The 144179-nt window shown below is 42.0% G+C and overlaps 3 protein-coding genes across 3 annotated transcripts in view; 1 reads left to right on the top strand and 2 right to left on the bottom strand.

The window, feature by feature from the left end:
* LRR1 (leucine rich repeat protein 1) overlaps positions 1-12235 on the bottom strand; it is a gene marked incomplete at its 3' end in the record, with an annotated part of 19054 nt that extends 6819 nt beyond the window's left edge. Inside the window, exons 1-2 of the mRNA XM_089657418.1 lie at positions 11951-12235; positions 5493-5591 (exon numbers count right to left, since the gene is read on the bottom strand). Of these exons, the coding sequence (XP_089513544.1) occupies positions 5493-5591; positions 11951-12136 (285 nt within the window). The remainder of the gene's footprint in view (positions 1-5492; positions 5592-11950) is intronic.
* A 7594-nt stretch (positions 12236-19829) lies between these two features.
* Positions 19830-26154, top strand: RPS29 (ribosomal protein S29). Its single transcript, XM_089657426.1, has 3 exons — positions 19830-19990; positions 24269-24368; positions 25976-26154. Exons 1-3 carry the CDS (start codon positions 19929-19931, stop codon positions 25982-25984), a joined length of 171 nt encoding a protein of 56 aa, XP_089513552.1. The 5' UTR covers positions 19830-19928; the 3' UTR covers positions 25985-26154.
* An 11498-nt stretch (positions 26155-37652) lies between these two features.
* On the bottom strand, positions 37653-94168 carry PAPOLA (poly(A) polymerase alpha). Its single transcript, XM_089657425.1, has 22 exons — positions 93980-94168; positions 75552-75719; positions 75241-75307; positions 73884-73965; positions 71645-71754; positions 70426-70479; positions 69398-69509; positions 67178-67267; positions 66953-67091; positions 65568-65640; positions 63062-63182; positions 62785-62869; positions 52160-52213; positions 50980-51099; positions 48401-48510; positions 46729-46850; positions 46287-46429; positions 45908-46008; positions 45602-45825; positions 44378-44449; positions 42480-42536; positions 37653-39540 (listed from the first exon to the last, which is right to left on the bottom strand). The coding sequence occupies exons 1-22, from the start codon at positions 93985-93987 to the stop codon at positions 39445-39447; spliced, it is 2208 nt and encodes a 735-aa protein (XP_089513551.1). The 5' UTR covers positions 93988-94168; the 3' UTR covers positions 37653-39444.
* Positions 94169-144179: the final 50011 nt, after the last annotated feature.

Here is a 144179-nt window from a genome sequence, read left to right as displayed (position 1 = left end):
TGCCAATCGCAGCAGTCAAATGATCGGAATGCCTGCCTCCACCACCCTGCATTAAGATCCTCTTAAAGGGCCAGGGGGAGGCAGTGGAAAAGGGGTAAAAAAAAAAAAGCCTTCCATGAGAACAGATGGTTAGCTTTTTTCCAGCCCGACAGGCACACATGGCACCTCCCTTCAGACTCAGGAGCATGGGCTGGAGTGCATTCTTGCAGGATTTAAATTCTTTTAGCCATTTCCCGGAAGGCATGGTGACATCTTCCTTCTGGAAGCATCAAAGGCTTAGGTAAGTAGCCCCCCCCCCCCAGGCAAATGGATTGTGAAGTGTTAATTCTCAGTCATTTTATTTTTGCTGCCTGGGTTCCAGTGGGGAAACTTCATTTTCTGTCTAAGAGAGCAAAAAGTAGTAAGAAGGAATCCCTACAAAGTAAGAAAGTTGTCACAGGAACAGGTTTCTCCAGAGTTCTCCTTACCTATTGTTCCGGTAATATCTGTAAATGTATAGATTTTCTTTCAGGGATAAGGGTCACCAGGACAAATAGTGAAGGTGTACCTACCCAACAGGGACATAGACCGCAATAAAAACCAGAGAGGATATATTCTTTCCCAACTTTATAAAACAAAAATAAGAATTGGCTACACATACACTTATTAGCACCCAATTGGTTACAAATTGTTACTTCCACACCTAATAAAGGCGGCTTCCAGTTTTAACAATTATCTCAATGCAGTTTTTTTTGACTCATCAAGGATGACAGGTGGATGTGTTCAGCCACACAACAAAAGAAAACAAACAGTGACCTCTGCTGGTGATACAGTAAGTGACACAGAGGGCCGCGGTAAACCAGTGATGACATGAGCTGCAAGGCCCAGAAAGAAAACCTATGACAAGACAAATATGTAGGCTGTCACTGCTGACCATTTGAAAATGCTAGTTCTTTGGCTGATGCTCTGCTCTAATATTTTCTGTAATAAAAAGGTTTGAAGGATACGCTCACCTTAAAAACGAATAAATAAATGCACTTTTTTGCAGGTAAGAAATGAAAAAAAAGTAAATGCACTTTTCTTTTAGGAGCCTGCAAAGTATTGCACCTGCGATCAGATCGCTGGTGCAGTGCAAGACTCCTGCAGGCTGTCTGTGTAATCTATCTGCCTGGGCACGCAGTTTCACACTGACAGGAAGAACCAATGAACTACCACAGCGCTCCACAGCACTGTGGCAAGTTCACTGAGAACTACAAGCCAACATCAGCAAAGGATGTCAGTAGTTGTAGTGGATTCATTCACAGAACTCTGAATGAATGGGGCGGCTGTGTGGGCAGAGCTCTGCACGGTTGCGTTCTTTTCAAAAAGTAACAGCTGGTATGGGGAACTGCTGTCACACAGAGGGTTCAGATCGCCAAACCGCTGCAGGAGTGGGAACATGTTACATGTTCCACCCTAAAAACATGTGGAACATGTAACATAATCCCAAAAATGAACTTCTTCTTGAAAGGATTAGTTCACCTTTTAAACAAAAAGTTATAAATTCATATTTATTGTGTGCATTTATTATTTTTTGTTTGTGGTGCCTTTAAAGCACTGCACCAGTCATCAGCAGATCCCTGGTGCTATGCAGGTCTCCCCCTGACCGGTCAGTGTATCTGCTTGCTCATACATCCCATGTGGGCAAGTACAGTGAAGAGTTTGGAATCTGATTGTTTGATTGCTCCTGTGGACAGGTGTCTTTTATACAGGTAACAAAATGAGATTAGCAGCACTCCCTTTAAGAGACTGCTTCTAATCTCAGCTTGTTACCTGTATGAAAGACACCTGGTAGCCAGAAATCCTGCAGAATGATAGGGGATCAAATACTTATTTCCCTCATGAACATACAAATGAGTGCATCATTTGTTAGACATGCATTTCTTTTGATTTTTGTGTTGCCATTCTGTCTCTCAGTGTTACAATACACCTATCATTCGATTTTTAAACTGATCATTTCTTTGTGAGTGGGCAAACATTCCAAATCAGCCGGGGATCAAATACTTATTTCCTTCACTGTAGATACTTACTAACAGCAAGGCTCAATGAACTACCACAGTGTTGTGGAGCGCCATGGTGGTTCATTGAAAACTACAAGCCGACAGCCGCAATGAATGTGAATGAGTGACATGGCCGAGTGAGAGGAGCCCCTCACAGCCACAGCCACGTTTTTAAAAAGAAAATGTGACCGCTAGCAGGGAGGAGAAGATCCCCCGCTAGCTGTCAGAAAAAGAGGGGGGGGGGGTTATGGAGTCCGAGCGTAGCATGTTACATCCTGAACAGGGGTGGACTGACAACTCATGGGGCCCTCGGGCAATAGGGGATCATGAGGCCCCTGAGTCCTTGCCCAAACTCAAAAAAGCCTATGAAAAAGGTACCAGGGGCATCTCACTGGGCCCCCTACTGACCCCGGGCCCTCAGGCAGTGCCAGAGTTTCCAAATGGTCAGTCCGCCCCTGATCCTGAATATGGGTGTAACATGTAAAGTGTTACGAAAAGGTGAACTAATCCTTTAAAAACACACAGGGGGAGATTTACTACAGCTGGTGCACTGAAAATCTGGTGTAGCTGTACGTGGTAGCCAATCAGCTTGTTCAATTAAGCTTTGGCAATAAAACCTGAAAGCTGAATGGTTTTTATACTGAGGTGAACCTGACTTTGCACTATCCAGCTTTAGTAAATATATCCCACAGACACTACTCAGTTCAACCCTTCTGCGAAGGATCACATACACTGACATTTACTAATCTTATGGTAACTGGTTACAGCAGAAAATGATGGCACTGATTACAATAGATAGCAGCTCAGCATCAGCCCAGTCCAATCAGGAATGTAGATGCAGATGTGTCAAACACATCCAATCTCTAAATCAATGGGCAGACAACATCTTCCATGGATCTTCCAGGGAAGCTAAGTGCACAACAACGGGTTTCTAAAATACATCTAAAAGCATTGAGCAATCTGATTGGTTGAAGCAGTAGTAATTTCACCAAAGGTGATGAAAAGAGAAGCATAGGTTTGTAAAAAAAAAAAAAATTTATACTCACCTACAATGGATGCAGCTTCGTTCCATACTGCATCTGTTCCCTGTCAGCTCTAAGACTGAGAACTGAACAATCAAAGACCGCTGATAACTGAGCGATCAAACACTAAGAATTGACTGCCGATAACTGAGCAAAAACTGAGAACTGTTACAACAGAGCAGGGGGCAGGGCTGTGCTGCCCTCTCTGTGTCAAGCCCACAGGGGTGACCCCATGAAACGTGGATTTCCATGGGGCCAATCGCTGAAGAGGAGGAGCCTGGAGAGCTGGCAGAGGACCCTAAAATAAAAGCATCATGGCTGCTCTGTGCAAAACCACTGCACAAAGCAGGTCAATCTACCATGTTTGTTATTTTAATTAAGAAAAAAAAATAAAGGAAGGTTTAATATCATTTATAATCTAAAAGCGGTTAAGTTGTATATCCACTTCCAGTCCGGACACTTTTACCCCCTTCCTGTCCAGGTCAAATTTTCAGCTTTCAGCGCTATCACACTTTGAATGACAATTGCGCAGTTGTGCAACACTCTACCCATATGAATTTAGTATTTTTTTGAGACAGATACAACTTTATTTTGGTGGTATTTATTCACCACTGGGTCTTTTTTTTTTGCTATGTAAATGAAAAAGTCCAAAAATGTTGAAAAAAAGTTTTCTTATAAAATTTTGCAAATAAATAGTATTTCATCATAAATATCTTAGCCAAAATGTATTCCGTTATCTTTTTAGTAAAAAAAAAAAATATAACCCAAATTAGTTTATAACCAAAATTATAATTTTTAAACATTTTATTTCACATTTGTATATATATATATATATATATATATATATATATATATATATATATATATATATATATATATATATATATATATATATATATATTTTACATACTGTCACCCTAGCAGTACAGTGTCACCATGGTGACACTACTACTTGTGGAGGGTGATGAAGATTTTTTTTTTTTTTCCACACTGATTGCTTTTACACCCATAAAGGCTGTAAAAGCAATCATTCCTCCTCCTCTCTAGCTGCATTCTTGCAGCCATTGAGAACTACTGTGTGAGCTGTGATTGGTCACAGCTTGTCACATGGTAGAAGGCTGTTGTGAATAGCCTTGTACCTCGTGACCTCTGTGATCATTCACAGATTTATTATTTATTTTATTTATTTATTTATTTATCGAGTTTATATAGCGCCAAAGGGTTTGCTCAGCGCTGTACAATAGAGGGGGGACAATACATGAAACAGTACAGTAACATCAAACAGCACACAAGGGGTAAGAGGGCCCTACTCTTTCGAGCTTACAATCTAGGAGGGAGGGGGTGGAGGTGCAGGAGGAAATGGCTGTGGGGGATGGAGTGGTAGGAGGAGGGAAGGGCAGCGGCTGTTAGGTGAGGGTGGGGTAGGCTTCCCTGAAGAGGTGGGTTTTCAGGGAGCGCCTGAAGGTGAGGAGGGAAGGTGACAGTCTGATGGATTGGGGTAGTGAGTTCCAGAGGATGGGGGAGGACCTGGAGAAGTCTTGCAGTCGTGCGTGGGAGGAGGAGACCAGGGAGCAAGATAGAAGGAGGTCCTGTGAAGAGCGAAGGGTACGGGTAGGGTGGTACCTGGGAATCAGGTCGGTGAGGTAGTTAGGGGCCGTGTTGTGAATGGCTTTATAGGTCAGAGTGAGCAGTTTGAATTTAATGCGTTGGGCAATGGGGAGCCAGTGGAGGGAGAGGCAGAGGGGGGTGGCAGAGGTGGAGCGGCTGGTGAGGTGGATGAGTCTGGCAGCTGAGTTCAGGATGGTCTGAAGCGGGGAGAGTTTGCACTGGGGTAGGCCGGTGAGGAGGGAGTTGCAGTAGTCCAGGCGTGAGATAATCAGGGAGTGAACGAGTAGTTTAGTGGTGTCTGGGGTAAGGAAGGAGCGTATCTTGGCGATTTCACATGTAGTAAGCAATGATGTCAGAAGTGACATCTTGCTTACTACTCTGCATATGATCACTGATTGGCCAATCAGTGATCACATGATTGGGACCTCGCACAGAGGTCCAGTCCGACGATCGGTGTTCCACTGTGTCCGGAGGACACAGCGGGCACCGGATCACAGTGCTGCGCGCTCCCAGGAAGCGCGCACAAGCAGGGTGCGGGGAGGATGTTTATAAATGGCCACCCCCCCTGCACTGCCACCATCCGGCCGTTTATATACAATGGCTGGACAGGAGGTGGATATACTTTAACCGTCTGCAAGATTAAAACTAAATAGTTCTATTACTCTCATCCCTGTCTGGTGGTGGTCAGCAGGACAGGATGTGATGGTAATTCTCTCTAAGTCCCAGATAGAAGTATAAACATAAAAGAAAAAAAAAAAAAAAGGAAGAATCTATCCAAAACTAAAATGTTCTTGGCCTGACATACACTTTAAATATTCCTGTAGGAGAAAATACTATGACCTACCTTACTGAGACATATGTCCACAGCTGGCTCTTTAAGCCTTACTGTTGCTTTTCCTTCATTTAAAAACTTGGAGAACAAGTTCTCAATGTTTTCTTGTAGCTGTAATAAAACAAAAAGCCTCATAAAGTAAACAAAAAGAAAAAACAGAAGTTCAGTCACCCTGGCATACAGGCACTGTGCACTACACATGTGTAACTCAGTGTACATTCTGACTACTTAAGCTCCGGAAGGTTTTATCCCCTTCATGACATTTTTTTGCTATTCGACACTGTGCTAGTTTAACTGGTAATTACACGGTCATGCAAAGCTGTACCCAAATGAAATTTAGAACATTCTTTTCACACAGAGTTTTTGATCACCACTGGGTTTTTAATTTTATATTATATATAAAAAAAAAAAAAAAAAGACTAAAATTAAAAAAAATAACATAAAAAATTTTTTTTTGCTTTTGGCTATAAAAAAACAAAAACAAACTTCTTCATAGAATTTTGGCCAAAATGTATTCTACTACGTTTTGGTAAAAAAAAAAAAAAGTATATATATCCCAATAAGTGTAGATTAATTGGTGAAAGTTATAGCATCTACAAACTGTGGGATATACTAGAATGTATGCAGCTTTAAAGCAGCGCTTACTGTTTAGCACATTTCTTGAGGCCCTAAAATAGCAAGATAGTACAAACAACCCCCCCCCCCCCAAAAACCAAAACCAAAAAAAAAAACCCTTTTTGGAAAGTAGATACCCCAAGGAATTTGATAAGAGGCATGGTGAGTATTTTGCAGATCTCGTTTTTTGTCACAAGGTTTTGAAGAAGGAAAATACATTTGTTTACTTTATGTTCCCAAGACTTGTGGCAACAAATGAGATCTGCAAAATACTCACCATACTTCTTATCAAATTCCTTGGGGTGTCTGCGTTCCAAAAAAGGGGTCATTTGAGGGGTGTTTGTACTATGCTGGCATTTCAGGGCCTCTGAAACTGTGACAGATAGTCAGGAAACCAAATGCACAAGTTATGACCTTTAAAAGCCTGAAGGTGCTCATTGGATTTTGGGCCCCCATAGCAGGTAGGCACCCAAAGAAAAAAAAAAAAAGTCTCACACATGTGATATTTCAATATGCAGAAGTAGCAGAATGTGTTTTAAGGTGTAATGCCACATATAACACATGACATGTGTGAGAAACATCTCATGAAAAGTGACAACTTTGTGTTAAACAGAAAAAAAAACAATTTGCCATTTTCCAAAAACGTGGCAAAAAAAAAAAAAAATCTTCCATGGACTCAACATGCCTCTCAGCAAATACCTTGGGGTGTCTATGTTTTAAAAAAGGGGTCATTTAGGGAGTGTTTAAACTGTACAGGCACTTTAGGGCCTCTAAATATATTACATGCATGGCCAGCATTAGGAGTTTCTGCCACACTCCTAATGTTGGGTATACACGCGACATTCTAACAGATCCCTTGATTCACATCAGTCGATGTGGTTAAAGAAATCTCTGCCAGGAAAAGGGCATGTCCAACATTAGAAGCTTCCCCCCCACGCTTCTAATGTTTGGCATGCATGTAATGTTCTTTTTTCATCCAGCTCACAGGCTGTGGATGGAGAAATCTCCTCCTGCAGGCACTGATGTATGTATTCTGAGAGCAGCACCCTGCTGCTGTCAGAATACACAGATCAGTGCTGCAGCTGATTGGTGTTCCTGTAAAGTAAACAACAGATAATAACACACAGTAATAATATAACATTAACTCAATTAGTGTCCATGAACACTGGGCTTAAAAAAAAAGACAAAACAAAAAAAAAACAAAACAAAACAAAAACTAGTTTCCCTGGCAGCAAAAATATTGATACAGGAGCATTTTTGTAGAGGAGTTTAGGAGCATTCAGTGTTTATTTTTTTTTTCTGCCACAAAACTGCTCTTGAAAATGCAAAAAACAAAAAGGTTTTTTCTTGCCTCTAAACATCCTATTTAACATTGAGCTGCTTCTACAGGCAAAACTATGGAAGCAGCATTTTTTTTAAACCACTGGACATTTTTTTTTTTTAATTTAACTTTTCAGAACAATACCCTTTCCAGCCTTTAATTTTAGGGTCTCACAAAATGTGTTTCCTGACAACCTAACATCTTCAAAGACTCTTCTTGTGCAGAATTGTGTGTACCCCTAGAATGTGCCATGCTGTACTCTAGAATAAATAGTTCACTATGGTGTGGTAGCAACGGAAGCAGTCCTTGATGCAGAGGCCAGGTTGCTCAGGACAGAAGGGGAAAAAAAAAAGAAAAGAAAAGAAAAAAAAGGACAAAACAGGTGTCACGCATTATTCCGTACATCTTTTTTTGGTGTAACCGTTGTGTTGGGGTAGGTTGGAGAACATTTGGAAATAGTCTCTCATGGAAGTTGGCTAACTGCATCTGAATTTGGACGTTGGGCTACACCTTGTGGAAACAAAAGGGCTGAGACTATTCCTGAAATTTAAATTTTCTGAAGAATCCAGTTCATCCAGTAGCTTTGTAAATAAATTGTACAGAGCCAATCGAAACACAAGTAAAAAAAAAAAAAGAAAAAAAAGTGACCAATATAGCCAGCCTTCTTTTCAAGAACAGTCGTAAGCCTTCCACTCATGGAGTCTGTCAGTTTCTTGATCTGTTGACTATCAACTTTTTGCGCAGCAGCAACCACAGCCTCCCAGACACTGTTCAGAGAGGTGTACCGTTTACTTTCACCATAAATCTCCCATTTACGAAGCACCCACAAGTTCTCAATAGGGTTTAGGTCAGGTGAGGAAGGAGGCCATGTCATAATTCTTTCATCTTTAAGGCTTTTACTGGCTAGCTGCGCAGTGGAATACTTCGATTCATGTGATGGAGCATTGTCCTGCATAAATATCATGGTCTTTTTAAAATACTTTTTCCTGTACCACTGCTTGAAGAAAGTGTCTTCTAAAAGCTGGCAGTAAATTTGAAGTTGATTTGGAGTCCATCTTCAACCCAAAAAAGGTCCAATTAGCTCATCTTTAATAATAACAGCTCATACCAGTACCCCACCTCCACCTTGCTGGTGTGAGTCGAAGTGGAACTCTGTGCCTGTTAATGATCCAGCCACGGGCCCATCCATATGGTCCTTCAAGAGTCACTCATCTCATCGGTTCATAAAACCTTTGAAAAGTCTGTCTTCAGATATTTCTTGGCCCTGTCTTGACGTTTCAACTTGTGTGTCTTGTTCAGTGGTGGTTGATGTGACGGGAGTCACTTTGGGTGGGGGGCCCATGGAACACAACCCCTTTAGAGAGTTGGGGAGACCCGTCTCAGCTCCCCATATCCCTCTTATGTGTAAGTCACCCTGTGCCTGTTAGGGGTACAGGGTGGAATGTCCTACTATTGTGTAGACATGTATAGGTGGGGGTTGTTCATTGTTCACTGCTATGTGGCTGCATCCCATTGTTCTATTGTGTGTCTTGCTTGGGAGCAAACTTTAATGGGATGTGTTTGTGTATTGGCTTGGTGGGAGGGGTGTTTCCTGCAGCCCTTCCCCCTGATGGGACTGCCTGCTGATGTGTTTCCTGTTACTGAGTGTGCATTTCCCCGCCCTGTGTATATATCTTGTATCTACGTTAAAATAAAGCAGGCTATCTCCTAGAATCCTTCAAGTCTGGTGCTGTCTCCTCTTGTATGGTCAGCGGTGGTGTCCGTGTTCGGACAGGGAAGCGGGAGTCTAACGGAAATACCCTAGTGCAGTCGGGGTCCGGTTCTGTTACAGTTGAGTTTCAGCCTTACCTTGGCCACGTCTCTGAGCACTGAACACTTTGTGCTTCTGGGCACTCCAGGTAGGTAGCAATTCTGGAATATGACAGAACTGGAGGATAATGGGTTCCAGGTAGCTTCATGTTTGATTCTTCTCAAATCTTTGGCAGTTAATTTGCATCTGTTTTTCTCAACACGTTTCTTGCGACCCTGTTGACTATTTGCAACAAAACGTTTGATGGTTCTGAGATCATGCCCAAATATCTTAGCAATTGCAAAAGTGCTGCATCCCGCTGAAAGACTTTTAAAAATATTTACTTTTCAGAGTCAGTGAAATCTTTTTGGCCAATTTTGTCTAAAGAAAAGAAGATGCCTAGTAATTATGCACGCATTGATATAGGGTTTTGATCCTCTTAGGCCACACCATCCTTCATTACACATCACCTGATATGCTTAAATCCAATAAGCATTCAATTTTATACAGCTTGGAGTTGGACAATATGCATAAAAATGATGATTTGGTCAAAATGTCCACTTGCCTAATAATTGTGCACACAGTGTAGTATAGTTCTGACAATGACCAGGACACTGATCCAAACACACTATTTTGGTAAAGGCGGTGATCAGCGATTTATAGTGTGACTGTGATAGTGTGGCAGGCAATCAAGGACTGGCGCTGACACTGGCTGGGAGGGACACGGACATTGCTAGTGATGCTAACACAGTGATCAGCGATAATACTGTACTAATGACAGTGGCTGGGTGACAGGGGTGATCAGGAGGGCAATCAAGGCATTAATTGTGTGCCGATTCTACTCACAGACTAGCTGGCTTTTCTCCGTGACCTCGGCTCTGAATGGCAAGTGAGATCAGGGAGAAGAAACAGCCAGATCTGCATTCTTCCTGTTGCAACTCTGGGCAGCAAAAAAAAAAAAAACTCTATCCAAAGCCAAATATAAGCCATACAGACACTTTAAAATTTGGCAGAAATTTCCCCTCAACAGGGCCACAAACAGCCCTATCCTGAAGTTCTAAAGGGGAATTTCACCCCACGTGCATTTTTTTTCTTTTAGATCCCAACTATTTTTTTGATTCTGGAATTCTGCACAATTTACTATGTTCTCACGCCAAAAATATATCCAAGCTTTGTCCTGCTGTGATCCACCCTAACACATCCTGATTTCTACAAGGCCAACATCTCTCCTACATCATCGGAAACAGCTTGTCTCTTCTGGTTTCTTGCAGTTGCAAAGCCTAAACCTAAAGGATTCGAGACCTACCAGATCCCAAACCTAAAAGATCCGAGACCTACCAGATCCCAAACCTAAAAGATCCAAGACCTACCATATCCCAAACCTAAAAAATCCGAGACCTACTAGACTAACATATTCCTGCCCTACCAAACACAAACAGATCTCAATCTGAGGAGATCCCAGCCCTACGTATCCTAACCCACCAGACCCCAGCCTAACTGGATCCCAGGTTTACCAGACATAAATCCAACCAGATCACAATCCAACTGGATATCAGCTCTACCAAATCCCAACCCAACCTGATCCAAATTCTACCAGATTCCAATATAAACAGATACCAAATCAATCAGACCTCAAACTGAACAGATTCCAATTCTACCTGATCCAGATCTTACCAGAACCCAATCCAACCTCAGACCTACCGGATCCAAGACCCCAATCCAACCAGACCCCAGGGCAACTAGATGTAGCCAATCAGTAGCCAGACCTAAACCTAGGAGCTCTCCCCCCTTTGTGTCTGTTTGCCCCAGGTTGGCATTGTGCCCACAGCAGCATTTGCAGAGCAGAGGAGGACTGGCCAAAGGGGATTACTTTGACGCCAGCTTAAACATGTATTGCAATACATGCAATCCCTATGTTGTTACTGCAAAGTTAGCGGGAAAAGGTATATAGCAGTGAGCAGAGGGTTTTCCAGAATTTCTAGGGTTAACATGTGGTTACACCTCTTTAGCACCTGATCGATAAATGCATGTACAAGCTTTTGGGATTTGAGCACAGGAATATCTAGGCCTACTAGATTCCAACCGTACCAACTTCCAGACCTAGATCTCAATACCACCAAATCCCAGCCTTACCTGATCTGAGACAAACCAGACAACAGCCCTACCAGATCCTAATCCTAACAGATCGCATTCCCTACCAGATTGCAATCCAACTGCATCCAAGAACAAACAAATCACGGCCCCAAAAGATTCCAATCCTAAAAAACCCTGGCCCTACCAGATCCCAACCCTACCAAGCCACAGTCCAACCCATCAAATTCCACTCCAGCCTGACCTGCTCCAAATCTTACTGGATCCCAGACCTACCAGATGCCAATTTGTATCTCAGACCTACCAGATCCATATCCAACCACATTATAGACCCTTCCAGTTCCCAATCCTGAACAACTCCCAGGGCTAGTAAGTCCAAATCTCAGTCTGACCAGATCCCAATCCAACAGATATTAGACCTACCAGATCCCAATCCAACTGGATCCCATACTTAGCAGATTTGAACCCCAGTTCCACCAAATCCCAATCTGAACAGACTCCAGCCCTACCAGAGGACACCCGGCTAGATCCAAGACTACCAGATCCAGATCCTAACCCCCTACCCTCAGTGTACAGTACCAGGCACACTGTCATCCCTACATGCAGGTTGTCATAGTAACAGGTGGCCCCCATGGTGACAGAGTCAGGACCCACCTTATACCTAGAGCCGGCCTTGTCCTTCAGGGTGCAGATCATCAGGTAGATTGCCCCCCGCAGGCCTGAGCCCTTCTCCTCCTGTCTGCCCACAGACAGCACAGCCCGGGTGCCCTTCCCTCTGTTCCTCATCCCAAAGGTGGGCAACATGCGGTTAATGACCTCCACCTCACACTGCAGCCTCATGGCTCCCCGGTCCCGATCCTCCGGGGGTGACTGAGACCGGACAACACAAACACCGATCTAGCCAAATTTGTGTTCCCGCTCTGTGCTCCTGACGTCACATTCCCTTCAGTCCTCCAGTGTGATAGAGCGAGGAGGGACGGGAGAAGGCGCCGCTCTACATCCCTTCCGGTCTCTCCCCACGGCGGAAGTCTCTGCTGCCAATGAGTCTGTCTTTGCTTTACAGTAGAAACACAACACGGATGAAGTGTCACTCCTATAGATAAACACAATCGAGTCCTTGGCTCAGGACACTGACCAAGAGAACCTGTCATTAGGGCACTGTACGGGAAATACGATTTCATTAAAGTGTTTCTAAATCCTGGACCCCGCATTCACTATATCTGGTCTCCCCAGACCCCGCATTCACTGTATCCGCCCTCCCCGGACCCCGCATTCACTGTATCCGCTCTCCCAGGACCCCGCATTCACTGTATCCGGTCTCCCCGGACCCCGCATTCACTGTATCTGGTCTCCCCTGACCCCGCATTCACTGTATCCGGTCTCCCAGGACCCCGCATTCACTGTATCTGCTCTCCCGGGACTCCGCCATTCACTGTATCTGCTCTCCCCGGACCCTGCATTCACTGTATCCGGTCTCCCAGGACCCCGCATTCACTGTATCCGGTCTCCCAGGACCCCGCATTCACTGTATCCGCTCTCCCAGGATCCTGCATTCACTGTATCTGCTCTCCCGGGACTCCGCCATTCACTGTATCCGCTCTCCCCGGACCCTGCATTCACTTTATCCGCTCTCCCCGGACCCCGCATTTACTATATCCGCTCTCCCAGGACTCCGCCATTCACTATATCCGGTCTCCCCGGACCCCGCATTCACTATATCCGGTCTCCCCGGACCCCGCATTCACTATATCCGGTCTCCCCGGACCCCGCATTCACTATATCCGCTCTCCCAGGACTCCGCCATTCACTATATCTGGTCTCCCAGGACCCTGCATCCACTATATCTGGTCTCCCCAGGCCCTGCATTCACTATATCTGGTCTCCCTGGACCCTACATTCACTATATCTGGTCTCCCAGTACCCTGCATTCACTATATCCGCTCTCCCAGGACTCCGCCATTCACTATATCCGGTCTCCTCGGACCCTGCATTCACTATATCTGGTCTCCCCGGACCCCGCATTCACTATATCTGCTCTCCCAGGACTCCGCCATTCACTATATCCGGTCTCCCCGGACCCTGCATTCACTATATCTGGTTTCCCACAGTATACAGAACATGGAAATGCAATTGTTTTAATAAATATAAACTGCTGAATACCTTTGCTCATCAGCAGTTAGAGCATTCTTGTGGCTTCTATCAGTATCCAGCTGAGCACTAGTTAAAGCTTGTAGGAGGAGTTTTCTTTCTGCTCCAGGAGGATGCAGAACCCCTGACCTCTGTCTGGACAGTGCTAATTAGTCCTGTGCTGATCACATGCACTATCCCAAGAAAAAACAAACCTATCAATACACATCAAACTGAGCATGTGCAGACTGACTCCACATGATATGACTTATCAGGGGATAAGAGTGGGGCACTGGAAGAAGGGGAGGATCAGGGAAGTCAGGATCAAACAGACTTTTTACACAATGCAGAGGATTAACCCCTTAGGTTCCACAGTGAGCAGAACAAGCATGCTTTACTGCAGGGGTCTTGAATTAAAATTTATGGAGGTCCGGTCAGCAAAATTTCCTTCCAGCAGAGGTCCGAATCTAGTTAGCGATATAACACATCACAGTCCCCTTGTACATTATGATCTTTAGCGTACCTGTCACACTCTAGTCCCCTGTACATCACAATCCCCTCTTTAAAGAAGTCCCACAGTGTCCTCTTTTCCCTTCACATCACTTGTCCCCTTTACATCACAGCACCCCTTAACAAAACACAGCGTCTCCTAACTCAACACAGCACCTCTAACACAACAGAGCACCCCTAACAACACAGCAAATATATAGCAAAGCTGGGATGTCTCTTTGCTGGACAGGGATGTCTCTTTGCTGGATGGGAATGTCCCTTCTTGGACTTGGCTGTCTGTTTGCTGGATTGGGATGTCTCTTTGCTGGACCCAACTGGGCAAAGAGACATCATCGTCCAGCAAAGAGACAGCTCATCCAGAAAGGAGACAGCTCATCCAGCAAGGAGACAGCCCATCCAGCAGAGAGACAACCCATCTAGCAAAGAGACAGCCTATCCATCAGACAGCCCGACCAGCATATAGACAGCCTGTCCAACAGAGACAGCCCATCCAGCAAAGAGACATCCTGTCCATCAAAGAGACAGCTCGTCCAGCAAAGAGACAGCCGCATCCAGCAAAGAGTCAGCTCGTCCAGCAAAGAAACATCCCTTTCAGCAAAGAGACAGCCCGTCCAGCAGAGACAGCCCCATCCACCACCGCTACAGAGCTGTCACAATGTGCCGGCGTGTGAAGAAGAGAGGCCGCCGTTGCCCCTTCAGTGCAGCGGCTGGCCGAGAAGGTGTGCCTGTGTCAGCAGCGTTTCCTGCTTGTCATCTGAAGCTGTCACTGCTGTTCTTCCTGTCGGCCCTGCTTTAGGTATAGCCGCACAGTGGGAGGTGAGCAGCGACTGCGGTCTGTATTAGCCTTGTCCAGACCACGATCGCCTCTTACCTCCTGTTGTGCGGCCTGGTCATTTTAAGCCCGGCAGCTCCGGCCCACTGGGCAAATGCCTGGTGTGCCCTATGACCAGGCCGGGCCTGAGCACGAGGGAGGGCACCCAGTGGTTCTGGACCGCGGTCCGCCATTTAGTGACCACTGCTTTACTGCATATACAGACTGATTTTACTGTTGTGGGTTTAGTAACTCTTCAACCACTTGCCCTCCTGAGGATTTCCCCCCCTTCCTGACCAGGCCATTTTTTGCGTTTTGTCGCTGCATTATTTTAATTGACAATTGCGCAGTCATGCAATGCCACACCCAGATGAAATTTACATCCTTTTCCCCCACTAATTGAGCTTTCTTTCTGTGATATTTGAGCGCCTGTACAGTTTTTGTTTTTTGCGCTACAAAAAAAAAGTGACAATTTTGAGAAACAAAACAATATTTTTGACTTTTTGCTATTTAACATATCAAGTAAAAATATTTAAAAAATCTAATTTCGTCATAAATTTAGGCCAAAATGTATTCTGCTCCATGTCTTTGCTAAAAAAAATCCCAATACGTGTAAATTAATTGGTTAACGTGAAAGTTATAGCATTTACAAATGGCAGTATAGATACTGGATTTTTTTTTTTGTTTTTACTAGTAATAGCGGCGATCAGCGACTTATAGTGAGTTTAGTGATGGGGGTAACAGATCCAGTGCTGTCAGTCTGATCTGGGCTTCACTACCTAGCGAGTCACTGACCTAGAAGAAGATTGTAGTCATTGACAGCTGCAAAGGCCCATCCTGCACAATTGATCCTGACCACATGGAAGGCTGTGTGACAGGGTGACAACGCAGAAGCCCAAATGACAGAAAGAGACACACTGTAAAATGAAGTGCCTAATAAGGCCTTTCATGTCAGAAACACCAGGTATTTTATTGAATACTGCAGATTTTAAAAAAGTTTAAAAATAAGTAACATGAAGTCACTATGACAGCACGGCTGCCTCTGTAAAACTAAACTGCTTGGCTGAGATGGACACTTCTGATTGGCTGTTCAGCAGTGGGTTCTCATGGCGTGATTTCACACAGACATGACAAGTCTACATGGGCAAAGACTGCAGCTCTGCATCCACGGCTTGCCACTCTTAGAGGCAAACTCTGACAGGGACAAGGACTGCAGAATTAGATGAGGGCAAGGCTCCAATACACAGGAGCGCAGGGGCGGACTGACCATTTGGAAACTCGGGCTCTGCCCGAGGGCCTGGGGTCAGCAGGGGGCCCCATGAGATGCCCCTGGTACCTTTTTCATAGGCTTTTTTGAATTTGGGCAAGGACACAGGGGCCCCATGATCCCCTATTGCCCGAGGGCCCCATGAGTTGTCAGTCCGCCCCTGCAGGAGCGTGTTGTAGCTCAAAACTCTGGAGAAGAGAAATTCAATGCATCTGTATGAAGTTGGTTCGTGTTTCCACTTCGAGTCGCCTGAAGCTCAAAAAAGTTTTAGAGCTACTTTTGTAGCTTAATTTGGACAGATTGGTGTGTTTTTTAAGCATTTTTATGCACAGAAATGCACTGAAATGCTCAATTCACACGGTTTCTGAGTGTTTTCTCATGTGTTTAGGTGCATTTTCTGCTCAAGTACAATAAATAGATAAAAATAAATAAGAAAAAAACATAAATAAACATAATAATAAATAAATGAATACAAATAATAATAATAAATAAAACTGTGCAAAAAAAAAGGGGGGGAAGGGGGTGTCATGTACTTGGTAAGTGACTGAATTGACAAGGTTGGCCTCTCTTGTATCTCCAGCCCTCTTAGAGCTGATTCACACATATGCGGAGCGGACTGAAGCTCAGGTTTGACAGCTAATTGATATAGTAGTTGTTCAGCGGTTCATGTCAGGTTTACATCAGGTTCAGGACAGGATTAGCTCAGGATTTTATTCTGTTCACACATATCAGATTTACATCAGGTTCAGGACAAGATTAGCCCAGGATTTTATTCTGTTACACATGTCAGGTTTACATCAGGTTCAGGACAGGATTAGCTCAGGATTTTATTCTGTTCACACATATCAGATTTACATCAGGTTCAGGACAGGATTAGCTCAGGATTTTATTCTGTTACACATGTCAGGTTTACATCAGGTTCAGAACAGGATTAGCTCAGGATTTTATTCTGTTCACACATGTCAGGTTTACATCAGGTTCAGGACAGGATTAGCTCAGGATTTTATTCTGTTACACATGTCAGGTTTACATCCGGCTCAGGACAGGATTAGCTCAGGATTTTATTCTGTTCACACATGTCAGGTTTACATCAGGTTCAGGACAGGATTAGCTCAGGATTTTATTCTGTTCACACATATGCAGTTTAGGAACAGTTCCCATAGAAGTCAATAGCCTGTAATCCGCACCGGAACCTGAAGCCACTGCTCAGGAATTGTACATGACTCATTTTGAAATAGCACTGAATCTGCACTGAATACACACACCCAGTGCACCTTATATATGTGAACAGGCACCATAGGAAGCAATGTTTTTTCACGTCATGCGGATTGGATGTGGTTCAAACTGCATCCAATCCGCATATATGTGAACTGACACTAATGCAGGCCATAGACGGGGAGAAAACCGGCCGAAAATTAATCTGAAAGAATAATCGGCCGATTTTCGGATCGTTAGTGGGTTCGTTTTTTGTGATTCTGACACATTTTTTTAATCGGTGAAGTTGGAAAAAAATCGTCTGAATTTGCCGATCGCCCGATTTTCACGGCAATGATGGGCAAATCGGCCGATCTATTTACCGATTAAAAAAATGTGCATGTGTATCTCCAGCCCTCTTAGAGCTGATTCACACATATGCGGTGCGGACTGAAGCTCAGGTTTGACAGCTAATTGATATAGTAGTTGTTCAGCGGTTCATGTCAGGTTTACATCAGGTTCAGGACAGGATTAGCTCAGGATTTTATTCTGTTCACACATATCAGATTTACATCAGGTTCAGGACAAGATTAGCCCAGGATTTTATTCTGTTACACATGTCAGGTTTACATCAGGTTCAGGACAGGATTAGCTCAGGATTTTATTCTGTTCACACATATCAGATTTACATCAGGTTCAGGACAGGATTAGCTCAGGATTTTATTCTGTTACACATGTCAGGTTTACATCAGGTTCAGAACAGGATTAGCTCAGGATTTTATTCTGTTCACACATGTCAGGTTTACATCAGGTTCAGGACAGGATTAGCTCAGGATTTTATTCTGTTACACATGTCAGGTTTACATCCGGCTCAGGACAGGATTAGCTCAGGATTTTATTCTGTTCACACATGTCAGGTTTACATCAGGTTCAGGACAGGATTAGCTCAGGATTTTATTCTGTTCACACATATGCAGTTTAGGAACAGTTCCCATAGAAGTCAATAGCCTGTAATCCGCACCGGAACCTGAAGCCACTGCTCAGGAATTGTACATGACTCATTTTGAAATAGCACTGAATCTGCACTGAATACACACACCCAGTGCACCTTATATATGTGAACAGGCACCATAGGAAGCAATGTTTTTTCACGTCATGCGGATTGGATGTGGTTCAAACTGCATCCAATCCGCATATATGTGAACTGACACTAATGCAGGCCATAGACGGGGAGAAAACCGGCCGAAAATTAATCTGAAAGAATAATCGGCCGATTTTCGGATCGTTAGTGGGTTCGTTTTTTGTGATTCTGACACATTTTTTTAATCGGTGAAGTTGGAAAAAAATCGTCTGAATTTGCCGATCGCCCGATTTTCACGGCAATGATGGGCAAATCGGCCGATCTATTTACCGATTAAAAAAATGTGCATGAGCCGTGACCTGCAAGAAGAAGAGGAAAAAGAAGAAACAGAAGAAGATGAAGACAAAAGAAAAATAACATCTGTACTTTTAAATGTCAAATAGAATAGTGGAGTGTCCCTGCAGAGAGCTCTGTCTGCTATTATATTTGACATTTAAAAGTATAGCAAAGTTGGAACATTGTATCATTTGTATCCGAAAAGAAACATCTGTATCTGAAATGGATACAAATAGATACAATGTTGCAACCTTGCTATACTTTTAAATGTCAAATATAATAGCGGACGGAGCTGTCTGCAGGAACACTCCACTATTCTATTTGCCGGCCATAGACGGGACGAAAATCAGCCGACTTTTTTTTACCAATGGTGGTAACGTCGGCTCATTGAATGACCGATTTTTCGTTTATCTAAAAAAAAGTCCGGTTTTCTCCCCGTCTATGGCCTGCATTAGTCATGGCATGACAATAAGGCTGCATTCACACCTGAGCCCAGCGAATTGGAGCATTCTTCATGCATATTTTAGTGTCATTTTTTGTCTGTTTTGCGCATTTTCATACAGCATTTTTACGCTTTGGTGCTTTTTTTTTTTATTAGCCAATAGACAAAAAATATTATCTGTTGCATCATTTGTTGCTAGGTTTTTCTGCTTTTTTAGCTTTTCCATTTGCTTTTAGTTCTTTTTTTTTATTAATATTACTCATTATTTCTTTTTGTTAGGGTAAGGGGTTAGAGTTAAGGTAAGGATTGGGGTTTACACCCGAACACATTAATGACACAGGTTCTGCAGCTGATTCATTTGGTAAACTCAGCGCCTTATCTCAGAATCGGTGTAATGAACGTGTTCGGGTGTAAAGGGATGAGGTGACAACCCTAGGTCTAATACTTTTGATAATATTGTGTGTTTTCAGCAGGGCGGACTGACCATTTGGAAACTCGGGCACTGCTCGAGGGCCCAGGTCAGTAGGGGGCCCCATGAGATGCCCCTGGTACCTTTTTCATAGGCTTTTTTTAGTTTGGGCAAGGACACAGGGGCCCCATGATCCCCTATTGCCCGGGGGCCCCATGAGTTGTCTGTCCTCCCCTGGTTCAGTATTAGGACTGAAAATGCTATAGACACATTCCGCCATCCCAGGTTGAACACCACCACAGGCCCGCCTCCATAGCAACCAGGGGCTCCGCGGTGCATTATGGGCCGGGTTTAGTGAGCTCAGGCCGCGCTGCATGCTGGGATCGGCCCGGCCGGGTTGATTAGCGCACGCGTGGCTCCTCCCCTTCCTTTTCCCGAGCAGAGAGGCGAGCACGATGGGCCACCAGCAGCTGTACTGGAGTCACCCGAGGAAGTTCGGTCAGGGATCCCGCTCCTGGTCTGTGTCCGTCGGGTGTGGGGACCTTCAGGGAAGGTGGTGGGGGGAGGATGGGGGCGGCGGGGCTGTGCTGGGTAGAGGGAGGGGGTGGAGGAGGTGAAGGCCTCATGGGGAGCAGCATGGCGGGCAGGGATGGCGGCGCTGACATCACGGGGCCTATTGTTAGAGGTGTGGAGGCGGAATGGGGTGTACACTGCACTGCTAGAGCCGGGCCTTCCTAGGATGGGGAGCCGGGCTGTCAGATGATGATGGCGGCTCGATCTGTCCGTCCTAGGGCCTGGAGATGGGAGGAATCGCCCCCGGGGTCAGGCCGAGCTTTGGTCCATTTTTTGAAGATCCGCACAAAGATGACTTCCCATCACGTGACCCTTGTGCTGGGGGGTACAGAATTAGTTGATTCCCCCCACCAATGATTGTAATCTTCCAGGGTGGTGGGATTAGGGCCGTTCATACAGCAGTGCTGGGAACCTGCCGTCCACACACACTTACTATAATGCACCGCCCTTGTGATCCTTTTTTGTAGGGAGAAGAGACAAAGATTGTTCCCTCTGTACAGAGCACTGTGTTGTTTGTCAACACAGTGCTCTGGGCTGTGATGGTGTCATTGCAATGGGAGGTACACCCCCCGAATGTAGTGGTTTGGCCGCTCCGGATTGCATGGTACCAGGCAGTCCAGTTGCAATATGTTTCCAAAAGCCGTACATGCACCACCTTCGGTTTCCGCCCCTTTAAATGAATGACCTGAAATCCCAACGCACCCGGATCACCACGCACTGCGTGTTCCTGTGCGATTCATAGTGTGAGCGGGGTCTAAAGTAGAACAGGAAGCAAAACGTTTTAATTTTGGATAGAGTAAGGCTGAATTCACACCTGGGTGATGATTGCTTTACTAGAATGTGGTAAAATGCATCAAAACTGCGCTAGAACGCACATGTCTCCATTTAAAGTGAAGAGGGGGAAAAAACGCACCGAGTGCGCCAAAACTGAACATGCAGAAACTCATCTGGACTGCGTTTTTATGGTGTGACTGATCCTTAAGGGAGGGTTATAACCACTCTGTTTTTTTGCCTTCTGTGTCCCATTGGGGAGATTTGCCTTCACTTCCTGTCCCATAACCAAACAGGAAGTGAGAGGAAATCCCTGTAAATAAAAAGCATGTGTTCACCTTTGGAAACGTAGCTTGTTCTCAATCCTGCAGCCGCTGCCCCAGCCCCCCCCCACCTCTGACAGACGTATGGGGAGAAGTTCCCCGTAAAATCTCTCAGCTTTGAAAACAGAGTGACTGTGCGGGGCTCCACCCACATCATTCAGAGTTCTGTGAATGCACTAAAAGTCCCAGCAGCCTTAGTGGCTGTCAGCTTGTATTTCCGCTTGCTTGTACATCCTGTACGGCAAACAGATATTCTGACAGGTCTGCAGGAGACCTGCATGGCATCAGCCATCTACTGATCACTGGTGCAATACTTTACAGGCTCCTGCAAACAAAAAACAAAAATACTTTTTTTTTTTTTTTTTTTTAACATGCAAAAAATTTATTTTTGTGCAAAAGGTGAACTTTTTAGGGGGTTCTTGTGGACCCCCAGGGCACCAGAACTATTGTCCCCATTGGAAGATTTCCCCTCTTTCTTTTCTAGGGACAGCCCAAATTTTGGCATTTCCTTTCACTTCCCATGATGGTAAACGGGACAAATGGAGAGAATCTCCTTAAAGTGGAGTTCCACCCGACTTTTAAAGTTTGGCCCCCATGTATTGCTTCCTACTGTCTCATCAATCTTTAGCACATTTTTTTTTTCCTCCCAAAGTTTTCATACCTTTAGGCTACTTGAAGCACTGCACTTCCAATGTAGCTTGCCATGGCGAGGTACGTCACATCCTCCCTGTTGGTTCCTGGAATGCATGTATCATCAATCCCAGAAGTCAATGGGCATCCCCCCACTCTGCAGTGAGTGTGCTGCGCTTTCTTCACACTGCACAGGTGCAAGATGGGGAGCTGCATGCTGGGTAGTCAGCTGCACCGTATCCCGGAAGAAAGTGCTGCCGGGCTTCAGATGCCCACAGTGAATATGGAAGAACACAAGATCATTGTGGGGGGCGCAGTGAGAATCTTTAAAAGAACAAGGAAGACAAACAATTACATATGCAGCTTATGCCAGTTTGCATGGCATGAGCTGCAACTGTCAGAGGTGCTTTTAAAAGAAAAAAAGACTGGAACTCCACTTTATTAGGAACACAGCAATAAAACCTGATGGGTGTTCTAATCCTTCTCCATGCTATCCTAAATATAAATGTTTTGCCTTTACACCTTAAGGATTAATGGTAGAGCCTGTCTTGTGCATTTCTGCTTGTTTCCCGAACCCCAAGGTGTGACTGAGGCCTAAAGTTGGGTACATATGGCGTTTTTGCTCAGCCGACGAGTGGAATGGAAACACAAATCTGCGCGCCCCCCCCCCCCCCCCCCGCCCCAGTCAGACTACACTGATCAGCAGAGAAGGCTACACACGCTGCTAAACCAACTAAATTTAATGTTTATACATAGATCAAGGCTAGGTTCACATCTCTGCATTCCTGCGGGCTGTGTTTTGCTTGGGCACAAGAGCCCATTCATTTGAATGGACTCCTGTGCCCTGGGACACGCAGGGAAGAAGTCCCTGCACTTCTTCGGAAAATGCAGCCCGCCTATGTTCACAGTACGGTTGTGACTTCCAGTGTGGGCGGTGTGCCATTAAAATTAATGGCACCCGCCCGTGGGTCCGCATTCCTCTGTTTGGGTGGTGCGGCTGCAAGGATTTTTGTGTGGCACCACCTGCACAGATGTGAACCAGGGGTAAGGGAGGATTATAACTCCCATCAGGTTTTATCTGTCTAATGGGGGAGATTTCCCCTATATGCGCTCAAGAGTGTCTACCCTTTCTGGCCACTTGTACTACAGCTCCCATCAGTGAAATGTGATCTGTGAATGGCAGATATGGCCCTTTCATTTATACACCCATCCTCCATTCATAGATGGCATTTCAGTGCTGGAAGCTGTATGAATGGAAGAGTTGGGCGCAAAGGAACTCTAGTTCTGGTAGTAATCCTGGATTTCCTCACTTCCTGTTGTGGAAGTGGGACAAGTGAAAAGATCTCCCCAATGGGACACAGAGGTTATAAATGCTATCTTCAATACTTTGAGGTACTGACCTGGGAGAAACATGCAGGTTAGGGAAGTAATAGCGGTGATCAGTGACTTGTGGCAGACATTCTGAGATTGGAGGGTACTAACTTGGTGTCACTGACATCCCCAGTAACACCAATACAGTGATCAGTGATAAAAAAGCACTGGCACTGGGCAGGAAGGGGTTAACATGGGGGGGGGGGGGGGGGAGGATCAAAGGGTTAACTGTGTACAGGGAGTGTTTTAATAGAGGGCTGTGTCAGTGTGCTTCGCTGTAAGCACACTGCTTTGGATGGCCATCCAAAGCATTGTGCCTGAGCTGACAGGGAGGATTGTTGGTAAACAGTCCTCCCCGTTGGAGATGCTCAGTGATCACTGGGCGCTGGCAGGTACTCACCGGCTGGGACCCGGTGATTGGCGGCCCAGCTCATGCGTGCCCCCTACCTGGAAATGCAGGATTATATATATATATATATATATATTATGTATGTGATTTTGTGCACCCTGTCGCCCTGTAGCAATATATCTGCTATAGGGAGGCAGGAAAGCGGTTAACAATACGTTTTTGCCTTTGGCTGTCTCACTGACAAAGATCCCTGTTGTGATATGTTGTTTTTTGGCGCAGTGTTGAGGATACCTGCACTTAAAGTGCAGAACCTTTTATTTAAGTTCGCTACAAACTCTGAATAGACAGTGTGGTAGTAATACCATTTTATGAAATGACTAAGGCCTGCATCCAGCTCTCCACTTTTGTCTACTTTTCCTGTGGGGGAAAAAAACTGCTCCTGGCCAGTCTTAGAAGACCTGCTTCTCGCACCCCAGTGAAGAATCCTTTAACCTTCTCCCAGCAGCAGCATAGAAAAGGAAGTTAAAAGCCAACTGAGGATGTAACTTCCGAATTTAGAAGTTCAGATGGCATAGGTGCTGTTTTTGTGCCCAGCGGTGACTTAGAATACTGAATCATTAGCATGACAGCCAGACTGGCACTTTCAGTAGGTCTAAGCCCTCCTAGAACAGGTTTCCGTTCAACAAGGGTGGTGTTAGGCAGTAAAAGATTTTTAAATGGTGTATGGGACTTGTAAAAGCTTAGACTGTTTTTAATTCATTACTACTTTCTTTTACAGCCGCGTGTGTTCTAACAGACATGGACTGATCCGCAAATATGGACTGAACATGTGCCGCCAGTGCTTCAGGCAGTATGCAAAGGACATTGGCTTTATCAAGGTATTTCCAGTTTTAACTTGCTGGTTATATTGCTGCAAAAAGTTTACAGTATTTTAAATCTTGGTGCATACGGGCAGATTAGGATGCTTTATCTTCACTTGAAATTGCAGTGTGAGCTAGATGGACATCAGAAGCATGGCTTTCACTTGGCTATCTTTATAAATTACTCCAAATCTGGAAGGAGCACTCGCCAAATCTAAGATCCCCACTCCATGTAGTGGAGTTTGTTTTTAAATAGACCTGCTAAGCTGTTGGCCTCATCTCCAAATTAATCTACAGTTAAAGGAGAAGTAGGATAAAAGCTATATGGCTATATTTCTCCTGTGGATCAAAGAGGTTTGTAGTGCACTCCTGTGACCAGTTTTTCAGCCAACAGTGGGCTAAAACCCCCTGACATATCTCGGCTGGTCCAGGCTCTGGAAAGAACCTGACTTTAAAGTCTGGATCCACCCAGATGCCTGGACTGGCAGCCGGCTCAGCCTTGGTGAGCTTCTGACAGCCTGAAAGTGGCTGCTCCCACCCCTACACAGCCTGGTGCTGGAGGGGCAGAACACAGTCATTGACTGTCACCACTCTGCCCCTCCATTGCTCAGGCTGGGGAGGGAGCGGCTGGCTCAGGCTCTCAGTGGAGTAGTAAGTGGCTGAGCCAGCTTCCAGTCAGGGATCTGGGTTGTAAGGATGCTTTCAGAGCCCGGACTGACTGTCAGTCAACAGCGGGCTAATTCTGGGTCACATGAGTGCAAAAGTGCACTTCTGTGACCCACATGAGAAGTATGACAAACAAGCTTTGGCCTTAAGGTTTTAGAGGAAACCGGCATACTTGAATTTGGGGGCTATGTTGTTTCTGGCTTCAATATGCTGAGACACTAGCTTGGAACAAGCATGCAGATCAGGAGAGTAAGAAAATCTAAGCAGCACAGTTGTGCTAAGTCAATAATTTGAAAAAGAAATGAATCCAAGGAATGGACAAGAAAGCTGGCATAGTCAGAAGATGGCATTGGTGTACATACTCATTATGGGATTTCTTTGAGAACTACAGCTTCCTCAATAAACCTGTAATGTGGTTTGCTGCTTTGAGATGCATTTTTTATCATTCATATCATTGAATGTTTGCCATTCATGTTTACAAGGAATACAAGCAAGTATTTGGATATTAATACACGTGCTGTATTTGTTCAGTGGTTCTAAAGACTGAAGGCTTAACCCTCTGTATGCAGCTCCCTGGCCTCCCTAATCCCTACCTGAGCCTGATCTCAATCCAGCGATGTACATGAGAGCTGGTGCTCTCCCAGTTCTTTAATTACAGAAAAGTTGACCTACCAGATATCCAGCAAGCTGCTAACTTCTGTTATGAGCCAACACACCAGTGTCCTCGGCTGCTCTGAAATCTTGTACAGGGTTGTCTGAGTTCTCCTTTGCTGGATTACAGATAGGACCTGACCTAGTGCACCCTGCTGCTTCTGTTCCCATGCTTTACAAGCCTGGGAATGTCATAGATAAGCGGTTTCTTCATACACTAGCAAAGCAAAAACTGCTTGGGATGCTTCTAGGGGGCAAATGTGGGTCATGCTGATTTTTTTAAAATCCTTCTTTCTGTTTTCTTTCAGCTGGACTAAATGGATACTTGTTTGGACGAGATCTATGGCCATAAATTCAGATGAGATGTGCAGTTTGTACTTAAGACTTTGAAGAACAGAAACATGTGAATTATGTTGGTTTACATCTTGCATTTGTTGCCCAAGACTTTGACGAACACATGTGAATAAAATTAGTTTATACTCTACAATTTGTTTTTTCTTTTAAAGGTATTGAAAAAAATTGATACTGGTGTTTATGCTTAGCAGTGTTTTTACCACCTTGATTGATTTTAGCAGATTGTTACCTCATGGTGGGTGACACTTCTGAAATCTCTACTATGGGCTGAGAATTGGGTTTAGATGTGATTGATCTGCCAGTTTTAACTGGTTCCATGCCACCCTATAGCAGAAATACTGCTACAGGGGGTGTGAAATCGTGTGTGTGTGTGTGTGTGTGTGTGTGTGTGTGTGTGTGTGTGTGTGTGTGTGTGTGTGTGATTTTGGCGTTCCGTGTAGGGGGCGCATGCGCAACCTTGGCTGTCAATCACCCGGTGATTACTTGCTGGCACCCAGTGATTGCCGAGTATCTGACAGCGAAGAGACCTGTATGTAAACAATACAGATCTGTTCCCTGTCAGCTCCTGCGCACTGCTTTGTATGGCTCTGCATAGCAGAGCCATACAAAGCCGTGTGCTTACAGTGGAAAGCACACAGTTAACCCTTTGCCCCATATGTTAACACCTTCCTGCCCAGTGTCACTGTACTGGTGTCACTGGGGATGTCAGTTCCCACCGGTGTCAGAATGCTCGCCGCAGTCCTGCTATAAGTAGCGGATCGCCGCCTTTACTAGTAAAAAGAAAAAATAAATCCAGTGTGTTATGAGATATAGATATAGATATAGATATAGATATATATATATATATATATATATATATATATATATATATATATATATATATATATATATATATATATATATATATATATATATATATATATATATATAACTGTCATGTATACCAGCTAATTTACACGTATTGGGGTGTTTTTTTTTTAGCAAACACATGTAGCAGAATAAAATTTGGCCTAAATTTGACTAAATTAGATTTTTAAAACCTTTCTACTGGACATGTTAGCAAACTCAAATTTATTTTTGGTCTTTGTTTATAGCTCAAAAATAAAAAACCAGACAGGCAATAAAATACCACCGAATTAAAGCTTTGTGGGGGGAAAAAAGGACATAAATTTTAATTTGGGTGCAGCGTTTAATGACCTCGCAACTGTCAGTTAAAGTAACGCAGTGCCGTATCGCAAAAAATGGCCTGGTCAGGAAGGGGGGTAAATCCTCTGGAGGGCAAGGGGTTAAAGTGTTGGGGATGAGCCATGGTCCCCAAAGCTATACACTCAGTCATTGGGGATTGTTTGGGGAAGTGGTGGCAGCAAAACATTACTTTGTGAGTGCCAATGTCAGTTATTTTACGCATATTTTTTCTGAATAAGCTTTTAGTGACAAACCATATCCTCATTCTCCCAAAATCTGTACATATTCACTTCTTACTGGCCCTGTATTTATCAATATGGTTGTATTATTCTGCCTCCTTAACATTATTTGAGACCCCAAACCTCTAGTTTTTTTCCCCCTCCGTTCCATTTGTTTGGATCTGGCAGTGCACATTGTGGTGATGGGCACCCAATTCTATGCACACTTCAAATCTCGTCTCTAGTCCATCTTGGGAGCGAGCAAGAGAAGTAACAGGAAGTTAGATCACGGCAAAAGGAAATTGGAAAAGGCTGAAAAAAAACCCTACTTTTTTTTTTTTTTTTTTTTTTTTTAGGTAAAATGATGTGCTTGAACCAGGAAATCGCCGTCTGGTATAGCCCTACCAAGCTAAGCTTAGCTCAGGTTTTTTTTTTTATGCTAGTCGTGTCTTAAGGTGATGGCCATGTCAGTGTAGAATGCATAAAAAAAATTGTTAGATTTTCCCAAGATTCCATCTGGTGTTACAAAACTGATTTATCCAGATCTTCTGCCTACCGGACATGCAGGGGGACTGCCTTTATCAATGTCTCTTGGCAGTGGATACTGCAACGATATATTGCCTTGTGGACTAGCAGTGAGCTAGAGTGATGTCCCTGAACGCTCTTGTGGGTGACAGCACACTGATGTGTGAAGTTTGGATCCCTCCAAGAGGGGACCTGCAGAGCGGGCTGGTAAGTGCCCCCTTGGAAACCCTACTACTGTTGGTACCCATGGACCCCCCCCCCACATTTGATCCCTTACATTTAAATGTGGGGTTTCATTTGTATTTTGCATATACTGTCTCCTGGCTGACAAAGTGCCATGTAATGGTGGAGCTTAGGGGAGCTTAGGGGAGGTTGTGACACCAAATGCGTGGGGTACTCCTCCTTTTCTCTGTCCATCTTAGATCTCAGGAAGCATGCAGTAAGCACTAGTGGTGTAATGCAGGGAGCAGAGTCAGCTAGCAGCCGCCATATTTCCACTTTTTTTCAGGAGAATCTGCAAAGACTTAAAACAGTGTTTTCCTGGGCCAATCTTGCATCATATATTGGTCCAAGTACTACAATTTAGTGAGGTAGGCACTGGTTGAAGAAAGGCAGGTTTTGGTTGGAATAGTCCCTACATTGTTCGGGGATACCAGAACCCATTCTTCTCAACTGACTAGGGATGCTAATTAGTATTGGACCCATTGTCAACAGGCCACATCTCATTGACAGCAGCGAGAGGAGGATCGGGGAAGAAAAAGCACAGCCTTTTTTTTATTTTTTCCCAAATTCAAATAACATTTGAAAATAGTGGGAAGGTTCTGAAATTCAAGCTTGTAACCTCAAGCCCCCTATGTTTATAGATCCATATTCTTCATAAGATGGGAACCTGGATGAAGCTGTCCTGTGGGGGTCAGTCCAGTGTGGCTTTCATACCATTCACTTGTCCAACTAATTCTGGGCTACCTTTACCCAGTTCCTTTGTAGCAAGGGAGGAATTTTCATCTGGGTTACACCAGCTTTCTGAATTGGACTGTCAGACCTTTTCCTTACCCTCCTTAATAATGGAGATGGCTGCTGAGAAACCACCAAAGGAAGAGGCAGAAGGGAAGCAACTTTTACTGTACAATGCTGATGCAGAGAATTTCTTATACGAAATCTGCGGGATCTAAATTTTCTCTCAGACCCAAATGCCTTTTGAAGTTGGTCTGAACCACTTGTGCAAGAAAACCCAAAAATTACCAATGCTTAAATCCTCTATCTGAAGATTATAGGACTGGGATCATGGCACCCTTTGCAGCATCCCTAATTTGTTCCGGTTAACATACTCTAACAGCTCTTTCCTCTGGGCATCCTGCCAGTGACCATGCACAGGATTTGATGGCTGAAGTGTAAGACGCAAGTAGAACACTTACTTTTTCCAGAGGGAACATTTGTTCAGTCTTGCGCTTGGTGACCAAGTCCAAAAGGTAAGAGGTGATGTTGCTGTGGACTCCAAAGCCTCTAAGGCGGGAGACAAATCCTCACAATGAAGAGGTGCCTGTGGTGTTGGGGGTTTATAGGGGAATGTTTGTCAGAAGGGAGATTGTGGAGGAGTGGGTCTATAAACATAGGGGCATGAGGTTACAAGCTGGAATTTCAGAACCTTCCCACTGTTTTCAAATGTTATATGAATTTGGGGAAAAAAAGCTGTGCTTTTTCTTTTGAGCTCATGATCACCTGATATCACAAGAAGTGATTGTCTCAATCCTGGATTTCCTGGCATTAGTAGATATCCTAGAAACTTATCTGCACCTACCAATCTTCCTACCTAACCAAAGGTTTTTTTTGCAGTGGAAGACAACCACTCTGTGTGTGGCCCTGCCGTTTTGCCTGTACACTGCTCCTAGAGTATTCACCAAGGTGCTAGCCCCAGTCTTGGGGCTCCTACGTACTCTTGTATTCCTGTCAAAGGTTACCTGGACAATTAGCTTTTGAGGGAGCAGTCCACACTACTTCAAGAGCTCAGTGTGACTCTAGACAGTGCAAATTCCAGAGAAGGTTGAATAGGTCCTGAATTTGCAGAGGACAGACTTAGTTCCAACTCAAACCTTGGGATATTTTGGCTTGATACTGGACACAGTCCAATCAAGAGTGATCCCCCCCCCCCCCCCCCAGACAATGCCTTACTCTCAGAACTCAAATGGAGTTACTTTAATCTCCCATAAACTTGATTCAGCTTGCATGAGGGTTCTGGGAAAGATTGTATCCTCCTTCAAGCCAGTTTTCTTCCCCAGTTTTCTTCCAGGCCCTTTCAACTGAATGTTCTATTGACATGGGACACCTGAGAACAAGACTTTCTGGACTTGTGGGTCTCTTCACAACTACTGGATATGGGAAAGTCATTCCTCCCTCTATCCTGGTGGGCTGGGGTGGAGTTCTGGACAATCTGTTGGTCCATGGGAGAGGTTATTGTCTATCAACATCTTGGAACAGGGTGATTCATCTTGGCCTACTGCATTGATTGTTGCAATTGGAGGGCCTCAGTGTAAGGGTTTAATCAATCAATGCTATAGCAGTGGTGTACATAAAACATCAGGAAGGTACCAGGAGTTGGGCTACTCAGGAGGAACTGTATCTCATTGTGTCTTGTGTGGAACTTCATGTCCCCAACCTGTCTAGCCTGTCTAGTCTAGGTTCAATCCAAAGCTGGACAGATTCATATCCTGGACCAGGGATCTCCAAACATTTGCGGTGGATGCTCTAGTGATGCTGTAGGATCAGTTCTCCCTACTTTACATTTTCCCACAGTTGGCTTCATCCTCATCTACTTTGCAGGATTCAGGTGAAAGGTATTCCAGTGCTTCTAATCACCCCAGCCTAGCCCGGGGGAACATGGTACACAAAGATCATTGGTGGACAAGCAATCATCTTCCATCCTTCTATACAATTGCTGCATGGCTGTTACGGTTTTGAGAGACTGGATTCTCCAATTTGGTCATTTCTACCCTGCTGAAGACTAGGAAGGTGACTTCAAGAAAGATCTACCACAGGACTTGAAAGTCTTATTTTGCTGGTGTGAAGACTAGGGACTTCATCCTTGTAAGTATGTCATGGGCTGCATCCTGACATTTCACCAAGCTGAAGTTGATAAAGGACTGGCCACGGGAGTTTAATCAAAGATCACATTTGACTGTTCTTGCTGACTGCTCACTCTACTAGGAGTGTTAAAGTATTACTAAACCCACAACAGTAAAATCAGTCTGTATATGCATTAAAGCACGGTTGTTATACTCACTGTAGAACCTAAGGGGTTAATCTACTGCATTGCAATAAAAGGCTGTTTGATCCTGACTTCTCTGATCCTCCCCTTCTTCCAGTGTCCCCCTCTTATCTCTTGATAAGACATATATTGTGTGGAGTCACTCTGCACATACTCAGTTTGGTGTATGGCTAGAGGGTTTTTTTTTTCCTTTGGGAGAGTGCATGTGATCAGCACAGGGCCAATCAACACTGTCCAGACAGAGGTCAGGGGTTCTGCATCCTCCCAGCGCGAATTTGAAACCTACAAGCTTTAATGTGCTCTGCTGGACACTGATACACAGTCACAAGACTGCTCTAACTGCTGATGAGAAAAGGTATTTAGCAGTTTATATTTACTAAAATAACTACACTTCCACATACTGTAGGAGACCAGATATAGTGACTGCAGGGTCCTGGGTTTAGTAACACTTTAATGCTTCCTGGGCTATTCAACATCAGGCTTCAGTAGCTCAAGTTTGTAAGGCTGGTTTTCAGTTCACACTTTACCTCAGAGCTCTGAACATCCACCTGTTAAAACTTTGTAAGTGACCTTTGGTTGGTGAGTCTTTCAGGCCACTGTGTGAGGTTCCAACCTGTTCTGGTTTAGCTGTTTGGGGCCTGTTGCCCTACCCTTTGGGATATCTCTATCATAACGGATAGGAAGATACTGAGTCCTGGTATGTGTGGTAAAGAAAATAGGATTTTTGGTGTACCTGACAATCCCTGTGTCCTTTAACCACTAGCCTACAGGGCACTTATACCCCCTTCCTGCCCAGGCCAATTTCCAGCTATGTTGCACTTTGAATGACAATTGCAGTCATGCAACACTGTACCCATATGAAATTTTTATCATTTTTTTGTGACAGAGCTTTATATTGGTGGTATTTAATCACCTCTGGGTTTTTTTTATTTTTTTCTTAAACCAAAAACCACTGAAAATTATGAAAAAAAAAGTTTTTTCTTAGTTTTTTTTATAAAATTTTGGAAATAAGTGATTTTTCTCCTTCACTGATGTGCGCTAATGAGGCTGCAGTGATGGACACTGGTATGTGGCACTGAAAGGCAGTACTCATATGGCACTGATGCACACTGATAGGCAGCACTAACTGGTAATGATGGGTGACACTGAAAGGCAGCTCCGATGGACACTGGCAGGTGGCATGGATGAGCACTGAGAGCTGGCACTGATGGACACTGACAGGTGGCACTGCTGGGGCTACACAGATCAGCAGGGCACACTGATCATCAGTGCTCTGATGATCTGTGTACATGTCCCCTCCAACGAATGCCGATTACCGGCTCTCCTCTCCTCACGAGCTGTCAGCGTGATAGTTTGTGGGGAGAGAAATGCCGATAACCGGCATTTCCCTGTTTACATGTGATTGGACACAGCTGATCAGATGAGTCGACATCTTCGGCTTTCCGTGGATCGGTGGTCCGCTGTGTCCGAGGGACACAGCGCACTGCCGTTCGCCACACTGTGAGCTCCCTGAGCCGCACATGTGCGGTTAGAATGGGAGAACGTCATATGACGTCCTCCCAGAACGAGAGGGAGGACGTCATATTACTATACGGCGGGCAGGAGGGGGTTAAGGTACCCCAAGAAAAAGGATTTTACAGGTGAACCAAAAATCCCAATATTTTGCAATGACTTATTCCATATGATGTGATGTACATTCTTTAGTCCACAATCTTACTCTGAATAGCATGCTGTACATTCCCTATTCTACACAGCCTCATTCTACATACCATGGTGTATATTCCTTCTTTCACGAAGCGTTATCCTATACAGTGCTGTGATTTTATTTTATTTTTTTTGCATATTTGTCACAGTTAAATGATTGAGATTAAACAAATTTTAATATTACACAAAGATAACCTGAGTAAATACAAAATTCAGTTTTAAAAAAAGCTGTCCAAATCTGTCTGGCCCTAATTGAATTGTAATTAATAAAGTAATTGCCCCCTAAACCTAATAACTGGTTGTGCCACCTTTGCAATAACTGCAATTAAGCATTTGTGATAACTGGCAATGAGTCTTCTACATCACTGGACCCACTCTTTGCAGAATTGTTTTAATTCACCCACAATGGAGGGTTTTCGGGCTTGAACAGCCTGTTTAAGGTCGTGCCAGAGCATCTCAAACAGCTTTCACTCTGGACTTTGACTAGGCCACTCCAAAACATTTTTTTTTCCTTTAAGCCATTTAGAGGTAGACTTGCTGTGTGCAATTGAGCTTGAGGTCACAAACAGATGCTCAGACATTGCTCCTCAGGATTTTCTAGGAGAGCACAGAATTTATGGTTCCATCAATTATGGCAAGTCATCCAGGTCCTGAAGCTGCACAGTAGCCCTGGACCATCACACTACCACCACGTTTGACTGTTGGTATGATGTTCTTTTTATGAAAATGCTGTGTATGTTTTACACCAGATGTCACAGGCTGCAGACTTTCCAAAAAGTTCAATATTTGTCTCATCAGTCCACAGAATATTTGCCCAATTGTCTTGGGGATAATCAAGATGGTTTTCGGCAAATGTGAGACTAGCCTGTGTTCATTTTGGTCAGCAGTGGCTTTCGCCTTGGGGACTCTTTCATGAATGCCATTTTGCCTGAACTCTTTCTTATTGTTGAAGCATGAACACTGACCTTAACACAGGCAAGTGAGGCCTGCTGTTCTGGGTTCGTTTACGACCTCCTGGATGATTTGTCATTTGTGCTCTTGGGAGTAATTTTGGTGAGCCGACTACTCCTGGGAAGGTTCACCACTATTCCAATTTTTCTCCATGTGTGGATAATGGCTCTCACTGTGGTTTGCTAGATTTCCAAAGCCTTAGAAATGGCGTTGTAACCCTTTCCAGACTGATACATGTCAATGACTGATTCTCATCTGTTCTTGCATTTCTTTAGATTACGGAATGTGTGTTTTTTGAGATTTTAGCATGCTTCACTTTGTCAGACAGCTTCTATTTAAATAATTTCTTGATTCAACAGGTCTGGCAGTTATCAGGCCTGGGTGTGACAAGTGAAATGTAATTAAGTTTTCCATCATCCTCAAATCAAAAATCATTTAAAAACTGCATTTTGTGTTTTCTAGGGTTATCTTTGTGTAATATGAAAATTTGTTTGATGATCGGAATCATTTAGGTGTGACAATTAAAAAAAAGAAAATCAGGAAGGGGCAAATACTTTTTCAGAGCACTGTATTAAATGCTGAATGTTCCCTATTCCCATCACCTCATTCTGTATGTTCCCTATTTCACAATGCCTCGTTTTATATATGGTACTGTACATTCTCTATTTTACACAGCCCCATTTTATATGGAGCATTCCATTTTTGGCTCACTATTTAAGCCTAGTTGAACATTTATATTGCACACTGCCTCACCCTTTATGTTGTGCTACAAATTCCCTTCTCTGCATGGTTTAAAATCAGTGCAGTATACTATACATTCCCTATTTTACACTTCCTCATTCTGTGCACTGTACTGTTCATTTTATATTCCATGTTGACCCATTCTGTATGTTGTGCTGTACACAGATCTGTTCCTATTTTATTAACACTGCCATGTCCTCTTTAGTCCTGTCATGCCCATTGGGGACCATTACAATGATTGCTGTGGGGCCCTGTGAATTCTAGTTACCCTTCTGGAAGCCACAGATAAATCAGACAACTAGTGTCTCAGGCATTTAGCAAAGGCAGCCTTTATATTTCTCTCAAGGCACATTTTCTTTAGGATAGGAATCTATCAGAAAGAGCATGCCTATGAGGCCTCAGATGTCAGCTGCCTTTCTCACACAACCTGGGCATCAAAGTGCTATATTTTCATAGGGTCATTGCACTCAAGCCTTAAGAGTTTCAGAATGACAGAGTCCAACTAAAGCTATTATAAATCTTTTTGTTCATCTTAATTGATCACTGAGCAGCCAGTGTGCAATTTTTTTTAAACATCTTTCAAAATCGTAAAACCCTTCCCCTTGAAATGTAAGAGCTGGATGCAAAACGTAAAAGCCAAAGAAGGGTTGGTCTCTGAAGAAGAAGGTGTAGCTCTCGAAACAGGTGAGCCAGCTAGGATCCCGGTCAGAGTTCTCCTTGACTTGGGAGTGTTCTGAGAACTACCATGCTACGGAATAGTAGCTCAACATGCTGTCATTTCTACATGGATTGTGAGTACATTTTATACAGATTACTAATAAATGTCATATGGGATTATGCACTAGGTTGGTGCACCCTCTCCTGTTTGCAATTACTATTTGGGAGCACCCCTGTTCTTAGAGGGAAGCAAGGTCTCAAGTATCCATGTACTGTATGGAAAAGTGTAAGTGAAGAATGGCTACTGGACCACCACACTCATGCCCAGGAGGAGTTGTTTTATTGTGTACTCATGGGCTGTTCATGAGACTTGTTCAAAAACCTACAACCCAACATTGTTTATGTCTCAAACAAGTAAACTTAAAATGCAAAAATAGTATCTTAGAAGTAGAGATATCTTAAAGTATTACAGACAACTTTATATAAAAAAAAAAAAGTACCAGGCCTGGTTTTATGAGCATCATAAAGTGAATTTTTATGATTCAGCTCTGCCAGTTACTATGAACGTTCTGTCCTCAGTGTGAGCACACATTTAAAGGATATAGGATTTAAGTCCCTGAGCTTCCCGTGGACACCGAAGGATCATGCTCAAGCCTCATCACAGTAAAATGCAGAGCAGAGCTGGGAGGGCTGATAAAACCAGACCCAGATTTGTTGTGTGCGGCTTCTAGGAAAAGAGTGCGAGTTAAAGTGATTGTAAACACTCACCTTGTAAAACAATCTATTCAGTTAATAGAAATGAAAGGCAAAACATTTGTTTATAGATATAAAATGAAACTAATACCCCCCCCCCCCCACTTTTTTTCCTAAATAAGTGATCACATTCCCTCTGTTCTCAGCGGCATAGGAGCGGGAGAGGAGAAACAGCATGGAGTTTCCCAGTGAATGTCTGTGCAAGGGGGTGTGTCAGCAGAAGTCTGATCATTGGAGGAGAGCACACTAAGTTCCCAGCACAGCTAGAGAACTGACCACAGTGCGTTCCCCTGCTTAGTGTGGTCACTTTTTAATAGGAAAGTAGAGGGACTGGCAGGAACACCAGGGATTTCACAAAGGAAGCAATACAAAGAAAACATGGTACTTTTTCAGACAAGTACATGGTACGACAGGCACATTATCAGGAATATGAAATGTTGGGGTTACATAGACTTTAGCTTTATGTACCTCTACAAGGATATTAGGATACTTTCTCTGTTATAACCTCTTATACAAAGAGTATTGTGTTGCCATTGCTGACCTGCTCCTTAAAATAGTCATGGCAGGTACATAGTAACTGTAAGCCTAAATACTTTCTAAGGTGATGACCAGGAACAAGAAGATCTGGAAAGTTGGAGAGAAATCATAATTTATTCGCTGCTTTTGTGTGCCACATTAGAGACTCAAAAAGGCCAAACATTCTCCAAGACAACCAGGCAGCTAGCATTTTCGGGAAAAGTCAGCAATACCAGTCCCCCTTTTTTTACAACAGGTTAATGTTAAAACTGGACCCCAGGAAAACTGCTAAAAACAATATATATGGGAGCTGAGTTATCTGCCAAAAAATTTGAGTTTCTCATTGGCAGGGCAGGGGACCAGATTTTCCTCTTCTGCAGTGAAGTAACCCCACAGATCTCTTTCCTCCCAAGCCTGTGACTGCATTGTGAAAGGAGATGCAGCAGACTCACAAGCTCATACCACCTTTTGCTCTCTCCTCCAGTCAGAATTTCCCTTGATGACACATGAGCAATACTGCACAACTAATTGGCTTGTTTTTCTTCTTCCCCCTTACCCAGTCTAAGCTCTGCTGTACAGGGTATTGCAACAAGGTTAAGAGCTGGTGCATACCAGGCGCTGCATTGCAGCACAGCAGCTGGTTGCTGTGCAGTGCGATTCAATCAAGCTCAGAAGTTGGTGCGGTTTCCTTTTTTTTTTTGGTGCACTCTGCCCACAAAACACCACAACACAGATTGTGAACTGGGCAGATAAACAAAGCATTTTGTTTTGTCCATCCGGTGGGACTGTGCTAGAATAGCTGCCCAATGCATCTGGTGTGAACCAGCTCTAACTTACATTGCTTGCATTTACAAAAATACATTTAATGATGTAATATTATATACAGAACTGCACTAATTTGAGCATTTTAGATCTACCTGGTGTTCAGTTTTAATTATGTAGAGTCAATCAGTACTACAGCTAACATGGACACCTGCAGAGAAACATCCAGAAAGACCCATGCAGATTCGGAAATCAAAGGCTATTGCAGCCAACAAATGCACGCTCAGTACTCAATGCATTAAATGCGTTCTCAAAGAATAAAGACACGATGACAACACAAAAACACAAGCAGGTCAGTGGGGTTGTGCGGTTTTTATTTTTTTTTTTCTTTTCAATGGAGAAATACATCATCTGTTTACAAAATAGCTTTTGAAAAATACAAGGAATACGGGTACTATAAAACAAACCAAACTCCAGTCATAAGACAATACATACATCATGCGGAAGCAACAGTCTGATCCTCAGGTTGTGGAAACAAGTTAAAAGTTAAGTTAGAACAAAAAGAGTGGGCAAAAGAAAAACAAAAAAATTGTTTTTGAAAGGAATAAAAAAAACCCCCAAAAAACAAAAAGGTGTGTACTTGCTATAAAGTTGTGGACTGTAATAAAATGGGAGAACCAAAATATCCTTTAGTTTCTGTAAACAAATGACTATTCTGTTCTGGTGCTGACGCAAATACGTGGAACACGCAAGTCTTGCATGGGTTCATTGTAAGGGTGTTCAAAAGCTGTGTGAGGATCATAAGGTAAGAACCTTTATGAAACAAAAGGGGTGGGGCCTGTGGTCAGTGATTATTGCAGAGGCTTAAAAGGGAAACGACATAAGCCCAAGTTAGACTGTGGGGAAAAAAAACATTTGGGGTTGCTCTAGTAGACGTATTTTAAAGGGTCTTTTTCATAAACCCGAACATAGAAAAATGGCCATGCGTGAGGTGAAAAAGAAAAAAAGTGGACCAGTACCACACTGCCACCAGATGGGGCAGTCTTGAGGAACAAGCTTTATCGCAATAAAAACTCAGACTGCATTATTTTCATTTTAACTAGCTATGACGTTACAACGAACACCCCTTATGGATACACTTCCTATATCCTACATAACTGAGGACAGATTACAGCTTATATTCCAACCAAATGGCAGAATGTTACAAAAGAAGAAAAAACAAAAAACTGCAAGATGGATGACTTGCAAATTTCCACCACTTGTTCTCTAGCTTAGCTAGCACACTCATTGTGGTAAATCTATATAGGTTGAAATAATAAAAGTTTGAACCTGATTGAAAATGGTATAAAGTTCGTACTGGCCATCACAGGTCACAGGAAACAGAGTAGAGATATTTCCGTACTTCTCGCAAGCTTTAGAACTGTGATAAGCGTAGACTGGACTTTGCTGATTTGGTTTAATAACTAATAACTGTATTTCACATGGTAATGATAATTGAAAAAACAAAAAAAACAAAAAAACAAATCCCTTCAATTGGCCTAAATTGTAGCTTCAACCCTCACATTACAATCTAATGGTTAAGACGAAAAAACAGCAAAATGTTCACTTTCATTTTCAGTAAAGTCATCAAAAAAAAAAAAAAAAGACAGACATCCAGTGTTGGGACCCAACATGCGCAACTCTAAGCACGTGACAGAAAGCAAAGGACAATTTAAAAGAAACCCGTGTAAAAGATCCTCACTACTGTTAAAAAGGAATAGGGAACATAAAAGTGCATCAGCTGATATTACTTTTTTTTTTTCTTAGGCCAATTGTATTGTCAATTTTTGCAAAAGAGTTACATAGACTAATCATTGGATACAGATAGAAACATGATCAGTCTCACCAGCTCGCTCTCTTCTGGACTGGAGTCCTTGTAGTAACGATCATCATTATCTTTTAGAAGTGATGGCAACATGTTAATTGAACTTATTCCCATCATACTAACCTGGGCCTCCGGAAAAGATGGTTACAGCCCAAAATTAGGAGTCTACGCGGTGTTCCCATCACTCTTGTTCTCCTCACGGTCACTCCTTTCCTGGAGTGACCACACAGTTTATCTGGCAATAGATTGGTAATGGACCCTGAGGTGTTGAGATTGGGAGGAGTTTTATCGGTTCAGTCTTAGCTTTATAGAATTCTTGATAACTGGAATTGGATTAGCCGGGAGAGCCGGGACATCTGAAAGGTCTGTACTGGACGATCGCTTTAGGAAAACGAGATGGGAGGGGTGGAAAGAAATCGAAAGCAAAGTATAGAAGTTACAATAATGAAAAAACGCAATGCAATCACCCTAAAAGAGTGCAAACTAATGAAAGAAAAAAAATATCTAACAGCTATGTATAACTAATGTTAATAATACTTTTTGTTTTTTTGTGGGAACACAAAAATTGTGAAAACAAAAAAAACAGTATAAGTGACTCAGTGCTGTGCAGGATCAAATCTTCCTTGTGATAAATTCTCATGTGCCATGCAATATCACATAGAATCTTAGAATAAAGTGAATTAGGAGGGCATGTGTGTATCCTATGCATTTATGTGCAAACATAGAACATGTGTAGAACGCATGCATTTAGGTCAGCACAATATACCTGTAACAATACTCAAACTAAATTTTATAATAAAGTATGTTCAGTGGACATGCGTGTATCATATGTGGATATGACAAAATATAGAATCATGCGTAAAATATATGCATTTAATTCATCACCATATATCTGAAACAATCCGCTCCCCTAACTACAAAAGATAAAAAACAAACTAGATCTTATAATAAAGTGTGTTCAGTGGACATGCGTGTATATCAAAACATAGAATCATGTATAAAAATATGCACTTAAGTAATCCCCATATATCTAAAACAAGCAATCCACACCCATAACTACAAAACATAAAATAATGGTAAAATTTCAAGTGTCCATATATTTTCAGAAGAACCCCTTATGGCCAAAAAACCAATTGTGCAATCAATCAAATATGTACTACATGTTGTGCTCTTCGTTTCTAAAATCTTCGTTTATATGATCACCATGTGTAGATGCCCATCCACCAACAGTAATATTCTATCACCTTTTTGATAGACCTCACAACAAGGTCTCACATGCTTGCCCCTTACAGTGGAGTCACCCATATCACAAGAGTAATGGTTTCCTCCAGGTCACTGGGGCTTCTTAATCCATCTCCATCCTCAGCAATCCTTGGTGGAACAGATCTGTGCACCAAAAAGTATATTATATTTTTTTTTCAATAAATGGTGAGGTTTAAGTGCTTTATTTCCTTCTTTGTTTTTCAAAGTTTTTTGAAAATATTTCACCATGGATTGCTGAGGATTGACAAGCCCCAGTGCCCTGGAGGAAACCATTGCTCTTGTGATGTAGGTGACCCCACTAAAGGGGCAGGTGCATGAGACCTTGCTGTTAGATCTATCAAAAAGGTGAGGGCATATTACGGTCGGTGAATGGGTATCTACATGTGGTGATCATATAAACGAAGATTTTAGAAATGAAGAGCTCAACATGTAGTACATGTTTGATTGATTGCACGTTTGGATTTTTGGACATAAAGGATTCTTATGAAAATATATGAACGGTTAGAATTTACCATTATTTCATGTTTTGCAGTTATGGGTGTGGACTGCTTCACATATATGGTGATGAGTTAAAAACATATATATTATGCACGATTCTGTTTTGATATAAAATGCATAGGATACACACATGTCCACTGAACATACTTTGTTATAAGACTTAGTTTGAGTATTGTTCCAGATATTTGTGCTGACTTAAAAAGCATACATTCTACGCATGTTGTATTTTTGGACATAAACACATAGGATACACATGTACACCTATTTCACTTTATTCTAGGATTTTATGTGACATTGCACAGCACATGAGAATTTATCCCTAGGAAGATTTGGTACTGCGTGGCACGGAATCACTTATACTAAAGTGTAGAAGTTATTTTAGACCCTGGTAGCAGAAGTAATTCACATACACAACAACACCAGCTCTGACATGTTTCATATCTAAATATTCCTGTATAATGACATATAAATTCTAAATCTCACCTTCAAAGCACTTCCAGGTGCCTAAACACCAGGTCTGTTCTTCTGTCCAGCGTACCAGCATTTCTGAACACCTGGGTCATTCTACAAAAGGTGATCAGCTACTGGTCACTGGCAATAGCTCACTCCCTTGTGCAGCTCTTGCGCAGTAGTGAAAAGCAAAATAGAACAGAATCTGGGAGCAGGAAGCTGGTCACCATTTACCAAAGAAAGACCTGATGTGCAAGCACCCAGAACAGAAGTAAATTATCAGTATGCTAGTCAGATGTTTACTCCTCGAAATTGTGATATCCTACTATAAACAGCAATATGCCATATCCCATAAAGGATGGGGGATTGGTTAACTATTTTAATGTGCGTAAAGAGGCGAGATGGAAGTCAGAAGATCTGACCACCAATAAGAGTTTGTAGTGTAACCCATCTTGTATTGGTGACAATCATATTTATGCACACTGAAGCCGGAATCCACTCTCATAATTCCCTAGCTATAACTAAAAAAAAAAATATAATATTCCCCAAGGATCAGTGTTAAGTCTGTTTTATTTAAATTGCCAGGCTGTCTGCTAGGAGCAAACATCATATTTGTTTCAGTTGTTTTAAATGACCCTTAACGATTAGGTGACATCTAAAGGAATTTTCACCTGCCAAAAGAATTAGGCTGCTTTCACACTGATCCCTTTTTCTCTTTTGTGTTAAAAAAAAAGAAAAAAAAAGTGTGACCATGTAATCCTGTTAAACGCCACTCACTGATCCGTTGCGGGTCCGCTGCATTTAGTAGAATCTTGCTTGCTGCAATTTTGGTGTGGTAAAAAAAAAAAAAAAAAAAAAAAAAAAAAAACACTGCACCAAAAAAGCACCTCCCCATTAAAATGCATAGAAAATGCACCAAGAAAAAAACGCATAAAAGCACAGCCGAATTGTATTTATGTGGTTTTTGAGTCACATTACCAGTCTAAAATACACCACAAAACGCAGTAAAAATACAGCAAAAGCACATATGTGTTTTTAGTGCATTTTTGCTATGGATCAGTGTGAAAGTAGCCTTAAGGTGCAACACCAAGGTAATCTAAGCAACATACCTGAGATGGCAAGGCTCCGGGAACAGGAGATGAAGATGTTTCATCTATTTCATTCTCCTGTGAAAACAGCACAGACAAAAAAAAGAACAATTACTGTATGTAAAAAAAAGTACCAAAAACAAAATGCAAGATTGATCCTTAGTCAGGAACAAACAATAGGTCTGCAGTGGATCAGGGAGCGGTCACAGCCAACACATCCACAAACCGAGCGTTCCTAAAGGGTTTCTTCACCAAGTGCTGATTCACATTGCTGCCCTCCAAGCAGTTACACATACCGAGTGTAATTCATCCCTACACCACAGTTGCTATGGTGCAATTGGCAGAAAATTTTTAAAAACAGCAAATTTTTTTTGTTTTTCTTTTTAATTCAATTATGTTAGCAGGACCTTTTCTGACCAGAATGGGGCTCTTTAGTCTGTTTTGAAAATACTTTGCAATTTTGTGTAGTGACCTGTAATTTTGCATGAAGACCTTTAAAAAAAGTGCTCAAAATTGGGGATGCACAGATAGCATTTTTTGATCGGAAAGTACGAGTACTGATACTTAGCATGTGGATGAAGGGTGTGTGGGGATGTATACCTTGGTGTCAGAGCATCCGGCTCCATCTTCTGATGGCTGAGTTCTCAGCTGTAGGAGAGGAGATAAAATTGCGGGATTCGAAATCCCACGACGGTGCTGACCAATCAAAAGCTGTCTAGCCCCTACTGTTATCCCTGTAAGGAGAGGAGAGAAAGCCACCAGTGGCTTTTTCTCCTCTGCTACAGTGGAGAATCCAGAGCATCTGCCTCTATCCTCTGCCTGATAGCCAACACCAGTATACACAACGCCCCACGTCCTTTTCTCCCACTTTCCGCTCAGCATTGGATCGGTTCAGGGAGGTTTCCCGCACCGCATCTGTGTGAACTCAGGCTATGACAAGCTTGGAGCAGTGGGGAAACCACATATGATTTGGAAAGGAATAGCATTCCTGTTAAAATCACATGCTATTCTTTGTGGTGCAATTTGCGTTCATACATTCCATATGGAATCAAATCACACCGCAAGGTATTGGTTTGGGTATAGGGAGCATTTTCATAAATACTTGGTATTGGTGCATCCCTACTGAAAATGTGTACTTTGCACATCATGTTACCAAATTTTTCAATTAAATCTGGCTTAACCAGCCCTTGGTATTTTGGATTGGCTGCTTTCACACCCAACCAACAACCTGCAATGGCTGGGATAAGGTTTAATGTTCACCTTTAGGAACATGTTAAACCCGAATATAGGGTTTAACATATAACATTACAAAACCTTTTTACAATGCACTTTGGTGATAACCAAAACAAACCATAAATTATCCAGCTGCACTCAACAACATCCAACCATGTCTTCAAACTCTTTTAAATATATGTTGCGCTGAATATATAAAATTTAAAATTCATACATCGTACATAAAATTGAGTATCATATAATTGAGTCCATATATTAAAAAGTAATTACTTAAACGTGAAAAATAGATTAAAATACATTCAAAATCCATATATCAATAAACTCTCTTCTGTAAATTAATCCAGTGAACAGTGTATCCACCACCATCAAACACAGCCCTTTATCAGAAATGCAGACCCCAGATAGGAGGTCTACAAAAGGCATATGTATTGTTCAAATATGTATTGGAACCTGAAGGCACCCCAGGGTCCTGGGCACTCTGGTTGAAAAAGGATGCAATAGACTGTAGATTCTGTGGAAGGGCAGCAGCTGGGGTGAATAGTTCTGCACTCAGTAAAGTCTACTGGAATTTGTTGGCACAATATAAAAAAAAAAATGATAAACACCTTTGCAACTACTTTGAAAAGAACAATGGGTATAGGCACCTTTAAGGAGAGCATCCATGACAAGCTCTTCAAGTGACTCACCTTTAATAATTCCATTTCACATCGGCTTGACTCATCTGAGTCTAGAGCAGTGCAGCAGCCATTGGTGTCATCCTAACGAAACAAAAAAACATCTTGATGTAGTTTAATTTACAAACAGAAAAACAAATCAGAGTTTAGCAAAATTAAAATGGATCTGGAAAGAGGAACTGCAGACCAATACACAACAGATATACCTATGTATATGGGATCACATACAGTCATGGCCAAAAATATTGGCACCCCTGCATTTCTGGCAGATAATGCACCACTTTGCCCAGAAAATTGTTGTGATTCCAAATGTTTATTTCTTTCGTTTGTATTGGTATGACACAAAAAAAGTGAACAAAAAAATCTGACACATTCCACGGAAAACCCCTAAAAATGGACTGGACAAAAATTATTGGCACCCTCAATTTAATATTTGGTAGCACACCCCTTGGAAAAAAATGACTGAAATCAATGGCTTCCTATAACCATCAATGAGTTTCTTCCACCCCTCTAATGGAATTTTGGAGCACTCTTCTTTCGCCAACTGCTCCAGGTCTCTCAGATTGGAAGGGTTCTTTTTCCCAACTGCAGTTCTGAGATACCTCCATAGGAGCTCCATGGGATTAAGATCTGGGCTCATTGCTGGCCAGTTCAGTACTTTCTAGAACTTGGTCTGAAACGATCTCTGGATGATTTTTGTTGTGTACTTTGGGTCATTGTCCTGCTGTAAGATACATGACCTCTGACAGAGACGCAACGTTCTGACACTGGGCCCTATACTACACCCGAGAATTCTTTGGTAGTCTTCAAATTTCATAATGCGGTCAAGGCATTCAGTGCCTGAAGCATCAAAGCTACCCCAAAAAACATCAGTGACCCTCCCCCATGTTTGACTGTATTCTTTTCTTTAAAGGCCTCATTGCTTTTTCTGAAAACAGTAAAACAATGGGCTTTACCAAAAAGCTGTAATTTTCTTTCGTCTGTCCACAGCACATTCTCTCAAAAAGGATTTTAGCTTCCTCAGGTAGGTTTTGGCAAACTCCAATCTGGCTATTTTAGGTTTCTGTGATAGGAAGAAGCCTGACAGGACTAATCTTTTACAGCTGGAGCTCACTTTAAGTATACATTGAATAAGCAATAGAAAAAACAAAAACCTTCCCTAAACATTCAATTTGACATACTATCTAGGTTTACCATGAAGAACCAGTTAAAAGTACACCAAAAATATAAAATCACCTCTTCGGTTTTGACTCTCTTGGGACTTCCCTCCTTCGGAGAAGAGGATGTCCGCTTTACACCCCCTATTGGACTTGGCAGTTTCGCTGCAATGCTTGAAAAAGGCTTTGGAACTTGGTTCACCAGTCGGGTAGCGGTCACCACCCGAGACACCACAGGTTTTGGTGTTGAAGAGATAGCTGGCGACATGGCAGTGTCAGCGGGAATGCTTTCGTACAGACTACCTGCAACAAAAGATCTATGGTTAAAAACAGCAGGAAACAAAATCAGATTCCTCAAAGACGTGCAAAAACGCTCCAAACTTACCCCGTGATGAGTCTAAGGAATTGTTCAAGGACTGCACGATGCTCTCCGCATTTGGTACATTGGTCAAGGAAGAGTTCGCAGGTGTTGCTGGACTGCTTCTACTGCAGGAAGAAAAACAATAACAATCAAGGATCTTCAAAACTGAACCATACCTACTACTTAAAAGGGGTTTACTGGCTAAATTAACAAGAACTGCTCTAAAGCAGCATCCCCTCATATACTGTGCTGGGTGTCAATTGAAATCCAACAGTCGCTTGTCTGTGGACTTCCAGTGCTTTAAAGAGACACTGTCAATTTGCCTGTTGAAAGCAAAATAGAGATTTTTTTTTTATACCACTATCAAAAACATAGCACAAAAAATGGTATGAGGTAGTCTTACCCCTGAGACAATCCTGAGGCATTCAATGGATTGGTCTTGGTGGTGTTGGTGGGAGAAGGCACAGACATACTGTTGTCACTGTCCACTGATAAGTCCATGCTGCTGTCATGCAGACCCACCAGCTTCACACCTTCCGTAGAATGCTGCAAAACCAAGAAAAACACCTTAGACTAATTCTCTGAATTATGACAAACAAACTGGTTTAGATCTCTAAATATAATATGGACAGCTGAATGACCGGGATAGTCTGATTTCATCCTAAAGCAGCTCTAGTGCTAGTAAAACAAATAGATCATCTTTACTGTATAGCTGTACACCCGAGAGATAATAGTCTCATAGGAACAGATAATCCTGGGAACACTAATAAGACTGATGCTGCTTGTGAAGTGCTAGACTTTACCTTTTTCTTCTTAGGAAGCACTTGTGAAGTGCTAGACTTTACCTTTTTCTTCTTAGGAAGCACGTGTGTGGGTAGGAGCTGATGAAGTTGCTTCCTTTTCACATGCATGGCTGCAATCTTCATGTCTACTTCAAACATCTTGCTGTTTATAGCTTGTCTATAAACTATACAAAAATCACAAAACAGTCACATTAGAGATGTGCACAACCTGTCTTTTTACATTTTTCACTTACAGACTAGGAAAACATCTTAACTTACAGTCATACCATGGAGAAAACCTAGGTAAACATGACACAGGTTATAGGATATTTAGGTCATAACCCAAACGGAAGCAAGTTTTTTCGTGATCTGTATGACAAAGTGTCAGTTAAGGCAGGGCTTAAAATTTGAGCTACTAGCCAGGCCCTAAGAGTTACTCGCCACCAACACACACAAACAGAGACACCTGTACACACACACACACACACACACAGATACATGTACATACACAGAAATACACATGCACAGACACACATACGTGTACATACACGCAGACACGTGTACACGTACACAAACACACCACCCCCTCGATAAAAAGTTGCAGTACTTCGTTGTTCACGCACAGAGCCAGGTACTGCACTCTAGGGGGAGGCAGAGAGCACAGCACACACTCTTTCCTTTGCTTTCACTGACCTCAGCTATTGAGAAGTCTGACTGCTCCCAGTACCATTGACAGATCGAGCCTGAGCTCCGAAGCTGCTCAGCAAGACGGCCCTGGGGGACACACTCACCCCCACCATAGGCAAGCAGGTGAGTGGAAATTTCAAGCCTTGGGTTAAGGCACCCATAGGATACTTCCATGTTTGCCTTGTTGAGCCTTGACAGGTCCATTGACGTGAAGTCAACAAACACACTGGCTGTGAAAAAGACTGCTATCTGGCTGAACTGGTGGAAACTTTATGACCAGCGAATTCATGATTTGCTAAGGACATGTCTTAAAGTGGAAGTTCTACCCTGTTTGAATCCTACACTTCTCTTTAAAAATTGGCATTTTTTTCTCAGGAAAGGAGGGGGTTAAAGAGCAGGTACCTGATTTTGATAGGCACCTGCTCCCACTTCTGGTTGGATTGCCTTGGTGATTCAAGGAAAACTTTGCAGTTGCCCCCCCTCCTTCCCCCACAGCCTTCTGAGACACATCACTGGTCCCACCAGAAGACTGCGGAGCTATTCACAAAGTGCAGTGCCGAGGCTTCACTGCTGGTTTTTATTAGTTAATATGCCAGCACCTGGACCCGGAGCCAATTGAAGAATCGGCTCATGTGAGGGCAGTGCTGGATCCATGGACAGGTATGTGACTTAATATTTTGGGGGTTGAGGGGGGAAATGGAGAACTGCTTTAAGATCAGTGGAGCTGAAAAATGTCCAGTCCTCCTAGGACACTAACAAAAAAGTAAAGTATGCTGATCATTGGAGGGATTACACCATGAACTGGCCTACAGTTTTTGTAGGCAGCGGCATAACCCAGTTGTTCAAGAATACTAGATCCCTCAATGAATGAGAGCAGTTCTAAGTACGGAATTGTTTAAGGAACTATCATAGTTATAGTTTTCCAGTAGCATGGGGGATTTCAGTTTGGGATCTACTGACTTGACAGACTCATCTGTTATACTTAATGCAAAAATCAAGAGATATTTTAATAGTCCACATAAAATCCTGTGTGTCAAAGCCTGGATACCTGTATCTGTGAAGGACTGAATGTCAAATGTGAGGTCAACGCTGAGATTTTCTGAGTTTTCCATCTTTTTAAATACAAGTCCAATTACCCACATAGTCCGAAATTCTTCACTGAAATAAGAAAACAAAAATCATTCTGGAAGTTTGTTTTAATTTTAATGACATTTTTAAGGGAAAACAACTTTAGAAAATAAATATTTAAAGTGTATCTAATCTAAAAAAGAAAAAATTAAAAATATTGCAGCTTACTGGTCCTTAGATGTGGTGGCTGAATTGGTTACCTTTTTAAGCTTTTTTTTTTCCACCTAGTAATCCTTGGTGGCTAGGCTCACTCCTCCACTATATTTATGGATGAAGCCATGGTTGCCACGCCAGGCTGGACTCCAAACATGTCATCCCTACAGGGGATGATGGAATTAAAAGTTGACATTAATAAAATAACATTGTTTTACACTTCCAGGTCAGCTCACAGGAAAAGACCAGCTGCATTTCTGGAAAGATCAGCAGGTATTTTCTCTACCTGCGTAAAACATTCTTAGCCTGAAAAAAAGAAAACAAATTCAGCCGGACACATGATAGACTGATAAGATGCAATATATTACATTTTTGTTGTTGGGTGTTCTTATGCTTAGGTGTTTTTGCAGTACAAGTGTACATACAAGTGTCATAACATACACTGGACAAAAAGAACAGAAAAACAAACCTAATTAGGCTAAGCATGTTGTCCGGTCTCAGTTTACACTATTTAGCCGATTCAAGATCAGAAATCATTCTGGATAAACACTCAAAAATGCAACGGTATTCATTAATGGAGTAAAAGGGGAATATCCTGGTGTTATATGATTGACAGCTTTGAATCTGCTGGAACTGCTGACATCACATCCAAGATTTTGGCACCCAGCAGCAGTCTCAGGGCTTTTGGACATCTACACAAGGTAGGATTTTACAGATAAAGAACAAGCCCAAAATATGCCAAAAATAGATATAATATTATGGGAAGATTGTGGTTGAAATTAATGGTCTGATGACTTGGTTTTTTTTTTTTTTTTTTTTTTAAGGTTGAGTTTGCTGTATTTGTTACCACCAGAAATGTTAGAAATGGGGTAATCAAGGCAAGTATCTCCCACTTATCCATATGTACAGAGTTAAGCCATCCATGCCATACATTTCATGGCAGTACGGACCAGTTTTGAAAGCTCAGGACAGTATCACAGAAAGCAGCACATTCCAGTGTGTAAAGAAAGGCTGCATTTTGTCTCTGCTCAGCAGATTACTGTAAATGAACGAGCTTTTTCCTGTACATGTTAAACCTGCAGACAAAAAAAAACAATGCATTTCATGCTCCCAGCAGTTTGTATACCTTTAAAATAAAAATATGTAGGTTATCTACCAAACAAGGAAAAGGTGAAGTAAGCATGTGTTACAGTAGGCATGACTATATATATATACATACATACATACATACACACACACACACATCAAAAACTTTCAGGTTTCGAAAAATGTTAAATTGATTTTGAACAAAAGAAACTGAAACTTCTCTACTATATACCTCTTAAAGAGGATCCACGTTTCTGCGGCTACTGGCTTGGAAGTGGCTAAGACCATGGGGGAAATCTGAAATTTACAGGAGTGCGTGCTGAAGTGCCCTTGTGGCTTTTGTGATCAGCATCAGTAAATAACTGAATAATTTGGGGAATTAAACTTTTCATGACTGTTTTAAAAAATTAAAAACCTCAGCAGAGAGGGGAAGAGGCACGCCTGACAGAGGTTGCAAGCATAGGCACTCAAGAAGTTGTGCTGTAAACATTCCCTGAATTATCAGTAGAATGTGAGCTGGGGGAAGGAATCTTGTACAGCATTTGCCCCAATGGCAAAAGAAAGAAAGCACTGGACCTGGATGAAGAGCAGAAAAATATAGTGGAAGCAGGGAGTGCAAACCTCAATATTGTATAACAAACTCAGGGGTAAGTGTGCCTGTGCATTCTGAAAATCTAGGATTTATGCAAGCATGCTTTTCAGGTAGGTCAAACTCAAGATTCTGATAGAAAGTTTCAAATTATAGCAGTTATGCAGAGACATGTATAGTAATGAGAAACAGAATGATTATTAATAAAAGGCAAGCAAACTACTATTTAGAAGCACAAAATTTACCCTGAAAATGGAAGGCAGTTCAAAACCAAAAAAGCTTAAATCTACTCCCACTCCCATTCTAAGCCTATTCTATCTACCCTGTAAAAGGAAAGATGCCTATACTCATCTATTCTGAGGTTACTCTGCTCCAGTCACATGGTCTCTCCAGTACCAGCTCCTCCATGTGAAGGAGAGATTGCGGACAAGGGCTGCAGAGCCAGGGCAATGACCTCACCCATAGGCTTACTATGGGTCATCCATTGTCGGCTATCCCTTCTCCACAGTGAAGCTGGTCATGTGAAAGGACCAGAGCAGCTTCAGAATAGAATGAGGGACAGAGAACCAAAAAATTGCTATAACATACCCTAAATATTTCAAATTAAGATAAGAGCTAAATATTAATATAAGATCATTCACAAACAAAACAGTTTATAGTGATCCTCTTACTTTTCCGAATTTTCAACAGGGGCTGGGAATGATTGAGGGTTGACATGGGCTAGTGTGATGAATTCATTCTTTTCCAAACTTCCGACAAGAATACGGATCTTCGACTCCACTAAACCAACCCTGGGAAAACAATTACATCAATAAATTACAGCACATGTTCACCTGTGGAGAGCCAACACATTTTTATAAGCAGTAAATCTATATTCCCGCACAGACGAAATCTGACGTTGCCACTCTAGTAAAACTACAACAATGTTTCAATGCATAACATACATACATAAAATCTGACCTTGCTGTCAAGTGAAATGGGAAGTGACTAATTAGTGGATGCAGGACTGTGCTGTAAAAATAAGACTTTAAAAAGGAACTCAAACTAAAAAAATATGTAGGCATTCATTGCTGACCTGACATCAAAACTGATTGGCTGATCCAGACCAAAGCACATTAAGAAAAAGGACAACTTCACTTTTAGGTCTAGCTCCTATATGCGATATCTACTCAATTCATTACAATGGCTGGGCTGTACTACTATGGAAGGTCAGGGCTGCCATGAGTACGGACTATACAATGAACTGTGCTCTTCAAAAAGGAAAGGATACTTATGCTTGCTGTTTTGGCAGGCATACGCATTCTTAAGCCTGGTACACGTTTTTTTTCGTTCCACCCAGTGAGCTGAACGACAAAAAACGAAAAATCTGAGAGGTCACTGTACTGTGATGCTAGTGCAGTGATCCTTCCTGCTGAACTACTGTGTCCTGACCTCCCCCTTGGCCAGAACAAACTGATCAGAGCTCACAGTCATTAGCTGCCAGAGCTGATCGACTGCTGGTTTTCCTTCGACAAAAGCCAGTTGTTGGGACTGGTTTCCGTTGGACACGCAGTTGTACACACTGTCCAAGTGTCAGTGAGTAACTGCTGAACCAGCATTTGGATCACCTGCAAGCAACATTCGGCCCATACACTGCATAGCTATGTGTATCTAAAGTAGATTGTATAATCTAACCAATAAGGGCGTCTGTAGCCTTAAAGTTAAAGAAGACTTGCATTTGAAAATGCATTACACACTTGTCTCGGCAATATTTAATAAAAGAGATAACAAAACAAAAAATTGTGGAAAAAATACAAAAGTTTGTGATAGACTTTGAAATCTTCCCGTCTTCTGAGCAATTCAAAAACTTACCACTCCAGGTGCTGCTTTTCGGTCGGCGCACTTGCAAGCAGGATTATATAATGCCTTGGAAATAAAGACAATGCCATTTTATTTAAACAAGATTTCACAGTACTGTTTGCGTACAACATTGCACAAACTGTGGCTGACGGCACAATACGTCTATTTAGGAGCTAGGAAAAGAGAAAGAGAGGTAGTTATCAAGTGAAAAAAACCATCTCTTTCTATGGAAACAACAGGGAAAAATTGTAAAGCTTTGTGATCTCACCTTTCCTTGATGACCGCTTTAATAGAGGCAGTTATCAAGCATATAGTTTGACTGAGAAGACAATGGTGGAACCAGCTGTGTATTTCTTGCAGCAGAGCTAAGGACCTGCTAAGCTTCAAGGTGATTGAAGTGACTGTTGCACAACTAGATTGCATGTAGGCTTTCATTGCTGACCTACTGTTGGAAAGCAGCCTCAATGTCCAATATCAATACTTCCTGAGTCACTGACTCTGTAGGCATGTTCTGAAGTCAGAGGGAGTCAGTAACTCAAAATACAGATGTCACTGGATCAGCAAGAGATTCAGATAACGAAGACTTTCAGGAGGTCAGTAGTGCCAGACTACTACTTATTTCTCCCAGCACAGGCTTAATTAAAAGCCAAGACTTAATAGGCATTTGATGCATGGGAACTGCCAAGACTGAATGGATGCTTACTTCAGGTCGTTGGCTTAAAGTGGTTGTAAAGGCTGAAGGGTTTTTACCTTCATGCATTCTATGGGTTAAAACCTTAAGTGTGCAGCCCCTCCCACCCTAATACTTACCTGAGCCTGATCCCGATCCAGCAATGTGCACCAGAGCTGATGCACTCCCTGGTCTTCCTCATTGGCTGAGGTGGAACCAGAGAATGGAGGAGCAGGGTTGTAGAACAAGTTGCACAGAGCAGGGAAGTATGACATGTTTGTTATATTAAAAACAAAAAAAGGAACCTTTATAACCACTTTAAATCATAAGCCAGGATCTGGACATACAAGGTGCTCCTTTTAAAAGCCAAGTCTAAGATAGCTACCCCATTTCTACCCTAAGGGGTTCAGTGTGGCGAGTACATTCACCATCTGGACCTTCACCATAAAGCACCTTGAAAAATAGTATTTGCATTTTTGTTTTTCTGTCTTTCACTCGAAAATATTTTTTTTTGTAATAAGGTAAAGAATTCTAATATCTATGCTGTAATGCTATTTAGCTACTGTGAAGATTCTGCAGTAGTCTGCTCATCAGGATGAGCAGAAAAGGTTTGAACTACTTACAGGTGTCAGTGATTGAGTTTTAGTTATGCAAGGTTCAGCAGATCATGTCACATGTAGTTACCAAAATGCTGTAGGGGGGGGGGGCATTAATGTGAACCTGAACACAATAGAAAAATTCATTAAACTGTGTTTTTTTTCAAAACTAGAAACAGCTGTATGTTTTTTCCCTAACGAGACACAGCTTGAGGACTGTAATTTGAATGCTATCTGGGATGACCAGGAGCTCTGGAGGGGAGGAAAAAAAAAAAAAAAAAAATTTCTACACTACTAACACACCTAAACAAATTCACCTTTCTGCACAGCCTCCAATGAGGGATCTACGACTAGCGTGATACTGTGACAGCGACAATTCTGAGGTCTCCTCCTGTACATTTGCTGTCAGCTCTTTTTTACAGGAAATTTCACAGGAGGAACAAGGCCAGTTTCAACAGTAAGCTCTATAGTCCTTAACAACATAGTACTGGATTTGTGCTATCTATCCTCGACAGGCCCCCTTCCACCCCCAAGCCCTACAGTAGCCATATGGAATGTTATGCCATCGTTACACCACTTCTTGGGTGCAGCACCCTAATCCAATATGCAAGAGTAAGCTCCACTACTATTGCATATCACAATATAACACAACTTATAAATCTGTCTCCACTCTCTATAAAACTAAATAGAAAAGAAAGGCTAAAAGATTTACGGGCATCTCTAGCCAAATATTTTATTAATTTTGACATTGAGGAATTGTTAGAATCTCTGTTGCTTTTAGAAGAATGATAGCCAAAGCACTTTTAATCATACTTTTCATGTGGGTCACAGGAGTGCACTTTTGCTCTCCTGTAACTCAGAATCAACCCTCAGCAGGCTAAAGTCTGACCGGCATCTGGGTCAGTCAGCCGGAGAACCTGAGCCAGATGCTCCCACCTGCTCCCCAAACCAGTGCTTTAGTGAGTGGTGGAGGGGCAGAGCACAGAGTGGTGATTGACAGTCACCACTCTCTGCTCAGAGCAGACAGAGCAACTTCAGCCAAATTGAAAATTACTGACAGTAATCTATATCTATTTAATATGTATGTCTAACAAAGTAAGGGTGTACATTCACGGGTCATCTGCACAATCTGTGCATGCTGTTCAAAGATAAAGAGGGTTTAAATTCTTTAAAAAAAACACTGATTTTGCTAAAAATGACTTCTAAAAGTGCATAAGTGAGAACCAAAGAAAAATGTTCTAGGCAAGAAATTTTTACCTGTTGCTGACAAACTCAGTCATAATTTTTGCTTATTTCAAGGCTCCAAGCTTCTGATTGCGTGGATTCACTACTTAGGCTCCATTCACACTTGTACAGCTCTAAAGTTGTACGACTCTGGATTGCAACTTTGACAACTGTTGCATGAATAACATTGAGCCTGGGTTCACACTAATGGGGCGCGGAATTCACACCGGTTTCTGTGCGAATTCTGCACCACATAGCAATCTCCCCCTGTTCATGCGAACCACTGAGGGTATGTATGTTAAGTTAACAACACCCCGAAATCAGTTCGCAAAAACGCAGTGTGATGTGAAGAATTGGATTGCATGGGTGTGAATACCCGTTCAATCGGATTCTAGTGCGGACCAAAAAGAAGAGTCCTGCACCTTTTTGGCACAGGTGAGATGCGATTTCAGCCATACAAAATGTATTCGCATAGGATTTGCACAGGAATGCGATGCAGTTCCTGTACATATCACATGCAATATGCCACACTGCAGAAGTGTGAATCTAGGCTTAGCTGCAACTTTAATACAACTTTTGATGGTTTACATTGCAGTCTATAGTACTCAAGTTGCATGAAAGTCATACCAAAAGTAGTGCATGAACTACTTTGAAGTTTCTGCAACTTTAAGTCATACATATTTGAACAGCTATCATTGAAAAACATGGGGTTGGACTTGTCATGCAACTTTACCTTTTTAGGCTTAGTAACTAACCTAAAACAAGTACACAGCTGGTGAGCTTAGAACTCCTGACCTGTATACTTGCTCCAAGTCACTGACTAAATCGCAAAGTTAAAAACCCAGCGAACCAGCATTCTGACATGATTGGCAACGACAAGTCAAATTTCTCTCAGGAAAAAGTTAAACTGCTACAAAAGTTAAAAACAAACCACAACAGGTTAATCCGCCCATTTCCCCCTTTCTCTGCTCTCTTCCACTTTACCTTTTCCTGCTTAACTGCCATATGTATTGATTTACTTATTTTTTTTTTAAATACATAGCACAATGACATTACATTTTAAGATCATTGCACTGCTTATATTCCACTACAACCAACAGTCACTGGTTGCAGATATATTTTTTGCCTAAGCTGCTCTGTATATCTGAAATCACTGTTGCCATCTTATAAGGCATTGTTGCTACTAACTGAATTCTGAAAAAGTTACTTCTTCCTAAATTAGTTTTTTTGAACCGAAAACAAAACACAGACACATTTGCTGACTTTTCTTTTTTTGTTTTCATTTTTTTTTTTGTTTTCATTTTTTTTTTTTTTTGTTTTTAATACTTATTTATTCAGATTCGGTTCAGATAATCATATAAACATTAAAAGGAAAAAAAAAAAACCAACACAGTAGATTAGGAACACATTAAGCACTTCGCAGTTATAAAACAAAAAAAATAATAAATCTAGAAATATCCACTGTCCCACATTGGCTGGGACAATAAATCTGATGACCATATTATTAACGTTTGTATTTCAAACAAATCTAATCAGGAGGAAGGTTTCCATAAGAGGATGAAGTATGTTGAAAGTAGATATCGAAGGTTGAAATGTGGATGGGGGAAGAGTCTGTATCCACCAACACAGTGACCTGGAGATTATATGTTGGACCATCAAGCACATGTTCACCCCAGTCTCAGAAAGCACAATGCAAGCCTATGAGAAACTTTATGACGCACAGGGTCAGGACCTTTTTGCAAACCTGTTTTGTTTTTTTTGTGGCTGTTAAACATTTCAGATTCGTGTAATGTACTCTACTAATAGTGTGCGTACACATTTAAAAAGGGTTAATTTGCTAAAGCTAGAGTGTGCAAAATCTGGCCCAGCTGTGGTAGCCAGCTTCTTACATCAGATGGTTCAATTATGCTTTGACAAAAACCTGGAAGCCAATTGGTTTCTATGCGTAGCTGCACCAGATTTTGCAGTCTCCAGTTTTAGTAAATCAACCCCTATGAGTTCATGGGTTGTTAAAAGGCAAAGTCCTACTTTTATTGGAGAATGCCCTCCTCGTCGTTTCTAAAAGGTGCCAATAGCAATGGTTCTGTCCAGCCATCACCATCCTTCCTATTTAAAAAGGGTAAGCAGCTGCAAGATCAGGTGTATGGACCCAGCTACTTATATACCTGATGGCACAGTTGCCCATCCTGGTAAGAGGATGGGGAAGAATATAGTCAATTAAGGCATCTTAGTTTGCCTGCATTTAGGTAAGTGGGGGTTAGAGTGCATCTAAACCCAAGAACAAAAATTTCATATAGTGCTGCTGTGATGGCTGCATTTGTTTCTTCGATCAGGTCTTTCCCCTTTATTTTCAGTTGGTGAAACTGAAAGCAACAAACTTCATGTCCTAAACCAACAATGCTAACTCACTATTGTATCTATAAAAGGAATCTATGTTTGTCACCCTAGGACAGGACTACAGATATCACCACCTCTCCATATGAAGGGTGAGGTTCAGCAGCCTTCAGAGATAGCTATAGTGTTCTATAGGTCTGCATTCTCCTCCATTTAGAATGCATTATACCCATTTAAGGTCACAAAAGGGAGTAAATATCGCAAATTTACACATCAATTTGCTGAGACAAATACTATGCTCCACCTATGTTAAAAGTAAAATATACCAGCTGCACAGGAGACTGACCAATAAGGCAAGATATCAGTTCAACGAATATGCAGAGGGCTCAGGTGACATGTAACAAATACATAATGGCTTCCTTCTTACAGATTACACAGATGTCTTGCAAATACAAATACCTTGTGTATATCACTGCAAGTGTTTATAAGGCATTTACTATGATGGATAGAAAACAAGACACAAGACAATTATATCTGGGCTAAGCATTACAGTATTCTTTCAGAGTTTAAGTCAGAATGGGGTTTATTCACTAAAGCTGGAATGTGCAAAATCAGGCTCACTTCTGCATAGAAACCAATCAGCTTCCAGGTTTTATTGCCAAACCTTAACTGAACAAGCTGAGATTAGAAGCTTTAGTAAATAAACCCCTTCGTTCTATATTCTCTCACATGTAAAGATGGGTAATAAAAGTGGATCTAAACCCTAACTGCGTGACACGTAGTTTGCTATAGCCAATGGCTCCTGCTGCTATCAATCTGCGGGAGGGAGAGAGCCGCTGCTCATGCACAGCGCTGGAATGAGAATAGACTCATGTTAAGTATAAGGGAAAAGAGGGGGGGGGGGGGGATTCTGTGACATAGGTTTTTTTACCTAAATGCATAGATTACATCAATGTAATAAAAACCTTTAGGTTTTAAAACCACTTTACCATACACATTTGAAAAAAGTTAAATGTTAAAATAAAACAATGCTAATTTGCAGTCCCCTGTGTAAATCAGGTGTTATGTAAAGCCACATCTTAACCCATTGTTGCTAGTGCCTCCCAGCCCTTTAAAGGGGTTTTAGATGGCAGGGTGTAGGATATTGTGACTGCTGTGATTGGCTGTCACATGATAAGAAAGCTCCGGATCGCTACTTGCAAGTAGCGATCGGGAGCATTCAGTTAGCCACCTGTAACTTTGCCGAGCTGCGTTTACATTTTGGTACACATATATGGGGCCTCTTGGCTTCAAGGCCCACCTGCAGAGAGGACATATATGCATACCGTCGGTGCCAAGGAGATACAGCTGAGGTACAGCAATGTAAAGATCAAAGTAGCTTGTAAATTTCCCTTCATTATTTTTTTTTTTTTAAGTTTTCAGCGTTATGATAGTCTATTACTCAAAAATGCAACATTGTACCCAGATTGTGCTTTTTGGTGGTATTTAATAACCACTGTGCAATTGTTTTTTGGTTCTTTTATAGTTAAAGAAAAAAACAAAAAAAAAAACACAACCACCACACAATTAGGTTCTGACATTTCCCTTTCATTTCTTTACCTTTAAAAAATATCCCAACCATTGGTAGCCAGTGTCACAAACTCCCACCCAGAAAAAAAAAAAGAAAGAAAAGAAAAAGAAATACAGATTTTACTGGTACCAGGGAAAGCCCTAATATATATATAAAATCCACAGAATGATGGTGTTGTCCCTGGTACCAGTAAAGTCGGTTTCTCCTTTCTTTGTAAAATGTGATATCAGGATGTGGTACATATTGCAGCAGCTAACAAAAAATATATAAATAAATATAATATGTTATCACTGGTGGTCAGTGGCCCTTTAAGACCCCCAACCCTACAAGTGCATAAACTTGTGATGGCTGCGATTACTTCACAGTGATCACAAGGTAAAGAGCCGCTCCAGTTGGCCTTGTACATAGTGACTGATCAGAACCGTCCAAATGACATCTCAGATTAGAGTTCTTCACAAGTGCACTGGCTACTTGTGTGCATTTCCTAAAGTGCCAATTATAAACAGCACTGCAGAAATATAGGCCCAACGTGTTTTTTTTTTTTTTAAATACTGCAGTACAGAGGGGGCTAGTAAAGGGTTCATAATCAGGGAGCTAGTGTTATCAAGACCAGTATAAAAATTTGGCAAATACAATCCCAGGACTGCACATATTTCAATGGCATTTTAGCTGAATCAAGAAACAAAAAGATAATTCCACCATCACTGTACAATGGGAGAGGAGGAGTTAAGATGAAGAATAAATTGCATCATACGTTCTAATGGCAAAATCAGAAAAAAAAAAAAAAAAAAAAAAAAAAAAAAAAGTTGTCTGATAACTGTGCCCATGATTCTAATTATTAAAGAAAAGTACAGAAACATTTTGATCAATTGATTTGGCTCAACTGGCTAGGGGGAAGGAATATGCTCCCATCTTACCGAAGGCAATTTAAATATAGGTGACCAGGATGGCTATTTTTCTATCTGCTAGATCAAAACTAGCAATATGCAACAGGTTAGAAAAAGGAGCAGAAGTGGACAACAGCTATATTTTAATTTACCAGTAAAAGGCCAATGAACCTAAACATCTAAAATGTTCCACTCATCACCACATTCCCTTGCTCTATTTTTTTTTTTTTAATACCAATTGATCATGACAAAAACTAAATATTATAGAATCATTGCTTAACAAAAAGCTATTATTTCTAGGAACAAAGTATACTCCACACAAACCTCATTATGAGATTTTGTTTATTACACCCCCATATTGCACAGTATTTCACAACAAATCAAAAAAGGTACAGAAAAAAATGAAAGCGAAAAGGAGAAGCAACCCAACCCAAATTACTTACCCAAGCACTTGCTAACAGCCAAGAAAACTTTCCCTTTACTTTTTGTAAAGCCACTGCATAGGAAGTGAAGAGCCTTAAGCAGGGACACAGATGGCACAATTTGTTCCTCTGCTAGCACTGTAGAGAAGTGCAAGCCCTTTGACATGCTGCTATTTGGGTTCCCACTGGAGAGATTCCCATCACTTCCTGTTTGCTTACTTCGCTAAACAGCCCTTGTGTCACTGCCTGTACACCTATCCTCTACAGCAGGCATCACTAAATAGCACACCGCGGTCCTTAAACAGACCAAATGACAGTCCTACACGGCACGTGGCTCCGCCATTTAGCAGCCTGGATGTCCTCTGCTGTCTGATATCCTCCTCCCTTAGCCCCCCATCGCCATCGTAATTATCTTTATAGCAGGTAGAAGGCATAGCATGTCCAGCCAGTGCAAGGAAGGGGGGGGGGGGGGGGGGGGAGAGCTGTGAAGTGGACTGAGATACAAGGAAGGGGGGCTGTGAAGAAGACGGGGACACAAGGAAGGGGGTTGGGAAGGTGACTGGGATTACGAGGGGGGCTGTGATGTGAAACTGTGACAGAGGACACTGATGTGAAAGAGAAGGGGGCTGATGGAAGGTGGGGGCTAAGGACACTGATATAAAGGGTGGGGGTCTGTGATGTAAGAAGGGGGGCTGTGATGTGAAAAGGGGGGACACAGGACATTTAGGTAAAGGAGGCGCTGTGATGTAAAATGGGGGAACTTGGATGTTAAGGGGCTGTGATGTAAAGCAGGCACTATAATGTAAAGAAGGGGCTTAATTGTAAAGGGGGCTGTATTGTAAAGAGGGGGTTCCGCAATATAAAAGGGGGCTCTGTGGTATAAAGGGGGGACTGTGATGTAAAGGGGAAACTAATGTAAAAGAGGAGGGAGGTGTGATATGAAGAAACAAAGACTCGGACCTTTGCTGGATGAAAATGTAATGACTGTACGGATGTGAATTTTAATTCAATATCCCTGCTCTACGGCTTCTCATCTGTGTCTCAAAGTGAAGTGCGTGTCACGCCAAGACATCAAGCCGTTGGATATGCCTAGCTATACCCAAGCCTCAGGAATTGCTAGGCTGACCCAGAGATTTACATATTCTTGTTAAAATTGTATTTTTAAAACAACCAATTACATGTTCAGTCTAAGGCATTTAGATTAAAGTCCAACAAAACCCTCCTAAATAATTAGGGTCATGCTAAGACTGCATATACAGTAATAAATATGCATCTTTACATTTATTTTTTTAGCCAAGTACTGTGAAGAAACCCTATGCTGATAGCACTTGGGGAGGCACACCACCACTCTCATACAAGCAGTGTCTCAGCTCTTCAGCCGCCAGACATGCCCCACTGAACACTGCTCTATTAAACACTGTTCTAGCTCCCTAAGCAGAGCTGTTTAAAGTGATAATAAAGCCTTTTCTTTTTTTCTTAAAAACAACAAAACATGTTATACTTTTCTGCTTTGTACAAACCCATTACACAGAGCAGCCCCGATCCTCCTCTTTTCAGGTCCCCAGCCGGCGCTGCTGTCCCCTTCCTCCTGTCGGGTGCCCCCATAGCAAGCAGCTTGCTACCGGGGCACCCGAGCAGGCACGCTCCCAAACCGTGGCTCTGCATGTCCATTCACACAGAGCTGTGGCTCAGCCCCGCCCCGCCCCCTCCTGATTGGCTCACTGGCTGTGATTGACAGCAGCGGGGGCCATTGGCTGCCTCTGCCAATCAGGCATGAGAGTCCCCGGAGAACCGAGGTTCTTGTGGACATCCCTGGATCAAGAGGGGACTCAGGTAAGTTTTAGTGGGGCTGCTACACACAGGTTTTTTTTACCTTAAACCTTGACACTTTAAAGCTGAACTTCACCCTCTTCGTCAACACTTATTAGATTTAATCCTTATGCTGCTAGCATTAGTAAATAGATAGGAAAGTATATCCTATTTACTTAATTTAAACCTTTTTTTTTGTTACATTTCTTCAGTTACTTCCTGGTTTCCATGCCTGGGAAAATTATGTCATACATACCAGGAGTCTTAAGGAGGGGTTTTCTTAGCTACGCACACCCTCCTGTCTGCATGCCTGAACTAAGGGCAGATAGATTCAGAAAGTAAATGCTGCATGACTCATCTGCCCGAACTCAAGATGGTCCCAGCCAGATATTCTAAGTGGGTGTTTTTCACATGTGACATCTCAGCAAAATAAAGCATGGAGACACTGATGGATGGGCAGGTTTGTTTTGAATATTAAAAATGAATTACACAGCGCTTTTGGTTTGTGGTGCTCAGATGCAATCATGTTCCACTTTAATAGAGCAATGTTCAGGGGTGTGTGCTGGGAGAGCTGGGCTGCCACTTGTGTGCGAGTACAACAGTGACTCTCCTAGTGTCACCAGCACGTTTTTTTTTTTTTAATTCTTACTGCAGCACAAGAGGGAAAAAAAAAAAAAGGCTTAATTATTCAGTCTTGCTGTATAATAAATATGACTATTACACAAATTATGGAGGGTTCAGCTGGGCTTTAAACATAAAATTGCTACCATTTTTTAATCTAATAGTTATACTTTCATTTGGTGGATATGCAAAAACTATTAAGTACTAAACAGCCATAAAGCCAAATAAAAATATACTTCAAGGATCCCTTGAAATGCTACATTATGTATTATCTACAATTTTGTAAAACACAACTATGAAATCTCTTTATTCTCTCTATTACACTAACAAAGAACTTCTAGTCTCTAGCCCTGAGATTACTTACTAGCTATCTTTGGGATGGCTAAATGAGATTTCATTTTAGTCAACTGGTTATTCTAGCTGACCACCAATGATTCCTGATGGAACTTTTTTTTGGCCTTTGGTAAATGAACACACAAAGTAAGCAGATTGTTATATACATACTTGTACTTCTGAAAGAAGTTGGGAGCCTCGAAAAGTTTTGACCACTCTGCTTTACCCAACAAGATCTCATCAGTTATAGCCAGCCCTGTGGACATAAGGAAAAAAAAAAAAAAAAAAACCCCACAGATTTAATCCCAATGCAAAAAGACTGATGACAAAAACTGAGAATATATGAAATAAATGGATGAAATGAACAATTTCTAAAAATATTTTCTAATAAGCAGATGGAAAAAGGCAGAACCGAAAGAAGTTAAAGTATATTATATGAACATTGTACCTCGTTTAAACTCTTCCACCATAACCATTCTTGTAGAAACAGAAACATTGTAGGTGGAATTCTGCTGAGGGTAGGCTGGGGTGATAATAGGCATTAGGTGGTACCGATCACTGGGATTCACCTGAGATGAAGAAAAAAAAAAAAAAAATAAAAACACACCACAGCTTTAGTTGTACATCTAATTGTAGAGGATAATAGCTGCATTGTTAAAAGAAACATTTACCTCAAACAACAAACTATTACATGCAAGGGGGTATATACTCTAAATGTAGGTTTAAAGTTTACTAAATACACTATATTGCCAAAAAAATTGGGACACCCCACCAAACCATTGGATTCAGGTTTTACAATCACCTCCATGGCCACAGGTGTATAAAATTAAGCACATAGATGTGCAGACTGCTTCTACAAACATTGGTGAAAGAATGGGTCGCTCTCAGGAGCTCAGTGACTCCAAGCGTGGTACCGTAATAGGTTGCCACCTGTGCAATAAGTCCATCCGTGACATTTCCTGCTACTAAATATTCCACAGACAGCTGTTAGTGGGATTATAACAAAGTGGAAACAACTGGGAACAGCAGCAACTCAGCCACCAAGTGGTAGGCCACGTAAAATGACAGAGTGGGGTCAGTGCATGCTGAAGCACGCAAAAGTCACCAACTGTCTGCAGAGTCGATGGCTAAAGACCTCCAAACTTCATGTGGCCTTCAGATTAGCACAATAGTGTGTAGAGAGCTTCATGGAATGGGTTTCCATGGCCGAGCAGCTGCATCCAAGCGTTGCATCACCAAGTGCAATGCAAAGAGTCGGATGCCGTGGTGTAAAACACGCCGCCACTGGACTCTAGAGCAGAGGAGATGTGTTCCCTGGAGGGACCAATCACGCTTCTCTGTCTGGCAATCCAATGGACAGGTCTGGGTTTGGAGGTTGCCAGAAGAACGGTACTTGCCTGACTGCATTGTGCCAAGTGTAAAGTTTGGTGGAGGGGGGATTATGGCGTGTGGTTGTTTTTCAGGGGTTGGCCTTGACCCCTTAGTTTAAGTGAAGGGAACTCTTAAGGCGTCAGCACACCAAGACATTTTGGACAATTTCACGCTCCCAACTTTGTGGAAAGAGTTTGGGGATGGCCCCTTCCTGTTCCAACATTACTGCACGCCAGTGCACAAAGCAAAGTCCATAAAGACATGGAGGAGCGAGTTTGGGGTGGAGGAACTTGACTGGCCTGCACAGAGTCCTGACCTCAACCCCATAGAACACCTTTGGGATGAATTAGAGCGGAGACTGTGAGCCAGGCCTTCTCATCCGACATCATTGCATGACTTAACAAATGTTCTTCTGGAAGAATGGTCAAACCTTCCCATAAACACTCCTAAACCTTGTGGACAGCCTTCCCAGAAGAGTTGAAGTTGTTCTAGATGCAAAGGGCGGGGCCAACTCAATATTGAACCCTACGGACTAAGTGGAATGCCATTAAAGTTCATGTGCAAGACAAGGAGCAGGATTGCTTTCTAATTACTGATAGATCTCAGCTGGTGTCTTGACTTTCCATGACTTTTTGCTCCTCCCTTTCTTCATGTGTTCAGAAATTTAAGTTACGTGTAATAAAAATGGAATGACACAGGAAGTACTGAACTTATTTGGTTTCTTTCTACTTATGGATTGCATGGGTTGTTACCAACATGTGAAATTGTCACGTCAATAGCACCTTTAGAAATATATAGACTGAGAAAAATGGTGACATGTTTAATACTTTTTTTTACCAGCTGTAGCTGTGTGCCAGATATAAGGGTTTATGGGTGCAGTTAGCAGGGGGGGGGGGCAGTATCAAAAGCTGGGCCATTCCCTCAAATCACAACAGTGATAATAAAGAACCTGCAGCTTTACCTCTACCCCTTTGCCCTATAACAGAAGTACTGCTACAGGGCTGCGCAAAATCAAGTATGTATACAAGATTTGCATTTCTGGGTAGGGGGCACACGCGCGCTGCCCCACCCATGCCGCAATTGGTGGCTACAGATGTCAATCACCGGGTCCCGGCCGGAGATACCCCACCAGCACCCGGTGATCACTGAGAAACAGTGACAGGGAAGAGACCTGTGTGTAAACACAGGTCGCTCTCCTGCCAGCAATAACATGCTGTGTAATTGTGGGCCTTTTTTTGTTTATAGCGCAAAAAATAACCGCACAGGTGATCAAATACCACCGAAAGAAAGCGCTATTTGTGTGTGTGGGGGGGGGGGGGGGGACGGACACATACATTTCATTTATGTACAGAATTGCATGACTACGCAATGGTCAGTTAAAATAACGCAGGGCCGCATCGCAAAAAATGGCCTTGTCAGGAAGGGGGGTGTAAATCCTCTGGAGGGCAAGCGGTTAAAACATTCATTTGAGTCTCCAAAATAAAGTTTTCCATGAATAAACAACTCTCCTTAAAAAAACAAAAAACAAGTTATGACAGGCATACAGATGATCGACTGCAATGTACAACAGAAACATTACTGACCCTTGGGTCCCACACAGGTAAATTAAGATTGCACTCTTCTGGTTGCTTCAGCAACACTGGGTTAGGCCATTCCCTGTCAAAGAAGAATTAAACAGGAAACCATCATAAAAATTATAATACCTATACTATGCAATGAAGGAAAGTTACATTTATTGTGGCTACTTAAAATATCAAACCAAGATAAAATCTCCAGATTTACTAAAGCTGTATGACCGGATGATGATAGCCAATTTATTATTTTGAAACGCTTATTAAACCTTTTTTGTTGCAGATTTTAGGTGCTGTTTGGTGGGTGCATACATACTGGCTTAACAGTATCTAATAGATATAGGCACAGGTTCATTACTATAATTAAGCAATTTATATCAAAGACTCAGATATGCTTCAGTATTTTCCCCTATTTTATTAAAAGAAAAGGAATATTTTCACCAATGTAAAACTAAAACTTATCCAGCACAGCTCTCAAACACATACACATTTCCCCGTGTTATATCTTGTGTTGTTGCAAGTTCTGAAAAATAAGTAGTGATCCAGCCAGAAATACAGGCAACTCCTAATTGCTGTAGTGAATAGACAACACTTGCTCTACTGCACTAAAATTCCCAAGCAGTGTTGTCAGCCCTGCTGGAGTAGAAGGATAACCCCCCTCCCCCCCAAAAAAAAAAAAAAAAAAAAAAAAAAAAAAAAAAAAAAAAAAAAGCTACTTTTCTACATCCAGGTTAATCAGGAAATAGTGCAGACATGCCTTTTCCCACACCAACATAATATCCCTTGAGAGCTTTGCTGTGATCTTTTTACTGGTATGCTGATGCACCTCTGATCAGCTCATCTATATGTCCATCTGCCCTTTCCTGTAGCATGTCTCTTGTAAACACGTGTGCACTGCAACACACCTCCTTGGTTCCTTCAGTGCCTGCCCTCCCCTCTCCCAAACGAAGATCTGCTATACAGGGATTTCATGAGGCTGATATCAAGTCAAACTCAGGGTTGCATGAAAAAAAAAAAAAAAAAAAAAAAAAAAAATCAAAAAAAAAAGCAACATTAGTTTGTGTTACATCTGGAGTTTAAAGCTGAATTCCAAGAATTCATCCTTGTAAAAAATGAATGCACACTAGGACTTAAACCAACAAAGTGCATGACACCTCTTGGACTTCTCTCTATTAGCAGCTGTTGCTGTGGTTCTGGGAGCCCGACACTGGATCTTCTGGATTTGCTGCAGCTGCTATGTTTGCCCCTCCCCTCGCTCAATCACAGAAGCCTTTGTATTATGTGAACACATTCACACAATAGAAAGGCTTCTGTAAATGGGCAGCAGAGGGGAGAAGTAGGTAGAGCTACTCTGTGCTTCTCTCCTCTCTCAGCCCAGAGTGTGTTCTGGAACTTACCATTTGGAAAAGACCAGGAAAAACTTATGGACAAGAGTAGACGCTATGGCATTTGGATACAGTTGGCATGTTCTTGCCACTAACATAGCCCAGGAAACGCCACCAAGAAATCCAAGGATGTTTGAATATATGTTATGGCCTAAGGAAAACAAATATAGGGAAACAATGAATTTTCTGGAATGCATAACATTAATGTAAAAAAGTTTTGTTGAAAGGAATGCTTACGTTTGGCCCAAAGTTTGATTGCTCTTAAAGTTAACCTGAAGTTATCAATGTTCGGAACTAAATGAAGGATTTCATCAGTTACACGACAACCTAAAAGATTTAAGATAAAACTTAGTGAAACAATTAATGTAACTCGCTGTGTTTATATTACATTACATGGACAGGAATGTAATAGTTAAAATAATTGACATTTAAAGTGGTTGTAAAGGCACAAGAAAAAAAAACAAAAAAACCCCCCACAAACAATCTGTGTGCAGCAGCCCCCCCAGCACTACCTGAGCCCCATCATAATCGAGCGATTTGCAAAAAAGCCTCAGCTCTCCTGTGACTCTCCCTCCTCATTGGCTGAGACAGCCATTGGCTCCCGCTGCGGTCAATCACAGCCAGTAAGCCAATGAGGAGAGAGGGCGGGGCTGTCCTGATCCCGAGACTGAATGGACACAGAGCAGTGGCTCAGGAGTCTGCTTCGGTGCCCCCATAACAAGCTGCTCTGGGGGCACTCGGCAGGAGGAAGGGGCCAGGAGAACTGGCGAGGGGACCAGAGAATAGGAGGATCGGGGCTGCTAAAAGCAAAACCATCGCACAGTGCATGTAAGTAAAACAGGTTTGTTACGAGTTTTTAAACATCACATGCTTTTCTTGTCAAATGAATCAGGATATAAAGCAGACCTCTAGGAGAGGTACAATTCCTGCCAAAAAGAGAGAGTAACAGAGAGGAAAAAAAAAAAAAAAAAAAAAAGTAATACAAAGATCCTGGGGCAAAAATAAAGTATTGTCCTCCATATCTGTATAGAGATTGATGTTGCGGATTTGCAAAGAGAAAGGAATTTTGTACTTGCCATAAAATCTTTTTACTTGAGTTTAAAGGACACAGGCTTCAGAGACAACTGGGTAATACTGCTGCCTATAGGAGGCTTTGAACACTGGCAAAAAAACCTGACTAGCCAGGGATAATTCCTCCTACTCCCGCAATGCCTTGGTTTTGTAGAACAGTATTGAAAATACATTATAAAAACACAAAACCTGGGTCCCTCAATGAATTTCCAGAAACTTATTTTATGCCAAGTACAAACTTTCTATTTTTGTCCTTGTTCAGAGACAAAAGAATTCAGAGACTATTACGACATCCAAAAGCAGTCCAACTAAAGGGTGGGCAGCACACTAAAACAGGCCCACATAACCAAACAATATAAAGCGCATGGCTATCTATAGCTCAAATAGCCACCTGAAAATGGCATCAGGTGAGGCCTGAACATTCACCTGGTAAAAAACGTAGACAACATCTGAACAGAAGGGGGAGATGGAATCCTTGCAAATCTGGTAGAGAGTTGCCCGATGGCAAAGCACTCACAGATCTAGTTTGCTTTAACAGAAAAGGATGGAAATCGATCCTTAAGACCATGAGATTGAATGATGATTTGTCACATTAATTTTTCTTTGAGCACTGTGAATGGGTGTGTTCAATAACACAAGAAATAAGAACAGTTTGTATGCTATCAGCTTAAGTATATTTTTTTGTTCATTCTTGTGAGTTAGAGGAGGATCAGATCCTATTTTATGGCAAATTACTGCAGAAAACCAGTAAATTCACGTTTTCTTGCCACTGCAATTCATTTAAGGCTCTCAGATCCACAATTGGGCAGATACCCCCTTGTCGATCTCTGAATTCGAAAGTGCTCTGAAGCTAACAGTACACAAAAAAGTTTGGAAAGGGCCAAAAGCAAAGCAAAATGCCTGAAAGTCAAATCCCAGCAAGCTCTACAATCTTTGGTCCAGCAGGGTTCAGGTTTGGCCTCCAAGGATAATTGTCAGCAAACACTGATCCTGATAGCTGCATAAAAAGACTGAATTTTCTCAACAAAGCAATGTGAGAGCACCCCGACCTAAACATCCTGCTATACAATCTCACAGGAGGAGAGATCAGCCACAACAATTCTAGTCAATCTGGGGCCAGGGATAAACCCCACTTATATGCTTTCCAAATCTGGTTTAACCTTCACCTAATGTTGACCTTTACATTACTGTACACTACATGTAAGACTTCTTTCTGCACAATAGTGACATTCTTATGTTGCTAATATTCACAGTAAAATGACAAAAATGATTACATTTGTAAGTTTAGTATATTTCCTTGTTCTCCTCTACTACATAAAAACAATGATGTCATCCTAAAGAAAAATTAAACAAAAAATAATATACCATAACCATTAATAAGCATACCATTAAGACTCCGTATACATCTGATATCCAAGTTCTTAAGCAGGCTATCATCCCGCAGGTCCAAGTCCTCAGGAATTGTCTGAAGTGCAAGTCTTGCAAATAAAATATCAATCTAAAAATAATGTAGAATCAAAATATAAAAAAGTTATTTAGCACAGTAAATTGTGCTATAAAAAGGTCTGACAGTCCTGAACTGCTAATATACGTAAAATAAGTATTGAACATCATGCTCTTGAGAGAGCTCTTTGCTTTTACCCATCATGAGATGTTTCTTGTGTGACACCTTGGTAATGAACAACCTTTTTATAGGCCATCACTTGAGACTGAACCAGCTGATATTAATTTGCACTGACAAGTGGCAGAATTGCTAATTACTGATTAATATTCAGGATTTATATATAGCGCCAACAGTTTGCGCAGTGCTTTACAATGTTCCTGAAAGATTTCAGCTGGTGTCTTGGCTTTCCATACCTTTTTGCACCTCCCTTTCTTCATGTGTTCAATACTTTTTCCCTGGATCATTTCATTTTATTATTATTACACATAACTTAATTTCTGAAATGGTTTTGTTTTCTTTGTATGTATGGATTGCATGGGTTGTTACCGACACGTGGTGACATTTTCATGTCAATAGCACCTTTAGAAATATATTTACTGAGAAAAAAATGGTGACTTGTTCATTACATATTTTACCTGCTGTAGATCTGTACATTTAAAAGCTTTGTGGTGTAAAAATACTCTACCACACTTTAAAATTTACTTGCAAGTTAGCTTTAGAATCTGTACCAGACTGTTAAAAACATTAACTATGGTAGAGCTTTTTCCCCAATGTTGGGTTATAACTGTACAAAAAAAAAAAAAAAAGTAAATTCTAATTATCAGACAACTATTACTTAAATAAGGTTTTGTTTTGCAGGGGAAAAATGTAAAACCCTTGTATGCTTCACTGGCAGTTGAAGCCCTCAATTCCACCATCATATACAACTCAATCACAATAAACAGATAATAAATGTAATTTCCATTATTACCTCTATCCCATCAAAGCAAAGTTTAATCACGGGCACATATGCTTCTTCTACAGCCTGTAAAGGAAAAAAGGGTCAATGGTAAGCATCTTACAATAAAAGAAAAAAAATACACATAATAAAACGCAGGAAGGATTCCAGAATAGTTCTAGAGTACATCTCTTCTCTGCAGTAGACTTTGAAGACATCAATTTACTGCGGCTCCTTCACTGACAAATCACAGGTTGAAACAGGACATGAACAGGTACACCTGTCCTGATGTATGCATGAGAGCTACTATTCCTGGCCTCTTTCTGAAAATGCTAGATACCTGGCTGTGTCTAGCTTTAATGCTTTTCGAACTGCAGTGTAGCCTGCAGTAGTGTACAGAAAGGTTGCCAAGCTGGCTAAATACTACTTACATGCATCTCAAAAGTGTATTCAGCTTTCTGCCAAAGAGCGGTTTCAACTAGTACGCTTATTTTAAAGTGGTCATTATGGTAATGGAAGTGCGCATTTAATACTGATGCCAAACAGTGTATCTAAGGTATACTGGATGATGTGGTCCCACAGACACTTACTAAAAAAGGTGGTGATCTCCAGATCACCATTTCAAGCCCTGGAATACAATACTGGAAATCAGAACACCCTCTGGCTTCAGAGTAGTGGATACGTATAATGGGCTTTACCTTGAGATATGAATGTCTAATTTACCAACATCAACGCTGCCCCAATAAATCTGAACGTGAGTGGGAAGACTGGTTGAATACCTCTGGACTTGCCCATTTGATTTGGTGGCACTGACATTATCAGCCGATCTCCTTAAACTAACCAATGTCTATTTTCTCCTTTTATGGCTTTGTAAAGTCTGTTTGAGAATGAATGTACCTGCAACCTATGTAATCTGTTAGGCTACATTCACACTGCATTTATTCGTGTTTGCCACATTATTTTTACAGGACACGGGACTCAAAAAAAAAACAAAACAAAAAAAAAACACCTGACCCGCAATGGATCAGTGTGAAGCATTCCATAGGAGTACATGGTCACATGTTTTTTTCTTATCCCCCCCATTTTTTTTTTTTTTTTTAAACACAAAGGCAAAAGACAAATAGATCAGTGTGAAAGCAGCCTGTGTATCATATAGTGTCATGCTGTTTTGTACAGACAACTGAAAATGCTGGAATTTTGTACTTCCCAAACTTTTTTTTTTATAGAAACACACACCACACAACAAACTTACACGTAGGTCCTTCACTTCATCTTGAAGTTTCAGCTTCTCATAAAAAGATGTAAAGAAGTCCGTTCTTTCAACATGTCTAGGTGCCACACACAAGGCATCGATATCAGCACCTGTAAATCAAGCCAGGGTTACACAACTTGACAAGACCTCAGAGTGTCTTTAAAGAAAAGCATTATTAAAAAACGGACTTCAAATCAGGTTCTCAGTGCATTTTAGGAAACAAAACCATTCTAGTGGGGGGGAAACTGTTAAAGTACATCTAAGCACATATAAAACATTAGGCAGAATTTCCTTCACTTCCTCTCTGGTGCACTCATCAGGAACTGAGAGAATACCTTTCCAACATGAGATATACAGGGGTTGGACAAAACTAAATAAGTATTGGAAACACTACATGGATTTGCAGGCATGAAAGCGACAATATTATTCGTGTTGAAAGTGGAAGTGATGCAACACGGTTTTGCTTCCGCTGTGTGATGAGACACCTAGTTAACAGTTGGGAAGCCTCACTGTCATCATTCACTGCGTGGGCTACTAGTAATACTGAGTCAAGTCAGAGCTTACCAAGCTTCAAAGAGGGCAAATTGTTGGTGCCCACTTAGCTGTTACCTCTGTGACTCAAGTTGCCAATTTATCTGCGGTGTCACGAGATAGTATCATAAGGTTATGATGGCATATACAGCTTCCGGGAAAACGTAGTCTGATCAGCATAAGCACGGTCCACATGGTCAACTGACTGAAAGACAAAAAAGTACATTGTGCAGGATTGTGACCCAGAATAAGAAAACAACTGCTGCAAAAGTGACTGCAGAGCTCAATCTCAGTCTTCATGGGACGGAGATTGAGCTCTGCAGTCTCTTGCAGCAGCTTTCTTATTCTGAATCATAATCCTGCACAATGTCCTTTTGACTCTTTTGGTCAGTTGACCATGCTCATTGCTCAGGCGGTTTCCCAGAAACTGCATATGCTGTCATAAGGTTTCCCCCCCATTTTCCTGCTGAAGTTGCTATTCAGTTAAATATTGCTTTTAGTTAACCACCTGTCGACCACCCATTTACAGTTTTACTGCTACAAGGCAGTAGCAATATGCAAAATCATACATAGAGATATATATATATCTATCACATGCACTGTCATACCCATGCGGTCATTGGCTCCTGTAGGTATTGATCACTGGGTCCCAGTCAGTGATTCATGGCTAGGACTCGGCAATCGGGCTAGCAGGTCTAATAGAAGAAAATAATCAGCTCCATGTCACACTGTGAATGAAGACTAGGGAGTGAACATAAATGTATTTAGGTATCAGGAACAGCAAATGATCTACTCTCCTCTGCCTTCCACTAAAGCTAATGGAGCACAGATCGTATGACAGCCAAAACTCAAAGTAAACACCATCTCCTCTAACATTATCACACTGGAGAAATGCCCTAAAAAAAAAATTTCACAAAACACGGGAACCATGGTTATCATTAAGGACATGTGATGTTTTTCAGTTGGACTTGTTCATGTCTTTTGTCCTCAGGGCATAGTTATGTCTTGTTTTTGATTGTAAAAAAATATAATACGTCACTTCTGAGTTTTTTCTAGATCAATGAATGGATGTTTACTGGTCTACCTCCCTTCTACCTGGTGACATCAGCCATGCCGATCTAAGGCTTGCAGGTGGGACAGCTTGGGAAATATGGCATGGGAGGCCTATGTCCTGGGGGTTTGTGTAAACGAACAGGCAGCTGTACAGATACCTTACTGCTTCCATCTGAAAGCCTGTGATTTTGGTAAGCTTGTAAAGTTGTCTAACATTTACAGGCATGATACAACAGCTGAGAGTGTGTGTAATAACTGATCAGTACTGGGCCAGGTTTTCACACTGCTTTCTAGACTAGGTTACTTGGAGGGTGACATACAATACCAATTGTAAAGTTAAGCCCAGCCATATCAAGCCATTTTCAAATGGCTTTGGTGCAGGCAGTGACAAGGAAACCCTGACCAGAAGGTTTTGCCAAGAAAAATTAAGCTCAAAGAGACCTCCTATAGTAAAATAGATTTCCATACAAAACCTCTATTATAGGAGGGGAAAATTCAGGCGCTAGTAATGTGGATCTAGAAATCTTCAAAAAAAAAAAAAAAAAAAAAAAAAAGAAGCTTCATTGTTGTTACAAAACAGGAATTTTACAAAATGAGCAATGTTGCTATAGAAGACAAAATTACACAACAGGAAATGGCTCCACATCTACATTACCTTTAGTATGGACCCCCAATCGGTATGATCCAAAAGTAAATATTTTGCCTCCAACATTCTCAATTACAGACTGAGGCAGGTGCTGGTGGAGAGATGGAAGAGATTAAAATTAGCCGTATGTGGCTTACTATTTGTTATGTAATAAAGCTACACCATATTATAAAACAAAGACATTACATTTAATTTCCCTAAACGCAGAAATTCAATAAGAGTTTCTCATCATCCAGACCCAACAAGGAATCAAAGAAAAAAAAAAATATTTGATAGGTTTTCCTTTAAAGCCAATCATAGCAAATATATAAAAATGACTTAAGCGTGCATAAGGCATGCAGGGTTTAGATGACACGCATTAAAAATGCATTGTATAACAATTCCCCACAGACACTGCGCTTCAGTGTTATACTGCTATGCTACATGTTACAATGGTCTGGAAAATCAAAAGGCCTCGTCCATCTTTTTTTAAAGAAAAAAAAAAAAGGCAGAGGATCCCATGGGACATGGATTAGTACTGATTAAAGGGGCTTGCATCCTTTGGTTAAAGTGACATTAAATGCAAAACCACCAATTCACATTCATGATACATTAATATAGTATTACAAGCAACAGTATGTTGTCAGGATTAAAATACTGCTTCCAAATGCCTTTCATGCCTGATACAACCTGGCTATGTAGCCATTTTTCAATTGCTCCACACCGCAATGTGCAGTATGTGGGCGGATCAGGCAGGAAACCTCTAATGAATCCTGCAAACAAAACTGCAGGTGGTTTTCATTTTCCCAGTGGTCACCCAGCACAGGTTGATATCCAGTGACAGCAACAATCACAAAGCTGGAGCCACCCACAAGCTGATGAAAAAAGAAAAAAAAAAAAAAGTCACATGGTGCAGCTTGAATAAGAAGAAAGAAGAGGAGACGAATAGCTCCACTAAAGGGAAATGGCAAAGTTTGCACAGTGTAAGTGGCAACACAGCCAGAGAATCAGCTGCTACTGTGCTGCCATTACCAACAGGGTGGTCTATGGAATGGCAGGATCAACCACGTATTTACCAAAAATAAAATATTGAAGGAGGGAAAGGTTCAGATTATAGAGGTGCTTACTGTTAAAAAAAAAAAAAAAAAAAAAAATTTGCACACTAAAATGTTTGCATTTAATGACACTAATTAGAAGCAGCATATGCTCCGTTTTCTAAGTTTAGGGGACTGGCTCATGCTTTATGCTTGCACCACTCTTAAATCCCCCAAATACATGAATAACTTTTCTGGAGTTGTAGAGAGCAAAAAAAAAAAAAAAAAACCACAAACACGTTAAAAGAGCTCACATAAAATCATTCACAACCTATAGATCCACTTCAGCTTACCTTCTGTTCACTGATTTCACGAATCCATTCTTTCACCAAATTATTCAACTTCCCCAGAATTAAGATTCTGTTAAAAAACAAAAAAAAAAAAAAAAACACATCTAGAATATTAAAACTTTACAGAATTAGTCTAAATTAAGTATTGTTGGAGTTCTTAAACCTAAGTAAAATAGTGATGCCCACAGCAATCAAACAATAAGCACTAGGCAAATGCCAGCTAGAATTTTATTGGCTGCAATAGAGAAGACATGCATTTTTCTGTAAACTGGTTTCTCTTTATGCCTCTAAAATTCATTGTTCACCGGACTCACCTGCGCTGTAATTCCTCCTCTTCCTCAAAGACGCCATAAGGTTTTAAAGTCTCTATGAGTTTCTGAGTGAGACTGCAGTCTGTCTCCTTGGGTACCGCTAAGCTGATAGGAGAGGTGATGCCAAAATTCTTGGAGGTCTGTTGTGGAGTTCCCTGGTTTACAATTGGACTAAAGCAAGAAAAAAAAGAGGAAAGTGTCAGAATAAAGCTGGCCCAACTGGAAAGCAGAAAAGGCTCAAAACTGAGATAAAAAAACAGTAGAATCCCCTAGATAATCCAATGCTAAAGCAGTTTCTCAGCAGTGCCATCATAATCATTTTACACTACGGGCGTGTAGGTTTGCTTTTATATGGTCATTGAGCGTTTATGAAGAACGGGTGAGGAGAAAACGGAATGAAGATTACACAGGAGTATTGAAAAGCACTTTTCGATGTATGCAGGGTAAGGTGCATGCCTGAAGGGGAAGGGAATGAGCGCGCGGATCTATTTGCATATTGGAGGTGGATGGAGCATGATCACACTTATTTAAGAGGATAATTATAGTGATGGAGAGTTGTATGCAGTCTCACCCTGTGAGGGTAAGAGTGATTAGTGTGGATATGATTCACATACTGTTCTATATTTTGCACAGGTGTATCACGTATTACATTATATGTGGAAATTACCACACTAGATTAGTTTTTTGCTTTGGACATTGGAAGCAGATGGTCAAGAAGAAAGGAGATCAAATGATACATAACGCATTCGGATTGGGGAAACTCTGGTGAGAATATACAGTTAGGTCCATATATATTTGGATAGAGGTACAATTTTCATACTTTTGGCTCTGTATGCCACCAGAATAAAACTAAAATGAAACAATCCAAATGAATTTGAAGTGCAGACTTCAAGCTTTAATTCAAGGGGTTAAACAAATATTAAGTACAAATTTTAGGAACTGCAACACAGTCCCTTCATTTTCACGGGCACAAATGTAATTGGACAAATGAACATAATCATAAATAGAATGTTCATTTTTAATATCTTGTGGAGAATCCTTTACTGGTAATGACTGCCAGAAGTCTGAAACTCATGGACATTACCAACGACTGGGTTTTCTCCTGATGCTTTGCCAGGTTCTAACAGCAGCTGCTAGTTGTTCTTTGTTTTTGGCCTTTCGTTTTGCCTTCAGCAAGTGAAATGCACGCTCAGTTGGATTGAGATCAGGTGATTGACTCGGCAATTGCAGAATACAATACTTTTCCTTCAAAAGCTCCTGGGTTGCTTTTGCACTGTTTTGGATCATTGTCCATCTGTAATGTGAAGCGCCGTCTAATCAACTTTGCTGCATTTGGCTGAATCTGGGCTGACAGTATATCTCTAAACACTGCAGAATTCATCCGGCTGCTTCTGTCACATCAATAAACACCAATGACCCAGTGCCACTGGAAGCCATGCATTCCCATGCCATCACACTGCCTCCACCATGCTTTAAAGAGGACGTTGCGTGCTTTGGATCATGAGCTGTTCCAAGCCTTCTCCACACTTTCTTTCCGTCATTCTGGTACAGATTAATCTTAGTTTCATCCATCCAAAGAATGCTTTTCCAGAACTGGTCTGGCTTTTTTTTAGATGTGTTTTGGAAAATTCTAATCTGGCTTTTCTATTCTTCAGGCTTATGAATGGTCTGCACCTTGTGGTGAACCCTCTGTATTTGTTCTCATGAAGTCTTCTCTTGACACAGAGGATCCTGCGATCATCCACCACTGTTGTCTTCCGTAGATCTCCATGCCTTTTTATGTTGCCGAGCTCACCAGTGCATTCTTCTTTCCTCAGAAAGTACCAAACTATTGATTTGGCCACTCCTAACGTTGCTGCTATCTCTCTAATAGATTTGTTTCATTTTTGAAGCCTTACAATGGCCTGTTTCACTTGCAAGGACAGCTCCTTTGAACGCATGATGTAGGTTCACAGCAATAGATTCCAAATGCAAATACCACACTTAGGAATTACAGCTCCTAAGAGTCTGGAGTTAATTCTAAACCCTTCCTCCAATTTGGATGTACATAGCCTCAAATTAAACCCGAGACTGTGCACTTTCAGCCCATATCCATTATAGAACAATAGCTTGAATATGTTTTGGTAAATACCTAAAACAAACAAAAAAAAAAAAAAACACCACACTAAAAATTGTGCTTGTGTCCAAATATATATGGACCCATTTTGTGAAGGCTCTCTTAAAAACCCAACTACAGCCATGTATTTTGGTTTGGACTTGGAAAGGATTAGAACCTCAGTCAGTTTTTCAGTGCAATCTTTCTGCTAGGGACTGTCTTTGTGGAAGCAAAGGGAGAATCTCTTCAAACCAGTCAATGATCAACAAAAACATCTCTAGTAAAATACAGAAGGGTTAAATCTCTTTATAGGTTTCAATTGCAGCTCACTGGGGAGCGGAAGGGTGTGACAGAGCATGGGGGGGGGGGCAGGGTGGCAGAAATGCAGGGCTGAGCTGCCCCCAAGCAGATTTAGGTAGCAGACTGGTGTGTATACATGAAAAAGCTGACTTTACTTGTAGCGATCAGCAGGCAGCAAGCCTGAAGAACTCTGCACATTCCAAGTCAATGGGGAAGTACCAAAAACTCCCCACAACCATCTGCAATGCATGCAGATGTAGCATATGTTTGTTGGTAAAACGGAGGTTAAATCAGGTGGTACATTGCTTCCTCACCGTCTGTCAGCAGCCACTGTAGTGCAATCCGAACGTGGATCAGGCTTTAGAGGCAAGGGAGATTTAGACACGTGTCTAAATGTTCCCTAGTACTGGGACAGAATGAGAGGACATCTGCACAGCTGGGACACAATAAAACCCAGCTGTGGTTACAACCCTTGTCTATTACACCCCAGGAGAAAAAATGCTGACACTGATCTTAACGTCTTCAGGAGCTAAGGAGTCCAAAGAATCTCCAGCATCTAAAACACTTCTGAATGTGTTCAGAATGCCAGTATTGAAATACAGGCCAGTGGATGGAACCACAGAAGTCGGAGGGGGGCCAGGCACCCGACACACCACATCAGTATGAACTAGAGTTAAAAGGATAAGTTCACCTTTGGAACATGTTACATGTTCCACCCATTTTTAGACTGCATTCACACTTGAGCGATTTGTAGCTTGGAGCTCCATAAACTGTCAAACTTAAAAAAAAAAAACAAATGTTCTCAATGGTGCCTGTTCATACCGGACTGCGCAAACAGGCACCATAGAGAATAGATTTTTTTTAAGTTTGAGGGTTTTTGGAGTTTCAAGCTACAAATCTCAAAAGTGTGAATGCATCCTTAGGGTGGAACATGTAACATGTTCCAGCAACTGCACCACTCCCCTCCCTGTGACAGCGGGTGGGGGATCCTCTCCCCGCACTTGCTGTCACAACTTGAAAGCAGTAAGCTCCAGCCACACAGCACTGAATCATTCATTCTGTTTTCTGCAAAGTGCGGCTGACAGCTTGAAGTTCTCAATGAACTACAAGGGCAATAGTGAGCATAGACAGCTATCCTGAGGAGTCTGCAGGTGCACCAGCTATTTGCTGATCACTGGTGCAATGCTCTGCAGGCTACTTAGAAAATAAATAAATAAATAAAATGCACATTTCTTCATTAAAAAAAAAAAAGTGCATTTATTATTTTATTTTCCAAAAGGTGAACTTAGCGGTTTCATTTTCATGCACATTGATGTGCATTTTATATTTGCTAATAAAAACTGTTGAAACTTTTTACCTGGGGCTAAAAATGATCCTACCCAGTGGGTACTCCAGGCATCTAAATGCCTGCAAATGGACAGGGAAGAAAAAAAAAAAAAAAAAAAAAAAGGAGGAGGGGGACCTGAGCCGTTTACATTTATCATTTACAATTTTGTAAAGATGTGAAAAAGCTTTATTTATATCACTGTCTTTATTGTAGGTTTACTAAAAAACACACACTAACCCCTCCAGCCCTCTTGAATTAAACTGTACTACACTCCCTTGATCCCTCCGGCTTACTTATCTCAAGGAGCCAGCTACGTCCTGCTTCAGGCCATGGCTTAGTTTTGATCCTCTCTGTCCCGTCCTCTTGACCGTACAGTAAGTAACCATAGATTTGTAAAAAAAAGTGACTAACTTTTCCAGTTTTAGACAATTGTACTATACAAGCCTACAGTCATTCACGGTTTAGGTACAGTCACAGCTGACGAGGTCTGTGGTTAGACAGGTGAAATAAACAGTTCAGGAGAGACTGTTCCTCTATTCTTGCTAATAATGTTTAGTTCAGGAGGGTAGGTTAGTGTACTTTTAACTAAAAATGACACTTGCATATTAATCACTTCCCATCTGACATACGTACACAGTGCCTTGAAATTTTCTGTTTTGTCATGTTACAACCGAAAACGTAAATGTATTTTATTGGGATTTTATGTGATAGACCAACACAAAGTGGCACATAATTGTGAAGTGGAAGGAAAATGGTTTTCAAAATTTTTTACAAATAAATGTGAAAAGTGTGGCGGCATTTGTATTCAGCTCTGAGTCAATACTTTGTAGAACCCCATTTCAATGCAATTACAGCTGCAAGTCTTTTTGGGGATGTCTCTACCAGCTTTGCACATCTAGAGAGGGACATTTCTGCCCATTCTTTGCAAAATAGCTCAAGCTCTGTCAGATTGGATGGAGAGCGTCTGTGAACAGCAATTTTCAAGTCTTGCCACAGATTCTCAATTGGATTTAGGTCTGGACTTTGACTGAGCCATTCTAACATGAATATGCTTTGATCTAAACCATTCCATTGTAGCTCTGGCTGTATGTTTAGGGTCGTTGTCCTGCTGGAAGGTGAACCTCCGCCCCGGTCTCAAGTCTTTTGCAGACTCTAACAGGTTTTCTTCTAAGATTGCCCTGTACTTGGCTCCATCCATCTTCCCATCAACTCTAAATACAAATGCACGCGACAAATGCACGCCACACTTTTCAGATATTTGAAAACATTTTTTAAAACAATTTATCATTTTCCGTCTACTTCACAATGATGTGCCACTTTGTGTTGGTCGATCACATAAAATACATTTACGTTTTTAGTTGTAACATGAAAAAATGTGCAAAAATGTCAAGGGGTATGAATACTTTTTCAAGGCACTGTATAAATGTCCTGAAGTGAAGTGGTTAAAGTGGTTGTAAAGGCTGAAGTTTTTTTACCTTTATGCATGAAGGTAAAAAACAAAACAAAAAAAAACAACAAAAACCCTATGTGCTGCTTTCCTCACAGCCCCCCCATAATAGTCACCGGCACCCCCCTCTCAATCCAGTGCTGTGCACAGGAGCCTCAGGTCTGTCTCCTCATTGGCTGAAAGGCAGAAGCGGGAGCCATTGGCTGCCACTGCTGTCAATCATAGCTAGTGAGCCAATAAGAGAGCGGGGATGTCTTATGGACACAGAGGGGGGCTCAGGAGCGAGCACGCACCAGTGCCTCCATAGCAAGCAGCTTGCTATTTGGGGCACTGGTCAAGGAGAAGGAGCTCCAGCGGGGGACCTGAGAAGAAGACAATCAGGGCTGCTATGTGCAAAACCATTACACAGAGAAGGGAAGTATAACATGTTTGTTATTTAGAAAAAAAAAAAAAAAAACCCCCAAAAAAATTTAAATATCACTAACACCAGGATCATGGCTGCAATTCCTCAGGGAAGCCTGGGACCGTGGTAAGCAGAAGGTATGGCTGCCCACAGAAGAGATGGAGAAACATTCGGCCTCCCCTCATCAACTTTAATTTATTATGCCAGAAGCAACTAAGATTTCATCATAAAGCCAAGATCATGCTGAAGGGCAAGTAAGACATCAAGAGTCCACTGAAATTAATGGAAAATTCATCAAAAATGCACTACGGTGGCATTTTTGGTGCGTTTTTTGAGTCACATGTCCATGATTCGCTGGGAGTCAGTCAACCAGGAAACACGTAAAAAAAAACCTGCATGTTTGTTTTTACAATGGTGCCGTGTGAACGGTCCCTTAAAAAGGGTTTAATACTGACTTTAACCACTTGCCCTCCTGACGATTTACCCCCCATTCATGACCAGGCCATTGTTTTGGCAATATAGGGATGAGCTACTTTAACTGACAATTGCATGGCCATGCAACACTGTACACAAATGAAATTTATAGGATTTTTTCCCCCCCACACAAATCAAGCTCTCTTTTGGCGGTATTTGATCAGCACTGGGTTTTTTTTTTTTTTTATTTTTGAGCTATAAATGAAAGCCAGAATTAAAAAAAAACAAAAACAAAAAAAAACACATACATATATGTACACACTTATATACATACACACACAAAAATCTTCATAAAAATTTAGGCCAAAATGTATTCTGCATGTCTTTGGCAAAATAAAAAAAAAAAAAAAAAAAAAGCCCAATAAGTGTATAATAATTGGTTTGCGTGAAAGTTATATCATCATCAAATGATGGTATATACACACTGGAATTTTTATTTATTTTTTATACCAGTTATGGTGGCGATCAGCGCAGCGACTTATAGTGGGACTACGATAGTATGACAGGGGGAGGGGGGGGGGGGGAACTAACTGCCACGAATACAGTGATCAGTGCTAATAAAAAGCACTGACACTGGGCAGGAGGAGGTTAACTGTGTTAGGGAATGATTTAACGGTGTACTGTTTTACTAGGGAACATGCTGGTTTTTATCTCCCTGCTTTGGAGAAAAATAAAAACCAGCAGGTCCCTGGTCCCCGGCTGCTATGCCAATCACAGAGTCCCAGCCAAGAATCGCTGGCCGGGACCTTGTGATTGACGCCTACAGGTGCCAATGACATCGTGGATAGGACCATGCGTGCCCCCTACCTGGAAATGCAGTCACGTACAAATACACGATTTTGTGCATAGCGGTTGCCCTGTAGCAGTTAAACTGATGCAGGGGGTCGGCAGGTTGTAAAAACATCTTTAACCACTTCCGCCACCCTATAACAGAAATACTGCCATAGGGCAGCAGGGCGAGATCATATACATGATTTGCATTTCTGGGTAGGAGGTACGTGTGCTACCATTGGCAGCTATAGATGTCAATCACCGGGTCCCGGCCGGAGATTCCCCGCCAGCAGCCGGCAATCACCAAGTAACACTGACGGGAGAGACCTGTGTAAAAACAGGTCTCTCTCCTGCCAGCAAGAACATGCTGCTGTGTGTTTCTCTGCACAACAGCATGTTTCCTTAGTAAAACACACACAGCACAGTATGTTAAGCAGCACACAATTAACCCTTTGATTGCCCCAGATGTTACCCCTTCCTGCCCAGTGCCAGTTCTTTTTATTAGCACTGATCACTGTATTAGTGTCATTGGGATATCAATGGTAGTTACTTCCCACCCAGTGTCAGAATGCCCATCGCAGTCCTGCTATAAGTCGCTGATCGCAGCCATAACTAATATAAATATATATTATATGTATATATAAAAAAAAATTCCACTATATATACACACACACTGCCATTTATAGACGCTATAACTTTCATGTAAAGCAATTAATTTACATATATTGGGATTTTTACATTTAGAATACATTTTGGCCTAAATTTGACAAAAGTTAGATTTTTTAATCTATTTTTACTGGATATGTTTTATAGCAAAAAGTCAAATAGTTTTTTTTTTGCAAAATTGTTGGTCTTGTTTGGTTTATAGCGCAAAATAAATGCACAGGTGTTCAAATACCACAGAATGAAAGCTCTATTTGTGGGGGGGGAAAAAAAAAAAAAAAAAAAAAAAAAAAAGGGAAAAATGTCATTTATGTACAGCATTGCATGACAGCGCTGTCAGTTAAAGGAACATGCAGCGCGGTATCGCAAAAAATGGCCTGGTCAGGAAGAGGGGGGAGGGGAGGGTTAAATCCTCTGGAGGGCAAGGGGTTAAAAAACCCCCCCAAAAAACTGAAGACAGCCTTAAAGAATACTTCAAATGACTAAGGTCACATTAGTAGTACCGAATCACATTAATACTAAGTAAATGTTTGTCCTAAGTAATGCTGTTCCTCAGTCACCCGCCTCGCTCACATGGCCTCTGTAAAACAATGCTATTTCCAGCAATCAGTGTGCACAAAAACTGTACGTAAAAATTGGGATTTTCATTTATTACCACATTAACACCCTGGTCACATCAAACCCGACTTTGAAATCTTGTGACTTCCCTTTAAGTCGCACGATTTCAAAGTTGGATGACATGCCAATTTTTAGATGTGATTTGCAAGACATCTGACAGATTTCTATCGCACCAAAAGTAGCGCATGTACTACTTTAGAAATCGGTGCCGTTCCGACCAAGTCGGATGAATGCTGTAATTGACGACAATAGGGTGCGACTTGGCATGCGACTGGCAAATCGCATGGCATGCAAATCACAAGCCAACTTGTATCCAGTGTGACTAGGTTTGTGCATGAAGCCTGAGGATGTTTTGCAAACTCTCCTAGAAGCCTTTTCTCCTGGCCAGCAGCATTTTGACAGAGAAAAAAAACCCCAAAAAACACCTGATACCTGAATAATAATTTATTCTAGCCATCGCAATGAATTCATGCCCAAGAGCTTGATGACTGTAAATATGCCAAAAAGCATGTTTTACAAGAATCACTGCGTATTTTCTGCCAAAACTCTTCTGCTCCTGGACACACTGGCTGTGCAGTTTTTTCTGCCTAAGGGCCGGTTCACACTATAGAAACACAGTCCAGATGTGATTTTGCATGCATGGTTTTGGCACGTTCCGGGGCGTTTGACGCATTTCGGTGCTTTTTTTATTCATGCCAGTTGGTTTTATCCTCTCATTTTCTTCAATATAAACAGGGGCATGTGCGTTAGTTTTTGGTACATTTTACCGTGTTCCAGTACAGTTCTGTGCAGAAAAAAAAAATTCAGCATGTTCTACTTTTGGAACTGCAAGCACCAATATGAACTATGACACTGATAACCATAACCTTCTGGGTGTTTTGGATGCAGAAAAAAAAAAAAAAAACGCAACTAAAACGCAAGTAATGTGAACTGGCCCCAAAAGTCCTTGCCACTAAACGCTGCTAAAAGCCTAATGTGCACGGAGTTTAGAAGCAGAAAAAACAAAAAAAAAGTCCCATTAGTGTAGGATATCCCTCACTTTCTGTACCAATAGCAGGGGTCTTGCAGACAGGAGATCTTTGCAATGGGGATACATACAGCGATTGTACCATTAATTAAGGTGTGGAAAGGCTGGAAGCACTAGAAAATGTTATATTTCGGTGCTCCAACAGACAAATTCCTTTCCATGTGACAGTGGTCACAGGAATAGAAGTGAGGGGAGATGTCCCATCAGACACGAATACTGCAACAAAAACATAACAGATGTTCTAACCCCTCTCAGCTCTATGATTGCAGTGATCGCCATTGGAAGAAATTAGCAACACGAATATTCAGTTCACAACTAAACTTTCAGTCCAGTAAACCAGCAATGTAAAAGCAGTAATAATCATAAAGGTAATTTAAGTTCTACTGTCTGACCCTAAATGCTATTTCTCCATTTCAGACAAAAGGTGTATGAGGTCATCTGTCTGGCAGCCATCCAATGAGGCCTCGCCTTCACTGTATGATATCATTATCTGCTTCGCTAACGCTGGCACATTGGCTGCTTTTTACTAATGCTTCTTATCTACACCGCTGCGGACATATCGATGTACGTGAAAACAATTCTGTGCAAATAGACAAATCATACATAAATGTAAATACCCTGAGAATGCACAAAAAATAAATAAAAATCCCTGATCCAGCACTGTGTTTAGCTGAGAGCAGATACATGCAGCGTGGGATTAGGTAGGAGAGCCTTCAACACCGGGTGACACTTCAAACATTTCAGGACTATGCCGTACCAGTGCTTCACTTGGCAGTTCTAGCATTGGGTGAGTGCAAACAACTACACTAATCACCAAGAAACATACCGGAGGGTCCACTCATCCAGTAAAATGTCACAATGGGGTCAATTCACTAAATGTTACCGCATGCGATATGAAGGTTGAGCGACTCATTTTTCAGAAATATCGCATGAGATAATATAAAAGTCAATTCAGCAAAGTAAAATATCGAATGTGAGGTAAATACCACACACATTTGTTAAATAATGAGATAAAATAAATAAATAAATCATTAAAGTCAATTCATTAAAAACCACACACCTTCATTATTTATCACCTGGTGTTTGCTGGCGGGATTTTAGAAATGTACAAAACAATTAGGTTTGGTTTACATATGTGCGGGTGGTGTGGCCGCGGATCCGCATGAAAATCCGGCACCACCCGCACAGAGAAATATGGACCCGCCACCCACACTGGAAAACGCAACAGTACCAGGAGCTAAGGTTCCCGCGCGGGCTGCGTTTTCAGAAGTGCAGGGACTTCTTCCCTGCGTGTCATGGGGCACAGGAGTCCATTCAAATGAATGGACTCCCGTGCAAAACGCAGCCCACACAGACGCATAGATGTGAACCGGGGCTAAGAGGAACTCCATAAATGGCCAGAAAGTGAAAAGTATACAATGTATCAATGTGAAAATGCTCTCTGAGCTCAGGAATGAAAATTGTAACATTTGATCAGAGAGATAAGTCTATGAATGAAAGCACATTACAATGTTTTCATATAATTGCTGTGTGCCTTCCGATGCAGTGTTAGCCTACAAAAAAATAAAATTATGAAAAAAAAAAACCACCAAAAAACGCAAAATTTAAGTTCTAAATATCACAAAACAAATATTTAAATGCATGTTTGAGTGAATTGACTACTATTTTAAATAAATACCACAAGTTATTTTAAAATAAAAAAATTTAAGCAGTATTTATTTCTTAGGCTCCATTCACACCAATGCGTTTTTAGTGCTTTTTGCTGAAACGCTCCACAGTCCATTTAAGGGCTTGTTCACACTTGACTGTTTTACCAACTCTTGCCAAACGCCCCTGTAGCGTTTGACAAGCGTTGGTCCGGCGTTTGCGGAGCATTTACCGCTCTGCAAACACCGCATGCGCGGTTTAGCAGCGGTTGCCAAGCGTTACAAATGCCAAACAAACGCCTATAATGAAGTTTGAATGGTGTTAACGCTCTGCAACCGTGTTGCAACCGCACCGCAAATGCCGTCCGGCGTTTGCGGAGCGGCACCATAGACTTAAATAGGAGGCTTCAACTCCTCCTGACTCAACCAGAGGCGTCCGTTTTGCCGCGACGCTAACGCTCCCATTTGAACAGCACCATGTGCTGCAATGTCCAGAATTTTCCCAGGCGGTCAGGAAACGGTAAAAACGCTTCCCAAAGCCTGTCTGCCACTTGCTAACAAGGCTAGTGTGATCGTAGCCTAACATGGTTTCTTATGGGACATGTTCACATCGATGCTTTTCTGAGCTGCTGTGTTTTTGGAAAGGGTCAGGTACTTTTTTTAAAAAGCAAAAAAATCAGCGTCTTTGCTACAATAGAGTTCAATGGACAATCTGCTAAAAAATGCACGGTAGTACGTTTTCACCATGTTTTGCATTTTTATTCTAACCAGCAAGTAAAAAAAAAAAAAAAAAAAAAATCCCACTTAAAATTTTTTTTTTTAACAAAACACGGTAAAAAAAAAGCCTCAAAAACGTGTAGGGGAAAAAAAAAAAAACCCACACAAACTGGGAAAAGCACTGCAAAACGGACACACAGCAAACTACACAGGTGTGAATGGAGCCTTAGTGAATTGACCCCAATGACCTTAACAGAAGCAGCACAATGTGTACACATTTCATGACGCCCCCAACACTGAACACACCATAAACACATCCATTGATTTTTGGCGGAATCTAATTCAGGACCACATCAGCACGAACATATCATACAGCTAGCTAGCGTTCAAATTGAAAGGACACATTTCACAAACCAGCCAACCACAGGAAAGATTTAGGCCAAATTCAGACCTTGTGGTAACAACAAAATCACCACAATGTACTGTACTGCCCAAATGCTCATTCATTTCAACAGTATCATTGGGCTAGGCTTCTGAATAGCACCGCAATATTAAAGTGGCGGACAACGCACCCCAAGGCAGTGTAACCAATCTTATGCCATGCGTTATGGTGTGCTGCATTACAAAAAAGTATAGATTTCTCATAAGACATGTTTTATAAATACTGAGGAAAGTTCATGTTACCAACAACTGAATTTCTTGTGTAGCTTTCCACAGCAGGACTGGCAATAAACACCCTATACGTTTTGTTTTTAATTCTTATAATGGCAACTGCATGTTTTTTCATTGATCCAGTTTTTTGAATGGAGAACCGCTGTGTGATACAAGGATGACACCAAGCAGGTTTACAATTCCTATACAATCCATGTGTGCACCTTACCATTCTTATCAAACACTATGGGGTTGGTTTACTAAAGACAAATACATTGTGAGCTGCAAGTTGCAGTTGCTCCAGATCTGAGGGGAAGCTCTGCAGATTTCTATCATCCAATCACGTTCAAAGTAAAAATTGTGTTTTTTTTTTCCTTACATGTGTTTGGGTATTCTTTGCAAAATGAAGCTTTACCTCATTTTTAAGCTGTGGAACAACTGCACCTGCAAAGTGCACAGTTTATTTGCCTTTAGCAAACCAACCCCTATGCATACATATATTTTAGGCTTCACTCCAGTAAAATATTATTTTGCTTTGGAAATGAGATTCTGTCCGTTTTTTTAAATCAATGTCTTCTTTGTGAAGAATCTCCCTCACTTCCTTAAGAAGAAATGAAGGGAACCTTTAACAATGGTGACAAAAAAGGATTTGGGGGGGGGGGGCAGATTATGGCCAGTGGGAGCAGAAAATGCCTCGGCATGAGTGATCAGTCATTGGTTTTATTGGAAGGAATAGTGTGCCACTTTGATACCAATAAGATGAATAGTGCCCCAAGGGCCAGATAGGGGCAAGCAAAGGGCCACAACCGGCCCCTGGGTCGCAGTCTGGAGACCAATGCATTAGACACTTTATGGGGGTCTGTGTCTTCCAGCCCTGGGAACACCTAAAACCCTATTGTCTTGTATGTGCATGAAAAGGGCAGAATGTGAAATTGCATGAAGCATAGTAAACTAGCTACATACAGTATAGAGCGCTGTAATCCAGCAGTGGTATTGGGACTTCCTGTCTGCTGCTGGAAAAATGATTTGTTGGGCTACAGTCTACCCTATTCTAGGAATACACGGCTTCCTCTGAATGGCGGGAGAATGAGGATTTCCACTTCAGCCAGAGGAGACGTTGTATTCATTCATAAACTACAAAACCGGTTGTAAATGGCTGGGCAGCGCTCAGTCCAATTCAATTTAGTTTTGAGAACAGGACAGGAAGTCCCCCATACACCGCTGCCTGAACACAGCGCTGTATACTGTATGTAGATGCTACAGTTTATACAGCCGCTGCAATGATTAGTAAAGTATGTAATATGGGCCAGCTTGTTCCAAACTGGTTATAGCGTTACCAACCCAGAATCCTGCATTCATAAAAAAATTCTCTCAGAGTACACAGAACATGGAAGTGCAATTATTTTAGTAAATATAAACTGCTAAACACCTTTTCTCATCAGCACTTATGCCGGTCATAGACAGGTAAAAAAAAAAAAAAAAAAAAAGCCGATTTTTCCAGCAATGATGAGCAAAACGGCCAATCGTTTTACCAATAAAAAAAAAAAATCTGCGCATGAGCCCTGACCTGCAAGGTTGCCAGCATTCTTTTTACTGTAAATGCACACACACACACATATGTGTGTGTGTGTATATAACACACACACACACACACACACACACACACACACACACACTTTCTGAAAGAGAGGAAGAAGGAAGTCCGCTATTTTACTTTATATGAAAAAGTCTTGCAGTTGCAACAAATGTATCCATTTGTATCCAAATAAAAAAACAAACAAACAATGTATTTGTATTGCTGTCACATTGTATGGTGTGCTCTAGGATTAGAACCCCCATCAAAGAGCTTTCCCCTTGCTTCCTGTCCTGCTGACAATGGTTTAACAGGCAGGAAGTGAGCTGATCTCTCTGATAGCAACAGACAGGTAGGTGTTTGTCCATCCCATGGGATAAACAAACCTCTATTTTCCCTATCTCTACTTCAGTAGATTTGTATACCTGTCTGTGTCTCGGTTGTAGATTTTCCTTTACTTTCTGCACAGAGACACCGTTGTCACTGAAACAGCAGGGTGAAATTTCTCAGAGCACTGGATAGCAGTAAAAAACTAACAGGGGGTTCCAATTCCTCAGCACTCTATCCAAAATAAAGTTTTGGCTGCACACGGCCTTTTTCAGGCAATGTGAACAGTCTAATGAACCGCAACAACCAGAACTGGGGACCAAAAGTCCAAACCTACTTGGTTCACATTCAGTAATACAGGTAGTTACAGAAACAGTGGGGCTGGAATCAACTAACCTTTGCTGCATTTAGCAGGCATGGATGGGCACTAAACACACTTGAGGTGCATTGTATTGAGGAGCAGGGTTTATTGGTCAGAGCAGAGCCGCAATACAGGATTTATCTTTCCCTTACGCTGAACTCCAGGATAACATCTTTGCATGCTTACATTGGTCAGGTTTGGCACACTGCAAGTATCCATATCTTATATGTAGAAGGCCACGACAAATGGAGTAGCAGTCTGCTCTATACAGTGATAAAGGCAGTTTTCCAGGTGACGCTCACTGATCACAGTGGGTCACTCACTTGGCACCTCTGCCATTCATAAAACTCCATGTCATTTTTTGCTTTTAATGAAAAAAAAAAAAAAAAAAAAAAAAAAGGCAGGCGTATGCTGAAAGAGGTGAAGATAGTGACATCACCACCCTACCTATACACCTGCTGCAGTCAGAGATCCCTTTGTATTCACTAAAAAACATTACAAGTGTGCTGCAAAGCAAGCAACCCCCTGTGTTCAGTGTGCATTGGTGAAGCTGCTCGCACAGCAACCGAAAGATTGCAGCATTCACTGTATCTAGCTCAGGTTACAAGATTTACAAAATCCCCATCAGTCCTCTGGATAATCATTAATATATCAAGCCAAGCTGAACCAATGTAAGACATGCAAAAATAGAATTCCTGGAGCTCAGCTTCAACTTGCATTGCAGTAAGTTGTGAGGTATGTAAAGTTTTTACCCAGCACAAACCAATACAATGAACTGGTGTGAACCAAAACTAATGCAGACAATGGGTTTCAGCTTGTTAGGCCTCCTTCATATGCGCATACTACAGTATACACCAACACAAAGGCCTTTATTTACATGAATTTACCTGCACAGGTGTCCTATTCATGACAATTAGGATACAGGGGCTGCATGGACACAGCTATTGCTCCCACTCCTCACAACTTTGTGGGTGCGCAATCTCCACATGGGGCTGTGTACCAGCAGGGATGGCAGATTGGAAGCAGTGGCTGTGTCCAAATAACAGGACAGAGGCTACCCACATGGGAATGAAAACAACACATATGTATCCCTGTTCAGGCAAACACCACACCTGCATGATGTTTCACCCCAGATATGCAACCCCAAATCTAACAAAAGCTGGGATGCTGTGTAAAATCTACATAAAAACAGAATGCAATGATTTGCAAATCTCATAAGCCATACTTGTTTGCACAGAAGAAAATAGAAAACAACTGAAAATGTTTAAACTTAGAAAATGGACCATTTTAAGAAACAAATAAGGTAAAATTTGAAATTGATGCAGCAACAGATTTAAAAAAAAAAAAAAAAAAAAAAAAAAAAAAGAGGACAGGGCCATGTTTACCACAGTGTAGCATCCCTTCTTCTACAACACATCTGGGAACTAGGGAGACCAGTTGCTGAAATTTTGAGAGGGGAATGTTGTCCCATTCTTGTCTGATATAGGATTCCAACAATCAAGGGTTATCTTTATCATATTTCTTGTTTCAAGATGCACCAAATGTTTTCAATTGGTGAAAGGTCTACACTGCAGGCCGGCCAGTAAAGCACCCTGACTCTCCTACCACAAAGTCATGGTGCGGTTATAGATGCACTATGCGGTTTAGCAATGTCCTGTGAAAATATGCAAGACCTTCCCTGAAAAAGACATCATCTGGATGGAAGAATGCTGCTCTAAAGCCCAGCAAAACATTTATAGATGGCACAGACAGTGATTTTTGGAAGTATTCCTGAGCCCATGCGGCAATGTCCATCACAGAATCATGCCTGTTTTTAATGCAGTGCCATCTGAGAGCCCAGAGATCACAGGCAGCCAATATTGGGTTCTGGCCTAGTCCTTTGCGCACAGAGATTTCTCCAGGTTCTCAGAATCTTTTTGATATTATGTACTGTTGATGATATATTTAAAGTCTTTGCAGTTTTACATTAAGGAACATTATTCTGAAATTGTCCTACAATTTTGAAATGCAGCTTTTCTCAGATTGGTGAACCTCTGCCCACCTTTACTTCTGAGAGACACACTCTCTAAGATGCTCTATTTACACTTAATCATGTTACCGACTTATTACCAAATAACCCAATTTGTTGCAAAATGTTCTTTCAGCCCTCTCGTTAGTACCACTTTGCCAGCTTTTTTGAGATGTGTTGCTGCCATCAATTTCAAAATTATCTTTTTTTCCCCCTTAAAATAGTACATTTTCTCAGTTTAAACATTTGATGTTTTCTGTTGTGAATAAATGAGGTTTGCAAATCATTGCATTGGTTTTATGTAGACTTTACATAGCACCCCAACTCTTTGGATTTGCTGTCCAGCTTCTTTGTTTGGGCAAGGAGCCATGTGCTACAAAGCATGTTTAGGGTGCCTTTAACCCTTTGAGGACCATAAGATTACAGAATGCCAAAAGAATCAATATTGTTTTTAAAGTTTGTACATTTCAGTTGCTGTAACTAAGTCATTTCATGAAATAATTGGCAAAAAGCTAGATCCCTTTGTTGATAAGAACTAATATTTTTGACTCAAACAAAAAAAAACAAAAAGTATTTTAAGTCCTAATCAGATGATACAGGCAATTAAAAACATGGGACAAATACATCCCTTGGTGCTCAAAGGATTAAAGTGGATGTAAGGGCTCAAGGTTTTTTTACCTTCATGTACTCTATGCATGAAGGTAAAAAAAAAAAAAAAAAATCATCTGTGTGCAGCAGCCCCCTCCCAAAACAAAACACTTACCTGCGCCCCATCTTGATCCAGCAATGTGCACAAAAGCTGTGACTCTCCAGGAACTGTCCGTCCTCAAAGACTGAGACAGAAGCAGGAGTCCTTGGCTTTTTATTTATGTAAACTGTGGCCAGCGAGCCAATGAGCAGAGAGGGGGTGGGGCCAAGATGCAGCTCTGTTTGTGAATGGAAAAGCAGAGCAGCAGCTCAGGAGACCCCATAGCAAGCTGCTTGTTCTAGGGCACTCAGCAGGGTGTAGGAGGGGAGGACTGGGGCTGACCTGTATAAACCCACAGGTTTGTTATTGAAAAAAAAAACCTTTAACCTCTTCCCCCTGATGTAGCGCATTTACGCGACCTCTTGGTGGGCAGACTGTAACGCCAAGAGGCCACATAATAAACAACTCTCTGTGCTGAGAGTGTGTCCCCAGCACAGACACTGATGGGAACCGAAAAACTCCCGAAACATACTAGCGATCGGCAGCTTTCTGATCATGTGGCAGCCAATCACAGCGGTCATATGACACAAATGCATTTAAAACCTCCTAAAGGGACTGGAGGAGGCAGCGGGAAAGGGTTATTATCACTTGCCACCCCTAGCATGATGCGTATTTCGGCACATCTTTTGTGCGGTTCCAGAGACACATGTCCCGCGTGATCATGGTCCAAGTGCACCAGGCCTGCTGGAAGCACCGCAGCCCAACTCACGTGGTGTGCATGGCCACAGTAAAAACCCGCCTGGCGCTCTAGTCCTTCACCACGCCACCCACAATACAACCTTCTCCCAGTGCTGGGCTATTCCAGGCCATGAGGATCCATCTATAACAACAGACACAATCCTGCATGGCAAACAATACGTCTGGGCAACACTGCTAGTTATAGATATAAGAGCTATAAAAAGGGGCCCCTAGGGGCCCTCCCGTCCCTCAGCAGCCATCTAACTGATCCAAAACAATGGCTGATGGATGAACCGACTACCCAGAGCATGGGGGAGAGCTGTAAGCGGAAGGAGCAGTACCCATGACAACCAGAACCCAGCCAGCACCGAGCTGGTTAAACCATAGCGAGCTCTGATTGGCTGGCCCGGCTCCCTGCACTTTGCTCTTGGCACTGTTTACTATAATGGCCCCAACGGCGTCCTCACCCGCCTCCACCACACATACACGATGGGCACACGGCTGGCTCGGGCCCCTGTACGTCGCTGCACTGGGCCCCCCGCCAACAGCGGGGTCACGACGTCACCCCCTCCCCCCCCGGTATAGGAAAATACTCACAAAGGCATGGTGACCCTGCTCCTCCCACCAACTGCGACCTCCTGGGCATGAGGAAGCCGGTATACACCGTAGAGGCGGAGCCTGCTGTGACAACAACAAAGAGCGGCCGGAACCCCGCCGCCTAGCCGCTTCCCGTCTGTCCCAACATGGCGCGCGCCGCTACCACAGCAACGTTCCGGGCTACGTTCTACAACGCGTCATAGGACTACGTCAGCACGGCGAACGCGCACGTGCGTCGTGTGTTTGGGGTGAAGCCACGCCCCACCGAGCCAGTGAAGCACGCCGGGAGTTGTAGTAAAGCGGGTGGCTGCATTGTTTTGGCGCTCAGCTGACTTGTCACCATGCTGTGTACACAGAATAAAGGGGGCTGGGCATACATTATATCGCCCAAAGTATTGGGCCCGCCCACCAAATCATTGGATTCAGGTGTTCTAGTCACCTCCATGACTACACGTGTATAAAATCATCACCTAGGCATACAGACTGCTTCTATAGACGTTTGTGAAAGGGCCCCATGTACACTGAGCTGATAAACTCCCAGTCAGGGGCGGACTGACAACTCATGGGGCCCCCGGGCAATAGGGGATCATGGGGCCCCTGTGTCCTTGCCCAAACTCAAAAAAGCCTATGAAAAAGGTACCAGGGGCATCTCATGGGGCACCTTACTGACCTGGGCCATTGGGCAGTGCCTGAGTTTCCAAGTGGTCAGTCCGCCCCTGGTCAGGAGCTGGTCAGTGGGGTTTTCAGCAGCCCCTGAACTCTCCCTAATGGTTTCCTATGTGTCCGTGTACACATCATCGTTTCCAGGCAGTTGAGTTTACAGTCGTTTTTTTTTAATGCACCAAATTTGCGTTCAGGAGTAGATTTTACCAGCGTTTCAAACGCCAAACACTTCTAAACACAGTTAACTGCATTTATAAGCATTTGCGTTTAGAAGCGTTTTTTAACTTCCATGTCCAGATGCTGTCCAGAGCCTTTTGTCATCAGAAATGCACGCACAGCATTTTCCATGTACTCAAATGGACCCAGTACACTGCAGGTCAGTTGCAGGTTATTCGTGAAGGAAAAAATGGTAGAATGCACCGCATTATTCTCATGATGGGATCCATAGTGAATACAACCAGAAAAGACCGGTCGTCTCCACACATACTGCTCTCTCTGCTTCTGCTCTCTCTATTCCTCTCAAAATGTTTGAAATAGTTAATTTTTTACTATTTTTCTGGGCATTTGGGAAGGACTCCTGAGGTTATCTTTTTAAAATGCTTCTAAACGCAAACGCGCATAGACGCGGTATGCAAACGCAGCTAAACTGGCGTTTTTTTATTCTACATTTTCCAGCAGTCAGATTCCATTGTTTAGAAAAGTTTTGCAAATACCCCGTGTACATGAGCCCAAAGACTGGGTCACTCTCAGGAGCTCAGTGACTCCAAGCGTGGTAGCGTGATAGGTTGCCACCTGTGCAATAAGTCCATCCGTGACATTTCCTGGCTACTAAATATTCCACAGTCAGCTGTTAGTGGGATTATAACAAAGTGGAAGCAACTGGGAACAACAGCAACTCAGCCACCAAGTGGTAGGCCATCTAAAATGACAGCGGGGTCAGCGCATGCTGAAGCACACAGTGCGCAGAAGTCACCGTCTGCAGAGTCAATAGCTAAAGATCTCCAAACTTCATGTGGCCTTCAGATGAGCACAACAACAGTGTGTAGAGAGCTTCATGGAATGGGTTTTCATGGCCGAGCAGCTGCATCCAAGCCTTACATCACCAAGTGCAATGCAAAGCGTTGGATGCAGTGGTGTAAATCACGCAGCCACTGGACTCTAGAACAGTGGAGATGTGTTCACTGGAGTGACCAATCACGCTTCTCTGTCTGGCAATCTGAAGGACGTGTCTGGGTTTGGCGGTTGCCAGGAGAATGGTACTTGCCTGACTGCATTGTGCCAAGTGTAAAGTTTGGTGGAGGGGGAATTATGGTGTGGGAATGTTTTTCAGGGGTTGGGCTTGGCCCCTTAGTTCCAGTGAAGGGAACTCTTAAGGCGTCAGCATACCAAGACATTTTGGACAATTTCATGCTCCCAACTTTGTGGAAACAGTTTGGGGATGGCCCCTTCCTGTTCCAACATGACTGCGCACCAGTGCACAAAGCAAGGTCCATAAAGATTGGGCAGCACAGTGGCTAAATGGTTAGCACTTCTGCCTGGCAGTACTAGGGTCATTGGTTCAAATCCCAACTCACAGCACCACCTGCCTGGAGTTTGCATGTTCTCCCTGTGCCTGTGTGGGTTTCCTCCAGCTACTCCGGTTTCCTCCCACACTCCAAAGACATGCTAGTAGGTTAATTGGATCCTGTCTAAATTGTCCCTAGTATGTGTATGTATAACTGTGAGTTAGGGACCTTAGATTGTACACCCCTTGAGGGTTAGGGACTGATGTGAATGTACAATATATATGTAAAGTGCTGCGTAAATTTACAGCACTATATAAGTACCTGAAATAAAGACATGGATGAGCGAGTTTGGGGTGGAGGAACCTGACTGGCCTGCACAGAGTCCTGACCTCAACCTGATAGAACACCTTTGGGATGAATTAGAGTGGAGACTGCAAGTGAGGCCTCCTCCCCCGACATCAGTGCCTGAGCTCACAAATGCGCATATGGATGAATGGTCAAACATTCCCATAGACACTCCTAAACCTTGTGGACAGCCTTCCCAGAAGAGTTGAATCTGTTATAGCTGCAAAGGGTGGGGCCAACTCAGTATTGAACCCTATGGACTAAGTTTGGGATGCCATTTAAGTCCATGTGTGTAAAGGCAGGTGTCCCAATACTTTTGGCAATATAGTATATATTCATTAGTTGGGATTGCGATTTTGTTTTATGTTGAGGTGCCTCTCCACCAAAAAAAGGATTTTTAAAAAAATCTTTCACACATAAAAATGTTTTTTAACCACTTGAAGACCAAGCATTTTCTGGGGCGCTTTCTTTAGAAGTTTAAAACTGTATTTATTGTTAGAAAATTACGTATATGCCCCAAATATATATCTTTTTTTTAGCAAAGATCCCAGGGAATGAAATGGCGATCATTACAATTTTTTATATCACATGGTGCTTGCACAACGGTTTTTCAAACAAATTTTTTTGAAAAAAATACACAGTGAATTTAAAAAAAACAAAAACAATATATATCCCATATTTTTGTAAGATATGAAAGAGGATGTTATGGTGAGTAAATAGATACCAAACATGTCATGCTTTAATATTGCACACGCTTGTGGAATGGCGACAAACTACGGTACTTAAAATCTCTATAGGAGACTCTTTAAAATTTTTTACAGGTTATCTGTTTAGAGTTACAGAGGAGGTCTACAGCTAGAATTATTGCTCTCACTCTAACATTTGCAGCAATACTTGACATGTGTGCTGCAAACACCATTTACATGTGTGTGATTTAGCTATATGTTTGTTTCTGTGCATGATCATGGTGGGATGTGGGTGCTTTCTCTGATTAAAAACCCCTCACATGCATTTTCTCTCCCCTGATACAGTAGCTCTTAGCTCTACCTTTGAGATTTATTATTATTTATTTCAGGTACTTATATAGTGCTGTCAATTTACACAGTGCTTTACATACATATTGTACATTCACATCAGACCCTAACCCTCAAGGGGCATACAATCTAAGGTCCCTAACTCACATTCATACTAGGGCCAATTTAGACAGGAGCCAATTAACCTACCAGTATGTCTTTGGAGAGGAAACCCACACAAGCACAGGGAGAACATGCAAACTCCAGGCAGGTGGTGCTGTAGTTGGGATTTGAACCAATGACTGTAGTACTGCCAGGCAGAAATGCTAACCATTTAACCACTGTGCTGCCCCAGATCTTGGTTCTGTGATGGTGGAGGTGAGCAGTAACAGCTGAGAGTCTCTTAGCAACATCCTAGTAACAAGGCAGGACAATGCTGTCTCTGGGAGTTTTTCAGTCAAGCTTCAGGACTTACAGTATATAAAAGGCCTATGGCAAGGGCATTGTTTAAAATGGAACAAAACCTGTTGATGTAAGTTTCCCAAAATAGTTCTTAGCGCTACTCCTTAACACCCCGGTCACATCAAGCTGACTTTGAAATCATCCGACTTACAGTGAAGTCACACGATTTCAAAGTTGGGGGGGGCATGCTGATTTCAGGTGCGATTTGCAAGACACCCGATACAGATGTCTATGCAAATCACACAAAAAGTAGTGCATGTACTACTTTTGAAATCAGTGCGGCTCCGACCAAGTCGGAACCGTACCAATATGATCATTCCAATTGCGGACAATAGGGTGCGACTTGGCATGCGATTTGCAAGTCGCAGGACATGCAAATCGCATGCCAAGTCGCACCCAATGTGACCGGGGTGTAAAGCGGAGTTTGAGCCATTTTTATGTTTATTAAAAGTCAGCAGTTACAAAAACTGTAGCTGATGACTTTTGATAAACACACACATACCTGTCACGGGGTCCAGCGACGTGCTCACCCGCACCCTCCCTTCTTTCCCCGGCACCGGGCTGTGACAGCTTGTGGCTTCACAGCAGGGTGCTCACAAGTTGCACTGCTCATCCTGATTGGACTGGTCAGAGGCGTCCCTAGGGTTGGTGTAACCCCTCCAGAAAGGAAGGAGCGGTGCTGGTGTAGCGGTAAAATGAGTATCCTGTGAAGATATGTATCCCCTGAAGCAACTGCGCATGTGCCGGTTTCAGGCCAAAGAAGCCGATCCCCGACTTTAGCATAGAGCTGCCACAGTTAATTCCTTCTAGGCTGCAAACTGCTGAAGCTGATCCCGCGGATCACTATGGGTTGCAAGATCAGTTAACCCCGTATAGGTTGAACCTATAAATAAAATTTAAGAAAAAACATTTTTTAGATACATCAGTGACGGAGGGAAAAAATACAGTGTTATCACTAAAATGAAAACTGGGCACAACACTTATGTTGAGGGAGACCTGAAAGTAGCAAACCAATTATTTCTTTTCAGTCTTTTAGAAATGAATGACAAGTTGGAGGATCATATTTGTTCTAGTAATGATGGTTTATTTTCTGGATTTCTACTTTAGAGACAGAGGTAGCTGAGGAACTGGCTCGGGTAAAGCTTAATAAAGCAATGGGCCCTGATGGTATTCATCCCAAAGTTCTAAAAGAACTTTGAAATATTGCTGTTGGACCATAAAGGGCCCATTCACACCATGATGCAGAACCATCAGGTGTTCTGCACAAATTCTGCAAGTGCCCATGTGCACTGTTCACACCATAACACTAGTATCACATGCAGATTGTTTTCTGCGCAGGAATCTGCAAAATTTATAAAACTCATTGGAACGTACATGAACACTGATGGAAACTGATGTCTCTGCCAGTGGAATCTGTGCGTCAGTTTCCATCAGTTTTTCTGCACGTATGGTGTGAACTAACCCTACCTGATCTTTTTAAAAGAGGAGTGTGGAATTTCAAAATAATAAACACATATACTCACCTAGGTGGATTCTGCCTCTGAGACTGAGAACTGAGTGATCAAAGACTGATGATTATTAGTTCTTGGTCATCAATGAGCAGAGAATCGGTGACTGTCAATCACCAGCTCTCTGCTCTGCCCCCTCCCCAGCGCTCACTGGAGTGCTGGGCTGTAGAGGGGGAGGAAGCAGCTGCCTCAGGTTCTCATTGTCTCGCTCAGAGGCTGAACCCAACTGCTGGTCAGGAACCTGGGTGGATCCCAACAATAAAGTCTGGATCCGTAGAGAGTCTAGACCGGCTGTGTGAAGTCAGTCGATAGCCTGCCATTGACTGAATTTGGGTCACAGGAGTACAGAACTAGGTGCACTCACAGGAGAAGGATGGCCAAAAGAGCTTTGACCCTACTTCTCATTTAATAAATCTCTAATAGGAGAGGTTCCCCATGACTAGCAGATATGCTAATATTGTACCTATCCACAAGGATAGCAAGGTGGAAGCTGGCAATTACAGGCCAGGGAGTTTAAGCAGCAATTATCTGCAGGGGAGCTGGATGCACAGCTTGATGCCTACAATGCTTGAATGGATACAAGTTAATCCAATCCTTTTTCCTGTGATGTTAGGGCTCCGGACGTCCTTTCTATACAAATTGTTTGTTTTTATTTCTAATAGGTTTTAAACTCATGTAAAGTTGCATTTTTGTTGTAGTCAAGTTAATGGAATCACTCCTGAAAAGAAGGATCATTGATCACCTACTGTAAAAACACACAACTTGCTGGACCCAAAGCAGCATGGCTTTAGTGAAGGCAGATTATGTCAGACTAATCTGATTTTTGTTACTATGTCACAAATGTTCTGGACCAGGGTGGTGCTGTGGCCTCTCTTGATTTCAGTAAGGTATTTGATACGGTTCCACATAATGGTCTAATACAAAAGTTGTACAAGCTAGGACTTAACACTTGGGTGGCTTAGTGCAGGGCTTGAAATTTCCACTCCTTCTTGCATTTGGCTAGTGAACAGGGGCGGACTGACCATATGGAAACTCGGGTACTGCCCGAGGGCCCGGGGTCAGTAAGGGGCCCCATGAGATGCCCCTGGAACCTTTTTCATAGGATTTTTTGAGTTTGGGCAAGGACACAGGGGCCCCATGATCCTGTATTGCCCGGGGGCCCCATGAGTTGTCAGTCCGCCCCTGCTAGTGAAAATAACGTGGGCGAGTGTGTTCCCAGGAACCGCATTGGAGGGTGAGGGGCGAGTGCTACCAGCAGTACCAACCTGCCCCGAGCACTGTGTTGAGGGGGGCGCACTGCGGGTGCCGCTCCTCAGTGATCACAGTTTCACTCCTGTCACAGGGAGCAGCTGCTGACACTTGCTGGAGGGAGGACTAGGCTTTCTCCTCCCTTCTGCCTGCAGGAGGCAACAGACAGCCGGCACTAGGGAGTGAAGGCAGAGTGTCCTTCCTCTCTCCCCTTGTCATGTGTCTTATCACATGACCGAAGGAGGAGAAGCTGCATTCACGAGCAGATCTGTGAATACAAGAGGGACGGGCCTGGGGTGGGGTTGGAGGTGGACCTGGGCAAGGTTTGGTGGGGCAACTGGTGGAGAGTAAGGTTTTTGCCTGGCTAGTAGGTCTAGACTTGAAATTTTAAGCCCTGGCTTAGTGGATATGCAGTTGGCTAAAGTACAGATACCAGAATGTGGCTGTAAATGGGGTTAATTTGGAAAAATCATATATAACTAAAAAAAAAAAAGGGGCATTGCAGAGCTCAGTGAGGAGAGTTCTGAGAGCTGATTGGAGGGAAGGGACACCCCCCTGTAGGCATCTAAAATGTGTGTATCATAAATACTGTATATAAAATATGAATACATGTACTGTATATACATTCATGTATGTGAAGTTGGCATTCATAGTGGGCCTGAAGAAGTGCATATTTTACACACCAAAAGAATAGCCAATAACTGCTTACTATGTTAATGTATGCACACGGTAATTACCTCACCTTTGTTATGATGGGTTAGCCTGTTTTTGGGTAAATATTTGGAGAGTCAGGAGTGTTTTACAACAGGTTGTTTACAAATAGATTGGGAGAAGTCTTGAATATTCATGGTGTGCTTGTTTATGGTGAAGAGAGCAGATTTACCATAAACAAGACAAGTAGTATCTATTTAACTTTTTAATTAAAATCTATGCATACAGCTATTGTAGGTCTAGACACAGAAGATCAACCATGCTACTAAAAGTGGCCAATCAGAGTCCTTAAATATATCTATATATGGCCCTCCCCTGCTCTAGGTCTCCTAATTGGGATAACAAAAAAGCTGCTAACCCCTTACTATATACCAGAGGGGAAAATGACAAATGTAAACCTTGTTGGTGCTGCACTAATTCTAAGTGAGAAATAAACTCCTATTATGAACATAACACACAACGTATTCATACTACTGACAACTGCTCTGATAATGATAATATGCACAGAAACAGAAATAATATAATGAATGGAATACACATGAAAACATCCAAATCTATGGATAACAGTGAATAACACCCAAACATAAAAAAGGCATAATCTAGGTACACCTCTGGAAATAAATAGGTGATTATTGGTGAACAAAATATATATAATAATATAGATATATATATACTGCTTCTTTCTTAAATAGTGCCCACAAAAACAGTGATATTTTTAACTGATCTTTTTAAAAGAGGAGTGTGGAATTTAAAAATAATAAAAACGGCAACACTGCACTGGAACACAGTACCGGAACACTGTACTGGAACACTGCACCACTGCACTGGAGCACTGCATCACTGCACTGTATCACTGCACTAGAACACTGGATCACAGCCCAGGAACACTGTACTGGAACACTGCAGCACTGGAACACTACACTACACTGCATTGGAGCACTTTACTGGAACACTGCACTTGACAACTGGAACTCTGTACCACTGCACTGGACCATTTGAATACTGCAAAACTGTACTGGAGCACTGCACTAGAACACGGTACTGGACCACGGGCACACTGCACTGCAACACTGGAACACTGCACTGGAACACTACCACCAGAACACTGCACTGGAACACTGGACCACTGAAACACTGCACGGGAACACTGCAACACTGGAATACTGCAACACTGGGAAAACTAGAACACTGCACTGGAGCACTGCAACACTGGAACATGGCAACAGTGCACTGGAACACTGCACTGGAACACTGCAACACTACCACCGGAACACTGCACTGGAACACTGTATCACTGCAACACTGCACTGGAACACTGGAACACTGGATCACTGTAACACTGCACTGGTTCACTGCAACACTGCACTGGAACAACTAAGCACTGCACTGGGTCACTACACTGGAGCACTGCTATGGGCCACTACACTGGAACACTGGAACACTGCAAAACTGTACTGAAGTGCTGTAATTGAACACTGTAGCACTGGAACACTGTATGGGAACACTGTACTGCAACACTGGAACACTGCAGCACTGCACTGGACCACTGCAGCACTGCACTGGAACACTGTATCGGACCACTGGAACACTGCACTGGAACACTGCAAAACTGCACTGGAACACTGCAACACTGCACGGGACCACTGTATCGGAACACTGCAACACTGCACTGGAGCACTGCAAAACTGTACTGGAGCACGGCATCACTGCACTGTATCACTGTAACACCGCGCTGGAACACTGTATTGGACCACTGGATAACTGCACTGGAACACTGTACTGAAACACTGCAGCACTGTAACACTGTACGGGAACAATGCACTGCATCACTGGAACACTGCACTGGAACACTAGAACACTGCACTGGAGCACTTCGACACTGCACTTGACCACTGGACTACGACAAAACTGCACCACTGCACTGGAGCACTGTGATACTGAACTGAAACACTGGAGCACTGCACTGGAGCACTGCAACATTGGAATCAACACACTGGAACACTGCAACACTGCATCTGGAACACTGCAACACTGCAATGGGCCAATGAAATACTGCAACAGTGCACTGGAGCACTGCATCACTGCACTGTGACACTGTACTGGGACACAACAACACTACACTGGAACACTGTACCAGAACAATGCAGCACTGCACTGGACACTACCGGAGCACTGCATCACTGCAACATCGCACTGAAACACTGGACCACTGCAACACTGGAACACTGCAACACTGGTATACGGCAACAATGCACTGGAGCACTGCAACACCGCACTGCAGCACCGGGATACTGCAACACTGTACCACTGCACTGGAACACTGGAGCACCGCACCAAGACACTGGATCACTGCTCTGGAAAACTGCAGCACTGCACTGGAACACTGCAGCACTGAAACACTGTACAGGAACAATGCACTGCAGCACTGGAACACTGCACTGAAACACTAGAACACTGCACTGGAGCACTTCGACACTGCACTTGACCACTGGACTACGACAAAACTGTACCACTGCACTGGAGCACTGTGATACTGAACTGGAACACTGGAGCACTGCAACACTGGAACCAACACACTGGAACACTTCACTGGAACACTGCACTGGAACACTGCACCACTGGAACACTGCAACACTGCACTGGACCACTGCAGCACTTGTATACGGTAACAATGCACTGGAGCACTGCAACACCGCACTGCAACACTGCACTGGGATACTGCAACACTTGAATACTGCAACACTGTACCACTGCACTGGAACACTGGAGCACCGCACCAAAACACTGGATTACTGCTCTGGAACACTGCAGCACTGCACTGGAACACTGCAGCACTGGATCACTGGAACACTGCACCACTGGAACACTGCAACACTTCACTGGACCACTGCAGCACTTGTATACGGCAACAATGCACTGGAGCACTGCAACACCGCACTGCAACACTGCACTGGGATACTGCAACACTGTACCACTGCACTGGAACACTGAAGCACCGCACCAAAACACTGGATTACTGCTCTGGAACACTGCAGCACTGCACTGGAACACTGTAGCACTGAAACACTGTACAGGAACAATGCACTGCAGCACTGGAACACCCCACTGCATTACTGCACTGGAGCACTGCAACACTGCGCTGGAGCACTGCATTGGAGAACTGTACTGGACCACTGGAACACTGGCCGCTGGAACACTGAAAAGCTGTACTGGGGTGATGTACTGGAGCACTGCAGCACTGGAACACTATATGGGAAACACTGCACTGCAGCACTGGAATACTTCAACACTGCACTGAAACACTGCACTGGAAAACTGTATTGGCACACTGCACTGGAACACAGGAATACTGCAACACTGCTACCACCGCACTGGAACACTGCACTGAAACACTGCATCACCACACTGTACTGGACACTAACGGAGCACTGCATCACTGCAACACTGCACTGGACCACTGGAACACTGCAACACTTCACTGCATTGGGACACTGCACTGGAATACCGTACCACTGCACTGCAACACTGGACTTGAGCACTGAAACAGCACACTACACTGGAACAAGCAACAGTGCACTGCAACACTGCACTGGAGCACTGCAATACTGCACTGGATCAAAAGAACACTGCGCTGGACACTGGAGCACTGCAACACTGCACTGGGCCACAGCAGCACTGAAATACTTCAACAGTGCACTAGAGCACTGCAACACTGCATTGGGACATGGCAACACTGTACTGGAACACTGCACCACAACACTGCAGCACTGCACTGGACCACTGCAGCACTGGACCACTGCGCGGGAACAATGCACTGCATCACTGGTACGGATCACTGCAGCACTTCACTGGAGCACTGAAACACTGCACGGGGGCACTGCATCACTGTACTGGACCACTGCAGCTCTGGAATATGGTAACACTGCACTGAAGCACTGCAAGAGATTACTGAACTGGAATACTGCAACACTGAAATACTGCAACACTGTAACACTGCACTGGAACACTGCAGCACTGCAACACTGTATGGGAACAATGCACTGGAACACTGCAGCACTGCACCGGACAACTTCAGCACTGCACTGGAATATCGCAACACTGGAACACTGCACTGAATCACAAGAACACTACACTGGACACTGGAGCACTTCACTGCGCTCGAGCACTGCATCACTGCACTGGAACACTGCAACACTGGAACACTGCATTGGAGCACTGTATAGAACCACTGGAACACTGCACTGGACCACCGTAACTCTGTATCACTGCACTGGACCATGAATACTGTAAAACTGTACTGGAGCACTGCACTGGAACACTACACTGCAACACTGCACTGGAACACTGCACCACTGGAACACTGCACTGAAACACTGGAACACTGCACGGGAACACAACAAAACTATACTGGAGTGCTGTACTGGAACACTGCACTGCAGCACTGGAACACCGCAACACTGCACTGGATCACTGCAACACTGGAATACGGCAACACTGGATCACTGCACTGGACCACTGGAACACGGCAACACTGCACTGGAACATGGCAACACTGCACTGCGACACTGTACTGGGACACTGCACTGGAATACTGCAACACTGCAACGGAACACTACACCACTGCATCACTGCACTGGAACACTGCACTGGAACGCTGGATCAATGCACTTGATTATGGCACTGGAATACAGCAACACTGGAACACTGTGCTTGAACACTGCACCACTAGAACACTGCAACACTACACTGGATCACTGCAACACTGCACTGGAACACCAAAGCACTGCAACACGACACTGGAGCACTGCAACACTGCACTGGAGCACTGCACTGGAGCACTGCGACACTGCACTGAAGCACTGCAACATACAGCAATTACCATCTATTACATTTCTAGTGACTATGGATGTAGTATCCCTGTATAGTATTATCCCTCACAAGGATGGATTAGCTGCATGTCACAGATCCTTATCATTTTTACCAAACCACAAATACACTGCTGAGGATGTTACACAGCTCATTGAATTCATACTTACACACAACTACTTTACTTTCAATAAAGACATCTATCTTCAATGTATGGGTACTGCGATGGGAAGTAAAATAGCACCCCAATATGCCAATTTATTTATGGCTGACCTGGAGGAAAAATTCCTCAACAGCATGGAACAAAATCCATACAGATACTATCGCTATATTGATGATATTTTCATCATATGGACAGAAGGTGAAGAATACCTAAAACAATTTTCTCATTGATCAACACTTTTCATCCATCAATCAAACTAAAAATGGAATACTCAAACACACGCGTCAACTTCCTAGACACCACAGTATACATCAGGGATGATACGCTTCACACCTCAATATACAGGAAACCCACTGACAGATGCAACTACCTCCACATTTCCAGCTTCCACCCCCAACACACAAAACGTGCCATCATACACAGTCAGGCCATTAGATACCACCAAATATGTTCTGACCCAAGAGACAGAGATAAACATCTCGGGACACTAGCAGACTCCTTCCATAAGAAAGGTTACAAGGACAAAACTATCAACACCGGCATAAACACAGCCTTGAGAACACGAAGAGAAAATCTACTTCAGTACAAAGAGAAAATAACAAACAACCGTGTACCTCTAGTAACCACATACAACCCAGCACTAGAGGGAGAAGAAAAATAATCAAAGATTTACAACCCATCATAACAGAGGATGGAACTCTGGAAGAAATATTCCAACAACCCCCAATACTGGCCTTCAGACAACCCCCCAATACTGGCCTTCAGACAACCCCCCCAACCTCAGAAATAAACTAATCAGTAGGAAACTTCCTTCTGATTATGATGTCACAAATAATGGAAGCAAACCCTGCAATAGAAAACGCTGTAAACTGTGCAACCAAATCAATCCATCAAAAAGTGTCAGACACTCAAAAGCGATCTTCAATATCTCCGGATCATACAGCTGCACCTCCAGTAATGTTGTGTATCTTATCCAGTGCAGAAAATGTAACAAAGATTCTTATGTTGGAAAAACAGGACAGAAGTTGCAAACAATGATGAATTTGCACAGACATACCATCAAGGAACATAAAGAAGATGACTTCTGCACACCTGTGGGACATCATTTCGCACAACCAGACCACACAGTGGGAGACCTCAATATTTTAGTTCTTAAAGGAAATTTCAAATCCATTCAGGAAAGAAAAACTTTTGAACTAAGAATGATAATTCTATTTGACACAAGAGATAACGGCCTTAATTTGGACATGGGATTCCTCAATCATTATCCAACAGTTTTATCACCTCAAGCATGACTGCCTCTGTGAGTGTTGTCTCCCCCCCCCCAGACTTTGCTTTTGCTGTGTCTTATCTCTCTTTTTTTTTTTTTTCCTCCCCATCCCCTACATCTCTTCTAATATTCTGATAAATCTGTGTTCAGTACTGCTTAGACCTGAAGAAGGGGACATTCCCCGAAAGCTTGTCCTCAAAATTGTATGTTAGTGCAAATAAAAAAAGTATCACGGACAGTACTCAATAGTTTTTCATGAAACTATACCAGCTGCAATCTTTTTTATGAACTCTGTATTCTTATTTCCTGCCCCCCCCTTCCTTTCAGGGGCCCTAAGAGTGTCTATGCTGTGTATACATTGTAATGCGCTGAGCAAACTGTTGGCGCTATATAAATCCTGTATAATAATAATAATATACATGTATTTTTAGTTTATTGTTTGTATTACTATAACATATAATGTTATATCATTTTCATCCAGCAGGTGGCGTCCTATACAAGGTCTACACACCAAGTCTTGTCCAATGAACAGCAGAGTGCTGAATAGATGTGTGGAGGTCACTGATATATCCTCATCAGACACCTTACATACAGGGTGCTGTAGCAACCAACGGATAGATAAACTTCTACATATATAACATATGTTGACAGCATAACATATTCATCACAAATACCTTTATAATTATATAATTCCTTTATATCTGCATGTTCAGCAATGAATATGCTTTTTTATTTTTATTGCATTGTTTTATATATAGAGTTGGCATTGCTTTCTGCTCCATATCTGATTATATTTTAATTATATAGATTGTCAGCACCCCATCTAGTATGTACTCCCATGCTATGGATAAATATGAAATATAGAAAAACACGGCTGCTAGCACCGAGATTATAAAGCCATCGCCCTGATGATGAATACAAAATATGCTGCTCTAAATTGCTCTAGATTAATATCACATATTACTACATACTTATATCAATATACAAATTTAATGATGAATAAATACAGTATATAATCATAATATTGTGCACAGTATCGATCCCTCATGGACCAGTCTGTCTGAACCTGACTTTGACTTCCTGATGGTGTTATTCAGTTGCATTGGACCTGATGGGTGTCATCATATTCCTTCCTGCGTTCCACCCACATTCTCTTGACACAGATGATAGCTTAGATTCCACCCACTCCCGCTACTGTTTATATTGCGGATAAGATATTTTTGGCGGTCATCCCCTCCCTTACTTTACCCTCCCCATGTGCTTCCCTTACCCCCCCCCCCTTTTTCTTTTTTTAATTATTTTTCCTTCTTTCTCACCTTCTCTCTTCTCCTCCTCTCGTACGCTCACACACGTTTCGGACAATCCCTCTAGTAGAATACTGTGTACGCTGTCGGCATCATCTCCCTTACTTCATTAGCGGCCCTCACGACAATTTACTCCTACATTTGCGTTTGGATAACTCCATCATCACAATCTATAGTATTGACTCTTACCTAGGTATCGTATTTACTCCTCTCCCCTCTACAGATTCTTACCTCAAGACACTATGGTAGGAGGCCAGATGTCTCCATATTTCTAGCACTGGATCAGCATACCTGAATATTACAGGCACAACCCTGTCGTATCCTAGTTCGTCCACACTGATTGGTCTTGCGTTGGACCTCATTTGCCTCTGCGTGATATATGCTTTGCTGCATGTCCTATGTATACTTCATCTGTACATTTTCGTGTGTTAATTTGTATCTTGTTTTCAATAAACTTTGTTCTTTTTGGAAAAAAAAATAAAAAATTGTGCACAGTCGGAAAACCCAATGCTGCAAAGTCCAAAGTGAAATCAAACGTTATGTATTTGTAAAATAACTTGCATAGCAATTCGCTCAGTGAAGGTGAATGTACATTCAGTCTGTGAGAACCACACAAAAAAAGAAAATGCTGAATTTTTTCTGAACAGAACTGTACTGGAACGCGGTAAATGCATCACAAATGCACCAGAATGCATTGGAATGCCCCAAAAATGCGCTGGAACGCACATGTCCCTATTTAGCTTGAAGAAAAAGAGGAGGAAAATGAACTGGAGTGCATCAAAAATGCACTGGAACACATGAAAAAGACATAAAAATGTACAGGAATGCGTCAAAAAAGCGCATCCGGAACTCATCTGGACTGTGTTTCTATATTGTGGACCGGCCCTTAGTCTAGGTTCACACCTATGTGTTTTCTGCTGCATTTTGCAGAAACACACCGCAGTCCATTTAACATGATTTCCTATGGGACAGGTTCACATCTCCGCGTTTTCACCCGGTGCGTTTTTTGGAAAGGGTCAGGGACTTTTTTGAATGCAAAACGTTGCATTTTTGAATCTATAGACTTCAGTGGAGATGCTGCAGAAAAGCATGTAGTGCTTTTTTGATGTGTTTTATTCTGCCCAGCAACAAGTTGAAACCTCCTGGCAGAACGCATAAAAAACGCAAAAAGCACTGCAGAAACGGATCAAACGCTAACTGCATAAGTGTGAACCTAGCCTTAAAGTTATAAAGGTCAAAGCAAGCATTTCCCCTTTAAACCAGGGTGGGTTTGAACAGAAACCATCAGTGTTCTCCATGTATATAAATCAACATTCTATAAAAACTATTTATGAAAAGAACTCACATTGTTGAGTGCACCGCTTATTGTGCAGCAAATACAAATAAAGGCTTGAGACAGCACTCCATAGAACACATGGCTGTGCAGCGCTGCTCGGGTGCACACTCCGCTCCTTGAGTCCTATACGATGGGCCTGTGCCCGTGGAGAGGTGAAGGAGAATACACGGGACGCATCACCTGTGAAGTACTTGATACTGTTCATTATTTTTCACAATAGTGGACTGTGCACCATTTGTCTTTTTTTGCATAAAGTATGGCTGTGGTCACTAAATGGCGGACCACGGTCCGCTAACGGCCTCAACAGCGCTGTCGCCCAGCCTGCCAGCCCATATTGACAGATCTGCCGCTGAGCAGGGCGGTCATCATGCCAACATCACGTGTGTGCCCCGCCCTTTTCAGCTCACTGTTCCGCTCCCTGCCTGTACACAAGCATCCAGCAAGGATCCCGGGCACAGCTCCTGTCTGCCCTCAAGGTAGGGTGTAGTCTTACAGGGGCACTCTGATGGGCACATTGTATGTTAAGGGGCACTCTGATGGGCACATTTTATGTTAGGGGCACTCTGATGGGCACATTTTATGTTAAGGGGCACTCTGATGGGCACATTGAATGTTAAGGGGCACTGTGATGGGCACATTTTATGTTAAGGGGCACTCTGATGGGCACATTGAATGTTAAGGAGCACTCTGATGGGCACATTGAATGTTAAGGAGCACTGTGATGGGCACAGCATAGAATGTGCCCATCAGAGTGCCCCTTAACATAACATGTGCCCATCAGAGTGCCCCTTAACCCCTTGACGCTGCTCGCACGAAAATATGCAGCCTTTCGGTGTCTGGGCCTTGACACCAAGCGGCCGCATATTTGCATGCAATTAGAAAATACATACACCTGCGCGCTTCCAGCACGTATGTCCGCTACTCCCAGAATTGTCCTGATCTCCCCTTTCAATCAGGACCTTTTCCGATCATATGACTGCCGTGACGGTGAATCACGGCGGTCACATAACCCTAAAACACTGCCCCGCCTCCTGGCTTCTGAAACTGTCAAAGGGCGGGGAGGCGCCAGTGCCAACAGGTTAATATAACAAGTGCCCGTCAGAGTGCCCCTTAACATAACATGTGCCCATCAGAGTGCCCCTTAACATAACATGTGCCCATCAGAGTGCCCCTTAACATAACATGTGCCCATCAGAGTGCCCCTTAACCCCTTGACGCTGCTCGCACGAAAATATGTGGCCTCTCGGCATCTGGGCCTTGACACCAAGCGGCCGCATATTTGCGTGCAATTAGAAAATAATATGTGCTGAGACCGCGCGCCCTGCACGCTTCCAGCACGTATGTCCGCTACTCCCGTAATTGTCCCGATCTCCCCTTTCGATCGGGACCTTTTCCGATCATATGACTGCCGTGACGGTGAATCACGGTGGTCACATGACCCTAAAACACTGCCCCGCCTCCTGGCTTCTGAAACTGTCAAAGGGCCGGGATGCGCAGGTGCCAACAGGTTAATATAACGTGCCCGTCAGAGTGCCCCTTAATATAAAATGTGCCCATCAGCATGCCCCTTATTTTATGTTAAGGGGCACTCAGATGAGCACATTTTATGTTAAGGGGCACTCAGATGAGCACATTTTATGTTAAGGGGCACTCTGATGGCACATTTTATGTTAAGGGGCACTCTGATGAGCACATTTTATGTCAAGGGGCGCGCTGATGGGGACATTTTATGTTAAGGGGCACTCTGATGGATACATTTTATGTTAAGGGGCACTCTGATGGATACATTTTATATTAAGGGGCACTCTGATGGGCATATTTTATGTTAAGGGGCGCGCTGATGGGGACATTTTATGTTAAGGGGCACTCTGATGGATACATTTTATGTTAAGGGGCACTCTGATGGATACATTTTATATTAAGGGGCACTCTGATGAGCACATTTTATGTCAAGGGGCGCGCTGATGGGGACATTTTATATTAAGGGGCACTCTGATGGCACATTTTATGTTAGGGGCACTCTGATGGGCACATTTTATGTTAAGGGGCACTCTGATGGCACATTTTATGTTTAGGGGCACTCTGATGGGCACATTTTATGTTAAGGGGCACTCTGATGAGCACATTTTAAGTTATGGGGGCACAATTGATCACATACCGTGGAAAGGGGCACTCTGATGGGCACATGTGATGGAAAGGGGTACTTTGAGTGTAAGGGGGCCCTCTGACAGGAATACCTGATGTAAGGTGGCAATGTGATGGGGTTACCTGATTTAAAGGGGCACCCTGATGGGGACAACTGATGTAAAGGAGCAATCTGATGGGCACACCTGATGTGATGGGAATACATGATGTAAAGTTGCACTCTGATGGCGACAGCTAATATAAGGGGGCACACTGATGGGCACACCCTCTTCGGACCTCAGTCAGAAGAACATTTTAGTGACCACACCTTCTTGAATTTTAATTCAATACCCCTGCTGTATGGGCTCCCTCTAATAAAACCCAAAACAATATTTGTTATTTTCTATAAAACATATCCAATAAAAGAAATAAAAAAAAATCTAATTTCTTTATAAATGTAGGCCAAAATGTATTCTTCTACATATTTTTGGTAAAAAAAATCCCAATAATGGTATATTGATTAGTTTGTGCAAAAGTTATAGTGTCTACTAACATGGTACATAAACTGGATTTTTTTTCATTTTTTTTATACTAGTAATGGTGGCAATCAGCGGCTTATGTAGGATGTAATGTATTGTAAGGGGGGGTGCTATGATATAAAGTGGAGCGCTGTGATGTAAAGAGGGGGGTTCTGCAATGTAAGAAGAGGGTGCTGTGGTGTAAAGGGGAGACTGTGATGTGAAAAAGGCTGTGAAATAAGGGGAGGGGGGGAATGTGATGACTATGATGTAGGGATACACACACTCTAAACTCTGCATGCAAAGGTGACTCCATAGAATGCTGCAAGAGAGAGGAGACACCCTGACACATCTGGGGCAGTGATAATGCTCATGAATAAACTGGAACATAGACAAGCATTAAAAGACAAAGTGGCTGCATACTCAGTAGCCCATTAAATCAGCTGCTGAAACTGCCTGAAAAACTGTCATCGTTAATTTTAAATGCAAGCTGTGTAAATACCTCAAAATGATGTGGTATAAGCCTTTTGCAGTCTCTTAAACAGTATAACAGGGCTGGAGCATGAGAGGAAAAAAGTGCATGGAGGTAATCAGTTTATATGCCAACAAGAAGCATGTTGATAGAAGGAGAGAGCAGAGTAACATGAAGAATGTGCTCATCACTGTGCTGCTTCTCCTTTCACTGTCCAGTCACTGGGGATGTGGGAAACAAGATGACCTGGGCTGAGGACATCTAATGGCAGAAAAAAAGTACTGCAGGGGCAATCTCTGAATTGAAGCATTGATTGTATCAGGAGCTGTTTTTTTTTTTGTTTTGACATTTTAGCTGTAGTTCTGATTTAACAAGGTCAAAGTCACATGATGAAATCCTTTAATATAAACAATGCTAAACTGGGCTCAGTATAAGTAGGTGATTACTGAAAATACACTATACTTTCCTTTTAAGCTGCTTGCATTACTGCTTATATAAAAAAAAAAACAACAAAAAACTATATAAGGAGAATTGTTTCCCTTTAAGAGGAAATGTATAGCAAGATCTGACTTGTTTGCTGTCACCAGATCTGTTCCCTGTCACCGCCACGCTGGGGAGATGTCGGGGAGTGGAGCAGGTCATGCAAATTGGAGACGAGGCTGTCACGTTCGGTTTACATCTCCAGCCAAACAAACCGTCGTTTCCTGTCTGTCTCCCCCGCCGTAGCGCACATCTCCTGATCACTTGTACTATATCCTGCTCCAGCACAGTTTGTTTACAATATGAAAATAGCTGTCATCCATTATTCAGGAATTGAATGCAGAACGCTCACCTAGCAGATGTTGACAGGTGGAAACACAGGGGCGCTTTTTTTCTTATTTTTATATAAAAATGATTTATTTATATTTACTAAAATATTTATAACGATACGCTTTTCCTTTATGTAGTCATCATTATGGGGGTAACAAAAATGTTTATTTTTTTACTAAAAAAAAATTTACCTAAAAGGGAACCTGTTGTTATAAAACTATGGACTGCTCCTATTACTGACCTAATTTTGGAGGTGCAGGTTCCAGGGCTGCCATTGTTATCCTTGCTTCAATACTTAGTGTGTCACTGACCTGGATGGTGTATATAAATGTTAGAGGTCCAGATGCTGCATTGGATGTGCACTGATTCCAGGTAAGTAGTCGTAGAAAGGATATCGATAGGAGCCTGAGCTGGCACCTGCGAGGACTGAAGTATGAACTGAACTGGAACAAGCATGATGTGCTGATGAGATGATGTCAGCTTCACTCCATGCATCATTCTGCTGTAAATGAGGGGTGCTGCAGTGGTGACACTCCTTTAGGAGGCGGCCCATTACTCTCTGCACTCACAGTATCTCCTCAGTCTTCCAGGCTGAGTGATGCCGGGCATCTTGTAGTGAAAAAGAAGTGCTGTTGGGGACAGCTCTGGAATAAAGGTGAGTAATGCAGTCTGAACTGCTTTCTTTGTTTTAAACATCTAGCAAGGATCAATTTTTTTTAAATCATTTGCCTGCAGTTGGGCTGTGTGTAAGCATTGACAGATACAATATTTGTGTCCTGAGATATACCCTTTCAGCTTTCTGCAGACACATGCAGAGTACTCTGGGCTCAGGAGTAAGCAGTTATACTGAAACAGGCACCCAGGGAATCCATGCTGCCAATAAAAGCTCTATATCTTTCTCTATAGCCTTGCTTCCTTCCTTCTTCTCTCTTGCTCCCTCTCTTATCCCTTTCCTTCCCTCCTTCCTAACTTTTCTTTTTCTTTTTCACTCTATCCCATTCCTTCCCCCTCTTCCTTACTGTCTTCCTTCCTCTCTCTCCACCCCCTGGTTTCATTTCTCTCTATATCCCCCTTCCTTCTTTCTTTCCTTCCTTCCTTCCTTCCTTCCTTCCTTCCTTCCTTCCTTCCTTCCTTCCTTCCTTCCTCTCTGTCTTTCTCTCTAACCCCTTCTTTCCCTCCTCCCTAACTTTTTTATTTCCTTCCCTCTCTATCTCATCCTCTCTCCTTCCTTGCTCTTTCTTTTGCCCTCTCTAACCTCTTCTTTCCTTCCTCTCTCTATCCCCTTCCTTCCCTCTTTCAATTCTCTTTCTCTCTCTTTCTTTCTCTAACCCCCCTTTCCTTCCTCCTTACCCTTTTCTTTACTTTCTGTCCCATTCCTCCCCTCCCTCCTCTCTTCCTCTCTACCCCTTTTATTTCTACATCCCCTTCCTTCCTTCCTTCCTTCCTGTTGCTCTCTCGCTCCCTTCTTTCCTTTCTCCATGCCTTTCTTCTTTCCTTCCTTTGTCTATTCCTTTCCTTCCCTCCTTCCTTTCTCTCTCGCTCTCCCTTACAACGTTCTTTCTTCCTCCAAACCTTTTTTCTGTCTTTCCTCTCTCTAGTCCTTCCTTCCTTCCTTCCTTCCTTTCTTCCTACCTACCTGCCACCTTCCTTCCTCCCTCCCTCTTTCTAACTCCTTTTTTCTTTCCTCTCTCTGTCCCCTTCCTTCCCTCTTTCAATTCTCTCCATCCCTCTTTCTCTCTCTACCCCCCCTCCTCTTTCCTTCCTCCTTACCTTTTTCTTTATTTTGCTTCTCTATCCCATTCTTCCCCTCCCTCCTTTCTTCCTTTCTCTCCCCCCTTTTTCACTGTTGCCTCCTTCCTTTTTTTTATCTTTCTGTTGCTCCCTCACACCCTTTGTTCCTTTCTCCCTTCCATCTTTCTCTTTCTTCCCTTTGTTCCTTCCTTCCTTCTTTCCCTTTCTTCCCTTTGTTCCTTCCTTCCTTTTTTCCTCCGTTCCATCTTTTTCTTTCTTCCCTTTGTTCCTTCCTTTCTTCTTTCCCTTTCTTCCCTTTGTTCCTTCCTTTCTTCTTTTGCTTTCTTCCCTTTGTTCCTTCCTTCCTTCTTTCCCTTTTTTCCCTTTGTTTCTTCCTTCCTTCCTTCCTTTCTCTCTTCTTTCCATCTTTCCCTTTCTTCCCTCTGTTCCTTCCTTCCTTATTTCCCTTTCTTCCCTTTGTTCCTTTTTTCCCTTTCTTTCCTTCTTTCCTTTTCTTCCCTTTGTTTCTTCCTTCCTTCTTTTCTCCCTTCCATCTTTCCCTTTCTTCCCTTTGTTCCGTCCTGCCTTCTTTCCCTTTCTTCCCTCTGTTCCTTCCTTCTTTCCCTTTCTTCCCTCTGTTCCTTCCTTCCTTCCTTCTTTCCCTTTCTTCCCTCTGTTCCTTCCTTCCTTATTTCCCTTTCTTCCCTTTGTCCCTTCTTTCCTTCTTTTCCTTTCTTCCCTTTGTTTCTTCCTTCCTTCCTTCTTTTCTCTCTTCCTTCCATCTTTCCCTTTCTTCCCTTTGTTCCTTCGTTCCTTATTTCCCTTTCTTCCCTTTGTCCCTTCTTTTCATCTTTCCCTTTCTTCCCTTTGTTCCTTCCTTCCTTATTTCCCTTTCTTCCCTTTGTCCCTTCTTTCCATCTTTCCCTTTCTTCCCTTTGTTCCTTCCTTCCTTATTTCCCTTTCTTCCCTTTGTCTCTTCTTTCCATCTTTCCCTTTCTTCCCTTTGTTCCTTCCTTCCTTCTTTCCCTTTCTTCCCTTTGTTCCTTCCTTCCTTCTTTCCCTTTCTTCCCTTTGTTCCTTCCTTCCTTCTTTCCCTTTCTTCCCTTTGTTCCTTCCTTCCTTATTTCCCTTTCTTCCCTTTGTCCCTTCTTTCCATCTTTCCCTTTCTTCCCTTTGTTCCTTCCTTCCTTCTTTCCCTTTCTTCCTTTCTTCCTTCTTTCCCTTTCTTCCCTCTGTTCCTTCCTTCCTTATTTCCCTTTCTTCCCTTTGTCCCTTCTTTCCTTCTTTTCCTTTCTTCCCTTTGTTTCTTCCTTCCTTTTTTCTTTTCTCTCTTCCTTCCATCTTTCCCTTTCTTCCCTTTGTTCCTTCCTTCCTTATTTCCCTTTCTTCCCTTTGTCCCTTCTTTCCATCTTTCCCTTTCTTCCCTTTGTTCCTTTCTTCCTTATTTCCCTTTCTTCCCTTTGTCCCTTCTTTCCATCTTTCCCTTTCTTCCCTTTGTTCCTTCCTTCCTTCTTTCCCTTTCTTCCCTTTGTTCCTTCCTTCTTTCCCTTTCTTCCCTTTGTTCCTTCCTTCCTTCTTTCCCTTTCTTCCCTTTGTTCCTTCCTTCCTTCTTTTCCTTTCTTCCCTTTGTTCCTTTCTTCCTTCTTTCCCTTTCTTCCCTTTGTTCCTTCCTTCGGTCTTTCCCTTTCTTCCCTTACTTCCCCCCTTAATTTTTTCCCCTTAACTTTTATTATGAAATATCTAAACAGAAGGCATTATCTTACATACGAGTTCACAATACTTTGTAAAGTACTTAATATAGAAAAAAGGAAGATAATAGAAAAAAGACCAAGAAATTATTTATAGATTATACACAAAATCCAATTTAGAAAGTTTAGTATACAGAATGTAGAAAAGAAAGATATCAGTGGGCATTTGGCCAAGTTTGAAAATCAAAGACATTTCCTGGAACAAAATCCTGCAAACCTGGGACAGCGGACTATTGTGACCAAAACCAGCTTCCAATTTGAGTATATAACCCCCAGATCCCACTGATAAGTGAAGACCTTTAGGGTCCGTATACATCTTTGCGGTGCATGTGTTAACCAGAATTATGTCACACATTAATGTGCGTTGTGTTACGGCAGCCAGTTCATTTGAATGGGATTTCTAATGCACCAAAACACACTGAAAAAGGTACATATAGCAATTTTTGACAGCCCACCACACCTTAGTGCATTAATATGTCATAGGTAAAGTGCGTTAGGGTGCCATTCTGAATCAATGGCACGACAGTGCGCCAACACATGCAACGTTCATTGCCGCGGTAATGCAACAGTGAGATTCCGGCCTTAAACACAGATAAACACTAATGCACAAGTCATAGACCTTGCTGCATCTAGTAGCACTGGTTTAACCGTTGTGGTATGCTGCATCAGGAAAAAAATGCTACATGTTGTTTTTTTTTCTTGTGAGTTGCTATCCTTAGGATAGGTTTACACTAGCGGTAGATTTTGACACATCTCTGAAAAGTGATCCACTTGGTGTTTGATAAACAGTGTGGAGGCAATGGGGTTGATTTACTAAAGGCATATATGCTGTGCACTGGGAGTGCACTTGTTCCAGATCTTAGTAAATGAGGTAAAACTTCACTTTGCAAAGAATACCCAATCACATGCAAGGAAAATACAATCAACCCCAATATGTTGCCTCCTCACCACCTATTTTGTAAATGCTGCACCACTGCCCAGCAACCATGTACATTGCACATGGTTATATTTATTATTGTTATTATTATTATTGTCATTATTATTTTTAGTATTTATTATGAGTAGTGCTATTATTATTATTATTATTGGTAGTAGTATATTTATTGTTATTATTATTGTTAGTAGTAGTAGTAGTATTATGAGTAGTGCTATTATTATTATTATCCCTATTGTTATCATTATTACTATTATTATTATGAGTAGTGTTATTATTATTATTATTATTATTATTGGTTGTAGTATATTTATTGTTATTATTATTGTTAGTAGTAGTAGTATTATTATGAGTAGTGCTAATATTATTATTATCCCTATTGTTATCATTATTACTATTATTATTATGAGTAGTGTTATTATTATTATTATAACAATAGGGATAATAATAATAATAGCACTACTCATAATACTACTACTACTACTAACAATAATAATAACAATAAATATACTACTACCAATAATTATAATAATAATAATAATAATAATAATAACACTACTCATAATAATAATAGTAATAATGATAACAATAGGGATAATAATAATAATAATAGCACTACTCATAATAATACTACTACTACTAACAATAATAATAACAATAAATATACTACTACCAATAATAATAAAAATAATAATAATAATAACACTACTCATAATAATAATAGTAATAATGATAATTATTATTATTGGTAGTAGTATATTTATTGTTATTATTATTGTTAGTAGTAGTAGTATTATGAGTAGTGCTATTATTATTACCGTATATACTCGAGTATAAGCCGACCCGAATATAAGCCGAGGTACCTAATTTTACCACAAAAAACTGGGAAAAACTATTGACTCGAGTATAAGCCGGTGGTGTCAGTGGGGGGAGGAATAGTGCCCCATCGTTGGTGTCAGTGGGGGGAGGAATAGTGCCCCATCGTTGGTGTCAGTGGGGGGAGGAATAGTGCCCCATCGTTGGTGTCAGTGGGGGGAGGAATAGTGCCCCATCGTTGGTGTCAGTGGGGGGAGGAATAGTGCTCCATCGTTGGTGTCAGTGGGGGGAGGAATAGTGCCCCATCGTTGGTGTCAGTGGGGGGAGGAATAGTGCCCCATCGTTGGTATTAGTGACACCAATGATTGGGCACTATTCCTCCCACTGACACCAATGATACTTACCTTGCTGACCCCTGTTCCAGCCTGGGCTCGCTCGCTCCCTCCCTCTCCCATGGTACACACTTACCGGTCAGATGTCTTCCTTCTCCGGCCGCTCTCCTCCTCTTCACTCGCTCGATCTTTGCGGTGCCGCTCGGCTCCTCCTCTCCAAGCTCCACCTCCTCGCCGGTGATTGGGCGCCTGTGTGCCTCTCCTGAGCTACAGTTCCGGCGGCCAATCACCGGCGAGGATTGATCCCGGGGGTGTGTCCAGATGACAGGGACGGCATGTCATCCCGCCCACACCTGGAGACGGATAGAGGAGCGGTGTCTCGGTTCCTAAGGCAATCGGAAATATGTGTTTTCCGATGGTCTTAGGCGACCCCTGTGAAAGTGTCGTTTGACCCCCAAAGGGGTCGCGACCCACAGGTTGAGAACCGCTGTTTTAGAAGCAGCGCCCCCTGCTAGACATCTGCAGACGTTGACTCGAGTATAAGCCGAGGGGGCCGTTTTTCAGCACAAAAAATGTGCTGAAAAACTCGGCTTATACTCGAGTATATACGGTATTATATTCCTATTGTTATCATTATTACTATTATTATTATGAGTAGTGTTATTATTATTATTATAATTATTATTATTGTTAGTAGTAGTAGTAGTATTATGAGTAATGCTATTATTTTATTATTATGAGTAGCATTATTATTGTTATTATTATTATGGTTAGCATTATTATTATTATTATAAGTAGTAAATGAGGTAAAACTTCACTTTGCAAAGAATACCCAATGCCCAAATACACATGCAAGAATACAACATTTTGGTTTTCAATTGGATGATAGAAATCAGCAGAGCTTTCTCTCAGATCTAAAGCAACTGCACTTGCAGTGCACAGTGTATTTGTCTTTAGTGAATCAACCCCAATATGTTGCCTCCTCACCACCTATTTTGTAAATGCTGCACCACCGCCCAGCAACCATGTACATTGCACACGGTTGCAGCACAGCCTCATTCTTTTGAATGGGGCTTGTTTGGCCAAACGCAAAAAGGGGGTTATTTTTGCCATGGCCGGGAAGCAAAGCATCAAGGCATGTGTACACTCTCCCTCCTTTACCTGCCTCTGTGTCGGGGAGCAGTAAAAAACTGGGAAAATTGGGAAGACCTGAGGTTCATTGATTGATGCTTTTTTAGGGAATAAAAAAACCCCTTTTGTATCTTTACCTCTAAATCTATTCAATCAATGGGTGGTTTTCACCATAGAGCTAGATTATAATGGGCTCCCCAATGCATTCTGGGTCCCAAGTGAATACAGCGGTCTAAGTATATCTCTAATTTGAACAAAATTGACTCATCACAAGTTCACTGAGGTACGTGCGTTGTGCGAGGAGCCTGGAGTCGGCTGCTGACGCGGCAGAACTGCATGTATGGGTCATAGGTTACTGAAGTCTTCATGAGGTTTTATTGATACTAATGGATTGTCTTGATGGCCGTTTTGCTCAGAGGCATGTCTTACTAACGATATTCCTGCACAAGAGGGAATATTATTATTATTGTTATTATTATGCTGCTATCCATGAATTGCTGGTGGGTGGTGATCCATCACTGTGGTTTTTTTATCTGTTTATTTGCTGACCCAGCGTGAAATACAGAACTCTCTTCGCTGGTCAGATATAACCGGCTGTAACTTTACTTATATGAAGTTTAGCCAAGAGGTTAACACTGCATCTGCCACTCACAGTGTTAGGAGTCCTTTCACACTGCTCCGCTCAAAAAAATAATGTATTGGGCAGTACAGTGGCTAAATGGTTAGCACTTTCACCTGGCAGTACTAAGGTCGCTGGTTTGAATCCCAACCGTGGCACTACCTGCCTGGAGTTTGCATGTTCTCCCTGTGATTGTGTGGGTTTCCTCCAGGTACTCCAGTTTCCTCCCACACTCCAAAGACATGCTGGTAGGTTAATGGTTCCTGTCTAAATTGTCCCTAGTATGTGTATGTATGAATGTGAGTTAGGGACCTTAGATTGTACACCCCTTGAGGATTAGGGACTGATGTGAATGTACAATATATATGTAAAGTGCTGTGTAAATTGATGGCGCTATATAAGTACCTGAAATAAATATGTGTAATATTATAAATATTTAGACAGGAGCCAATTAACCTACCAGCATGTCTTTGGAGTGTGGGAGGAAACCGGAGTACCCCGAGGAAACTCACACAGGCACAGGGAGAACATGCAAACTCCAGGCAGGTGGTGCTGTGGTTGGGATTCGAACCAACGACCCGAGTACTGCCAGGTGGAAGTGCTAACCATTTAGCCACAAAACACATATGCATTTTTTTAATGTTTTTGCTACATTTTCTGGGCTCCCAACTCCAATCATGCATCTATGAAACTTAGACATGTGACTCAACAAACGTACTAAAAATGCATTGCGGGTGCATTTTTGATGCATTTCTGATGCTTTTTGATGTTTCCCATTCAAATCAATGGGGAGATGCATTTTTTGGTGCGGTTTATAAAAATGCACCAAAAATGCATAGGATTTAAAGGGATACATTTTTCATACATTTTTCTTCTAATTTTTTTTACCCCAAAACCAAAGCAACGGAAAAGGGTCCTAAAGGTGCTTTATGACCTATTCCTCCCCAAAAAACATTGGTCATCCCACCTGCTAGCCAATTCTTTAAAAAGTCAACCTAATGTGGCCATTTATTCGTATACCTTAGGGCTCGTTCACACTTGACTTATTTCTAACTCTTGCCTAACACCCGTATAGCATTTGACAGACCTTAGATTGGCGTTTGGGAAGTGTTTTTAATGCTCTTCAAACGCTCCCAAAATGCCCTATGCGCGTTTTTGAGGCGTTTGATAGGTGTTTGCCAAGCATTAAAACTGCACCAAAACGCCTATAATGAAGTTAAATGGTATTAACGCTCCACAACCGCCTTCCAAACGCCCCGCAAACGCCCCGCAAACGCTTTCCAGGTGTTTGAGGAGCGGCACCATAGACTTTAATGGGAGGCTTCAACTCCTCCTGACTCGACATGACTCGTCAATTTTGCCGCGACGTGACGCTACTGCTTCAGTGTGAACAGCACAGCGTGCTGCCATGTGCAGAATTTTCATAGGCGTTTGAGAAGCATTAAAAACGCTTCCCAAAGGCCTGTCTGATGCCTGCTGACAAAGCTAGTGTGAACGTAGCCTAAGGCTGGCCATACATTATACAATTTTCTTGAGAATTTTGCTTTAGATTTACCAAAAACCATATAACATGAGGTCAAACCTATACAACTTTTTCAGTTGTATCCAAGTAGGCGGGCCGTTGCACTACATAGTTGAAGGTAAATCTAAAGGAAATGGGGCAAAAATTGGACAGTATTTGAATAGTGTATGGCCAGCCTAAAAGCAAAACTTTTTTTTTTAAAGTTGTGGAGAGAGTGGAGGGGGATTAGAACACCTGTTAGGTTTTTTTTGCTGTCTGTCTCCCAGTTAAGGAGATTCATCCTTTCTATTTGTCCTGTCTGCTATTATCATTGAAAGTGAAAGAAACATGAAATAGTGGGTTGTCCCCAGAAAGGTAATAGAGGGGAAATTTTCCAATGGGGACACTAGTTCTGATGACCTGGGGAGGTCCTCAAGAAAGTCCCTTAATTTGCAGGGATTTCCTCTCACTTCCTGTTTTAGCAGTGGGACAGGAAGTGAAGGGAAATCTCTCCAATGGGATGCAGTGTCAAAAAACCCTCCACAAGGCTCCGTTTTTTTAGTGCTTTTTGCAGAAACGCGTTACAGTCCATTTAGCATGGTTTGCTGCGGAACCCGTTCACATCTAAGCTTTTTTGAGCTGCTGCTTTTTTTGGAAAGGGTCAGGGATTTTTTTTAAAAGCAAAAAGCAGTGTTTTTGCTACGATAGAGTTCAATGGAGAATCTGCTGAAATGCGTGGTAGTGCATTTTTGCCGCGTTTTGCATTTTTATTCTGCCCAACAAAAAAAAATTGCACTTTAAAAAAAAGAAAAAAAAAAAAAGAAAAGCTGAACAAAACGCAAAACGTGGTAAAAACGCATCAAAAATGCGTGTAGAAAAATGCAAAATGAACTGCGAAAAGCACTGCAAGACGGACAAAAAGCAATAGGTGTGAATGGAGCCTTACTCTATCCAAAATGAAAAAAAATTTTTTGCCTATAATTCTACTTTTACTGAATCCAAGGTCATGTGACACCATGGGGTTGATTTACTAAAACCAGAGTGTGCAAAATCTGGTGCAGCTGTGCATGGTAGCCAATCATCATCTATTTCAGCTTGTTCAATTAAGTTTGACAAAACAAAAAAAGAGGAAGCTGATTGGTTTCTAGGCAGAGCTGCACCAGATTTTGCACTCTCCAGTTTTAGTAAATAACCCCCAAGGGTTCAAAGTTTTCTTATGCTGCAGAGTGCGAGGGTCCTTCTAGGAGCGGCCAGGTCTCCCCTGGTGACAAGGATGCCTCTTATTGGCTGTCCGTTGGTGGAGTCCTCTCATGGTCCTGAAAGTGACACTTAACAAGATCCTTTTTCTCCAAAAATAATCCACAGACGTCCATAACTTAATGACCCTGTAATCTATTTTTCATAAAATTCTCTTTGTAATGTCCTCTGAGAGCTCCCGAACCTCTCCATTTCACATACTCCTTTTTCTCCCCTTTTTTTAAAATAAGTGATTATATACTCTGTTCTCAGCTGTGTATGGAGCTTAGAGAGCTGGATGAGGAGAAACAGCAGCACACAGGTCTTCACAGTGCATGGCTGTGCGGGGGGACTGTCAGGGCAAGTCTGATCATTGGAGGAGAGCAGGCTGAGTACCCAGCACAGTTAGAGAACTAACCACACTGTGGTTTTTATACCTGGATACTAACATTTGTAGGTAACGTTGATCCAGGAAATATCTGATTGCCTCTCGGGGGATCAGGAAATAATTTTTTCCCCTGCAGGAGCAAATTGGATCCTGCTTTGCTGTTTTTTTGCCTTCCTCTAAATCAACTGTGGGTATAGGATTATAACTTTTTTTTTGGTTGAACTGAATGGACTTTTGTCTCTTTTCAGCCAGACTAACTATGTAACTATGTGCTCTCATGCCTAGTGTGGTCAGGTATTAATAGGAAGCAGAGTGACTGGCAGGAACACCAGGTATTTCACAAAAAAGGAAGCAATACAAAGAGAACTGGATACTTTTTCATACATGTACATGGTACAGCAGGAACATATCATGAATATGAAATGCTGGGTATACATATTATTTAACCTCCCTGGCGGTATTCCCGAGTGTAGCTCGGGGTAAAGTTTCAGTACCACAAGCGGTAACCCCGAGCTACACTCAGGCTTACCATGCAGCGTTGCATAGGGAGTCCCTGCAGGGCTTACCTTGTCCTTCGCTCCCGCGATGCGTCCCCTGTAGCTTCCCCGGCCATCTCCTCCGGCCGATGCCGGCATCCAGGTTCCGTATTCCGGTCCCTGTGAGCGTCGGGACGTACGGCGGGAAATTTAAAATTTTTTTGAAACTGTCATTTTCTTAGAAATTAATTTGACATAGTAAAATAATTCTGTGTCAAACCACTTCACATACATTTTGTCCCGAGTGCTTTGTCCTGCCCCCTGCCTGCATTTTGACTGTTCTTTCTGCCTGGAAACTTAGAAAAATCCATGGCGTCCAAAAAGCGTCCCTTTTGGTCAAAATCGGTTTTATACCAGCTAGAGAACAGTGATAGTAAATCAGAACCACTTGCAGGATTGAGTGATAATGATTCGTGGGGAAATTCGTCAACAGACACTGAAAACGATTTTGCGACTTTGCTCAGCGATGTGCGATCGTGGCGCTATATTTCAAATTTCAGTGTTTTGGGTTTGATTATATTATTGAATTAAATTTATTATTATTATATTATTATTTTTATGATTATTTATTAAATTATAATTTATGATTTTGTGTTTCAAATTTTATCATACCCGGGATGTTTACTAGACTCTTGTTCGGACAGATTTCAGTGAGTTATTCCTAAAAATTACAGGCCTACAATAAAAAAAATACATATTTCCATGAAAAAAAAAATGTACCGCTTTCAGCACAGAAATATGGACATAATCAGACCACTAGGGAGGTTAATGTGAATGAAAGGGGGTAGGGAGAGTGGGAAGGATGGGTGTTTATTTGTCTAGAGATGGACCTTTTACAACTTCCATCATTTTGCGGTAGGCCGGGCGGGATTTTCCTCGTTCTGGGTGGACATCATATGACGTCCTCCTGGAACACGCCTTGCCACCAGTTATATGATGATGCTGTACTGCACTGGTGCCAGTATGTAGAGAAAAGAATTGTGAATTTTTTTCAATTTCTTCATTTTCCAAAAAAGTAAGATAAAAAAAGTCACCATGCCTCTTACGAAATACCTTGGACTGTCTACTTTCCAAAAGCGGTCATTTGGGGGTTCTTGTACTGTCCTGGCATTTTTGGGCCTCAAGAAATTAGATAGATACATCAGGACTGATCAATTTTCAGATATACATCATAGTTTATGGACTCTATAACATTCCTACAGACTAAATAATAAACACTGATTTGGGTTATCTTCACTAAAGAAATGTAGCAGAATAGATTTTGGTCTATATTTATGAAGAACAATTATTTATTTGCCAAATTTTGTTACAGAAACAAAGAAAAACGTGTTTTTTTTTTAAAATGTTTGGCCTTTTTTTGTTTATTTAGCAAAATTTAAAAACCCTAGTGGTGATTAAATACCTCCTAAAGAAAGCTCTATTTGTCTGAAAAAAAATTATAAAAATTTCATGGGTACAGTGTTGCATGACTGCACAATCGTCATTCAAAGTGCACCAGCGCTGAAAGCTGAAAATTGGAGTGGGAAGGAAGGGGGTGAAAGTGCCCGGTATTGAAGTAGTTAAGGAGACATAATTTCTTGAAAGGTCGCCCCCCTGATCATTTTATATATACTTATTGTATCTGCTCTCACTCACAACTCCTTGCTCATCTGCAGCCAATGTTGAGATCAGCTGTATCGGTGATCCAGGGGAGTGACTAGTATTGGCTTCTATGTCCAGGCACAGCCACAGGGGAGCAGGTCACATGTTCCTCCAAGCTCAGAACTACTTGGTAGTCTTGCTGGCTGATAAGGAGCAAGTGGTGGTGAAGGAGTGCTGGTATTGTTAGTATATAGGGGTAGGAGGATACCCTTTCAAGGGACATTGTCACCTTGCATTGTTGCCATCTACAAGGCAAGGTGACAGTGTCTGTACAAAGACCATCCTAAAACTAATAAAAGTATACATACACTATGTTGCCAAATCATTGGATTCAGACGTTCCAATCACCTCCATGGCCACAGGTGTATAAAATCAAGCCCCTAGGCATGCAGTCTGCTTCTATAAACATTGGTGAAAGAATGGGTCGCTCTCAGGAGCTCAGTGACTCCAAGTGTGGTACCGTGATAGGTTGCCACCTGTGCAATCGTCCATTCGTGACATTTCCTGGCTACTAAATATTCCATGGTGAACTGTTAGTGGGATTATAACAAAGTGGAAGCAACTGGGAACAACAGCAACTCAGCCATGAAGTGGTAGGCTACGTACAATTACAGAGTGGGGTCAGCGTATGCTGAAGCGCACAGTGCGCAGACGTCACCAACTGTCTGCAGAGTCAATAGCTAAAGACCTCTAAACTTCATGTAGCCTTCAGATTAGCACAACAACAGTGCACAGAGAGCTTCATGGAATGGGTTTCCATGGCCGAGTAGCTGCATCCAAGCCTTACATCACCAAGTGCAATGCAAAGTGTCGGATGCAGTGGTGTAAAGCACGCCACCACTGAACTCTAGAGCAGTGGAGACATGTTCCCTGGAGTGATGAATCACATTTCTCTGTCTGGCAATCTGATGGATGTGTCTGGGTTTGGCGGTTGCTAGAATGGTACTTGCTTGACTGCATTGTACCAAGTGTAAAGTTTGGTGGAAGGGGGATTATGGTGTGGGTTTTTTTTTCAGGGGTTGGGATTGGCCCCTTAGTTCCAGTGAAGATAACTCTTAAGGCGTCAGCATACCAAGACATTTTGGACAATTTCACGCTCCCAACTTTGTGGGAAGAGTTTGGGGATGGCCCCTTCCTGTTCCAACATGACTGCGCACCAGTGCACAAAGCAAGGTCCATAAAGACATGGATGAACGAGTTTGGGGTGGAGGTACTTGACTGGCCTGACAGAGTCCTGACCTCAACCCCATAGAACACCTTTGAGATGAATTAGAGCAGAGACTGTGAGCCAGGCCTTCTCGTCCGACATCAGTGCCTGACCTCACAAATGCACTTCTGGAAGAATGGTCAAACCTTCCCATAGACACCCTCCTAAACCTTGTGGACAGCCTTCCCAGAAGAGATGAAGCTGTTATAGCTGCAAAGGGTGGGGCCAACTCAATATTGAACCCTACGCACTAATACTGGGGGGCCATTAAATTTTATGTGCGTGTAAAGACAGGCGTCCCAATATTTTTGGTAATATAGTGTACCTTTAATCCAGCAAATTATTACCTTATCATATGAGTCCATCCTCTTCTTATCTGGGGTCTACAATAATCATTTTTCACACCTGCCCTGAAGAACATTCAAAAAACGATGTACTGTATAAGCACTGTTCAGTGCAGTGAACTCGTGAGCAAAGGCTGACATAATAATACATTCTAAGGGGGTGTGCCCATGACAGCCTGGGCTCACAGGAAATTTGTTGAATGGCACTACATCCATAAGAGCTGTGTCATCTACTGGAAAAACAAATATTCTGCTGGTGATAGTACTGTACTAAAGGTAAAAACAGCAGTGAAAGATGCTTTAAAAGCTTATATTACTGCTGGGAAATTTAGTTTTTATGTTTTTTTAAACCAGCTGGAGTTATGCTTTTATGGTGACTATGAAAAAACAATGCATACATACTGTATGAGCATTCTACAAATTCAAAAGGATATCCTGGAAAGCATAATTCTTTTTTAATAATCCATTTTGACTTTTAGGACCAAAAGTAGCTAGTAAAAAAATAAAATTCCTTAATATCCCTTGATACTGTTTCTAAAAGTCATGTTCTGGGTGGAGAAATCGATTGACGTTTAATTTATTGCACCTGTCAGCTGTTTATTTAACACTACTTTGTGTCAATGATTTTCTGTTATCTTTTGTAACATCGGAGCAGTCGAGAAAAGTGGACATTGCAGTGGAAGGGAACATAAATTTGCTGAATAATGTGCAGTTAGGTCCATATATATTTGGACACAGGCAAAATTTCATACTTTTGGCTCTGTATGCCACCAGAGTAAATTAAAATGAATTTGATGTGCAGACTTTCAGCTTTAATTCAAGGGGTTGAACATACATATCAAGTACAAATTTTAGGAACTGCAACCATTTGTATACACAGTCCCTCCATTTTCAATAATTGGACAAATTAATATAATCATAAATAAAATGCTCATTTTTAATATTTTTTTGAGAATACTTTACTGGCAATGACTGCCTGAAGTCTGGAACCCATGGACCCAAAGACTGGGTTTCCTCCTTTCTGATACTTTGCCAGGCTCTAACTGCAGCTGTCTTCAGTTGTTCTTTGTTTGTGGGTCTTTCTGCCTTTAGTTTTGCCTTCAGCAAGTGAAATGCATGCTCAGTTGGGTTGAGATCAGGTGATTGACTCGGCCATTGCAGAATATTCCACTTCGTTCCTTCCAAAGCTCCTGGGTTGCTTTTGCAGTGTGTTTTGGATAATTGTCCATCTGTAATGTGAAGCACCGTCTAATCAACTTTGCAGCATTTGGCTGAATCTGGGTTGACAGTATATCTCTAAACACTGCAGAATTCATCTGACTGCTTCTATCACATCAATAAACACCAGTAACCCAGTGCCACTGGAAGCCATACATGCCCATGCCATCACACTGCCTACACCATGTTTTACAGATGACGTTGTATGCTTTGGATCATGAGCTGTTCCAAGCCTTCTCCACACTTTTTTCTTCCCGTCATTCTGGTACAGATTAATCTTAGTTTCATCCATCCAAAGAATGCTTTTCCAGAACCTGTCTGGCTTTTTTAGATGTTTTTTTTGGCAAAGTCTAATCTGGCTTTTTTATTCTTCAGGCTTATGAATGGTTTGCACCTTGTGGTGAACCCTCTGTATTTGCTCTTGTTTAGTCTTCTCTTGATTGTAGACTTTGACAATGATACACCCACCTCCTGGAGAGTGTCATCCACTTGTCTGGATGTTGTGAATGGGTTTTTCTTTACCATAGAGAGGATCCTGCGATCATCCACTACTGTTGTCTTCTGTAGATCTCCATGCCTTTTTATGTTGCTGAGCTCACCAGTGCGTTCTTCTTTCCTCAGAATGTACCAAACTATTGATTTGGCCACTCCTAATGTTGCTGCTATCTCTCTGATGGATTTGTTTCATTTTTGAAGCCTTACAATGGCCTGTTTCACTTGCATGGACAGCTCCTTGGAACGCATGATGTAGGTTCACAGCAATAGATTCCAAATGCAAATACCACACTTAGAATCAACTCCAGACCTTTTACCTGCCTAACCACTAGCCTACAGGGCACTTATACCCCTTCCTGCCCAGGCCAATTTCCAGGTTTCAGCGCTGTCGCACTTTGAATGACAATTGCGCGGTCATTCAACACTGTACCCATATGAAATTTTTATAATTTTTTTGTGATAGATAGAACTTTATTTTGGTGGTATTTAATCCCCTCTGGGTTTTTTTTATTTTTTCTTAAACAAATCAAAAACCACGGAAAATTGTGAAAAAAAAAGTTTTTTTTTAGTTTTTGTTATAACATTTTGTAAACAAGTGATTTTTCTCCTTCACTGATGTGCACTAATGAGGCTGCAGTGATGGGCACTGATAGGCTGCACTGATGGACACTGATAGGTGACACTGATGGGCACTGATGAGGAGGCACTGATACATGGCACTGATATATGGCACTGATAGGTGGCACTGTTAGGCGGCACTGACTGGCACTGTAAGGCGGCACTGACTGGCACTGATAGATGGCACTGAAAGGCACTGATGCGCACTGATAGGCGGCATTGACTGGCACTGATAGGCGGCACTGACTGGCACTGATAGGTGTAACTGATTGGCAGCATTGATAGGTGGCACTGATTGGCATTGATAGGTGGCACTGACTGGCACTGATGGGGGGGCACTGAAAGGCAGCTCAGATGGGCACTGATATGTGGCATTGATGTGCACTGGTAGGCACTGATATGTGGCATTGATGTGGCACTGATGGGCACTGGAACGAGGCACTGATGAGCACTGACAAAAGGCACTGATGGACACTGACAGGTGGCACTGCTGGGGCTACACTGATCATCAGGTCACACTGATCATCAGTGCCCTAATGATCAGGGCATACTGATCATCAGTGCCCTGATGATCAGTGTACATGTCCCCTCCGCGGAAAGCCAATTACCGGCTCTCCTCTCGAGCTGTCAGCGTGACAGCTTGAGAGGAGAGAAATGCCGATATCCGGCATTTCCCTGTTTACATGTGATCAGCTGTGATTGGACACAGCTGATCACAGAACAAGAGAACCAACTTGTGTCCATCATATTACTCTATGGCGAGTGAGAGGTGGTTAAATGATGAAGAAATAACGAAGGAATAGCCCACACCGGGCCATGAAACAGCTTTTGATTCAATTATCCAATTACTTTTGGTTCCTTGAAAAAGGGGGGTGGCATGTATGATATATCAGAGCCAGCTAAACACTGGGTGGTTTGTTTTTTTCTTTAATTTCTTACTATAGTGTGAATAGCCTAGACCTGCAGGATATCATCATTTACACTCAACTAAATAAGTCACAGAAGAAACACATCCTTCCTTTTTTTTCTATTATATCTTTTATTAACTTTATGCAATACAAAAAATAAGAACATCTAATACACACAAAAAAGAAACAAGAAATAAACAGAACTTCACCAGTACATAGCTTCCGTTTGCATCGTCTTATCCCCTGCCCCACCTTTCCCCCCCTCCATTTGCCCCAGTCCACATCCAACTTCCTAGTTTCTATCCCTTCTTGTGGTCATCTATCTATATCTGCATCCCTTCCCTCCTATCTCCTTATCTCGATACACATCCTTCTATTACTATCAGAGAAAGTGTCTTTTTGGATTTTCTGTGTGTAGAAGCAGTCCACAGGTGTAGTGCTAGTGTTGGACTTTCTCTAGTGCTAGTGCTTGTGGACTTGGCGGTGTTCGTTCAAAAATCCCACCAGGCGGTGGAGGGATGGAAAGGTACCTTTGTCAAAGGAGGTGAAGCTTCCGAAACGTGTTGCAGCCCTCCCACCCACCATTCACGGCATCGATCATGGTACCTGTTCATCCATCCACCGCCTGGCAGGATTTTTGAACGAATGCTGCCAAGTCCACGAGGTGCTACCTTCATGGTCATGCTGCTGATATCGATCCATCCATCAGAGTGAACTGCGATCCTGCTCCTCTTTCTGCCTTCTCATTCTGCATGTCAAGTGAAGGAAATTTATATGTAAGTCTTCTGTAATAAGGTTTATATGTTTTTTACTCACTCTGACCTGGCGCCCTCCTTTCTCTTCAGCTTGGAACCAGATTGTCTAGCGGCAAACATAGCCTTGAGCAGTGCATTGGTGCTTAGCACCCAACACTAATAATTAACCTACCTTGTCATTGGTGGACAGTGGCAGTGATAATAAACTAGACCATCACTCCTTTCATTGGTGTGCTTTTCCTTACCTGATCACACACTTGGAGCCTGGTTGTCTAGCAGTAAATGGAGCCTGGAGCAGTGCATTGGCACTAGGGTCCGGACATCCATCCTTTTTTATGTATCCATAAGGCTAAAGATCCGGGCCCAAGATATTGATCGCTGGCAGTAATGTATAACTTCCCTACCCTAACTATTTAAGTATATTGACAAGAAGGGGTGAGACATAACATATGCGTCTGCGATTGAGACTGAATGTCCTGCTGCTCTCTTTGAGAAGGTAAATTGAATTAAAAGTGATGTACGTCTATGATCCGGCCACAGTGATATATACCTAGCAGCTCAGTGAATTGCGAGAGCTGTGAGAAAGTAAATTGTGACTGTATACTAGGAGCCATGTTGGGATGGAGGAAATGACATTTCTGGGGATGTTATGTGCACCAAATGTGTACAGAATGCCTTCAGGCTGCCATATTGCATTACATTTTTTGACAAATTTAGAAAATTACAGTGGCTTCAGATTGGAATGGAAATGTTTTTCTTACAATTCTTTTTTTTTATTGGAATTTTTTAAAAGCTTAGTACAAACTGTGTGTAGCTCAATCCACACAGGGGGGGCTACTTGTAAAAACAATTACAATTTACCATTAGTAACAACTATTGCATTTGGCTAATGTATTGAAATAAAGGAGGTCAAACAGGAGGAAAAGGAAACCTTATATTCTCTTCAGTTTCCACTTTAAATGGGGAACTTCACAAGTGCATTACCACCCAATGATCTAAAAAAAAGGGGTTAAGGAACAGAATCTGCTGCAGTTGAGGGGTCTTCATGTCACATTGACTGTCTGGGTGCTATTAGGAACAAATATGAGCATGTGTGGAAAAAGACAGCAAAATAAAAATGTGCATGTGCTGAGGAAAAGACCTGGCATAGTTGCCAATACTTTACATGGCTATGCTCGTCAGCACGAACATTCGCACTAGTGCACGTTCACGCACACCTGCTGGCTGAACTGACTGCACTCAGACTTTACTGGATGATCTTCAATTACCAGTACTCCTTGCTCCTGTGTTCCTTGGATTACCTGTTACCGACTCAGCTTTCCTCTAGACTGCCCTGCTGCCTGATCCTTGATTTTGACTGTGGCTTGTTCTAAGGACTCTGCTTCTCTTGTTTTACTGTGCATGACTCTGGCTTGCTCTTGACTACTCTTCTGCTTGCTCCCTGTGAATGACCTGGGCTCTGTTCTTGACCTTGCTCCTGCCAACTCTCTGGCTTGCCTTCTTGTGTATGACTTTGGCTGCCATCCTGATTAAGCTTCTTCAGTCCGTTCCTGCTTCTTCCTCGGGGGTCACCTTGCTTGTGGTTGCTGCCCTGGTCCCACTACCTTGCCAGGAGCAAATGAGGTCTTACCATCTGTCCTGACTTGACTGTACTGCAGGCAGCTTCCAGCAGATCTACCTAAACATCACCTGTGCTTCTTTGAGCCTAGTACTCCCTGTTCTCACCTTCAGGAGTGCTTGGCACTTAGCCGCAAGGGAAACCCTCTCAATAAATTGGCCTCACACCAGGTACATGACATTGACATTCATAAAATTCTTTGCACAACATCTGTTCTCGTAGGAGTCCTGGTATAATGGCAGATTGGAATTTGTCAATTTTTTTCCAGAATAAGATGGAAGCTGGGTCTGATTTTTTCTAACACATAGCTGCAACAGACCTAGGAGTGTCTTTTGAGCAATGATGGGAGAAATGTCCTCTACTAGACCCAATAGGCAGGTTTTTGGTTTAACGCTATGACCATCTTTATATATTCCACTACATCTTGCCAGGATAGGAATATCTGATGTGTGTGTGATAGAGCTGGACCGATAGAGGCAAAAATTGGTTTCAGTGGATCTACGTAAAGTGTTTTTTCCTTCAAAGAAGCAGATACATGATTGAAATATAAGATAGGTGGACAATATTCTGGTCCTAGGCTTCCCCCTCTCTGATAGCGATAAGGGAAGCCAGACATAAATTCTTGGATGTGTGCGAAGGAGCGCCTATCTTTAGTGCCATCAGGAGAAGCTAGTCTTCATCTTCTTGTACTGCTATATTCAGATGTGTCTAAATCTATTACTGTAGAGAATCTTCAATCTTTTCAAAGGTGCTGCTCTACAGTGTTTTGGAATCACTCCACCACCCCACCGAGAACCCCCCAAGCCACCTCGTTACAGTTTGTTGGTCACATACACTTCTGTGCCATATCTCTCCACATACACTGATGTCTGCTGAAAGCCCAACTCAGTATGTATCCTGTAAACATACACTTTGGTATAGTCCACAAAACAATCATCATTTATTCATGAAGAACAATCATTAAAATCCACATAAAATAATATAATATCCAATGCGTTTCAGCCATTACTCATGGCATGCCTAAGACCTAACCGTTGAAATGCGTTGGATATTATATGTGGATTTTTATGGTTGTTCTTCGTCAACAAAGGATAACTGTTTGTGGACTATGCCAAAGTGCCAGCTTTTCTACAGTATGCATAACTTGTGTACCAGGCAGTCTTCCTTATGCATTAAAGAGTGTGGATATGGAAAGGTAATTTTTAGTAACATTAAATGACAAAATGGCTTTGTGGCAGTTTTATATACTTTTTTTTTTCGTCTCCCCTTTCCCTTCATCATACTCTTATTTTATGTGTTTTCTTTCATACCAGTATACCCGGCAAACATTGCAAATATGACAAATATTCTGTGCTAAATATTTATTTAAAAAATAGAGATTTTAGACAAACCAGAGCAAAGGATTTGAAACCTTATTGTTTAAACTTGTTGAAAAGAATTGACTGAAAACCATTAAAGCTTGCCTTGAATTTTTTCTTTATTGATGGAGGTGCCCCAACCCCATTACAGAAGCCAAAAATGGCATGGCATATTGTGTGCCTTTACAAAAGAGTAGAGCACAGTGATCGGCACATAATAGAAAGTTCAAGCTCGGTACCTGGCTACAAGAAAATCAAACAGAAATATTGTCAGGAATCTGCACTTCACCTGGGACAACTGCCCTTGGCATCCCAGATAATAGGTGTGTACGGCACGTGCCACTTGTATAATGGATCAGAACCAGTTAAAACACTTTAATGCCAAACCTTGTAAAAATTTCCAGTTACAGTATTAAATTGAAAATCAAAAGTAAATGGCGAGCGTCATAGATTTGGAACTGCTTGCACTAAAAAGGGGAGTGAAAAAACCCAAAATGTAAATACAACAGAACAGTGCAGCACATAAAACATATATCAAGAATTTGTATAAGAATAAATATATGTTTACCAAAATAAATAAATAAAATATTATAAATCAATATTATTATACAGATAGGGTTCATTAAAGTGCCAAATGCAGTGATGTAACAAAAGTCCTTCAGATAACAGTCCTGTAGAAATCCTCCAGTGAAATAACTCCAAAAAAAGTGCTGAATCCAAAACAGTGCTCCTCTCTTGTGAAGGTCGGCCACTGCTATGCACTCACCAGAAACCCAACTGATCAATAGCCCGTAGTTCAACAAATAGGGAACCTCCATTTCTCATTCCTCAATACCGCTGATGGTACGACCTGGAGCCAAGAGGACAAGGAGTAAAATTTCCTATTTTGCAACATACGCCAATTCCTGGTACTCATTGATCAGCTCCTTGGACAGCTGGCTGGATGTGCCCCCCCATACCGCACACACCAACTTCTCCCGACTTCACCAACTTTCTGCATGGTTGTGGAAAGTTGGTGGAGTCGGGTGAAGTAGGTGTGTGCAGTATGGGGGGCTCAAGGTTGCAGAAATTTGGTGGAATCAGGAGAAGTTGGTGTGTGCGGTATGGGGGAGCTCATCCAGCCAGCTGTCCAAGGAGCTGATCATTGAGTACCAGGAATTGACGTTCCTCACAAAACTTTTACTCCTTTTCCTTTACGCTCCTGGTCGTGTCATCAGTGGTATTGAGGAATGAGAGGCGAAGGTTCCCTATTTGTTGAACTATGAGCTGATCAGTTGGCTTTTTGGTGAGTGCATAGTGGTGGCGACCTGCACTATTTTGGAATCAGCACTTTTTTTTGGAGTTATTTCACTGACGAATTTCCATAGGACTGTTTTCTGAAGGACTTTTGTTACATCACTGTATTGGCACTTTAATGAACCCTATCTGTATAATAATATTGATTTATAATATTTTATTTATTTTGGTAAACATATTTATTTGTACATATTCTTGATATATGTTTTATGTGCTGCACCGTTCTGTTGTACCGTATTCAATTGCCCTGTCGTTTCATGACAAATTTTTGGTAACTTCTCAAAGTAAACTCCATGATTTCTATCTCCCTTTATGGCACTATGGAACAACAGTAGAATAAACCAAACAACTTGTCTGAGACAAGGACAAGTCTTCTGCATGGGGTCACCAACCAATACAAAATTGACTTAGTCTTCAGTCACACCAAATCCAACTTTGAAATCAAGCGACTTCACTTGAAATGACCATTGTGGACAATAGGGTGCAACTTGCCATGCGATTCAAGTCTCATGACAAGTCGCACCCGTGTGATCAAGGACTTACACTCAACCTCAATTTTAACTGTATAACAATGTGGATATCCAAGATCCAAAAAAAGTGAGCTTGATCAATAAAATGGATGTCACTTTACAACATGGCTTGTAGTGTGGCAAATTTCCCCTATGCTTAGCTATATTTTAGACAAAATCAGGCCTGGGGGTTCACTACAAAAGGAAGGCCCAATGCTGGTGTCAGTGGCAGTAATAGTAAACCCCAGCATTGATGTCTGCGGGAACAAAAATAATGCTAAGCATTGATGTCACTGAGAGCAAAAGTAAACCACATCAATGGAGTTCAGTGGTAGGAATTTTGAAGGCCACCCTCCCCCTTCATTGGTGTTCATTGACAGTGATAATTAAACCCTCCCTTTTGGTGGTGGTCATTGACAGTGATAATTAATCCCCCTTTTATTGGTGGCTAGTGCCATTTATAATTATTCTCTTCCCCACCCTTCCTTCTATTAGTAGTCAGTGACAGTACTAATTACCACCCAGCCCAGGTTTCAACCTTCTGTTCCTTCCACTGACATCAACGATGGGCCATATTTCCTTCCACTGCTCTAAACGTTGGAACTCTATGGGGTTGATTTACTAAAACTGGAGCGTGAAAAATCTGGTTCAGCTCTGCAGAAACATCTCCCGTTGACCTCAAAGATGGAGCACTAGTCCTTCCACTAATACCAATAATGGGTCACTAAATTAGCCACTAACAACAACGATGGGGCACTAACCCTCCCACTGACACCAAGGATGAGGCACTATTCCTCCCACCGAAATCAATTAAAGGGCGCTATTGCATACACTGACATCAATGACAGGGCACCATTTCTCCCACTGACACCAATGATGGGGCACTATTCCTCCCACTAATACCAATGACAGGGTACTAGTCTTTCTGATGATACCAACGATGGGGCACTAATCCTTCTACCAGTACCAACGATGGGGCACTATTCCTTCTACCAAATGGAGAACTATTCCTCCTCCTACTAACCACAGGCTCTATGTAATTGTTTTACTCCCTCTGACCACCAAGCCCGAGGCATTTTCTACTCCCATTTGCCATAGTGGGCTACTAGCCCTCCTAAATTTTGAATGACAGTAAACAGACCCTTTGTTTAAAATGTTTGGAGACACCTACTCTAGACTGTACATATTAAGTTCCTAAAGTCACTCCTGATATGTTTTATCCCCCAGACCTTTCACCTTTTTTGCTACCCGTCTCTGGACTCGTTCTATCTTATTAATATCATTTTGTAATTGAAGTCTCCAGAACTGGACACAATATTTTAAATGAGATCTAACTAAAGTTCTATAGAGAAGAGAGAACTACTGAGAAGACCTGACTTGGCATTCCAATTCATTCTAAAGGTGTTCAGTAGGCCTGACATCAGGGCTCTGTGCTAACCACTGTAGTTATTCCACATAATCAATCCATGTCTTTATGAGTCATACTGGAACAGAAAAAGGCCTTCACAAAACTGTTAACAAAAGATTGGAAGTGCAAAATTGTCTAAAATTCCATTGTTTCGTAGTCAGTGCTACCTGCTTACATCAGTCCCCGGGCAGCTGTGCTGCGGAATCAGAGCAGCTGTGGGCTATCCCCCCCCTTCTCGCACTGCACTGCACTGCACTGGGAGATGGAGTGGCACTTGCAAGGATCAACACTCTCTCTGTCCCCTTCCCATTGGCAGTAGCAAGGAACCAATTAGGAACACAGATGCATCATGAGACATGTAGTCCCGGAAGACAGGTGGCTCAATCTGGTGGTACAGGAGTGAGGAGAGGTCTGTGCTGGGGGATGCCAGAGAGGAAGAGAACCACACTGCCCAGCCAGAGAGAGACTAAGCGACTGTTGGGGTACAGGCGAGCTGCACTACAGACCGGAGTCACGTGGGCATCCCAGAGTTAGTGAACTTCTAGCCGGAGAGAGAGAATTGATGCAGCTTCGCTGGGCCTGGTGAGAGGGCCTGTCGGCCATTATCCACTACTCCCACATGGAAGAAAAATATATTTGAAATATATCTTAAAAATATTCTTCCCAAATATATTTACATATATTTAAAATACTACAATTTTGGCCATATTAAATATATTTCAATAAATATAATAATAGATACTGTATGTTGAAATGTGTTTTTATTACAAAATATAAGAAAAATATTTTTAAAAATATATATTTTTTAAATGTATTCTTTAGATTTTTTTTAACATATAAAAAAGTCATTTTAACATATATGTTTACATATATTTGTAAATTCATTTAAAAAATGTAGATTTGTATTTTAAAGACATACAGTATATTTGAAATGTATTTTGAATATGGCCAAAATCTTAGTATCTCAAATATATGTCAATATGTATGAAGAATATTTAAAAAATATATTTCAAATATATTTTTCTTCCATATGGGCTGCTCCTAGGGACTGAGCCATTAGGAACTACCTGGTCAGCTACTCTGTAATTTTAATATTGCCTGCAGGTCTCATTGACTGCCTTAACGTGCGCCAACGGGCTTTAACGTTTTAGCCGGCAAAGAGTCAGGACTAAAGACTGCCCCTAACCATAGTTGCCCCGAAGCCCTAACCTGTTTGCTAGTTAAAGAGGCACCATACCCCTGTCCATTTATTCAAGTGCACTCAAAACCAGGGGTGGACTGACACCTCATGGGGCCCCGGGGCAATAGGGGATTTTGGGGCCCCTGTGTCCTTGCCTAAACTCAAAAAAGCCTATGAAAAAGGCCCCCTACTGACCCTGGGCCCTCGGGCAGTGCCGAGTTTCCAAAGGGTCAGTCCGCTCCTGCTCAAAACACAGTGTAGACTTTTAATCATTCTTGCTGCATTTAAAGATTGTATACATTGTTTATTGCTGACCTGTTAATTGATATATTGATTCTTGCTAATGATATAGAATAAAATTTTTCTTTCTACTTGTGTATGGTTTTTTTCTACCCTGTTTAGCAGCCTGTGTCTCAACTTGCCTGCTGTGTGTTCAATCCTGTTTAAACTGCCATGTATGCATATCCGTATCAATAGAATAAACACGTTTACAACTAAACTGGTGTGTGTTTATTTATTGGCAATACCCCACAGCCAGGCGAAAGGTATTTTACACCTATATTGTTACTTGTGCTCGCAATGATTTTACTCAACCAATTGTGTGCTAGAGGGGCTGAGGTTGTTCTTGGAGTTGAGGCGCAGAACAGAGAACTCAAAATTACCAAGTGGCTCCTTCAGGGGAGGCGCTACAGCAGGAGCGGACTGACAACTCATGGGGCCCCCGGGCAATAGGGGATCATGGGGCCCCCGTGCCCTTGCCCAAACTCAAAAAAGCTTATGAAAAAGGTACCAGGGGCATCTCATGGGGCCCCCTACTGACCCCGGGCCCTCGGGCAGTGCCCGAGTTTCCAAATGGTCAGTCCGCCCCTGTGCTACACCCAAATCCATAGGCAGAAAAGCCAGTGCACCAAAAAGAAAATCTCAAATGTTTACTGAGATCTCAACAACGAAACATGCAGAAAACCACAAATGTTTTGGAGATCCTCAGGTCCCCTTTCTCAAGGTGACAGACCATGAGAAAAGGGATCTGCAAATCCCCGAAACATTGGTGGTTTCCCTGCATTTTTTATTGTTGAGATCTCGGTAAACATTCAAGATTTTCTTTTTGGTGTGCTGACCTTTTTTGCCCGTGGGTTTTGTACTTGCGCATGATGCATTGAGCCGCAGAAAAAAATATATCCTGTCACACTCATCCTGAATTGTTTCACACTGCGATCAGCCAAATACTAGGCTCACAGTTGTGATGATGTATTCCCATTCAAAAACCCCATTTGGCTGTAAGAAAGAAAACCAAAAAACAGGCATTCAGGCAGCGATATCACAACCTGAACGCCTGTCAGGTGCACCCATACTGCAGTGTGAAAAACTATCAACCACAGATTGCTTTTCAGAGAGCGATGCAGGTGCAAATTCTTTACAGGAAACACCTACACTCAATGATACTCTTGCCCATGTAGTGTAGATGTGATGGTCAGGCATCCAAAATATTGGTCTATATAGTGCAGGTGTAAAGGGGCTCTGAAGTATTAAAATACATTATATTTAAAAAAAATAAATAAATTAAAAAAATAAAATAAATAAAAATCAGAGTTTCTAAAAAGGAAGCTAGGTGGCAGTGTTATACCACAAACAGAGTGAGCCTGCGGGCGAGGGCTCTGAGTTTAGGCAGTAAATATAAATGCGTTATTATCTTAGGTACAGCATTAAGTCATGCCTGAAATGCTATGTTCTATTTTGACAGCCCAGTGATGTAATGCAATGGCTCCGGCAATTAAATATACAATCAATCGAACCTTAAATGCACCAGGATTTCTGTAAATATGTGTCCACCATGCCAACATTATCATTAAGGTGTAATTAAAATACCCTCCCCCCCCCACTCACCACCCAACATTCGTTGCCAGTTTAAAGCTCATTTATTAATTCCCGCTAAGTACAAAATCAGCTGAATTTTCTTTCTGCTGGGTTTAGTGGCTAATTATGTAGAAGAGGCACTTTCTGTCTCTGCGATGGTGGAAAATGCCTAGTTCCAGGCCTGTATTTATATCAGCCAGTTCTAGCCTAATGATGTCTTTTGTTATCTGTGATACAGGTGAGGCTGGGGGGTCATGGTGGAGGGGTGCAGATGTCAGAAGTGATGGGGAAGGGTTTAGCTTTGGCAGGAAGAGCATCTCTCATAAAAAAAAATCAGATCTTTTCTCAGTTTATTAATACAGTGATGGCAAAACACTTGCGATGGTAGTTGTGCCCATGTGGAAGAAAAATATATTTGAAATATATTTTAAAAATATTCTTCCCAAATATATTGACATATATTTGAAAGAATACAATTTTGGCCATATTTAATATACTTCAAAATATATTTCAATTTAAAAAAAATAAATACACACACACATATACACACACACTGTATGTTGAAATGCATTTTTAAAAACATTCTTCCCAAATATATTGACATATATTCGAAATGCTACAATTTTGGCCATATTCAATATATTTAAAAAAAAAAAAATAATATATATATATATATATTACGCATGTTGAATACGCATTACGTATGTTGAGTACACATTTCAACATACAGTATATCTGTATATATATAGATATACTGTATGTTGAAATGCGTTTTTATTACTTAACATATGAAAAATATTTTATAAAAATACATTTCAAATATACTATATGTCTTTAAAAATACAAATCTACATTTTTGGAATGCATTTACAAATATATGTAAAAATATATGTTAAACTGACTTTTTTATATGTTAAAAAAAATCTGACGAATATATTTAAAAAATATATTTTTTAAAATATATATATTTTTAATATATTCTTCAGATTTTTTTTAACATATAAAAAAGTCATTTTAACATATATTTTTACATATATTTGTAAATGCATTCCAAATATGTAGATTTATATTTTTAAAGACATATAGTATATTTGAAATGTATTTCTAAAAAAATTTCTCATATATTTTGTAATAAAAACGCATTTCAACATATAGTTTATATATATATATATATATATATATATATATATATATATATATATATATATATACTGTATGTTGAAATGCATATTCAACATACGTAATGCGTATTCAACATGCGTAATATATATATAATTTTTTAAATATATTGAAAATGGCCAAAATTGTAGCATTTCAAATATACGTCAATATATTTGGGAAGAATATTTTTAAAATATATTTAAAATATAGTTTTCTTCCATGTGGGGATTTACTAAAACTAGAGTGCAGAAGCCGGTGCAGCTCTGCAGAGAAACCAATCAGCTTTCAGGTTACATTGCCAAAGCTTAATTGAACAAGCTGACGTTGGAAGCTGATTGGCTCCCATGCACAGCTGCACCAGATTCTGAGTGCTCCAGTTTTAGTAAATCTCCACACTATGTTCCATGTAACAAGTCCTTGTCAAGGCGCTGGTCGGCCCTTCATATAGGCACTTTGGTCCGGTGGTAGGGCTCCGACGCTGTAAAGGTGTGCTGAAAGGGGTTCTCTGTCTACACTATTCACTCTGGTCTATTCCAGTGTTCCTCAACCTTTTTTCAATTACAGTTCCCTTTAAAAATATGTAAAATTCCAAGGCACTCCAGTCTAAGGCTAGGTTCACAACTATGCAATTTGTGCTTGATCCGTTTACGCTGTGCTTTTTGTGGTGCGTGTTGCTAAACAGATTAAAACGCAAAACACAGCAAAAATGCACTACATGCTTTTCTGCAGCGTCTCCATTGAAGTCTATAGAACCAAAACGCAACTTTTTGCGTTGAAAAAAGTCCCTGACCCTTTATAAAAATGCACCAGGTGAAAACGCAGAAATGTGAACTTGTCCCATAAGAAATTATGTTAAATGGACTGTAGTGCGTTTCTGCGAAACGCTGTGGAAAACGCATAGGTGTGAACCTAGACTAAACAACATGAATGTTACTTATCAGTGGGAAACCTGAGCTTGGGTCAAAGCACTCAACCGCCTTGATGAAATTAGAGTAAAATCTAGATTATTTACATTGAAATAATAAACATGTTATTAGGCTCTGTTCACACCTATGCAGTTTGCTTTTTGTCCGTTTTGCAGTGCTTTTCACAGTTTGTTTTGCATTTTTCTGCACGCGTTTTTGACGTGTTTTTATTGTGTTTTGTTCAGCCCCCTTTTTTTTTTAAAGTGGAATTTTTTTTGCTGTTAAAATAAAATGCAAAACACGACAAAAGCACGTCAAAAACACTGCAAAAACACACTACCATGCATTTCAGAAGATTCTCCATTGAACTCTATTGTAGCAAAAACGCTGTTTTTTGTTTTTAAAAAAGTCCCTGACCCTTTACAAACATGCGCC

The sequence above is a fragment of the Staurois parvus genome, unplaced genomic scaffold, assembly GCF_062004578.1.
Source record: "Staurois parvus isolate SC_StPar_1 unplaced genomic scaffold, SC_StPar_1.0 ptg000997l, whole genome shotgun sequence".
NCBI classification, from domain to species: domain Eukaryota; kingdom Metazoa; phylum Chordata; class Amphibia; order Anura; family Ranidae; genus Staurois; species Staurois parvus.
Note: the sequence above shows the minus strand (reverse complement) of the source record. Positions and strands in the feature narration are given on the sequence as shown.

Coding starts and splice junctions, on each gene's coding strand:
- PAPOLA (XM_089657425.1), bottom strand. Junction 65,641..66,952: donor TTCCTGGTCTTTTCCAAATG/GTAAGTTCCAGA, acceptor CTTCTTTGACAG/GGAATGGCCTAACCCAGTGT. Junction 52,214..62,784: donor AACTTCTTTCAGAAGTACAA/GTATGTATATAA, acceptor TTTATTTCCAAG/GCATTATATAATCCTGCTTG.
- RPS29 (XM_089657426.1), top strand. CDS start 19,929: ATGGGCCACCAGCAGCTGTACTGGAGTCACCCGAGGAAGTTCGGTCAG. Junction 19,991..24,268: donor GGTCAGGGATCCCGCTCCTG/GTCTGTGTCCGT, acceptor TTTCTTTTACAG/CCGCGTGTGTTCTAACAGAC.